Raw genomic sequence first — 119,685 nt, 5'->3', positions numbered from 1 at the left:
ATCAAAGAGTACATAATTCAATAATTCAAATAGTACATAATTTCTTATTAAATCTATGACAATTATACCTTATTATACCTTAAGATCTGTATCAGGCAAAATATTAAAAAGATTACACGTTTGAGTTAAGGGTATTTTATACATACTAAGTAATTTCGGTTTAGAACTGAATCGAGTACCGAAAAGGATAAGGTGTTACGTTTGAGGTACCGTAACATATCTTAATCCGGTATGAACACTTTGATGAATATTCTGAACCAATTTCGGCACTTTATTTGAAAGATAAATACGCCAAATAGTAAATAAAATATTTTTAAAGTTTAGATTTCTTTAAAACACATATTACCCTGTACGGATCTTGTACTCTAGATAAACGAGGTATAAGGACAAATACCAAGGGTCAATATGCTAATATAGCTGAAACGCTTATATTTTCATTCTCATTATTTTTACTTGTGCTTTCGCCAAATTAAATACCTGAAATCAATTTACAATTTCTATTTAAGCAGTCACAAACGATAGAATTTTTGTATCTATATAATATTAGTAGTACTTTCATGCTTGTATATATAAATTTTAATAATAATTAAAGAAAGTAACCAACATTCAATGATTGGTTAATGTGTTAATAAATCCTTTTTTCAAACTAAATAGATATTCCGGTTTTCTCAAATGTGTACTTTCGGTACTTTAATGACTGTAAACCTCTTCATGCGAAGATTTAAAAATGTGTATTAACTATAATAGATAAAAAATATTACATTTTGTTGGAGGAGGAAGGAAGGAAGAGAATCATAAAAGAAAAGTTCCTCCATATTGTTGTGATGTTATTACTTTTAATTAATGATAATCAAATAATATCTGGTGTTGCACTTCTCACGTAATTCTGAAGTATGTAATGTTTTAATGCAAATAAAATTTAAAAACACACAAATTTAAGTGCTCCTTAATGCATATCCTGTGGAAAGAGCATTCAAGAATGGTTGCACTTGTTTCAAATGTGTTGTTGAAAATATAAGTGTATGTGCGGCTCTGTGAACGGTTCTCGGAAGAAGCTAAAGTGTTCTCAGACGTGAAACTTTCTTGATTTATTGTGTTTCTTTATTCGCTCTTCAAACCAAGTTAAGTACACTAAAGTCTTTAACACATGAAACTCCCGCACACAAACCACTGTTTTCGCGGGCATACATAAACTACACGAAAAACTCGCCAAGCACAATGCCACATCATACGATATCACATACTCCTACTACCATATTACCAGACAAGTTATGCATAATGCACATATATGCACTCTAAATGTGCACGGGTGTATGGGTGTATGATTGTACTGGAAAGTTTGACATAAACACATAACAGACCCACAGGTATGTGGCGGCATTGCGACCCGCGTCTGTCATATATTTTCACTTATGCACATAATTTTTATAAAACAAAACAATAGAAAATAAATGGCACATTCACAATTAAAAGTTCGAAAATGGCAATGTCGACAAATAAGTGCGCTACTCTACTTACTATATACATATCATTAAATAAACTATCATAAGTTCTTCTGCTTCTTCGGCTGATGAGTTAGAGTCTAAAGCATTTTTACTCAATAATGTCCGTGATCACTTGAATAATTTACTATCAGAAGAAATAGGTTTCTAGAAAAGTATTTCTCTGACAGCTTATCTGACTGTACAACGGTAAAAATGACAGACCTATTAAATTATCTAAATTCGACGGGATGGATTTAATCTATATTCTTCTGTCTTAGGGGTTTTTGCAAGAAATGTGGTAGCAAAACGATGAAAAATCGCAAATTGAGGTACATGAAAAGTTGTCTGTGTGTGATGGCCTGCCACTACAACCAGTCAACCAACCGTAACTTTGTTACGCTCAGCCAAATTGTTACTAGAAATCATTTAATTCATTAGTATTCTGATTTACTATATATAAAAATATAGCTTTAATATTTTTTTATACATTTAATGATGTAAAATTTTATTTGATAATTAATTCACATTTAATTTGTTTTTATCTGTTTTTCCGATTATCTGATTATTATCCATTTATGAAACTTGAAATTATACTCTTACTACTCATAATTAGAACAGCCAAGGTGAAAAAGAAAAATGCCGCTTAAATAAAATTAACAAAAAGGGACTTAGATGTCTCTGTCACAACAATTCGAGAATGTGTAGCGACCTACAACACTCTTTTATAAAAATACCGAACGACAACACTGTTCAAAATCAGCTGTTCGAGACTTGAGAAAAAAGCGAAAAGAAAGTTCTATTCTGCAAATAAATTTATTAAATAAATAAAGCATAATCAAAATTATAAATGTGAATTTATAAATGAACGTTTCACACGCCATCTAGTGTGTCCACTAAATCTTGGTGTATTCTATGCAAAAGTTTTGAAACCCTATTTAGTTATTGGTTAATAGATGTCATTAAACTATCTGAGAGTTTTGTATTGAAATTTTAACAGAATTAATTCGAACTCATATTTATCTGAATTAATAATTTTACAATATGCAGTGATAATGTGTTTCTAAACATTGTGTTCTTCTGGTGTTGTGAAGTACTAAAATCCATATTATGATACTTGAATCCATTGAAGTAAGAACACATCATTTTTTATAAATTCCACATAAAAGATTCTCAAAATTATATTCTGATAAAATCCTTATATCGAAAATGAAATACTTTTGATAAAGAGATTCTCTTTTTTTTTATCGTCGTTTCTTTCGCGATTATATCCTTTCAACCGAAGATGTGCCTTACTCCCCTATTCGATATCATTATAAAAAATGAAAGGAGGCCAGCGAAAAGAAAAATATATACGAGTATCCCATATACAATATCCAAAGCACATATAGTAAACTGTGAAGACTTTACTGCCTAAATATGTAGTTGGTGAAATATCCATCTCATGAACTGATGAGAGCTGAGTATTGTGTAGGATGCGTTTAACTGGTAACTCTCATATGCTGCGAAAAGTGGAAAATGTATTGAGTTATGTACGTGAAGTAGGAAAATATTTTGCTGTGGCATCGGTGTTGATGGTACCAGCCTAGACGTTCTGGCTGGCCCACCGCAGTTTATTGTTTTGTTTGATGTTTTAACTTCAGTAAGTGCTTTCAAGATTTCTTACTGAAACTAAAGAGAGTGGTAAGTTTTCCAAGCGCTGTATGAAAATTTTGCGCAGAACGCAAAAGGAGTTGTCTGTAGTCTTGTAATAAAAACTTTTATTGCGCTGCTGTCAGGTAATTTGTGGGCTTTTAGAGATGTGACTTCTTGAAGGGAAAATTGTTTATTTATGATAATTAAGTGTGAAATTTTTGCAACTTTTTAATTAGTTTAATTATAAAAAATAGTTATTCTGCAATTTCGCAAAAACATTTTTCTGCATTTGTTTATCTCAATTCTCTTAATATATATTGTTTTGGGAATTATACAGTAAGTGGGCTAACAATAGACAACAAAATAACGTGTATAAATTATATTTCATAATACTGCATTTCTAGTGCATTTTTTTTTTTTTTGAAAAAATTTTGGAAAATTAAAGATCTTTTCATTCATTAATGTTAATTTGTCGCCACATTAATATTTTAAACGCGCTCTATTTGAATGAACCTATGAACTTCTTTGTGATATACTGGTACCATATGGTATATAAGCCGTTTTTCGTATTGATAAATTTTAGGTATATATTATATTATCAATTGAACCAGAATAGACTGTATTTCTATTTCTACTACCTAGAATATATCATATGTATTCAGATGCAATTAACATTAAGATTGATCAATGACATTCATGGTATAATCTTCAATGCATTATCAAATTATTTTTAATATAACGTATTTATGACTCACCAATCAATGAATATGGAAAAAAGAAAATAATAATAATATTATAATAATTTGTATTTAAAAATCGTTTATACTTTGTTAAAAATAAATCTTCCGATATTTCGACTATCTTCGATAGTCATCTTCAGGGAAAACTTCAGTTTTTTTCTTGATTTCGATTCTTTTTACCCTGCTGGTTTGTTTATATATCATGCCAATTTATATATATCTTTGTAGATCATAACATGTTTCCATGAAGTGGCATGATTCAGCATGTTTCATGTTATAACTTTTTTAAACGATGTAGATACTTTAAAACAAACCCTATAACAATAACCCTCTATTTAAAAATAATCCCCAAAACAATTTTGTATAAAAATCATATAACATATCTGTTTTGAAAATGTATTGATCTATAGAGGTTGACCTCTATTATTGTGGTGGTTGTAGTTGAAATCCGAAGTTACGCAGGCAGAATAATTGTATTCATTACTTTCATTCGATGAGGAGTTGAATTTTCCAACCAAGTGCGGTTTCCCAAAGAGCAGGGAATGTATTAGATTGGCCTCGCTCTTTCCCAAGGAGAGAACTTTATTCACACCAGCGGAAATCTCTTGAATTCCAAAAGGGGCATTTATCATCACATTCTACTGAAACGTATGTTAACAGAAATGAAGTGTTAAACTCTAACGACGGATAATCATTATCAAAATCTATGTAGTTTGTTCCGTTAGAAGGTTTTTAATTATAAGACCAATGGAGTTAACAATGTTTGTGTACAATACTATCAGTTATTAAAGATTTTGTGATTAATCTTCACAATGCTAACTTTATATTAAAAAAAAATTCATTGTAGTAAGTATTTATGAACTTATATGAAATTTAAGGTGTGGACAGAAGTAACTTCATTGTCATTAGACAAAGACTATTACACACTAAGTTGCTCAAACAGCATACAGCTATTTATATCTAATTACAGACCTACAGTCAATTTGAATTGGAATTATCACAGAGTTTCAGGTTAGAAGGTTCAATGAAAATATATTTTGTTTTAACTCGAGTCCGGTACCATTTAATTTCTATGGCTCTGGATTCATACATATATAAAATATATCAAATAAATTATTTGTAACAAAACTATCTTTGTGAAGAGTATTGATATTTGAACTTTAATACAGAACAAACTTCAAACTTTGAACTTTAAATTATTCAAGTTTAATTCTTAATTAAATTAATTATTTAAACATTATTGGTATTAATCATATTTTTTCGCTACTGCTGCTGTTCCTTCTTTTTAAGTATAATTTTAATCTTTAAATAACTCCTTCCGAGTTAACATTCGAATTTGGAACGTAATGTTTAAGTGATTAATCCAAACTATTTAGCCTTTGTAATCGTTTTATATACATGACTTAATTCGTATAATATATTAAAATCAATCTTGTTTTTATTATCATTAACCACGACAATAGTGTGTTGAACCTATCGAAAGTTACAGACTACAACTTTGGATAAATGCGGTATATAAAAATCTAGTAATAATGCAACTATTATATTCAATCGACTTGATTCTTATGAGATATCAAAACTATTTTTGCTCCTTTCAACCTCAACCACATCAATAGAGAGTTTAAAATCCGCCTAGGAGTATAGAGTAAACCATATGGGACTGTGACATATACAAATCTACTAATAATCCAATGATTGTAATCCAAAGTACTACAAATGGTCATAAGTGCTCACTAGCAACTAACAAACCAGAGCTATCCCAATAATTATAGAACTATTTTGAAAATTGTAAAAAAATCATGCCAATCATATTTATACTATGGATGGACCTGATGTTATCTTAAAAAGTATTTGAATTCACAAATATTTAAATTTTTTTTAATTTTTGACAATATTGATTTAATTGTTACTTAATCCTAGTAAATGATGTAGAGGATTTTGTTAATTTAAAATAATTTTACCACTTAAAACTAATTATTTTTAAGGTTTATTATTTGTATAAAATAACAATCCTGTCAAGCACATTTATTTATCTCATGAAAGAATTAATAGTCTTCTGCTTTGTAATATTTCAGAGAATAATAAATTAATAATTACGATAGATTAAAGATTCATAATCATGAAGTTACTCAAATATAAAGAAAGGGGAGAAACTAAATTTAATTAAATTTGAAAAAATATTAATTTTTCATATACAATTTTCACTTAATTTATTGCGTTTTTAGTTAATTTATTTTTCATCCAGCAGTAATATACCATTATTTCTCCAAAACCACCTTCTCTATATGCAGTTTCGATTAATTTATATTGAAAAATGCTTGTGATCTCAGAAAACATAAATTTTATTAATTTACAAGAGTTTCGTAGTAACCAAGTGCGTATCAAATATCATGTAAAAAAGATAACTTTTGGGCAATTTATATCAAAACTATCTAATAAACAATGTTACTCAATTGACAGTTTTATACGAAACCACTTCAGCACTCCACCATTTCACCACTTCACCACTTTACCACTAATTAACAAGAAAATAAGTCAAGACTTGCACAACCTTTGACACGAGCGTTCCGAACACACAAAAATTATTAATGAATGCAAAACCCTTCTGAAACACTCACCAAACCGCACCGAAACCACTTAAGTGTCAGGCCAATGAATAAATAAATTAGTGAGTGAGTCTCCGTTCGATACATAAAATTAATTTAAGCAATCAAATGTGCCACCAGATGGTTTAGAACTTATTTAAAATTGCCAATACATAACAGCCAGCAATGGATGGTACATGCCCGTAAGTGGAGAGAGATGCCATGCAATTAACCAGTAACACAATTAATATTTCTACGAGTATGTGCCATGGAGTTTTGGGCCGAAGTGTTAAGAGGTTGTGACCCGAAATGGCTTTTAAGGATGCGTGCCAAGATAAATTGCAGACATCAAAGTGGCAACTTACTTTAGTTGCGGTTGCAAATAATGAACACAAGAGATGATGGGTAGGTGCTCATACTCAAACCCATGCACCGACTAAGGACTCGACTCTGATTTATGAACTTCAATTTATTAAATAAAAATAAGTTTTGTTAATTTATTCCTCAACTGGTTATGATGCCATTTATACACTCACATTTCACATTTCAGCAATAGAAAAATTAATATCACAAATAATAATTGAAGATGTTTGTGATGTGATTCATCACTTGCGTCAAATCATATGTATGAGTTGCGATGCGGTGCGTATATGGAATATAGCATATTCCGGAAAAAACTGAATTGAAGTGAATACAATTTATGGCTGTGCTACGATGCTGCCCTTTGCACTTGTAGAACGACTAATGGAAATTATGAAGGCCAATTTTAATTTTAATTTCATAATTTCACTTTTTTTCAATTGAAATGTTGAAATTTGTTAGTGTGGCAACTACGTCATGAGGCATGAATGCTGAACTGTGTCTTACGATGCCGATCAGTACAAATTAAGAATGCATGAAGGCAGAAAAATACTTGCGTTTATAATAATCATGTGATAATTAATAATTAAATGAATAATCAGTCTCTGAAGGGGCGCAACTACTACTTACAGATACATCAGTGTTTGGTATTTGACGTACATATGTACTTAATTATGCTGACAGCATAAAAAACAAATTAGTCATTCCAAAGGCCTTGCATAATAAGAAAGAGTCAAGTAAGGCACATACAAGGGTTAATTGACAATAGTTCACAATTAGAATATTTAATAAATTTCAATTTTGCGTTGCCTGCCCTTTTTGTTTGCACATCAATTTAGCCTCATCGTTTATTCATACCTACCCCGCTTATCGTAACATAAGTGACGTATTTATGAAGATAGCAACTCCATAAATAAACCAATCAACAGTTTTTACTTACCGAAGTCTGGATGGCGAATCGCAATGAATTTAGAACCGTGTTAGTATATTACTAACAGAATGATATTCTGCAAGCTAGTCAAAGTAACTTATATAGACTAACATTTCCACAAAAGAATCCTACACAGAACTCGAATTTCAGCAATACAAAGACGATCCGGGAACTACCACAGTAGTAATCCAAAAACTGCGAACGAACTATGAAATTATATCAAGAACAATCCTCTTATTTGATGGTAATACATATGCACACTTAGATAGACTCTAATACTGAGGTACATTTTTAAATATAAAATAACCGAATTACCAACAGTGAAACGTTGTTCAACTGCAACGAAATCGAACCAATCTTGACCGAACCATTACAGACCTTAAAAAATAGATTGATTACGTGAATACCTAACGTCATCGATCATGGTCAAAGTCTGGTGACACAAAAAATTTCAAGGCGTGGATAGATGTGCAAACCATATAATCTTCAGTTCTTGGTGGAATTGGGAGTGAATTGTTTATTACAAATTAGAGTGTAGTGCAACTGTTAATTTAGTCGTAAACCACTCGAATACTTGAATAAAGCACTCAAGGAAAATCGATTAGAAGGGATTAACAGAAAAAAAGTTGTGCTCCAGTATGAGTCATTAACATCATCGAAGACTCGGAGCAAATTGACTGAAGTTCGTTGTGTTGTCTTACCATATAGACCTGACCGTCTAAATACTATTTGATTTGGTTTCTGCAAAAATCTATTAATGATAAAAAATTGACCAACCAATTGACCAACGGCTGAATATAGCTTGATCAAGTTTTTCGCCGATAATTCACAGAAATTCTACATTAATCAAAATATGCAGCTTCCCGATAAAAGAATGAAAGCTGACCAATATTAATAGCTAATTTATACCTGATTGATATTCAATAAAAAAGTTTTTGTTCAAAATCGTGAATACATTTTATACGAGTATCATCCGAGTATCATATTTTATATTTTATTGGCAAGCAAATAAGTTTAACACGTTATCTCAATAAGATATCAATCATTTTGTTCACCAAAAAAAAATTTTGAAGATTTCCTGAAGATGTTAGCAGTACAAACGAAACGTCAGATGGACCGTTAAAATTAAAATTGATTTATACTTGTATTTAAAAAAATTAGAATAGCTCTTATTTACAGTAGGTGGAAAGCATCGAAAGCCACAGTATGAGACTTGAACCCACTAAAACCATCTCTTAGGAATGAATATGGAAGATTGCACCCACGTAGAGCAGATGCAACCCCATTTCAGTACTCAAGAGAGAGATGTTAGAGCAAGGGACTTAATACCTAGCGGACGAGATACATCCAAGCTAGAAAGCATGGGTGTGAAGCGCGGGAATTGGGTGATAGTGAAGGGGATGGGGTTATTGCGCAAACGCGGTGGTACTAGTGGTAGACTATGTGACCGGGGTTATGAGAGCCGCGGTTGAAGAGATGCATGATGGAGGGATCAGAATCCTAAACATCGAGGTAAAAGGATGGGTACTGGGAGATTTGCGGCGTGATGCCTGGACAAAATCCACAGGGAAGGTGTTGAGGGCTGAGATATCAGATGAGAGGTTGTTTAGCCAAGTGAGGTACCTTCGGGTAGGTGAGAGGAGATACAGAACGATGCGAGTATTTTTGACTCAGTCCAGAAGGACGGAGTTGAAAAATTGATTGCTATCAGGCTTATGCCTGTTCTAATATTTAACCGTTAACTATTTCTCAAAACTAAGTATCTAGTTTTCCTCAGGTGAGTTCATAAAAACAATACGATTATTTTTTGAAGACCTGTAAATATCACATGGAATGTTGTAGACTATAAATCTTCTGAAATTAGTCTAATTACTTTATCAGAACTGTGATCACTATTAACTACTTTAATAATTCGATTGGATAATTCCATTTAGTGAAATAAACTCAGTGATCATCTGCAGAAACGTAGATGGAATATAGATACAAAGACTTTAAAAAGTCTGAAGCTCTAGATGTTATCAACCTGACTTCAGCTTGCGCTTAACATACATACAAAACTGCTTTTCTACGGATCGGAAAATCATATAATGCTATCACAATCTTCATTTGTTTGAATATATATTACTCTCTTATTATTTGAAGTATTTTAGACCATAACTGTATCAGGAGAACCTTCAATTATTATATTTATAGATAACTGTCATCAATTTGAAGGTTTAAGTCAAAAACTAATTCAACTTTAAGTATAATAAGTGACTTTAACGAGTGTTTTTATTCATTGTCTAGTATGTGATCTTCCTCGATATTATTAAGTAAATTAAATAGTTATCCGAGCAAATGAAAAAAACGTACAGAAGACTTTTGTTCTAACGAAAGATATAATATCAAGAACTTTAATATTTTCTAAATCATCTTGATATCAGCAGAAAGAACCTTTTTGATATATTCGCTATTTAAAAATATTTGACCATTCTTTATTATATCAGGTAATCCGAGAATATTCTTAATTGTAATGGTAAATAAAAATAAATTTTATTTGATTTTATAGCTAGGCAAAATTTTACGTGTTCAATACATCTTGTATTACTACTTTGTGAAGACCACAGACTTAGATCAGCACAAAATCATAAATCAAATTTTTTTAGAGATCGTTACGGTTTTTATGAAAATCTGTTTGCTCAGATAGTTATTCATTTATTTGCTTTAATTTTTTATTTAACATTTTTCAAATAAAATACTATGGCTTCGAAAATAATTTTTTTATCAAATAAAAAACATGTCCTATTCTGATAACAGTAATAGCGAGAACTGAAAAATGAAGACCCTCATCTCACTTAATTTTTCCCTTTGTCGTTTTTGATACTTTAGTATACCAATGGGTAGATAAACAAACAGCTCCACGATGAATCGGAGTTACAAAAACTTTACACGTAAACAATGCAGCCCATCAATAATTACAACACGTAATACGTTAACAAATGAGGATGAGCAAGGCTACATAACTGAAAGGATGTATTTAGACTGCACAAGTATTAATCAGAAACGTTAGTGAGCTCAAAGTGTTGCACTCGCTCTGACTGACGATGGAAATGTGTTGTGGAATTAAAAGTTCAGTTGCCCACGAAATGACATTGACTTTGTACTGGAAGGGTTTTAGGGACGTTATGGTTGGGTTTAAACATTTTGTCCATGCTCTTTTACAATAAGCGATAATTGTGCATTTATGGATTCTGAAAACAAAAAATGCTTAATTGCATTCTCAGTGTTATTTTAACAAAAATCACATCGCTTACTAAAACTCGTTTAATTAATAATTTTGTGTCCTTTCCATATTTTTGAAAGTATAACTATTTAAAAAATATTTATATGTTCTTTTAATTATTAAGCTTAAATTGTAAAAGAATTATAAATAAAAAAATTAAACAGCTACGTAGTTATATTCACACTCAAATTTTTCATGGACTATCGCATACATTCTTTTCAAAACATCGTTATGTTAAATTCCAATTAAATGTTTTTTTTAATTCCTTCATATTCATACATAACGTCGAAGAAGCAGGTACGACTCCGCAGGGTCTACGAATTTAGCTATGTTCCTAATATTGATAAAGGATAACTCAGTCAGTTAAATTCCATTTAAGACATTCCAAAAAAATATTTCAATAAAAAAGTACGTTAGGTTAGAGTCAAGTGTCGATCTTGTACTACGAGCCCCCTTGAATAAAAATAAAGACCCGTTGTGTAGCTCCGAATAAAATGTTGCTTATGCACGAGATCCAGAAATCCACCAATAAAAGTATAAAAGCCATAAAAGCACTTGAACAACGTTGAAGAAAACAGATGAAATGCCAACAAGTCTACAATTTTGACTATGTTTCTTATATTGATGGATGATTACTCTGTTGGGTCAGTGAGAAAAGAGGCTCCAAAGATATTAGATCTTCTACTGGTTAAATATAGACACTGAAAGATAATGTGAAACATAATTTCCTTCTCATCTACAGAATAGAAACTACAACAAAAGTCACTGTAAAGTAGAATAAATCTTATTGCATGGCTTCCTAATACCCAAAGACCTGTGAATCATTGATACCGTAGTATTGAGTAGGTTCCGCTGCAGTTGATTCATACCTAAATTGCACCCAATAAGTCTTGAAATCTGACAAGAATCTTTATTTATGTGCATAGGCTTCGTAAGCGATTGCTAAACATTTGTTTTTTTTTGATGATGATCAGCTTAGGCATTCTGTGATGTATACCAATATTCGTAGAGTGAATTTTAGAAACCAGCGTTTTTTCTTGGTAAGTCCTTCCACCCTGTACCCAAGTACCGATATGTTTTTGACACTGACAAGTTGAGCCAACTTATTGAGATAAACCTAACATTCTCGGAGGATTATGGTTAAAACTAAAGCTCTTACTACAGTTTAAATAGCAACTTCACTAAACGAGAGGAATGTGCTATTATTAAGTCGATAGTAATGTAAGTAGAAGTAACAACGAAATATGCAAAAATATATCAAAACTACTCTTGAAGACACATGTCTTAGAATTATTTCTAGGAAATAAATATCTTCTACGAGTTTCAGTTGTCACGTTGAAAAATTATATGAAACACATCTTAAAACTCAGTTTTCTTTAATGCCCTCCACTTTCCAAACAAAACGGTTCTGGCAAACTGGTGTTTCGTAGTGCGGTAAAAAGCGACTTGGTCATCTGCTTTGTTAATTGGCGTTCAAATGGTGTGAATGCATTATGAAATCCTGTGCCTACATCAACAACATAAGCAGCAACTGGCAAACTTTGCCAAATCCAATTGAAAATGCAAATCGTTCGCAACGAATGGCCGAGCAGCGAAGTACTGCCAACAACAGTTACACCAATTAACACTGCCAAATGAACACCAAACTGACAAATTGTAGTTAAATAGAAGAGACAACAAATAATAGACAAAACCACAAAAATCTTAAAATGCAGTGCAACAAACCACAAAATGCCGCCAACCAATTGAGCCATTCACACAACAACAAAACCAACAAACAGAAACAGGATTGGAGATGCAGATGGAGATGGAGATGGAGACAGAGACCGACACGGAGACAAAACTCAACACAATCGTTTACTTCTCTTGCAAATTGTTACTTGGTCAGTCATAATCACAGTCTTTACGTTTGTTGCATCCGTAACCGTGCCATCAGTGGCAAAGGAGCTCAACATACCGAGAATTGGGAAGGTCACAATGTCGTGCACAACTTCGGAACAATCGCATACCACACGCTGCCTCAGGATAATATGAAAGAATGGTTATAGCATAACTTATATGCAATGCGATGCAATGCAACTTATATAGAGAAATAGGCATACGCACACACATCCAGGTACTCCATGCACTGACAAGTTTACTCACCACAAACACACACTCCAAACTTACATGGAATCCATGTGGTACCCATCTCTGACACAATGGTAAAGGTGACATCGTCCGTTGTAACGTTAACTGGCTCAAGTGACATATTCCGACAATGTTCCTTTAGCCTTAAACATGCAAAATGGGAAATGTGGAATAGCTGCACTTGATTTACTGTCCTCCATGCGGGATTCCGTAAGTAAAATTTTCAAAACTCACATGACGGTTGCCTTACAGTCCTTGAAATAGTTTGCAAAAATACCTGCAACAAGAAAGCATCACATGAAATATTTAATAAAGTAAAATGTGTCATCCTAAGAATTTCCCAAATTTTTCTGTTTTGCCATTGCTTCCTTTCTGCTAATATACGTAATGCCCAGATCCACAAATATTTTGAGTATGGCTCTTAAGTTTCTATGTGCCTTAAATGGACATTGACAACCTACATGGTGCAGTCGCTGATGGACAATCTTTTCCATTAATACATCTGCCGGTGTCTGGCTTAGGTTATGAACTTATTTTTTAGTAAATCTAAGAAATAATTATAAAAATGAATAAATTCAAGAGCAATGACAGCCACTTAAAACTATGTAGACAAATAAACTTACTTACGTTTCACTCAAGAAGCTTTCAATACGTTAACAATGTGAAATAAATGTAAAACAAAATAATTTGAAGTATTGGAACTACTCAAAACTATCCAGTGATACATATGTGAACCCATAATAACTTATTAAAACAAATCAAAATTTCATTTCCTCAAGTTTATGTTAATTGTAGTGTTCAGTTTTAAAGTATATGAACATATCCAGAAATAGATACATTGTTAAAATAATCGAAAAAATTCCATATGATCTGGTATATATATTGTGGGAAGTTGGGACAGCGCACCGTCTATCAAGTGGCCCCACTGTAGTGAGGGATTAGCTGAAGTAGACCCCTACGTGACTTGGATGCTTTTTTGTCCTTCGATTTGCTGATGTCGTTTTTGAGTTAAAGCCAAAGTGGCTTAAGTTCGCATAACTACATCTCTTGTTATTGCAAGCAGCTCATTTAGCTTTAGATTCGCTGCTAAATCATCACCGCCACAATAGACAGTCATCCTTCTGTTTTTCAATACTGAACAACTGCACAATATATGCACCGCTGTTTCCTTTTCTTCTAGGCAGAGTCTGCAAGTATATTCCTAAACAAGAGCTAATTTTTTGTGATGCTACTTGAGGATTGCATACCCAATAATTAATGATATCTGCCAACTTTAGGTGCTCCGCTGATAGCTAAACACTTTTATCGCTTGACTAACCATCGGTTTTGGCATTATGAGTTTGTCTTAAACATGCATAAAAATGCAATTTTACTTTTCTTCCTTGCATTGAGAAGAGTGACTAAACATCTAAAGACTAATACATATTTATTATTGTATGTTCATCAAATAATAATTCTAAGCATGGTTGCTTATCCTCTTCAAAGCCGTTGAAAAAAGGCTAAAACAAATATTGTATTTCCCAGAAAGGCCAGAAATTCATCGCACTAAAAGACGATGCACTTTTTCGCTATAAAAATAGCAAGATATATATTAGTACTATTTGGATAAAAGGTTGACCTGAGGATCCTCTTAAAAATTGCTTAATAAGTGAGCAAGTTCTGGTGCTTAACAAAATCTTAGAAAACTTGCGACTACAGAAGTCCTGAATGACAAGTTAGAAATTGACTAACATCAAATTGAGTTATAGGATTATATACCATCGTTTTATATATAACATTTTGATTAAATATCTATATATCAGAAAAGTACAATCCAATTTATTTTTTTGCTCTCTTTTATAAATAAATATATTTTGATAACAAATGCTTGTTTTAATATTCTAAAGAAGGTGCTTAACTCTTTTCACGACCATAATAGAAAAAGAAAAGTATAGAGATGTAACAAATCATACGCATTTCGCCTTTAGTCTCACTGGAGTTAACGTTTAATCATTCCCGTCACAGTTATGGGATGTACGATGAAAGTATCTCACATTTGTTTTGTTACTGCTTTGCTCATGCACGCGGGCGATTAATTATACTAAGGGCTTTATTTCCTAAGTATCTTTTGCAGCCCCATGACCTCCCTCTAAGGAGCATTTTACACTTTGAAAAGATTCAAGGTGGTTTTTACGTCTTTTCGTTCTTATATGGCAATACAAGAAGCCAATAGGATTAAGTAGATCTTTAGAATCGCCGTTATAATCTAACCTAACGTAATCTCTCCCGAATTCGGATGTTCGGAGGCTCGGAGCAACGGAACTGCTACAACCTTCAATATGGCAGCATCAGATGAAAAAATGTAAGCTTAATAACTTGATGGTAGTATCAGATGTATGCTAACAGATAACAGCGCTGACTGATTTCCTTCAAATTTTTCAATTTTATATATATATTCATATATATTACTTATTATCTAAAAATAGTGGCAATTAATTGGATGCATTAATCTCACCAATCCATTGACATTATCTTGTGGAACTGAAATTTTACATAGAATAGTTTGTAAAATGATGAGGTAACATAAAAATTCAACTAAAAACTGTTTGTAATGTCTTTCCGAAAAGTCAACCCCATCCTCCAATGAAATTTTGGTTAGTAATACATTCAATTTTACTTTGGAATAACACATAACCTAAAAATTTATGTTTTAAATATATTTGGCATAATCATAAGCGAACATGTGCTAATAAAATCCACTAGAGTGAAATGGAAAATATTTGCGACGTCGACTGTCAAGGAATTTGATTAGAAAGGAAAATAGTTCCACTTTTGTAATTTGAAATTCATTTTCATTACATTTTTTGTGCACAAAAATTTGGCATAAATTTTAATGACAGCTTCATGTCAGCGTGCCTTCTACAACTCACCGAAAGATCCATTGGCACTTCAGAACCTTAACCAAACGCACTCACAGCCAAATAACTTTTTGGCTCTATGATGCGAACACTACGGGCGCTTCCACAGCCATTACTCATGTTACCCGTCATGGATACGAATGTGTGTAACGTGTTCGGGAATGTAAGCCTCTGTGCACATCCTTTTATTTATTTCCATCTGCATGAATGTGTCCTTCTATGTTAAATTCTATTTGGCATATTTGCATTTGAAGTAGAATATTTTTATTTTTGCACATATTTTGCCAAAACCCTTATTTATTGTTTACATGCACTAGACATACACACACCTACCAGTGTTCTTCTGCATATACAGAAGGTTCATTCCTTAGTTAATAACTATATTCTTATCCAAGTTTATCTCATACGGGTGTATGCGACCCATTGCTTCTCTTAAACATACTTTATAGCTCTTTATTGTTTCATATTCCAATCTTTTTTTCCTAGCGAAACACATAATTCCGCAAACAATCTCGTATCTCAAACGTAAACAAACAAAAATTGCTTCAAAATTGTTCACTGGAATAGTGAGACTGAGATCTATCAGTATATTAGAAATAAAAAAAAATGGAGTACATACATCTCTGAGATAAAAATTTAGAAGGATTTTATTATTGGAGGTCATAAGTTTGCTTCAATGTGGAAATTGAGTGAAAACCTGGATTTAGCGATTCCTTTGTAACTCGAGTGTTACCTTCAAAACTGCTAATGAGCCCTTCGAATGAAGTTATATTAGTGTTTAGCAAATAAAACTAAATAAATTTTAGTAAAGTTCTTTACAATAGTTTTTATTGCTTATTGCAAAAATAGATATGTTGAAACTGCATTCATTCGTAATCGGTTCTTCAAAGTTTAGTATTCCCAATAAATATAAAAAGAAATCAAATCAGCTAACCAGTTAAAAACTTCATTCTATAACAAAACATACGCAGACGGAACTAACCTGCTACCTAACGCGTTATTAATATCCGATTATCATGTTAAATAAACTGACAGTCTCTCTATGAAACCAAATGAAATACTTTATGTAAGTTATAGAGAATAATTTTTTAAGAGAAAAAAATAATTATACAGAATAATTTTCAGTAGTTGGAAATGGAGTAAAGATCAATTTAATAATGGAATTTATCTATTTAAATGATTAATAGTAATATTAAAAATAATATAATCATCCTGGGTCTTCAGTCAACGAACATATTGTAATCGAATTCGTCGTTATTATTGCACTGGGTCGCTATCCTAAACCTAACCATTGAGCCAAAGAAGATTATGTATATCTAATATTTTCTTTATTCTTGATATAAGCGGTTACCAGTTTCAAAAAAAATATGCTGCTACTAGTTTATAGTGTTGAAGAGATTCCAATTTACCTTATAGCAAATCATACTGTAATTTCCATTTGAATTTGCTTCTCTAACTTTATAAAATTTCCTTTATTCAAGTACAGAGACACACTCTGATTGGCTGCTGGATTAAGATTCATTTTTGGCTTCGTAGATATGTCACCAAACAAAATTGTCGCTCCGTGGACAGTTAAAATCCACAAATAATTATTGAAAGACCAGTACATCCAAAAAAACGCCACTGAATGCTGCGCCATTTGGTCTGGAAGGGCAATGAGCCTACACTTTTTTGAAAATTCAAAGGTTCAACACAAACGGTAATTTTGACCGCCAGAGCTATATGATTACCAAATCCTTAATTATTTCCTAAAGATAATTAAATTCCATTGAATTACCATTAGTAATACAAAAGGATATATTTTAACTTCTGATAAAGGGAATAGGTCATCAAGCTAATCAATTTATTACTAACATTTTTTTGAGAGATTACGCGGGAGATATAAACAACTCTTATACTCTAGACTCGTTGAAATGAGACATTCTTCAGTTCATAACATGTGCTGTTGTCGCCTATGTGCCGGCTGTTCCTTGAAGATGTCTAAAAAGAACTCATTTAAATTATGTTGTATTTTACAGCTAATGCTAAACTTAAAACAAAAAGCTAAAATAAAAAAATGCACTACAACTCATTATCAAATACGTTCTACTTACGTTTACCTTCTGCTCAAAAAGTATCCGGATTTTGTTGTTTGTTAACTACTCCTTAAGTAATAGACATTTTTCAATTATGTCTATTCATCTGTAAATTAGTTTGTTTACAGCAGCTGTTAATGTGAGATTACCTCAAGTGCATTTAGCGATTTTTACTATGGAAAATTCTTGTTGTACGCGATTTTTTAACCAAACACGACACCACTGTCATCGCTCAGGCACCATATTCGCCAGATCTGGATCCTCAAATTGCCCCTTCGTGGTAAACGTTTTGAATCGATTGAATCGGTAAGAGAGAATTCGCTGAAGAACCTAAAATCCGTACCTGCACGGGTCTACGAAAAGTGTATGGAAGATTGGGTTAAGCGTTGGCATATGTATAACGCTTCAGAAGGAGCATATTTTGAAGGAGATAAAATAAATTTGGAATAAATAATGTGTGTTTTATTTACGAAATCCGGGTACTTTTTGAGCTGGAGGTACTTTTGGAGCTACAAATAGTAATAAACCCTGTATAATTTATAATGAAATAGGGGCAAACGATATGTTTAAAATTTTTTACTTTGGTCCATAGTCTTTTTTGAAGAAAGTTTTAAAGTCCTTCTAGGCAATTGATTATCCTCCGCAGTATGTATGCTGAAGTGGTCATTGATTGTTGTGGTTATCAACATTTTTGTTATTTTATAAATATGATGAATTTTACATAAGCCATATCATCAAAGACCTTTTGTATATATTTCCAATGATATCTGCAAAACTGTATTTAGAAGGGTTGAATTTCAATATAGCTTACAACTTAACACAAGTTATGTTTTCTAAAATTTTTACCGATAAAGTAGACCACAGCTGTCGGAAAAAATCTTCTCTTTGATAAGGTCTCAAATCCTAGAAATTTGACTTATTTCAAATTTTTCTAATTCTCCATTTTTGGCCTAATTTTTCGTTACCGTAATTAAAAGAAACTAATGTTTAGAATAAAATGGGTGGAAAGTGAAAACAATTAATTGGATTGAAATATAATATTTTGGCAGGGGTAGCAAATTTTCCATTCAATCAGTTTTGTTTGTGTTTGAAGTTGTGTCCTGCTTGCTTAAAGCTTTCTGTTCTTTGTCTTCCGGTTAATTTCCTAATAAAATAAAAACAAAAAACTTTACTTAAACGAAAGAAAATCATATTTTTCCAAGATGGAAAAAGTTCTGAGCCACTTGCAAACACACCCACACACATCACAGCCTTCTTCATATTCCTGAATCACGACTATTCCTACATTTCTAAAACGACGATTTATGTAATTTTGGTCCATTTTCGGTCACAACGTCTTTTATTCCTTTAAAATGTACTCAATCCTGACCCTTGGCATGCCCGACCCGCATTCTCGCTTTGGCGTGAGTTCGTATTTATGTGCTCGTATATTTTGTTTTCTGAGTTATGATTACATTAAAAATTTTGCTTCCGTCTTTTGCTTTTGAGTTTATCTTTTTGTTGATGCTCCCATCCTTGTACTTCCTTTGTTTTTATAGTTTTCCTGCGTCTTCCTTTTTTACGACTTTTCATGTTTTATCGCTTTTATTTTGTTTCAGTGCGATTTGAACGCCATAAAAACGAAATTTTTCAATTTTTGCACTTTACATATAACGAAAGCGAAAACGAAAACGAAGGTGACTCCAATTGGAACACCAGTTTTTCGAATGCAGCAAAGTGTCTACAGGCAATTTTTAGAGATGTCTAAAGAAGTTCTTCCTTTTAATAATGGAATAAAAGAAATTAATACGGAACTAAAACTCTGGTGTAAAGTGAATCCTTGTTGAGAGTTGGTAGATAAAATATACAAATGCAGAAAACATCCTTGCAATAATGTGATCTGTGATCTTAGAAGAAGGTAAGGCAATGTGAAGAACGTTTATAGCGTTATCAACACCCACCAATAATAAATATTTCAGAATTATGAGCTTAGAGTTTTGAAATTCTATTCAATTTTCTCACTGAAATTGAAGACCGTCTTCTTAGCAAAAGAAGATGAAGTGTTTGTCATATTGAACTTAGCTTGTTGGATTATCGAAAAAAATTGATATTAGAAGTATATTGATATTTAGTGTGATAGTAAGGGGTAAATAAAAGTTTGTTTTAATCAAATCAGAGATGACATAAATGATCAGTGTATGTAAGACGAAGTCAAACAGTGTTACAAATCACAAGACGAGTTCCGGATTACTACAGTATTGTGTGGAATGAATTGGCTTAATACATAGACTATAAAGGTTCTGCTAGAATACCTATGGAACTAAAATCAATTTTAAGCACCAACTCTGCGGATATCCATTTTATGGTCAATGAATACATGGCCAATTACCGCTGTGTTAAAATACCTATGACAGCAGAACCAATATTCGGTGACAATTTTGCAGATATCCTGTTTGGACTCAATGAGTTTATGAGCACTATTCACAAGAGAAGATTTTCCGACGAAATACTTTCATAAAAAACCAAACAAGAAACTGGCAGAAGTTTTATTACAACTAAAGAGAATGGAATTCAGGGTACTGATCGTGGTCATCACTAGACACCACACTAGTGTACACCACACGGCCGCGGTTGGTGGAGTCATTACATATTAGACATGTCAATGCTGCCTGAAGAATGTAATAACTTAGAACATTTTCTATAAGATTGTCCAGTATTTGCAAGCCTTTTCGTTCTCTCCACTTAATGATATTCTTAGATATATTGAGAAAACTAATTCCAGATCAACTGAACTATTTGTTTTTCTTCTTGTTTTTTCTGTTCCATCTATCTATCTAATCTTTCTATTTCTGGGTTAGGTCACAATCGTCTACAAAATAAGTGCCCTTGTCTCTAGCGCACTTTTTTTACATTCAAATTTAGACTGATTTTTCAAGTGATAACTTCTAACTTGTGTTAATAATCACACTATTGTTCTAAGTTTTTCCGCACTACTAAATAGAAACATAAATAAGACAAAGTGTGTAAGTCTATGATTCATCAAAAAAACAATATTTATGGTAAGCATATTTTCTATATTGATCTACTAAAAAGATCACGGGAATTTAACATTAACTCAGCAGACCTTAAAGGTCTACAAGAAATAGATGTACCACCGATTCTCTCTATATAGAGCTTATGGTCTTTACCACATGGGAGACAATTTAGGAAGAATCAAGTGATTTGCCTTCTTACAACTGCTACAACCCACATAATATTTTCGAACATGTATTATTCCATTCAGTCAACCACAGTATAAGGAATACATGTCGACATTCAAAACAAATCCACCATCTCACTTATGACTACAAAAGTATGTAAAGATTTTTAAGGAAGGACTTTGGCTCGCTGCCACTCACATGCGTACGCATTAATAAAGGAAAACAAATACGTCACTGATATGGGGCAAATGCACAGAGAAATAAATAGAACATAAACATTTGGCAAATCACATTATAGTCAAACCAAACAGGAGATTTTTTTTGCAGAAATCTTTATTCCCTCTTACGTCTTCTCCAATACTTCAAGTGTCATTTGTCCTACAACAACAGTGAGTGAAAGATGAAAGGCATTTATGGTAATGGTTATGGGTACGTTGCCATTGTCAGTGCTGTTATCGATGCCGATGTGAACATGGACGTGGACGTGAATGCAAATATGGAATGGATATGGAATATAGGTCAAGTTATGAATTGATGTTGCCGCTTTAGCCAGGAATAATTTTTATGACCTTAGTTGAACGCATCTCCACAACTTCACCAATGCTTTATACGGCATGCGTATGTATACATGCCTGTGAGGCTTAATGTAGCAGCGAATTATATTTACAGTGGGTCAATAATTGAAACCGACCGTACGATGAAGACACCAAATGTTGTTCTATGTATTAAATTGAATTAACCATAAAAGCATTTGACCTTTCCTGTTTGAACTTTTATTCAATTATTGCTCTTTACTTCTACATGCTTGCAGTACGAAAATCTTACCAAATTGTTCTCTCTAATATTCTTAGTTTAATTTTTATGATATGATTTCATAGAGCGATAAATCGATATTCTATTTCGTCATTCTAAAATGGTTTTGCATTTTGTTATGGGATGAAAAACAAAGCTAAGTAGTCCACTAAAGCCATTAATACAAGCTAAGACACTGGTACTAAGTATTCTTCTAATTAACAACCTCACGTAAACATACAGTGGTACACAAATATCATCACCTTCGGACTATGCCTTCCTACAATAATGACGGACTTGCAGCACAATTCCTGATTTTAATAGCTAAATGCAAAATGCCTAATCCTGGCATATCAGGTATCCTAAATGAACGCAACTTTTCTTCTATTCAAATTGATAGTTGCTTTTTAGCTTTTCAGACAGATGCGTAAGTATTTAAATGTATTGAATGCATTATTGAAAGCACTAAAATTTATAAGATTAATGAAAAAAGACTCTTCTGACTTCGTCCTGCCACTTCAAAGAAACAATCTCAGTTCCCTTATGACTTCTTCATTCCTCTAAAAGTAATCAGACACCATAAGGGTTTAAAGGGCATATCTGGGAATATTACAATCTGGAAGTTTCTTTACGTATTGCACATCATATTTAACAAGATTTGAGTATGACTTCATAAAGCTTAAAAATGAAAAGATTGAACAAAGTATCATTCGGTACTAAATGAACACCTTAAAATGCTATGCATGTCCTCAACGATGCTATGATTTAAACGCAGTATTCCATCTGACTACACAGATTCTCTTTGTTCGGAGCGGTGCCCCCGATAAACTGAATTCTATGGTTGTTCACTAATGTTGCATGTGTAGAAATGGACTCATGTTTCATCCATAATAATAAAGAAACTTAAAAATGCCACAAAATAACATTAAATATCGCTAAATATTATCCTAGAGTTATTTCGTTATCGCGCTTATGGCCCAAGTAGGCTAATGCCGCACCCATATTGCTAAGAAGATATTCGATATAAATTTTTTGTGCAGAATTGAAATCACTATACCAAGCGATGTAGCTACACCTCAAAAATTATCAGTCAATAAATTGTCAATTAATTAAAAAATATGGTGGACTTGTGTGCATTATAAATGAGTCTATGCCAGCATTTATATGCATTCAATATATTGCATATGATCGCAAATACAGATGTAGATACACTATCCAATGTAAGTGCATCAATTAGCTCCTTTTCCTATGTTCGATCACTCGTACTGAAACAATAAGTGGAATATAATTAAAACAATATATAATAATTTTTCTTCTGTCCATAACTACATATGTTCATGCTATTTCACTTGATTTTGGTTTCTGTAATCAAAAAAAATTGACTACAGTTCACTACACTGAACTAACTACTTTTTCATTCTGTTTCAATTAAAATATTATTAATTAATATGCTACAATTTGACAGTAAAAAGAAAAAAAGTTAAAAATGAAGAGCCCTCTAGAAGAGTTTTTCCAAACTTATTGACATCTGCACCCAACCAACTTATAATTTCTTACTGAATGAATCTTGAGTGCATTTTCGTTTCAATGGTCCTCCAATTAAAAATTTGAGTAATCTATAAGAGTAAGTCAATTTCTATATGGAGAAGACTTCATTTAAAAGGTATAACACAAATATTCCGGGGTCCAGAACAAGAATAATGATATGAAGGAAAATTTAACTGCTCTTAAAATCGGTTAAGAGTGAATTTATTTAAATGTAATGTATCCAAAATTGGGTGAAGAACTCGTTATTCTTTCTTAAAACCTAAAAATAAGAGATATGTCATCATGTTATTTGAAGAAATAAAATAAATTTCCAACGAACTTATTTTATAATAGAATTACACATTAACAAAGTCCTAATAGCAAAGTTGCAGTTTTCATTGTAAATATTTTTGGTCATAAATGTGTGGCAGCACTGCAAACAAAAATCAAACCTAAAGTCTCACTCCATCTTTATAACATAAAAATTTGGTGATATAAGAAATGCCAAATAGAAAATTGGGAAGAAATTGTTTTATTTGGACTTAGCCCAAAAATTACACAGTAAGATTTAAATGAAAGCAATAGCCACTACAGTCTAAATAATTGCATATTTGGTTTTTCTTAAGTTAGAGGAAAAACATGAAAATAAAATAAAAATAGGAGATAATAAAAATACGAAGAGGAAATAAATTTCCATCCATTAAGCATTTTATACGTTAAAATTGAGTACTCAATACGAGATAAACATCTAATCATGTAAACTACAAAGTTTTAAAATGTTTCATTTTTTATACAAATTTTTTACCAAATTTTTATTACTCAGGACCCTGTATAACCGCAACTGTAATTCCGATTAACGTACACATATTTGCGCTAATCCGTCTTTCAACAAAAGTTACGTGACAGAAATGGTTTGTGTCTTTAATAAACCCAAACGTCAATTTAGACACATTTTGGTTTGTGTCTGATATATTTTGTACCGGTTAAAAGTAATATTGTGCAAAGTTTGAAAGGCACTGATTAATATTTGCTATCCACCACAATAAAAATAACAGCGCGATAATTTTTTAGCATGGAAATGAACCAAATAACGATAAAAGTGATTATGAAAACGGGTTTTATTCAGCAGTAAATAAACACATGACCCAATAAACACATGAAAATAGGAACTGTTAGGGAATCATTCATTTATTAATCCGATTTAATGAATCTATAACACATATCATTTAATAATTTCGTATGCGATCTCAAAAACTCATGAAGTCTAAAAACACATAAATATAGAAAATGATCATTAAAGTAATGATTGGTATCAAGTAATGACCAAATCATGTGTCAAATAATTACAATATGGATATATACATATATCTTTATATATATAATTCTTCTGTACGTGTGTTAACAGTGAACTCCTCCTAACCGGCTGAACCGATTTTGATGAAATTTTTTGTGTGTTCAAGTGGATTCAAGGATGGTTTAGATTCAAAATTTCCTATCCTGTTGAATTTTTGAAATCGCTGGATTTACCAGGCATGCCACCACATAACTTAAGATTAATAATTGGATCACCTATAATTATGCTATGCAACGGCACGAGATAAGTCATAAAAAAAATTTTAGGGAATGTACTTGAAGCTACAATTTTGAATGGCAAATTTAAAGGTAAAGCTATTCTCCTGCCACGAATTCCAATGACCCCTTCAGACTCACCCATTCCATTCAGACGTCTGCAATTTCCAATTCGCTTGGCATTTGCCATGACTATTAATAAGTCACAAGGTCAAACAATGTCGATTTGTGGGATAGATCTAGAAAATCAGGTCTTTTCACATGGGCAATTATAAGTGGTGTGTTCTCGCATTGGAAAACCGTCAAGTTTATTCATTTATACTCCTCAAGAATTGACTAAAAATATTGTTCATCAACTCGCATTAAGATGAAATTAAACAAACATTATTGATTATTACGAATTGTTTTTAGAAAAATTGATGTTATTTGAAAATAAAGAATAACAAAATTATTACATTATTTGTCTTTCATTTTTTACTTTGTTTAATATCCTAATCGCTTAGTATATCATGCAGGACAACATCTGTCGGGTCCGCTAGTATATATATATTTATGAATTTATTTAAACTCATTCCTTATTAAGCTATTTATTATGTGTAACTGCTAAGTTATATGATATTCGACACAATTATAAGCAGGCACTGAAACCCATCAAGAAAAATAAATATCCTAAAGTCCATAGTTATGACTTACAAGTTTCGAAATCGGTGCTTGTGCTTCTGCAGCTCTTGGAATTAATGTAGGGAATATGTAGTGTCGTACTTAAAAATGTATTCATAGTGGATCAAAGAATGTCAAAAATCTTTCGTTATATATTATTTGAGCAAATGTACTGAGTAGTTGGAGTTATAGGACTCAATAACTGGTGCCTATTTATTGTTGAGTATTATAGCCATGGATGTTGTGGTGGACTTTGGAGACTATTACATTAATTTTGAAAATACCTTTGCGAAAAATAAATACCTTTGCGAAATATTTTTGTTTATATCTTCAAAATTATTCAAATGTATTTATAACTACAATGTATGTATGTATTTTACATAACTACAACGTTTCATATAATTTCTTATCAAAGTATCAAAGTTTTTCAAATAAACTATCGTTCGATACTTTTCAGTATTCCATTTCTTCGTTTCTAAGATAATTCATTATGATCTAAAATTTGAAATACTTCTTCTTATTATTATTTATATATTATAACTCTGTATGGCTTCTACAGTTATTTGACACATATTTAACAAGAGTTTATCCAAAACTGTATCCAAAACTTTAAGTTTTCAATTGAGAAATAAAGCTGTCTCTCTCGACAAACAAAAATCATGCACTACAAGTCGTTCTCATGCCTATGCTGCAGTTTGGTGTAGAAGCTTTGACAGTTACCAGCAACCAGGAGAAGGCGGAGGAGAATCTTCTTCGGAATATCTATGGTTCCTTATGTGTTGCCAATGAGTATGGAGTTAGGTGGAACGATGAGATATATGAGCTAAACCGCGGCATTGATATAGTTAAACGCATAAAAATTCAGCAGCTCTGATGGCTTATTCATGTCTTGCGAATAGAAGAGAGTGTTTCGGCCATAAAGGTGTATGAATTGGTATGATTCGCAGGACCAGGTGGCCAAAGATTTGAGGGCGCTCGTTACCAATTAGCGACAGCAACGCATTGATCGGACTGGTTGGCTGATATTTCTGGACGCGGCGAAGGACTACTCACGTCTGTAATGGCCAACTTAGTAAAGTATGTCATCCCAAACAAAGAACAGCGCAGTTTATGCCAACACTATTTCTTTTTTGTCATATCCCCAGTATTGGAATTATATTTAATCACTTGAAAGACACTCATCGCTTTATTTCATATATGTAGGTGTTAATAATGTGCCTTATTTATATAGATGCATGTTGTATTTTAAGTATGTTTGATGTAGAGTAATAAAAAAGTCACTAGATAACAAACATAATGGCTCAACGGCTTTAATAAATACTGATATTCATCATTTATCTTCATGGACACAGGGTATTTGAAATCACTACAACATCGCCATTCAGATCACAAAAACATAGCCTAATACCATCATTTGCTTGAAATTATTCCAAAAAATCGCGCCTACGACAAAAATATTAAACAAAGAATCTGAAAAGCTATATAATCCTTCCGAACGCTATTAGTCGACATCACCTTTGAAGCAATTAGTTTAAGAAAATATATATATATATATATATATTTAACTGGAATGTTACAGCAATGCTACTCAAAGAATTTTATTTGTAAATGTTTGGAAAAAAGTCTACGATTGTTTTGGCTTTGTACACCACCCAATACCATGTGGCATTAGAGGTAACCTCCCTGTTCATACTCTTAGAAGTTAAACTAATACAAAACAAGTGTAGCTGAATAACATTTGATTGAAAATATTGAGGATTATTGGCGTAACCAGAGGTAACCCTGGAACAAAGATCCTGCCCTAAACGTGTATTGAAGATATTACTTTGTTATAAAATGGGACTCATGGAGTAATAATTCCTTTTTTGATATTTGCAAATACATTTGCTCAGCGTAGCGTAATGGCCACTTTTGAGAGATCATATTCTATAAGGATGGTCAAGCAATGGCACGCGTATAAATTACATTTAACTGATAAAAGATGTCACTAGTTTCAATGTAATTATCCTTATTTTTTATAGTAATTTATTTTGTAATAATTGATTCCATATCTGCCACAAGTAGCAGCTAAAAACTGTTTAATAACGACACTCCTCTTATCAAACCATCCTGGTTACTGTAGAGTAATCTCTTTGATGAACAGCTTTAGTAAGATCCTGATGAATCTTTGCAACAAAATCTTGTAAAATAATTGAAAATGGAGCTTACAATAGTTGACTCATGAATTACATTAAGCAATTGTCGCTTAAAAATCGGTTATATATAACTTTTTAAGTTTACTAATAAACATTTCTTTAGCATCGACGCCGAAATGGTTTCATTTGTAGTTCTACAGGCTGTAACGTAAAGAAGAAAGTTGTTTAGGTTAGCTAATTCTACTAAAATCTGTTATCAGATCAGACCAAAATATTAAATGACTTCAGATGATATATGTTGAGATGCTTCGTTCTTATGTAGAAAGTCGTTTATTCAATATGGAAGCCACCTTTATTAAAGAGCAGCAATGGTTCTCATCCATAAGATATTTCACAATTTTTTCTTTAATTGCTGATGTAGAAACATGAACATAATCTCAATATATGGTATATAAACTATTTTATATATAAACGAACATATTTATAATTAAATTATTTTACCAAATACCTTAGTTTTTTATTTTTATTTTATTGCTATTTTTTTTTTTTAGAATAAAAAACATATTTATTGCAACTTTAATTTTTTATAGTTTATTGAAAGTATTTTCAAAAATTTTCTTAAATTATTTATTTATATTTTCTTTAAACATTTATGAAAAATTACGATAGTTTACACTGATAAAAATTCAATTACGATTATTTTACTACACTAACTTAAGTTTATATTAATTATCGAATCGCTAAACTATGAACCAAAGTCTACAAGTAGTTTTAAAAATATGTCTAATTATTAATAATTAATAATAAAAACAAAATAAAACATTTAATGCACTTCTAAACTAAATGAATTATTTTCTTTTTTTAATTGCATAATATATGTACTTAACAGATTAAATCAGTACTTTTCAGAAATTATCTTAAATAAATTTACCTTACTTATCTGTAAAACAAAACATAAATTACAACAAATTCTCCTGACTAAATTGCATATATAAACATCGAGAGCTGAGCTTAAATCTACTGTAATTATTTAATTAAGTTGTGAAACACTAACGACGAGTGAGAACCGCTTAAAGCGATTCTCAATTAGTTTAATTTAATTCAAAAATGCTTATTCGCAACACCCTACACCCCTTACAAAGCACACAGTTGCATTCATAATATTGACAAAAGAATTTTAAATTCATTTTCCATTTCTCTTTAGGTTTAAAAAGTTCAGCCTCAGAGCAAAGTGGCAGTCTTCGACACCAACGATAGTGTGTACCGGTTGTACTGAGCTTCTGTTAACCCCGTTTTTCTCGATACCTATGCTAATTTATTGATTATAATATAAATTTTTTACATATCCTATGTGTGTCAGTGATCCATAAAAATTAAGCAACCTGATGGCACTAAGTAGAAATATTGCAAATCTTGGTTTTATCCTACAATACAAACAAAACAGAATCCCACGGGACATCAATATTATTTATGTTTTCTCATTGCCACATCAATCCAATAATTAAGTTACTGCCAACAACGTATCTAGGTCTAGGCCGAAAAACTTAAATTCTAACAAAAGTGCAAAAGTGCAATAAGATCCTTGGGTAGGGTATCCGTATGTCGGCATAACCGCAAACTATACACTTAATAATATTAGTTGAAATATGGTTTATATATATTTTAAAATGGTTTTCATCTATGAAATTATGTGGATTTTTTAACTTAATTTACAAATTTCTGCTCCAGACTATCACATTGGAATCCGACGCACTAATAAGTATTCTGAGAATTGTTGACCCTCTACACCGCCACCAGTGCTAGCCTCAATGGTAAAGCCAGCATTCAGTAGACGTGTCAAAACTTGCACGGAATTTAATTTGCAATAACCATTAAGGGGAAAACGTATAATTTGTCGCCAATCACCCTGATTCCAGGACACCCCACTCCGACTGGTCTGTGTTGCTTGATTGGCTTCTGGGAAAACTTCGTCCAGCAATGAGCGCTCCGCTGACAGCATAATGCGTTCACCTAAATCAGGTGATACATGCAAGGCGACGACTTCGTAGTTATATTCGGGTGTCGAAGTTGTGCGAGGACTGCTTTTAATGCGAGCAGGTGGTGTCGGTGGTGCCACAAGGTAGTTGCCATTGCGTACTCGATCCTTCCGCATACTCTCAAGCTGCTTTATCATAGCTAATAGTAAAATTATCTGTGAAATCAAAAAATATTGAAATGAAAACACAACTCAGAACTTACGTTCCACTTCAAAATAACGTGCTTCCTCTAATAAGAGCTCTAAGTCAGGAAAATCATCTGCTATCAAGAGTCTCGAATTCCTCATAAAATTAAGCACATGTCGAAACATGCCACCATCGCGATCAATAAAGTAATGCTGCTTTAATGAATCCAGCACTATGGGTATGGAACCATTGAAGAGCTTGGCCAACTTTGAATCTGGATATTTGGTCAGAGTTTCGAGTGAACTGGTATAGATGGTGCCACCAACATCTATATGCACAGGAGCTGTGTAACGAGATGCTGCTGCTACGCATGGTATGCCAGTGATTGGCTTATGATTACTATGCAAATAGGAACTGGCACCTGCTGTAGATGCACTGCCTGGCCCAACCGCTACAGTGTTTGGTAATCCGATAGGCGGTACAGATGTACTTGTTGCTGGTGGGGTGGGCGTCGGCGAGGATGAGTTTGAGATCGTTGGGGAAACAGTTGGTGACGCACTAATTCAAAACAAAACCATAAGAATAAATTGATAGTTCATGTATTATGGTGTGTCTTACCTTATCTTAATATCGCTTCTAGCATAAATACGGCCAGTCGATGATAAATCTCGCGGCTCCAAAGATTTTGCCTCTCTCTCGCGTTCTCGATCCATATCGCATTTTTTTCTAAAATGAAAGAATAAATTGTCATATTAAAACGAAATAATTATAAAGTCTATATTTCTTTAACTATATATGACTGTAAATTGCAGTCATACATCTATGTTTGATTTGATAACCCCGCAAATATGTTTCCCGACGACACTTAATAATTCTTTTGTAAAATTCGCGAATTTGAAGAAAATCGGCAAACTTAAGAAACGATTTGCTTCACAGTTTTTTTACATGAGCAATGGGGCTTCTTTCTTACTTTTTTCCATGAAATTTTGCTGTGGGCATTTCTACTCTACTGCATGACGGCAGCGTTTATGGCAGCACTAAAACTGGCGATGGCACAAAAGTGCTGCAACACGGGCCAACGCATTTTTATTACATAACCAAGGGGCGCTTGTTAGCTAACTGCGTCTATATACGGACATATACATGTGCGCCGGTTTGTGTGAGCGTTAATAAATATGCTTGCGAGTGCTGTGCAACAGGGCCTGAGGTTAAGAAAAAGCCCTTTGAGCTTACAGTGGAACAAAAATAGTACCACAGAAGAATATATTTTTATGTCATTTGGTGCTGAGCAGTAAAAATTTAATACCACATACAACAACTTACTGCAAGAGAATAAAACATGACATATATGTTAGAGAATCTAAACTTAATATAATTTCTTAACACTACTCATTATATCATTACATTACCTAGCCAACATTTTTTTGTTCTACCTTTTACATCATTTCTACTTAACAGATTTTCAAATGAATTTTATTATATATTCCGACAATGTCCACTTTATATATATAGGTCGATTTAAAGCTATATACTCCACATCTACAGATAAAGCTGTAATATTAACAATGGACCCATTTTGGTTATTGTTATTTCTCTTTGTTATTACTCAACGGCAGTTACACTGAGTTTGTTCTGTGTTGACTCAGCAAAAATAAAATATATGCACCCGGAGCTAATGTGGTTTATGGTGACATATTCTTAGTTTATTCTCGGCTTGTTAGTTCTAAAAACTGTGTGGTGTCGTTTTTAGTTAACACTAATTTCACTAATGTCACACAAGTATGTGCTCCATTATCTCCCCTACTGGAAACAGATTAAGCCGTCATCGCAGACATCTGCAAGACATAGTGACTACATAACGACCGATCGATTCAAATCAACGGCGATCATTGCAAATATTTTCGAACAACTTAATAAAATGCCATCAAAGGCATTTTGTATATACGAGTATGTCTTAAAGGGTGAATGCATCCAATGTCTTGCATAAATCCGCTTTCAAATTAAAATGTGCGCTGTTGGCGAATTTGCTATTTATTACTTGATTTCTAATTTCTTGGCCCAAATATTTTTAATATATTATCATATAATATTGTTAAAAAAATATTAATGTTAAAATTTTTATATTAAAAATAAAGCTAATTTTTTTAAATCAAATGTAAGTTAACTCTATTGATCATTATATTGATATATAAAATGAAATAAAACACATTTTCTATGGGTATTGAAGACTGGATGCGTCCAATATCTTACATACCCTTGTTATTGTCTGGAAGGTTATCTTGTATACCATTTTAGTAACAAATACATATATAATATGGATATGTATAATGCTGTGTTTAGTATACATATACATCACAACAAATAATATTTACAAAGGAACTATTGAAAGAACAAAATAAAAGAATATAGGGAGAGAGTGGAGGAAATACCAGGACAACGTGATGTGTGATTTGAGAGAAATCGTATTCGAACAAAAATTTCTTAAGCGATAAACGAAACAAATTAAAAGGACAAAAGAGTTATTTATAAACATTTTATTAACCAAACGGTTTAAAATCAATTTTTGTATAGTTTTTTTTTCCATTAATTAAATGCAAATGAATTTAACACAAAAAGTGATGTTTTAGGTATAATGACACGTATAATTTGTCAAGTAAGGGGAGTATTTAATTTATAATATACATAGGATTGCAATTTATTTGCACTAAATATATAACAAAGAGGTTTTTTCGAACAGTAGTGAACTACAACAAAAGTTCATTTTATATTATTTTAATTAATTGAATTTTTGGCTGACCATACAGTTTCGAGTATTGCCAAATACCCATCATCAGTGGTCTTGGAAATAATTCTTGCATTTATATATTCAAGTCTTGTATATGCTTAAGCTGGGAATATTTGGGTGAATTTTATTTTTCTGAATAAATTTTCCCACTAATCAATGTGTGACAGAGCTTGACTATTCAGACATTTTTATTTAGAATTGTGAATTCTTAAATTAATTATATAAATAACACCAGATACCATATGAAGTTGTTGTTCATCATTTTGTTTCGTTGATTTTTATCATTGCACTTTCCGGTTAGACAAAAGTCTCTTGACCATGCCCATGATCGTTTATGTAGTTAATGTAAAAATCTCATATACTTATTGCCACTAGATGTCATCACTATGTTAGTTCTTGTTTGTCCAAACAACATTTACAACTTTAAACGTCGATATTTTAGTATCTCGAAAATACGGAGCTCGGGTTGTTTCTCGAATAACAAGAAAAAAACAAAGAGTTTAAAATAGATGACTTAGAATATTAAAAGATGTACAATAGCTGCTTCCTGGTATTGGCCTAATAAAGCAGTAATAGAATTATTTTTTATTCAAAATAATAAATGATTACTTAGTTAGGTTGATTGATTGCAGTGGCAGGTCCCCAGACAACTTACCGCTGACTTGAATTAACGATTTTTACCGTTTTGCTACCTCATTCTCCGAAAACCAATCTTTAAATATAATATAAAATATAAAAGACTAAAAAGACAAAAAAATAACTCGTATTAACCGGGAAGTCACACATGATCTACGTGTCTTTAATTTGTTATAAGCAATCTGAAGCAAGAAAAGATAAGAAACTCTCTTTACAATCTTCAGGGGAACATAAACCCGTACCCATAGGGATACATCTAGGCACAATACATCTTTTACGTCGCAGTGTATTATCACTTTGCATTATAATAATAAGGGATACATCTAGGGAAGCAACTCTACGGGCCAAACCGTCTGCTTTCAATATTCCCTTCTCTTCAATATTCATAAGGAACCTACATTTACCTTATCAGTTACTAAACATATCTTTATACTCTTTAACTAGATTTGACTTTATTATGAGGGATTAAAGGGCTTTAAATGGCGCTTGACTGTCAATAAAAATGGCAACATTTCGTATGTCATTAATGTGAATTATAATTAGCCGATATGGATTCTTAATTAAAAGTAAAATTATGAGAATATTTGTCGTTACTGGAATAGAATTTCAATTATCAACATTTGAAATAATTAACTGAGAATATCGAATAATTAATTTCTCAATGCAAAATATTCATGATGACGTTCGTCCACGTAATTTGTTGATGATCCCAGCATTTAAAAGGGTCAGTTCTTTTCGTAGCTTCTGATGAATGTTGTTTTTCGATTTGTGTTTCGTTTGAAGTGTTTTTTAATAAACTTTGAGTCGAAGTTTATTAAGCACAATTCTTAAGGTAAATATTAAAATTTCATACTGCATTCCTTTTACTTTCGAATCGAAATCAAATGTTTTCGTCTGCACATTAAATGTGCAACTGCCGGAACGCAATGCACAATTGGCCAACAACATTGCTAAGAGGATTTTAATTGCAATTTAGCATACTAAAGTCTTTGACATAAACAAGAATCTAATAGGGCCAAACGTAAAAATTGATACTCTGAAATTCTGTGGCAACCAAAGACAAGGCCAACCAAAAAATTTGGATTCGGAAATAAACTGGAAACTTTCAAGTTGAACAAACTGTAGCAAACGCCTAGGGTTTGACTTTGTGTTTGCTAGCAAAGACACATTAAAAATACAAAAACTTGCCCCTGCAATTTCGCAGTGTTACTTATGCGATGAGTTCGTAGAGATAAAATGTGCCCAATAACGTACCTCTCTCTGCCTCTCCCGCTTTCCCGCTTTCCTACTCGTACATGAAAGTTCTTCATATTGAAGCCGGCGTTTAAAACAAAGCAACAAACCTAAGCCAAGAAGCAAATCAAACAATATTGTGCACTAAATATATTTAAGCACAGACAAAAACCCTGCTTCCTCTGCTATCTGCTCTCTGCCCTTCTGTGCATTCGGCCGTAGGGCATAAGGTTGCAGCAGAAAACAAACAAAATAAAAAAATTCTTAAACAAATGTACTAAGCTGTCTCAGGCTATGGCGACCTTCCGCCCACTCAGGCCAGACACGCTGTCGTGGTAAGGAAAAGGCAAAATTCCTATGGGCGTTTAGTTGGCATTAATGCACAAACACACATGTACAGACACACATACACACATACACATAAACACACAAACCTAAACATGAAAACATGCTAAATCCAAACGAAAGCCAAACCGAAGCTGATATAAAGCCATGAAGTAGTGAAGTTGCTTCAGTTGCTTCAGTTAAGTTTCTCCACTTTCATTTATGTTGCCTTAGAACCCCACAGAATGATATTGTACGATTCCCCTTTGCCGCCTGTGCAATGATTCGCACACACACATATGGATCTAAGCATGGAAGAGGACTTCGTTGCCAAAGTAAAAACTTTATGGTTGTAAAGTTACTTATCGCATGCATGCCTTTGCGTTAGTTCAGTTGCTTGTTTGTCCGTATATAGGTCTGTCGGTATGTCGGTATGGCGGAATGTTGGTGTGTCGGTATGTACATCTGTCGGTGTGTTGTTGTAAGTGCTTGGTTTGAGTTTATTTGTATTTAAAGATATCTTCTCTGAATATGTATAAGTATGTTGTTGTTGCTATTTTTTACTTGATATCTTTTTTTCTATTTTCCCAAGGAAAAAGTTTTCGAGGCAAAAACCTTATCTCAATTTTAAAGCGCCCTTAGAGATTTTTGCTGTGTCTCAACTGAACCCAAACCGAATCGCAGCAAACGTTAAAGCATCGAACATTTTGAAAAAAAAAAAATATATGTGAACGCACAAGTAATCATACGGTGCGGAGAAATACAAGCGGATTTGTTTAATATAGAGCACCTATGGGTATCTGCCTCAGTGTGTGGCTTGTGTGGCACTAGCATGAAGAATTGCTCTAGCACTGGTACTGGCACTGGCACTGGCACTGGTGTTGGCGTTGGCGTTAGCTTTGGCTTTGGCCTCCCACAACAAGCAGCGATACCGCATCGTGCGGTGCATCGAAGCATGGCATATGGAGAAAGCGAATAGACAAAAGCTGCACTTACAATAAAACAAAAACTGAAATATACTCCTTGAAGGCTCACAGTGGAGCATTTCTGTGAAATTTATATAAAATTATGTGTACATAATTCCATATAAACATTATATAACATTATATTTATTTTTATTCTAGACCTTAAGAAGTAATGCAAAAATGTCTATTAGGGAAGAATAGACGAATTTTTGAAAAATCCATTACCAACTGACAACGCCACAAAAATCGTGATCATCCCTTTCAAATAGTTCCATGTGGATAGTTGAAGTTTTAATGGTAGACTAATTGATCGAAAAGAACAAAGTCCACTGAATTGGTATTGGTGGCTTACTAATTGTCTACTTAATTTACTTTAATACTAATTTCATGTCTATCTATCTATATTAAATTTTAATTGTTTTTAAGTTAGTTATGACGGAAGATACTATGTATATTCTTAATAAAAACTATTTTTTAATAAAAGTAGTGTTTCTATTGATTCAGTTGCCTATCTACCACTGATTCTAATAACTAAATTCGACCGGGTACAAGCTAAACCCTTGCTGTGCGCAGTCTTTAAAAGTTATTTACAAATGATTAAATATAAAAAAATATTTCCAAAAAGATCGCCGCTGAAGGATATATAGCAATCCTGGAAACACCTATATAGTTAACCAAAAATTCAGTTAATCAATTAATTATAAAATTTGTTGTTATTATTCACTACTGTTCAAGAAAACCATAATTTTGGATCTTAAATAATTACTATTTTCCCTTAAAAATATGTTTTAAAATTTTAAGTTATTCTCTTTATGATTAATACTTCCCTTTTAGATTATATACTCGTATTTTAGATGCATCACGTATTTAGGTTTATTGAGAATTTTTAAGCATTCACATTAAAAATACATATATGTACATGTTGCTATATATAGGTCCAAGTTCCCAGACATGCTAATATAGCAAAAAATATGCACAAAGATGAAGTAGCTAATCTTGACGCCTCTATTTTGGAACCTCCCGTTTTAATCCCTCATCCTCCCAGCCACATAAGATTTTAGGCGACAGGCAAATAGAAATTGTGTTCTTATTTCCTCGGCAGACATGTCAAAAGCTACATAGCCTATGTTTCAAATATAGAACCATCAACTTGGTGCATAGAAATAAATCGGTTTATCTAGAATAATATCTCTTCTTACAGGACATTAGGCAATAGGGTGGCATAGAGCCAGTCAAAATAGTGTTGTCAAAATTCGTGTAATTTGTCTCTATAGGCATTTGTTGAGAAGTCACCGAAGCACCAGATGTGTCTATGTCCTGGATGTTCCAGAACCTGGCTTAAGACCCATTAGTTAACATACTCGGTTATATTTTTTAAATTAGCATTAGCCAGAGACTTGCATTTGGATCAATGCGTCCGGCTGGTTCTAATATGTCCATCCTTTTGACCACAATTACAAGGCATATGAAATTAAAGCGGCTTTCTTAGCTAAAAGAAGTTGATGCCTTCCTTCTTTCATTTCGCCTACCTACTTACGTATATAAAACCTATTCATAATGTACATAAACATATTTACATATATAATACATACTGTATATACTGTCTTTTGTAGCTTCATAATTCACTAAGCACAGATATATAAATACTTTTCCAATTTAGTATGTCCTTTTAAATATATCTCATACTTTTATTTACGTCTAATGGTTGCTAAATACTGAAAGATCATCTTCCAGTGATTTTATGTCGGTACTTCTTTATTATATTCCAATATTTAGGTTGTTTAAACGAAATGCATTCGATTTATTGCAGTTCAGTTCTCATTCTAAGGCAGTTAATAATCTTTGTCTTTACTGATAGCTACTTGGATGTTGTGATTCAGAGTTCACAAGAGTTAAATGGTAATCACTCCAATTAAACACTTAGGATTGCATTTAAGACCACTGTACTCCATATTGTATTTTGTTCAATATTAATGCAAATATCCTGAGCAGAACGGTGTGCCAATAAGAAGTACAACATTGCCACACATACGTATTCATACTCGTAAAAGTCCACTATCGACAGGAAGGTAGAAGACACCAAGGATAACAAATAAGTTCGAGTTTTCTATTGCAAGGAAAGCAGTATAGTATATACCGACAGTAAAAAAGTCAAGGAAAAAGAAACGAAAATATATGAATGAAAAGGCACACAAATCAAAAAAATCCTTTGGGCAAAGTTAAGAAGAATTTAGTGCCTTAAGCAATTCGGATGGGTTTTCGTTTCGGTTGGCATGGCTTGACTTGGTTTGGCTCGGCGCTTGGTTTGGTTTGGCTTGGCTTGGCTAGGTTATATGTATCGCTTACTCATAAGCGCTATATTCCAGTAAGAATTAAATCACAACGCTGATGAGATGGCAAATGAAAAACTTTTTTCTTAGTATTCTTTTTTTCTGGTATTTGTGTTTTCTGTTGCTGTGCATATGGCATAAGCGAGAAGAAACGGGCGAGAAATTGATGTACGGAGTTCACTGTGTGTTTGGGGGATAAAAAACGAGATGTTTGAGTTAAAAAAATTGTTCAAATATAGATATTATAAAACCTGAGGGCTTTCAAGAACAAACTTTGAAATATTTATTAGAAAATATGAAATAAAGAACGGCTTACTTGCATATGCGCTCCCAATTTCCCAATGCAAGGCAACTGAAGTGTATTCATTCATTTATTAAAAATTTAAATAAAATTAAAAAATATTATAAACATTATAACATGCAAAAATCTTGTAAAATTAACAAAATAAATTCCGAGAAATTCATTTTTCCAACAAAATCAGAAACAAAAATCCAAATTTAATAGAAAATCTATTCAATAAAAATACAAAATCTTGCATGTAAAATTTTTATTGTAAATTCCTTCTCATTTACTCATTTTTATTTAATACCATACATCAATAGATTCAATTTGGAATATTTTGTATATTTATTTTAAGTAAATTTCTTAAATCTCAAAATTTCACTTGTCAAGCCCTTACTTGAAAGCAAACTTGCTGACTACCTCATCATCCCATCGACTACCTGATTGAAAGGGACTTGGGCATGAGTGGGTCATGTGAAGAGATATAAACAAAATTCGTTTTTGATATTTGAAATGTTCAAAATTTTCATTTATTTATTAACATTTTTAATTACTTATGAGTTCTGTAAAACAATTTATTCAAATCCAATATAGAAAAATATTTCAATTCAACTGCAATGACTTCTCCCTAAGCTAAGTATTTGGACAGATGAAAACTTCTATTTGACTTGTATTTTATTTAATGAAATATTAATTTTCAGGAAAACTTTTCTAATTAAATTGACTTGTGTATTTATTTGTAATTTGAATGGACAGAAAGTTTTGTAAAGATATTCATATGACTTTTGTTTGAGTTTTAAATTGTCAACTTTTATTAAGAAATAAACAAAAAAATGTCTAACTAAACGGACAAACTCGGTTTCCTATGAACTTTAATAAGGTAAACGTCACAGTGAGTTGTGCAATTTAATCAAAAATCATTAATAAAGACATAGTACAGCATACTATTCTTATTATCAGAAAAAAATGTTGAAGACAGTCTTCTAAGCTAAAGTGGTCGAATGAGGGGTATTGACAAACCTAAAAACATCTCTTGGTTCAAGATTGCCGAACCCATTTGGTTCCATGAAAGTCACTTGAATTACTAGACTCATCACGATGGGAAGACATGAACAGATATGATGAGCATTTCACAAAATTTTCAAGTGCCCGTTTATTTTGATTCATTTTTGAAAGGTGGATTGGTAAGTAACGATGTTTAATATCTTTATTTTATAGTTATATAAAAGCCAGAGGATGATAACTGTTATGTTTCTTAGTTTCATAATATATTTTTTGTAATAATATCACAGATATCAATGTTCCGATTTAATATGAAGACAGTTTTTTTTGGCATAAAGATTGCAGAATAACATCATCCTATCGGTTAAAGTTTTTTAATTTTATTGCTATATCTCATATCGGTACAGAGGAAATCCTTTATAAAGCATTGACTTTAAGGCATTGTTAGGTGTGTCGGTGACTAATCACCTCACAAAATTTATTCATGATAAATATTTAGATTAACTTTGACTTCACTACTCAGACTTTTCCGATACCACTCCAAAAAAATGGTGAGGTTGAATATTTACGACTAATTGAATAATTTTTCTTTTTTTGTATGAATTGCTCAATTGAAAATTTCATTGTTTAGAAGTTATTCGCTAATAAGATCTAATTAGATTAGTTAATTATTAGATCGCTATATGCAACCCTAACTTGTTGACTTTATAAATCCTAGTTTTTTTTGGAAAATTGGTTAAAATCGTATCCTTTTTGAAATTCATAAATTTACAATATGAACTCGACATTGAGTATTCATTTTGGATCCGTTTCTCCAATATCACGGTAGGGTTTTGCAACGCTGCCAGTTGGAATGTTTGAGGTCTGTAACTAAAGTCACACGGAATACATATAAGGTTTTGAGAAATGAAACTGTCATAAGCAGAATAAAAACACAACATTGCTATTGCTGGTAGATCAATTGAATCACCCTGTACTTTAGCGACTTTCTCCGTTCTTTCCCTACATAAGTTGAAGCTAACATTTTAAAATATATGAAATATATCCCCATTTCAAAGCTCTTAATGGGCTTAGTTTAATCTTGCATCATATTAGGAACTTTCCGATGACTGTCCAGCAATGTCAATGCCTTGTTAAATTATTAATTAAAGTTTCAGTATCACAGTTGTTGTCATAGCATTTTGCTCTCAGGAATTGTTGAATTTAATTCTTTTGATTAAACGAATTAATTAATTCATTTAACAAAATTTACCATTAATATTTCATAAAATTATTGTATTTTTTTGCCCTTTTGCAATAAAAATGAGATTATTTAATATCATAACTGAAGCTGAAATAATTTGAATAAATTTATTAATTAATTGTTAATAATGATATTTTTTTGGAACGCACTCATATCATATGCAGGTAACCCCTTATTGCCTATAAATAAACAATGCCAATGCATTTCTAAAAGGGCTTAATTATATGAAAATATTTTTAAATTGAAAAATTTTAAATTTATTTAAGTGAAAAAAGCAAACATTTTTCAGTTCATTTGTGGATGCATTCATTTGAAAATTCGTTCGGTAATGTTAGCAGCAGATGCCAAAGCTTCATTTGTCAATGAGCAAGTGCATCTGAGAATGCAACTGGCGGATGCACAACAGCTAATTGAATGCACATACGGCGCCTCCTGAACGCAGCACTAACCGTTAAATATATCTCTTTTCCAATTATACAAAAGCAGGGGGCTTAAAACGGCAAAAAGCAGCCAACTGCAATAAATGAAACATGCGTGCAACCTACAAGCCGCAGCCCGCAATTCATAAACCAAAACCTGCAACACAATAACTGATTCCTGATTCAAGTACACCTTTTGACTAGTGAAGCGTGCTGGAAATCAATTACAAACAAATTAATCCCAAAAGCACAGCGCAAGGATGAAAGGATGCACAGAGAATTTATGTTAAATTTAGTAAATGGCGCCTAATTGGTAAAGGCATAGCAGCCACTGGAAAGCGGGTGAGTGCAATCAAAAAACTCCAAAATATACTTTTGATGAAATGCATTTCGTAATGCCAAAATATGAACAATGGACATGCGAAAGGAGAATGGTGAAAGGTGAAAGGTGAATTACGAATATAAATTTTATTTCAAAAACGAGTGCACTGTGGCGTTTCTTCGAAGATTTTATTTTAAGTTCAAGCTCCAATTGATTATAGTAATTTAACAACAAAAATTTTTTTTATAGATTGATTGTGAGATTAATGAGACTTGTTCTGCACAAATCAGAGGCATTATATTGTCTCGGAACACAATTCTGCACAAATTTTATCAAGAGGTTCTTCACTTGATGAGCTTCAATTAAAAAGTAAAATGTTTGCTCGGAACACAATCACGCAGAGATTTTAGTATGAGGTCCTCCACTTTATAAGCTACAATTATTAAGCACAAAGTTTTTTCACCGACGAACCAAATTTTTCTCCCAAAAACTGTCCTCATCATTAAAATCTGAGTTATTCATTGATACCAGAAGTTAAAATGAAGTTTCATCACTCATATTGATTGCTATTGAGTGAATAATATATCATAGATAGCTTATATACTCGATAAAGCATAACAGTTTACTCAGAAAATCTCTGCGATCCTAAATATATATATTATAAGTCACAATACGCGTCAAAAAAAATAAAACTGAAATCTCAGAGACATTTTTAAGAAAAGTAGAATGGAAGACGAGCTTTAGATCATAATGAAGACTTACCAAATTCAAGAGATATTATTAAGCAATAATGAAAATAAATAAATAGAGCGATCTTCATTGCCAAAATTTATAGATATGAAGAATAGGAGAACGAGTTGACGTAGTTTTATTGTCTTATGATGCAAAAGATCTGATACTACTTACTATAATTTAATAACCAATTAGTGGTTATTTTGTAGATTGAAGGCCACAAAATTTCTTATCGCTTGCAATACTAACCATTATGGAGACAATTGATGTCAAGATCAGTAATACAGTATTGTGTGTGCTACTCTAGGTAATACTATTTTTTCTAATAAATAATGAATCGCTGAAATTGGTAAAGATGTGACCACGTCAGCGATAATACTCTCTTGTGGTATCACGTACTTTGTCAGATCAAAATAATTAAAACAAAATTATAAAAATTAATTGGGACACTTTTTTAAAATACCATCATGATTTCCTCTAAAGTACTACGGGTGAATAATTCACAAAAATAAATTAAAATCTTGAAAGTACTTGTATTAACCAGTATATAATTTCGCACAATTCCGATTTCCTTATTAAGTCAATTCAGCAAGGGAATTTGGAAAAGTCACCAATGTTGATATAAATTGTTTCTCAAATATCAACATGGAGAATTGTGAATTAAAACCCATAGATGGCAAATCTAGTTCTACTTTATCTAGAAAAATACAATACATCAGCTAAGAAATTAAAATTAAAAGAGGCATAAAATTCTAACAAATTTCGCAGACAAATCTCGAGGTTCCAGAAATCCTGATTCTGCCAATATCAGTTCAGATTATGATACAGAAATGATAATTGCTAAATGAATAAATCAGTGTTATATGCTTTATGCAATTCAGTTATATTGAAATAATACTACATATTCAGGTAGAACATAATATATATCTTCATTGATACATAATCGAAATTAATATATTTGAACACTATTCATTCTGCTCTAAATAAAACATGTCACATATTATTATTAAATTATTATTATTATTAGCATTAAAGTCTTTTTAGACATATGCTGATGCACGAGTACATAAACATATACTATCACTTCATTGTATTAAGTAATATAAAAGGTATCTGCTTTTTGTCACTAGATGGTGTTTGTGCCTATTATCTGGCAATACTAATCCGATCACGTTAAACGAAGACGTGTTTAAAAGGTCGCATTGAGGTCGCATACATTTATTCTATGTGATAGTTACTATTAAAAATGCAAAACTATTGCAAATAAGTGCGAAGATATTTAAGCACTTTACGGTAAAGAAGCTGAGAGTGAACACTAGATCCAGAAGTGGTTTGCTTGATTTCATTCTGGAAATTTTGTGTCTAAAAAACTTTTGCAGTTAGTGCAGCAAGACCAACATGCAAGCTGTAGGAGATAGTAGACATCAACCCCTAAACATTAACCACATAACAGTTTATAATCTTTTAATAAGACTATACCTACAAAGACTCTTAATGTTTGGGTACCACATAGGTTAACATAAGTAAGTTTTACCACCAGTAAAACGCTGCTGAAACGCAACGAAATCGAACAATTTTTAAAGCGAAACCTTACGGACGAAGAAAATAACAAGTAGGCGATTACGGTTAAAGACCAATGATCCTCCAAAAACACCTTTAAGGGCTACATTGATGGAAAATTATGTAATTTTCAATTTTTAGTAGGATTAGGAGGTTGTTATCACAACTCAACGCTTGAAAATAACAGTCAAGGAAAGTCGAGCTTATGACTAAAAGGAAAGGAGCTGTATTCTGTCATCACTATACCAGACCGTATACATTTGTGATGAATGCGATCAAATTGATGAAAATTGATTAGAAAGTTTTGATGCATTCACCGTATATCCGAGATCTTGTAACATCTATAATTTGCTTTGGGCTTTGCGAAACTCGCTTAATGGCAAAAAATTGGTAAACGAAAAGGCGCTGAAAATTAATAGCACAAACTTTTCGCCCATCAGTAACAGAAGTTCTAGACCGATAAAAATATGAAGCTAACCGAATAAATAAACTAAGGACAATCAATTGTCCATACTTTGTACATCACCCAATATTATATATGGACATTTAAATAAATAAATGATTCCAAAGACAATTGATGATAAATAATAATAATATTTGGCAATACCCAAAACTTTTCGGGCAACAATCTTACTTGATTAAGAAATCTTCTATTATGGAACATAAAAATCTTAATCTTAATCTGCTACCTATAAAACACTTTTAATAAAATTAAGTTTAGTCATGTCAACTGCATCTTACTTTAAGGAAACTTAAAATATATTATAGATATTCGAATCTCTTTTCAATGTGACTGAACTTTTTATTTTTTAAATGCAATGTTAAATTCATATTACAAATATCTCATCTCAAAAATGATTGAAATCAACGTTCAAGTTCAATTTCAACTAAAGCCATATGGTAATATTTGTTAACTCAAAACTTGGAGCAGTCGGGAGGTGTATTTTATATGTGGATAAAAAAGTGTTTATCCAGTGTTTAATGAAATTATTTATTGAAGCATCTCTTAGGACTGAATAAATTAATACCCACAAATCAAATAGTTTCGTGCTAGCTATTTACCTTACAGTAGTAAATAAGCTTCAAGTAGTTTTGATGCTTCTAAGAAATATTTGTGAAGACAAACATTTGCCGTATGGTCGCCAAATGTGGAAATCACGAGGCGAATATTTGTATTAATTTCTGAAATGAACACAACATACGCAAATGGACGAAGAACTCTACCTTGCGGAATGCAGCATTCATAGAGGAACTGGGAAAGTTAATGATGTACCTGTTTTGAAGATAAGATTCTCTTACTGCGACCTTGTTTGGTGGTAATAAATGTTTGATTTTATTGAGAAATTATTTATACTACATCAACATACACTATTGATTGTTTTACTTCAACATATACTACAGAGCAGCAGTTCCACTGCTCAAACGTATGTTTTAATTCATTTGCTTTACTATTCATATTTCTTAATAGATCTATGATTTTACACTGTGTAATCTCAATGACACGGAAAACATACAGCACTTCTCAGGCCGTTTTCCTATATTAGGACCTTTTAGACAAATTAGTTTCGAAAGAGAATCTTCAATGGACGAGGAAATAATCAGTGTGCTTAATAGGGAAAATGATCCTGATTGGAAAAGATTGGTTAACTATATTACTGGTATTTTGAAATACAGAAAACTAATTAGAAACGAATTTAATACTTTTTAATTAAAATTTAAATCATAAGCGATTAATTTGAATTCTCCATATTTTTATTTTTGAATTGTAAATAGTTTTATGCAAGAAGGTAGGTTTATATAAATCCAACACCTCCGACAGACGACTATGAAGTCATTGCCGATTCTTTGTTTTTCAATATATTTTTAAGTAACTCATACTACTTACTTATGTTAAAAAATGTTGAAATCGAATAATAAAGAAGTATCTATCAATATATGATTTTTTAATGACCATAGTTTTTCTTCAGGGATGGCGGGGATCAGATTTTGATCATTCAAAAAGTGTGATATTTTTAAAAGAAGCATTTTCTCGAGAAGTGTAGAGAAGCATGGTAGTAGCCTTAGAGGTCTGTATGATAAAACTTAAATATAATCTTTAACTAATTAATTAATCATTGTGACCAATGTTTTTTTTTTCAATACTCAAAGGATGACTCTTTTTAAAGTTTTGATATATGTCACATATATTTTCATTATCATTTCAGAATTGATCAGAATTGATGCAAATAATTCAATTTGACTTTTCACAAAAAACTTAGTTTTTACGTATAAAATTACTCAAAGAGAAGAGTAACTTAATTCCGTAAGATACGTATTTCGTTTTATGTTCTCCTTAAATGGGGTGGTAAAGTCATAATCCTTTGGATCTGAATGAAATGAATTTAATCGAATTGTGAATAATGGTAAGCGTAATTAGTGATTCCAGCATACATAGTTAGATGAGCACATGATTAAATGAAATTATCTTCCGCGTAATTTTTTCTCTTTTGCCGTCGAATAAACCGAGAGCCAGATTCAGGCAAATAGTGCAACACAGCAGCTATCAGTCAATAAGCTTGGAAATCGTGCGTTGCATGCATCTCTTAGTGAAATTTTGGAATATTTCCAAAATTGTGGCAACATTATTTCAGTTCCGCGAATTTGCAATTTTGACGACTGTCTGCTTGACGCGGCGTATTTTTAACGCAGGCTTCGATTGTGCAGCTGAGCGAACGAATTTTGATATGCCCAGCTCTGTTTGCGGTTGTGTGCGTTGCAATTTACTCGCTGCCATTTTTGAAATTGGCGCCGCTTAACTATCGCGTACGCGTTATAGACTTCTGTGTACATACGCGGCCACAAGTGAACGCATTTAACCAGCATTCGCTCTGGCAATATAAACACAGCCAAAAGCAAACACACAAATACACAACACACAAACACACAAACACACAAAACACACATAAGCTCACATGTCAATGCAAATATTCAACCGAATTGCACATGCATCACGCCACACACCACACGCCACACGCCGGGTTCCTGAACCCGAACCCGAGCCAGAGCCAGAACCAGAGATATAGCCCAAGCCTGAGCACAAACACATTCACGCATCACAGCGTTGCCTATTAAGTGGTTTTGACACCTTCTGTGCGAAAAAGGTGCAAAAATGTGTTAATTATCTTTTAATTGGTTAATGAGACTTTGGCTGTTGCATTATTTATGCGAAAGCTGGCGTTCGTTTATTTTGCCAGCGAGGGGAGAGAAATTGACGCGAAAGCAGATGTTGTTGGTATTGGCGTAATTGTGAAAGCCTATTTTGTTTTTGAAGTGTTAAGTTGAATGGAAAAATAAAAATTAAATTATATTTCCTATAAATTTACGGCTATTTAAGTGCATGCACAGACACGCTTACACATGCATATGCATGTTCGCATCGCAGCAAACTTAAAATTAAGCGGAAAATGAGGATTATCTGCTTGAGTGATTGAAAAGCTTTTATATCGTTTAATTCAATAAAGAAGAAATTAAAAATCAATTTTGAAACGTTTTACAAAGTGACTTTTTTCGACAGTCCAAAATAAAAATAAATATAGACATAATATATTTAATATACCTTTGTAAGCATTTTCCAATATTATTAAATAATAAATAAACAATTTATAGAGTAACAATTGCATATAGCTTCTTTGTAAAAAGCACCAGAATTGGCGCTTTACATATTTACTATATCTAAACAATATACATAACAAATGTCTCTTCAAAAATAATAGTTTTTAAAATTACAAATAGGCCACCTCAAAGGTTAACTTTCAATTTGTTTAACTTGTGTTTTCCAAATAAACCTATAGCTATCTATAAGGTCGTTCTTAAAAAGTAGAAAGTGACAAAAAACCTGGAACTTAAGCATTGAAAGTTTGTGCAGCCTTGGCTACTTGTGGAAAAACACGATTAGTCATCGCTTCTTATTTGACAGACACGAGTTCTAAGCCAGGCACTTGCAGTCCAAACAAATTATATACAGACTATAAACTCATTTAAAAAAATCGAATATTTCCTAAGACCACTGATGATGAATACCATACTTGGCAATACCCCAAACAGCGTTGTATGATCAACCAAATTTCAATAAATTAAACCTCTCTAATAAACCCCTCTAAATAATAAACTTAACAAAAACAAAAACAGAAAAATGATAGCTTCAAAGCGAGGAGATACTTTGTATATAAATCTAGCATTATGTATAGCTGGCTATTAAAACAATTTTTTATTAACAACAAATATTCGACTACATGTATTGAAAGAACTACAACATATACAAAAAATGCGACGGCGCCCTGCTATTGTCGGCATTCGAACGTCAACCACTGTTTTCTACATTGCTTTCTAAATAGAGCTTGTCGTGGCTTAACCTCATTTTACAGTTGTACCTGTAACCTACCACCGCGAGGACGGGGTTAGAATATTCTCGAGGAAAGGGAAGGCACTACCCCTTACTATTCATAGTTTCAGTGATAGAAGATAAGTTTATTTACGGCATCCGACTGGAGGTGTAAATATGGTAGAAAGGGGATCAAAGCCCACAGCTGCGACTGTTGACCAATTAAGATATTGTGGTGGTTAAAATTTAAAGTTGAATAACAAACGCTGGTAGAATAACCAACTGTATTCATTACTTTCATTCGATGTGGAGTTATATTCCTCCATTGGGTGCTGAGACCGAGAGAATAATAAAGGTGTTAGATGGATTTCGTTTCCTCTTAAGGGACAAACAATACCCAAATTTATAGCTTCATGTCGGTATACCAGAATTCCTTGGAATTCCAATGAGGATGTTTGGCGCTTCATTAGACTCCTGCATATATCAAGAACATCGTGTCGTTAAACCTTAATGGCAGGTTAGCATGTCAAAAACTATAGACTCTGGTATTATCAACTCGACAATAAAATTTGGAAAATAAAGATGGTTTTTATCATTCAACGCTAAGCCAGTACATTTTCTTGATTATTTGATTATTTGAAAGAATAATTTATGTTTTGTTTATGACACTGATATATTATTCAAATTTATGAATATATAATTACACAAATTTGTTATAATTTCTTATGTAATCCTATCCTATGTCATTTACATATATGCATATTTAATCTTATATCTAAAAATTAAACTTCCGCATATTTGGGGTGGCAAAACTCTTACAATAGTAGAGAAATTGATTCGAAACTTTTACGCAATATTACATTTTTATAAAAAAGTGTTTATAAATACTTTGTCCGGAAATGTTAATGGGAACTTGAAATTGTAAGATATTGGATAAGTTAAAATAAAAACAAAAAACAAAAATTAATTAAGTTATCTGACAAACAACTTCAAGTCACATTTTTCTCTTACATGCAGAACTATTATTATTTCATATAAAACTTGTCAAATAATTAAGTATATAATAAGATATATAATATATTTAAGGCAGCTCCTGCCTACATTTTTTTAACTTTTTTATTTTTTATAATTCTCTCTTATAATTCTCACTATGTTTTAAATAGTTAAAATAAACGTCAGTGTTTAAAAAAGATATAACTGTGACCAATTGATTGGTGTATATATTTGATCCAAAATATTTAATCAAAGCTTAGAATTGATTTCATTTGAGATGAGATTTGGCAGAATCTTACCAAATTTATATTTCACAGTTTTAAAAGTGAAATTCAAATCTGTTGAATCCGTGATGAATTCACAGTAAGTTTTCCAATAGAATTGTTTGATTCTATAATAACACAATCCGAGTTTGAAAATTCGGGTGCCAATTATATGACTTGGCAACATTAATCATCCAAAATTATATTTAGTCGTAAAAGAGTTGATAAGAAATATATAATTGAAGTAGTAATTTTGATTGAACCGTATTTAATACAAGAAGTACTGCTTACACGAACATTACACATTTTTCAATTCATAATATTCGTGTTCAAATATCTTCAATTCACAATACGCCTTACATTCGATATGTCTATAAGTGAAGAGCAAGAAGAAAAATCAAGAAATTAAATGCTTCTTTTATGGGTAGATCTATTAGGTGTAGTAAAAAGATATTCATCATTTTCCCAACAGATGGCTTTAGTTATCTATATCCCTCGTTAAATAAGTCCGATCGAGTTATACTAAATGGCGTTAGAAAGACAATATTTCGTACTAAAAACACATTTAACAGTTTGTTAATTGGTTGAATTACCAAAATAAAAAAAGAAAAGAAAATACACCAAATTTTACAGTTTTTCTTTGACAAAGGCGAAAACGCAAGCCAGTGAGTAGTGAATTATGACAATGGTCCTGATACTGCAACAGCCATGAGTCCTGATACTGCAACAGCCATGAGCTGCTCTCCTATGGCAAAACTCTTAACTCGGAACTGCACTCTCAACAATTGACAGACTGACTGCCTGAAGGAGGTAATCGCCCAGAAACTGTCAGCTTTAGCCAATAGGAGAGGAATTGTGGTGTATCACGATAACGCCAGGCCACACACATTGATAATAACTCACCAAAAGCTCCGGGTACTTATGCATCCACCTTATAGTCCAGCCATAGCATAAAGTAATTCCCATCTATTCCTGTTTATTGAGAAGGATTTTTCTGCTGAAAAAATCAGAGGAACTTGTGAAAATTGACTGTCTCAATTTTTTGCCAATAGGGACGAAGATTTCTATGATAGAGACGTGGTGAAATTACCTTTAAAATGGCAACAAGTTACCGACGGCGCATATTTCACCTAAATTGAATTATTCTAGCTATGGTTATTTTTATTCTTTCTGTCTCAAAACAACGAAGAGGAAAGATGAGGATTAAATTGTATGAAAGTATTTATTTACTTCTCTAAGAATTGGTATCAAACTGAACCACAGCAAAATATGTAAATGAGATAGTTTATATATTTTTTCATTTTTACAGTTAGGCTTTAATGCCTGCAAATCACAAAATGTAGATTTAAAAGATGTTATCAGAAGGAAAAAATTACTATTCATACACATTATTAACCTAATTGATAGAATAAAAGCATATTAAAATATCGATGAAAGAATTTGTTGCATGCATTTATACTTGACTGGCAGAGCATATCTAACCGCATAACTAAAAAATAACAGCAAATATAAAGAATAATCACATTATTTTGCCAAATTTACTCCTTGCTCCAAAAGTGTGTACAATCTTATACATCTCATACTAAACAATCACAATCACATTTTAGAAATTTACTGTGCCACGCAAAATTCAATATCGAAAATAACTCAAATTTCCTCCGAGTCACATTTCGGTTTCGATAAACTAGCACAGCACAAAGCTTACGTACCAAAACATAACCTCAATACCGTATTTCTTAGAACACAATCTTCAAATTGAACCCTGCTGCAATAGCTCATTCTTGTTCAACCTTCTGAACACGGCAGAAAACAAAAGGTAGCACAAAATCAAAGCAACTAAATTTTCCAAAATATCGTACACAAAACTGCTACGCAAAGTTGTTGTCTCTCCTTCCAGGGTATGCAGAAGACAGACTCCATTTACTTCACATATGAGCGAACCTGAAACGCCGCTGGGGAATACTCGAAGTTAGCTTGCACAGTTCCACTAGTAAGGCTCAAGCTCAGTGTCTCATACAATTGCACATCTGAGTTTGCACTTCAGCTGCTGCAGGGAACACATTTTTGGCTCGCAACATTTTCGAAAAAATTCAATTGAATGGTTCGAGTTCAGGAGTTGCAAGCAAAAGTAGCAAGGAAGCCGTCACACGAGTATAAGAAAGTGTAACCACATGCAACGGTTAAGTTTAATTAAAATGATGGGGAATGTTTGGTTTGGACAATGGAAATTAACAATATCACTGTGTTCAGTAAGAATGACAAAATGATATGCATTTCTTCTCTTTAACAACTCTGATCAACCAGCAATCGATTGTTGCCCACTTCGGCAGGGTTATGAATCTTGCCCACAGATTTCTTGCCAAAGCATAACTTATTTATTTAAAACTAAAGCCTCCAGTTAATTAATATATTTTTATATAATCTAAATATGAGCATGTTCCAATCATGTGTCTGTGTGTATGTTGTGTTGTTGGTAGGTTGAGTTAATGTTTTTGTCCTACGGATATATTTTTCAAATAGATTCAAACTGCTTCTTACTCCATGGTGCTTTCGCAGTTTTCCGACTACATTGTTAGCGTACACAACCCCGCCGCTGGCATTAGAATACGAAAATTTTACCCGCGGCGAGTTTGAAGTATTTTTGTTTTTCTACTCAAATTAGACCCTCCGGCAACCTTTTTTTGAACACAAATTTCGTAAATACTGAAATGGTAAAGACGAGATGAAGACTGCTTCTGGCGTTTCAACGAATGCAAATTCCACAAAAAGGACAAGAACAAAATAAAAAAAGTAGTAGGTAACCAAACCTACCAAACCTAATGTAAAAATTTTAATGTTCATATAAATTTCAATTTTAATTTTAAAACAATTATTAATTTTAGCAACGGCAGCCTAACATTTCTGTTAAGAAAAACCTTTTCATGTTAAATATTCTATTCTTTTCTAAAACCTTAGTGGGTTTTTAATTGTAGAGATACAAATTTCTTTCTCATCCAAATAGCACTTAAGTGCTATTTTGTAACCACAAACCCAGAGATAAAATTCAGAAAAAAATTTTTAAAGCCAACATGAGCAGTTGATAGACAGATTTATTCTTTGAGACTTATATATGGGACATGCGTCAGGCGCCGCGCTTCGTAGACTTTCATAGTAGAATGCCTAAGCATGTGTAGAATATTTATTTAAGCATGAGTAGAATTAAGGTCGTGTGCGAGTTAGGCTAAGTTGCGTTCTAAATGAGGGAAATTCTAAGTTGTGTCGATAATGTATTGATGTGTCGATACGTGTTGATAAATGGCAAAATGTGTGCAGTGCAAAAAATTCCAAAAAATCTCTCAAAAAATCTGGTTTAGCATCAACTTAGCCTAACTCGCACACGACCTAAGTACACCAACTATAGTCTGAGTTTCTTAAAATATCTTTATGAAGTTTTATACACATCTTTTTTAGTTTTTTCTAAGTACTCTTTAAAAACTTTAAACACCCACATTTCTATGTATATACGTTTATATATATATTGATTTTGTTTAGTGAATAATAAACATCCCAATCGAACAAGACTTCTATTTCAAAGCATTAGCAAAACAAGGAGACGGGTTGGTAAACTCCGCTTTGATTTATAAGAAATTTATAAATCTTTAGGTATTTCAAATAAATCTGCCCTCAAGGTATTTTTATAAAATAAGGATCCCTATTGTTATATATTTTGGTTTTTTTTAATTCTATTCAGGTTTTCTGTTAAAAGAGATATCGAATCGTCAACTAAAATTTTTATATAGAGTAGTTGTGAGTTTACTTTTTCAAATCTTTCTGTTTTTATTTATTATTTTATTGTATATTGTTTTTATATTGTTTTTATATTGTTTTTATATTGTTTTTATATTGACCTGTAGAGTATTTAATTTATCGTTTATTGTTTAAAAATAAAAGTGTAAACAAATTCCAGTATAAAAACCGTCGTATATGTTTTCAAGAGCAGTTGTGATAATAATCTGCCCTGTGGAATATCAAACAATCTTCGAAACATTGTCGATAGTTATATAGAGCACTATATAAAAATAAAACTGGACTAACCAGTATCTGTAACCGTCGGATATGGTGTAATTTTGACCAGTTGAATCTCACGTTGGTGTAGCCTGGATTATGCCAAAAAGGAGGCGAAATACTAGAAAATATTTTTTGATAGTATTTTTGCAGTTGACTACGTTAATTATAATAAGATTTATAAGTTGGATTTATTTATACATCCACACATATATAAATATATGTAAATACTATAGGTAAAAATATTATTGTTACTGATGTAATTGTACAGTTTTTATTATTCACTAATTCTTCCCTCTCCACACTACCTCCCTGTATAATGTGTCATTAAAGTTTTATATTGACTTAGTCTTTGATTGCCTTAGTATCTCTTTATATTTTTTACTTCGCAACGTTGGCATCATTTTTAGGCACCGTTTACAATTTTGAACACCAATCTAATATAAATACAATTTATGACTGTAGCCTAACCCGTCTGTCGATTTCTTGCCATATAGGTCTCTTTTAAATGATCATCAGTGTGTTAAGATACTTTCCTTTCTGTTGACCCTCTATATCTCGATATATATTGAACCTGGACCCGCCTTACATATAGTTTATGTCGTTTATATCACTTCAAGCATTTACGAAACATTATTAGAAAACACCCTGTATATTTATTGTAGTTATAAATATGATTTATAACAAAACTATTTGTCTGAAATAAATTGAAATTCTGCAAAATCAAGACAAAATAAGAAAATGATTTATTTTTGTTAAAACATTGTCTTAGACTTTAACTATAAATTCATTCAATTGATTTTATATAATTTTAATGCTTTAAAATCCACACAAGTTGAGAGAGGATCAGAACTCTGTATTTCAATAGCAACAAAGGATACAATTGAAAGGAAACAACTGAAAACGGTAACAAAGGCTGTGTCAACAAAATAAGAACGAGCTTAATAACACGCTACCGTATTAAACCAAAAATTAATGGGCAACTTCAGAAATTGGTGAAGCAAAATGCAAGTGCCAACCACCGACAATGCCACAAAAACCGTTCCATCTATCACACGCTGCAGCAACGGCACAAAAATCGAAACAAGTTCTTCGTGTAGTTTGCATGTACATATTATGATTTTTCTCTCTGCCTAAACAAGATTGCAGTCACCATGGCAACTCTTCAAAATTCCATCCAAAAGAATTGCCCCAGGCGCTGCGAACAACTCTTAACTTGCATAGAAAAGATTTGGCCCCAAGCGCAAATGGACTAGAATAGACAGCAGACTCGAATGCTCGAATGTTGGAATGCTAGAATGGAACAAATGAACATGACCAAGAAGCAGGCTGAGCGCTACATGCCAGCAATGCTGCAGCAATGGTGCAGCAACGCTGAATGAAAAGGTCGAATGTTGGCTGTGCATCCTTGTGTGGCTTCTGCTTTGCGGCCGTTGCTGGTATTTGCAAGTGCAGCAGTGCTACTGTGCATGATAATGTGTATCTGTGTGCTTGTCTTCTTGAAATTGTGATTTTGTGTTTAGTTGACGGATGCCTTCATCAATGGTGAAATAAGATACGCTACGGCTTTTGTTTTCGGAAAATGAGTGAGAACAACTACAGCAGTTGTTCGGTGTTAGTTGTTGCTGCAATGTCAACAGACAGCAGACAATACCCATACTGGGTGTGCATATTAATTTTCGTTCAATATTTTTCTTTTTTGGTGCATTTTTAATTTTTTTCCTGCTCAACGTTGACATTTAAATGTCTCATATTGAACGATGTGGCATTCTTGTTGATTTGTCATTCAGTAATTGAAGTTTTTTTGCGGTAATGAAACAAATAATCAATAAACTATTAGCTACATTTTTGTCGAACTTAAATGATAATGTTAACAAAAGTATTAATTTCATATACGTAGTATAAATGGTGCTTGTTTAATGCTTGACAGATTTGAGATAGAAAGATTCGATAGAAAATTTCAATTAATGTCATAATGTCATAATAATATATATCATTACACCATATATACTCAATATATAGTATATAGTACAAATATAAGTCCACTACTTCTGCAGACACATTTTAGAAAATAAACTACAAATTATATATTTATTAAAATATGTAGATAAATAAAAATAAAAGTTTTTCTGGTTATATCGGAGATATTCCACTGATGTTTAAAGATAATAGACATAAATATTATGTTATTAGAATATAATAACATTGAACTTCTCTTACTTCAAATAAAGAACTGTTCTCAACGCCACAAAGCTAAAGCTCAAATGACTTTTGGACAATTTTAAAGGTTAATAATATCGTTATGGTAATATTAAAACTAGCAGCAAATGAGTACAGTGAATTATATATGTAAGTGAATTTATACGTCTTATTCTTATGTTTTAGGAATATATGCTAGTACCAACGCCGCTATTCGTTTTTGAATAGTCGACAGAAATCATTACCTTCATTATGGTCGACACATTACCATTATCTCATAATCATTCTATTTAATTTATCATATAAAAGTTAGAAGTATCTACTTTTATCACGATGTGCCATGTTATCTGCTTCATAATCCAGAATTTCTGCATATTCTGCAACTATATGGTCAAATAGACCAGACAGGACTCCGTATGACTTTTTATAAATTTTCAATTACATTCACTATTTCAAAAAATTCTTTGAGACGTTGGAGGCAGTTATTGCAAGTTATTCCAAGGGGTTGATACCTAAGCAAAAGCAGCATCCATGGACATATGTCAAATGGTATATAGAGAGAAAAGCAACAAAAAAACAATTATTATAATGAATTTATATATTTAAATACATATATATCAATTAGCTCTCATATATTTTTTTTTCATCATATAAACAAAACCTCTTTAAGTACACTTTTACATTCGTTCATTTCGTGGTTAATTCTTATTTATTTTACTTTTGATATTCCGTCTTATCAAGCCGATGCCATCTGTCAGGGTTACAGAAAAGGTATGTATATTGTCTCTTATGAGAATTATTTTAAAGTAGACGAAATATTTGAAATATTCCACAATAATGAGCCATTTGTGTTTTATTTACCAATAACATGCTAAGAGACCTCCTAAAAGACTTTAGGATAAAACAGAAATTGAATATTATTTCTAAAAATTGAAGCTGAGAAATTTATTTTTCCAAACTTTTAATAAAACGATTTTCTATTACGATTTTGAATCCAATTTAAGACTGATATTATTTTCTATTTCAGGATAGTAGTTTACTCTTATTATTTTACATTACTACATTACTAACATTGATTGGTATTAAGATATTACTGCTTCTATTATTGGCTGTTTGTTTGTTTTTCTAAATATTTTTAATTTTACCAAAGCGACGCTAGTATTCATTCATGATCAAACCAAGTACTTTTGAGGGAGGAATAATTAGATTCCCTTCATTGTCATATAACAAATTTTATAATCACATACATCACGTAAATTTAGCATAGCATTATTCCGTCAAGCGTTATTAAGGTTACTATTAAGAAGTCTATTAGGATTAGGATTTTTTTCCTTTTTTTTCTCCAATATAACTTGCGTACAGATTTTCAGATTTTCTTTTGCAATAATACTTTCTTTTCGGTGTAAGTCTTACGGGATGATAATCTGATCACATCATTGTGTTAATTTCAAAGTTTGGTTTTGTTTCTAGCTGATTGAGAGATTACTGTACGTATTTTTACGTCATTCACCAAGCTTCTTACAGGTCCTACGAAAGTATATTTATCTTTTAAGCCTCCAGTTATTCTTCCATTCAGTATACTAAAAGTCTTTATGCAATTCCAGATAATAACATACTTATATTTATCTTCAAAGCCACCGCTTATTTTTCTATTCAATACCAAAAGACCATAGTCTTCAAACAATTTAAGCAACAACCCAACTCAACAGTATTTAACTAGTCACATTCAGTATGTCTTCTGGGTCCTCCTGATGGAAAAAATAATATCCCAACTTTTGTGTGAAACGTTCTTCTCTCCTATTCTAGCGCTTAAAGTTCTAATTATGATTGTGTAATTAATATCTTCCTGCGACAGTCAACTTGTTGTCTGTTGAAGAATTTGAGCTCCAGATAAAGTAGGATGAGAGTGAATGACAGATTTGTGAATTTGATTATAATTACATTAACTTTGCATGTGAAATCAAAATTATGAGTAAGCCCTGCAATTTTAAACTTAGTTCGAAAGATTAGGTTTCAACCATTTTTACCAAATCTGCTATTTAGATGAGTAAATTAAGTGATTTCACTTTATACCGTATGCATTTTGGACAATACGAAGATATGTAGATATACGAGTATATTTTTTCTTTTCTAAGTCGATAGTGTGATAAGAGTATAGAAAAATTTCTCTATAAATTTATAGTGAACATAAATTTGATCTGAGATTAATTTTATTTAAATGATAATTGGTGATTTTCAATGTTCCTAAAATTATAACTATGTGTTATTGGACACGTGGTTGCAATATAATAGTAAACAAATAAGTATTTTATAAATGTAAGCGTCGGGGCATTAAGAAAAGATAAATATAATTTTAGAAAGCTAAAATACAACAATAAATAACATTTCCGTTTAAATTATATATTGCTAGGCAATAACAACATTGAAATATCTTCATTCAATAAAAAATCAGACTTTCCCATTGTAATTTCCGTTACTCTCAAACTAATTAGTAGTTTTTCACTTCACAATTGAGTTTTACAACTCAATTAAAATAGGAATCTATGTGATCATTTATCACTTACTGACTAAGAATTCCGAGACCAGAATAACACTGTTTGGGGTTCTGTGAAATGTACTGTAGTGCACCTAACATTAGATTAAATCTTACATTTCAATTTAATGACTTTATTGCCCAATTTAACAAACAATACAATTCTCTAAGGCCGATCAAACATGATTTTTTCCTCTTTTCGATTCTTTGCCACATCCAAATTATTTACTTTTAAAATCTCGACTCAACAAAAATACCATGAGAAAGCCTTTGGCGATTTACATTTAAGCAGATACATAGATACAGCCAAACACACATATTTATACAGAAACATATACTGTACAGTACATATTAATTCTCAAAAAATACACTTTTTCTCTTTCTATTGAGCATTTCGAAGCTCATGTAGTTAAAGTTAATCAAATCGTAATTACCAGAAATATTGCCGAGGGCGCGAACATTTTAAAAGCAAACTTGTTTAGTAAATACGTATATAAATATACCCAGAGTACATGCACATCCATATCCACATCACACAATCCCAAATAGACATCTATCTGTACATATGTGCAATAAAAATAATACAAATAAGTAAAATACACATTATTTATGATTTATAACATAAAAATTGTTTATATATTAAAGCATCGGTGATACTCGTACTCGTCTGTACTGCTCACAAATAATTAAAAAAATTTAAACCAAATAAAATCAAATTAAATATAAAATACGGAATTTATGTCATTTTTATATAAACTTTATTTAATTAGGCCATATCCAGGCAACGAAGCAACGAAGCAACGAGGCACACAATTTGATAAGACTTTTCCATACTAGTGGAAGACAATAGGTGTACGGGACTGCAGCACACACTAAGTCCCTAACAATAAGCAAATGCATGCGTGAAAGCCATGTGTGAGATCTCTGTGTGTGTGCGTGTAAGTCCATATAATTGGTGTGAATTAGCCGGGGGCAAACCTTGGCAAGAAAGTTGTTTAATTTGACCTGTTAATCGAAGCAGTACAGTTCATGTTCAGATGCCATAAATCCAACTAAATATGCAACTACTCGTAATTGTCAACTAAATGGAACGAATTTCCTCATACACAAAATATATTAATATTATAATGTTGTTTTTGTTGTTGGTATTATTATTGTTGTTGTTGCTGTTGCTGTTGCTGTTTCAGTTGTCAAAATCTATATTAACATTTCAATGAAAGCAACAAATATTGTTTAATGTTTACACTATTGCGAGTATTTAAAAGTTTTCGACAGGACGCATATGAATATTGGAATATATGATATATCCATGAATATCAGCTCACATAATTAAGCTGGATAACAATGGCAAAGTGGAACGCCACAAAGAAAGTAAGCAGGAGTTCCATTGATAATAGTGGGTTTTTAGAATGAAGTTTTTTTTCAACCATTTTTGATTTTTCAAAGGTTTCATTTGAAGCTGCTGAGCTTATATGTTATGTTCAACTCATTTGTCTCTTACATATTGGAGGTCTATTGCAATAACGGATTAAAGTTCAAAAATTGAGGTTCGAAAGCGTTATATAAAATAAATAGGAAGATAAATTTTTACAAAAGACTTGAATTTGATGTATTAAGCAAACTTACGATTATTAAATAGATAAGCACTGTTACATTAGACCCTCTGTTCCAAACCTTCTTCTTAAGACAGATATTTTTAAAATATTTCTTAATACTTATTTTTTATCTTTATAGGATTATTCCTTGTTTTTTATCTCTGCAGGATTATTTTAAGAAATATATACAAAATCACTGTTTTAAATAGAGAACAAGAGAGATTTGATATTTAAGATAATATGTTTTATTTGTAGTAAGTTAGCTGAAGACGTGAAGTTGGCATCTCTTAATATAAAAAAACTCTTATGACCCCATTAAAATCTTAAATTTAACTTTTTGGTGCTAGGGACTTTTATGTTTTATGTTTGAGAGAAAAACAAGAAAAGTATGATAGATTCATTTGAGAATGAAATCTTCTCATATATTTAATTAATTCTTTCGATGGATTTCGATTATTGCTAAGTGAGGCTAAGACTAAAGCGAATTTAGCACGTATTGGCGCGGGATTTCAATGTCCTGTTAACGCTCATACAATAAAAGATTTTAGTTAAAACAGTTATGTGCACAATTTTTTAGAGCACACTATATATCAAGAAATTTAATTTGCGAGTTAAAACGCTGTGAAGTTAAAAATTTTCAAATTACAACACCCAACAATAAGGAGGTCCAATTATGAAGTACATTATGGCCGGTTCTCTAGATAATGTGTATGCTTAATATGCCAACCACACACCAACTGTTTTCATTTATCTACGTTAATAATACTGCTACTGTTAGTACACAAGAAACGTTATTTATAGGATCTAGAGTGCTTCAAAAATTCCCGATAGTAAGGTAAACGTTTTGAAATCTGAAAACAGATCGTTTCTTCTTCGAAGAGTTGGTTGTTCTCCCATTTCATTAAGTGGATATCTAAATTTAGTACAATATAATAACCTTAATTGCACCTAGACACCTAGCCTATTTTAAAGAAGTGTATAATTAAAAAGCTGCAAGAATTAATAAACAATATCAAATGGCTGTACTGGTTACTTAGAGGAAAGTCACAATTTAGCACTAAAAGTAAAGTACGCTTCTATAAGTAAATTCTGAAAATAGTATATGACATTTAGTAATAGCATACGCATCTGATCGTCCACTTAGACTCTGCAAAGGTATTAGTCGTAAACTCTATCAACAGTTGTAATTGCTGATTGCTTGCTATCGATTGTTAATGGATATATGTTGTAAAATGGCAAGCTTTAACCTAAACCTTATGACACAATGCATGATACTTCTGTGTGACATATATTACCGAAGCAATCCTGCCGAATCAGAACTAGGAAAGCAATAACCTATTATAATTTAGTGACTATCTTTCATCATAGTTGTGAAATTTTTGTATGAGTGATATTCATTCTGTTGTGTTATGACCATGTTATAAAGACAGTCGAATGGTCACCTTGGGACATCATCGAGACCAAAATTTGGAAATTTTGAGAAAGTCTCTATTTCTCTCATTCTTTCTCTCATTTTTTTAGTTTAGAATGAAAATGACAACAATTTTATATTTCACGTGACCATGACTCTTCGTATAACATGCCAATACCAATCAATCTAAACTGATATCAATTTAATCGACTAAGATGAAAACTATTGTAACCTCTATATTATTCATATTTTGTTCATAATTATGTGATAGCCGAAAATTATATTCATGATATTATAATAAATATTATTACATTAATTTCAAATGTTATAACATTCAATGGAAAATTATATACTTGAATAATTTGAAGTGTAAATAGGCATAACTATAAAGCTGTTGTGCAAGTCTTCTTTTAAATATTAACATTTTTATTTTAATTTAACAAAATTAAGCAATATATTGGGCACTGTTTAGATTTCAATAACTATAATAACTTCATAATGCTAAAAATTTGAGTCTAATTCGTGTCCTCATACTACACAATCGTCTCAATAAAATATTTAAACCTTTTTCCGCTTCGATTCCGACTTTGATATTTCAGTTTTATAATATAATAAAATATCTCTAGTACTGAATATAATTTTAATGCTCCTATAAATAATTTTGTACATAAGAATGACTAAAATATCATTGCAGCGGTCAACCTCCAGTTGAGAAAGGGTCGCAAATACCGAAATACCAAAGTACTTCGAAGGTTCCCATACACATTCGTATTCGAATGATTCACACAATAATTACTCATATCTCACCGGTGAAATGCCCAATGTAAGCGCTGCGTCTCAAACTTTTATTGCTGTGCTATTATACTCGTATATTCCGGCATAACAACGGCCATTAAAGCCAGCAACAACTAAATCAACGTGATTTTCGTGTGAAAATCTCACAATTTCCCCTCGGGCCTAGTGAGAGACTAAAGACAATTCCATACAAATCGTCTTTGGCGATTGTCTTGTCCACGATTCAGTTAGCCTGGCGGTATTTTTTCACTGCTTTTCGCTGTATGTCAGACTGTCCGTGTCTCTGTCAAAATATAAGCGAATATGGAGCGCAGAAAAATCCCACATTTGGCTGACTAACTACGAGTAACTAACCAATAGTTTTTAATGTGAATGAGAATGTGAATGTGAATGGAGTTACCGTTTTTGTTGTTGTTCTTGTATCGGTGTTGCCCTTTGGCTCCAACCGGCGAATATACAACGCCGATTTACCCGCGTGGCATTTGGACATCACGTTTGCCGCGCTTGTTTGTTATTTGTTGCTACATAAAGTATTGTTATTGTAGTGTTTGTTGTCGCTGCTGTTTGTGGCGTTTGTGGCGTTTGTGTTTTGTTTCAAACGCCCCAAATTTAAGCCGAATTTCTATTTATTTGTCAAAGACATTTGTGGGCTTACCTTCAAACAAACGCTTGCATGCTCAGTTTGCAGCTCAGCCCGGGACAGACATCACAAATGGATAAACACGCCATTGCGAATCTCCACATGCACAGATACCACCATGAGCAACAATTACAACTGTCTGTTCGAATGGTGAAACCTTAGGCAAGTGTGTGGCATTTATTTGAGTCAATCTGTGATAATTCCGCAATGGCAGCAAGCAGCAAGCAGCAAGTACAACATTCACTGCTAAAACGCCAAGTCAAATCAACAACAAACTAAGCGCCAACGAACATTTTCCCGCTTTGTCGTGCTCTGGCGATGCGTTGTGTTGATTTCGTTCTTAATTCTTTTATTCATTTAGTGAACGGAAAGGTCGATTTGCGCTATTTATCGGTGATATCGTAGGCTCACGATGATATTTACTGTCAACTAGTTTGGGGGTTTCCGACAACGCAAATTGTCTGGGAATAGGAAGTGACGATATGGTTAAAGTTTTAGAAAATTTCAATTTTTCAAACCATGTAATAATCTTAAAGGGTGAGAATTTCTAATTTGTTGGTGACACAAGCAAAAGATACAAATCCGGGAACTATCCTAAATATATATGTACATTATGTTTTTAATTTAAAATTGTTCAATATCTTCAAAACATTATAACAACCCATAATGAGACATCTTTTGTTGAATGAGAAGAAATGCTTTCTGTCAATACCAAGATTTCCTGAGTGTCTTCTTTGGACTCACGTTACTCTTGACAACTATATGTTCAAAGTTGTGAAAGACTTTGTTTGTTTTGGAATTAGTGTAAACACCAAAAATTAGCTTACAGATTCAACGAAGAATCACTATTGCCAACAAATGTTATTTTAGACTAAGTAGACAGCCAAGAAAATAGCTTGAAAAATAGCCAATAGCGATAAGAAAGGTTTTAGAAACATTCGATAGAAAAATATATTCAAAAGATCTATGGTTGGTAACAAGTACCGAACTAGATGGAACGATGAACTACATAAACTAACAAAATTTAACAGCTTCGCTGATTTGGTCATGTCATACGAACGGAAAAAATATTCCGGCTAAAAAGCTATTTGATTTGGCTCCAACTAGATAATTAAGAGGACCATATTACTGATTATTTGATGACACTCGATACTAACAACTGAAGGCGGAACCTACTGAACACGGACAAAAATGACTCACGTCTGTAATGGCCAACTAAATAAGTAAAGAAGTCATTTAGTACTGAACCAATATATATACTTTGGCTTAAGGCTTGTCATGTTGAATATTTATATTTAATTCCAGTTAAATATTATTCATCTAAAATTATTAAGAAAATAATAATTTTAAGTTAATTTATTTATGTTGTCAACTTTTTACACTATATAAACTCAGAAGCTTAAAAAAATTTTAATCCACCAATGCTAATATTCAATTTCAATTGATTCTGTTGTTACAGATATAAAAAGCTTCCGATATAAAAACTTATATCGTTGGCCTCGGTTGAGAAGTTTTGAACATTATTTTGTACGGACGCAATTACTTGAAATTTTTATATAGTAAGATATGCACTTATTAGTGTCATCCTTCATACGAAATTTAAATGTTTATTCAGAAAAGAGCTATAAGAGTTATTGAAACAATTTATGCCATAGTTCTAACAGACATTAAGGGATATTAAATTGTATTTCTGTAAGCAGAAACCAAACCTCATAGACTCTAAACCATTTATTTAATGGTTAAGAAATTGTATTAGTATTTCATTCAAATTTAAATTTAAAGAAAAAATTGAATTAAGTATTATCTAATCGATAAGAGGACAAACTATGTATCTTCGTATTTATGACAGCCTTCTTTGTAATAATGAAATATTTTATTTACTGTTATTTATTTTACTAAACTCTTGTGCTTCTAGATTTCAATCTTCAGTTTCTCTTTCCAAATTACGTATTTATTTTATTATGTTTTTCAATTTAAAGACTTTAATATCAATCTTATGTCAAGATATATCAAACATTCTGTGATATATCTATTAAGCACTGGTGGCAAGTTATTATTTCCTATATTGGTTTCTGTGAAATAATAGTTTAACCTTGAATAAATATATTAAGATTATGAAATAAGAAAACATCTTTGAACTTTCAAGTTCTTCTGATTAGTCAACAGCGCATAGAGTGCACATAGTTCCCTTAAATTAAACACTACAAACATTAGACTTAATCAAATTTGACAGCATTTCCTTAAATATTGACACTACTTAAAAATCACAATCAAAACTATCGAAATTCAAGAGTTCAATTTATTCCATTTTAATATACCAAGTATATTAAAATGAAAATCTATTTTCCAGTTACAATAATAATTAGAGATATAAACTAAAAAGGTCCGAAGAACAAGTAAAGAAAATATAGTGCGAGAGTATAAATTTATATTAGTGGTTTTGATTAACTTCATTAATGTTTTATAAGAAATACCATATATATTTTTTCAATTCAAAAAGAAGCTATGTTGTATTACGTTCTATGAAATAGTAGCATTTTAAATCGAAATTAATTAAGTGGTTAGCTAGCATTATTACTGATCTAAGATATATACAAAAAATTATGCGAATATTTGCTAAGTAAATAACTTTTGGTTCTTTCGAGAAAAAGTGAGTTATGTTTTGAACTATGTTTTACTTCTGTATATTATTATAATATTATTTAATTTTGAATTAACTATCTAAGACTGTTATAATACAACTTCGAGTCAGTAATGGATATATTTTCGAAAACTCTACATCTTTTCCTTTTTTCTGTTATTATTCTTTTCCTATTGTTATAAAGAACTGTCCTTTATAACATTTATAATGTAATTCTCATAGGATAAGAACATTTATAATGTAATAGCCCAATAGATTTAAAAATTGTTGGAATTTATCATATTTTTTCCAAAATGTAGGTTTTGAACTCTGTCTAAAATTATTTCTTATTGGCAGATGACAAACCTCATAAATCTCAAAACTTATAGTTTGTAAATTTATTTAGTATTTTACAATTGGAAATATTAACAACTCTAAATATATAAACTTTCTTAAAGAAACCATTCTTCGTCGAATGTCCACTGAATATTAAATAAACATCTATAAACCAATTATTCGAAAAACACCTATCAGATACTCAGGATGAAATATGAAATTGAGCTACAAAACAAGCTTAACAACTAACCATTCACTCAAAGTTATGGTACTAAAGATAAATTTGCATTGCAAACATTTTCAATAAATAATTATATAAAGACAGAATAGTATTGAAATTTAGTAATTAAAATATATACCTAAATATAGTTAATAAATTCAGTTATTCTACAGCTGGTTTATGATTTCGTTCTAATATAACACAGCAAGTGAATTTATTAATAAAACTTTCATAGCAAATTAACAAAACCCCAGAAAAATGTGCGCACTGAAAGGCAAGTACGGCTTACGGTCAGTTGGTTAAGAAGCGCTGACTCTGAGTTTCAAATTTGGCAGGGCACGAGTTCAATCCCTGGTACTAGGAGTCTCAAAACATTATTTACAAATAATTAAATACAAAAACTACTTCCAAGACTACTGATGATGATGGGTAACTGTATGGTCAGCCAAAAATTCAATTAATTAAAATAATATAAAAGAGTTTTTTGTTGTTGTAGTTCACTACTTTTCGAAAACCACTTTAAAAATGTGTATAGATATTAAAATTTATAAAACATATTAACAAATACAAAATTAAGAAAATAAATGATAAAAATGTTTAGGTTGTTAGATGAAATAGTCATACGTGAAGTAAAAGAGTGTTAAGATTTCATCTATATATTTAAGATCAAGTGTACTTTTTACTAAGTTCATCTAAGTCGATGGTATTCCCATCAACCAAAGAAATTAGATTAATTAAATATAATGAAATTATCATAAATCGCAATAGCGCGGCGTTAAGTATGTTTCTTAGTTATGTGTTAAGTAACGTGCTTACCTCTTTGGACAAGACGGCTCCACTGTCAACGGAGATCTTTGTTCCAATGCAACAAATGAAGTTCTACAAATAATGAAGAGGCACATCCAGTTCAAAAAATATGAAAAAAGAAAAAAAATGTTTACGTTAGTTGGGAAGGGGAGTGCTGCTAAGTCGTTCGGTAAGAGTGCACATAAAACTGTTGCTGGCATTGAAGACATGCCGGCAAATTCCTTAGCACTTACACACTTACAGAGTTACACACTTCTCAGGCAAAGATAACAATAAAAGAAAATTCCAAAAATACCCACACACAATACCCACAAAGAAAAGAAAGACCTAATAGCATTGGCAACTGTGAGCACTCCACAGCACGTGTCCATTCACAAAATTCTCTGCCTGCGTGCCTTACACGCAAACGTATTTTGAATTTTATGAATGAAATTTTATATTAGAATTCTCGCACTTCAAATACAAATCGAAACTTTTTATGAATTTATGAATATTGTATATGATTGTATATGAACAATAAAATTTTTATTTTGCCCTGTGTTTAATTATAGAACTTCTTACTATGCAAATATGGAATTGAACAATTGAACTCACAAAATATTTCTCAAATTGAGGAAATGCACTTTTGCGTCTAAATTTTTACTTTCCAAAAACAAAATTCAAGTTCACTTCTCTAATTTATTTAATTTAATTTATTTCGACACAAATGTCTCCAATTGTGTGTTAGGATTTCTTTCAGAGCTTCTTTCACTTCTTTCTATTCCCGTTTTACCGAGCACCATTTACCTGACTTGCATTCGCGTCAAATGTTTGCTCCAAACTGAAAATGTGTTGTCTTTATTATCCTGTCCTGATTCTGTTGTACGTTGACGTTGTACGTTGACGTTGTACGTTGTACGTGTGTGTTGCAACCGCCTCTCAAACTGCTTCCAACCACTTCAGATTGCTTCAAACGTTCGTGTCGTTGCCAACTCGTTCGAAACGACCATAAAACTAACACTTCTCATACACTGCTTGCATGTTGTACGACCGACGACGCATTCAATGCTTAACTTGTTTTTCTCTTATTTTTGGTTTTTTCCTTCTTAAATCAAACGACCTTGGTGCGGCAGCGCAAAAGCTTTTTTACAGTTTGTTGTTATTGTTATTGTTGTTGTGTTTCCTTTGTGCTTGGTGAATGCTTTGTTGATGTGTTATTTTCTCAAGATGCTCTGCTTAGAGTTGTGTTGCTATCGCTGCACTTAAAGCCGCCGCTATTACTTTTAATGGTTAATATCCGGTTCAAGTGTTGGAGAGTTTCTGATGCAACAAATACTTAATTAACGGTAGATTTTTAGCCGCAGTTGGTATTGAATTTATTGTTGTAGACGTTGTTTGTGTGATTGTTGGGTGCACATTAAGGCATCGACGACAACTGGAAATGGCAATTAGAAAAAAAATGTTTAATGTGTTGCTAACAAAAAAAATATGTACGAAAAAAAACATATTTTCACGCAAATACTAACAAATAAATAAATGAATAATTTAATGACCGGAATCAATAAAAAATTTTAACTTTTTTTACATGTTTAAAAACACCTTTTATACACATAAAGTGTAAAGGATATGCCATTAAGTTTCCCAAAGTATCTGTAACTTAGTGAAAAAGTCATCGAAGAAAATATAAAATACATTTGTTGTTAGTTTGCATACCAAGTGAAATTGATGTGGCCATGTCGGCGCTCATTACTACCAACTGGCGAAAGCAAGCAACTAATCAGGCTGGCTGACGGAGACTACTCGACCCGGCTATAGACGACACACGTCTGTAATGGCCAATTAAGTAAGTAAGTAAGTAAATCGGTCCACCTTTTTTTTTGTTTATAGTTTTTGATGTTTTTAATGATAAATTAAACATCGGAAAGATGCGATCGCGGGTCAATACGAATCACTGTACAGATTGGAGGGCCGCAAAAACATATACATACGTTGATAGTTGTTTTCAACAAAAATAAAATTACGATTATAATGTTAAATTAAGTTTTATTAATTTGCCAATTTAAATTCATTTACTTGGTATAAGATAAAAATAAAATAGTGTTTATTTTTGTTTTTTAAAATATACTAACTTTTATTTTGAAAGTTTTTTTGTGTATCTCTACACAAAAAAAAAACTTTCGAAATAAAAGTTAGTATATTTTAAAAAACAAAAATAACCGCATTTTAACATTTTCGAAGTAACGACTCAAAATTAAAACAAAAATAAAATAGTGTGTTTTTAGCAGTACATCAAAAGAGAATTCGCGTAATTGTAGTAGATTAAAAACATATAGCAGGCCGCACATACATTAGCCTCGGACCGCATGTAACCTGTGGGCCGTGCTTTGAACAGTCCTGATCTATAGGTTATATCCTCCTAAGATTAAGTCGTCGCATAGGCAAGTAGAGATATTCAAATGATACCAATCTGCTTACCGAAAGCCTTTCAAACTGAGCCATAATATGATCAACTAAGGCATTTATTTGAAATAAAATAAATAAAATAACTGAAATAAAAATACTTGTACTCTACCATTTTATTGTAAAAGCTTCGTGACACTACGCTTACTGCAACACCCACCCCCCTTACATCTATGTATATGTATCTAATTTAATATATATAATCATGGCATTTATAAAAATACATTTTTAAGTGAAAATTGAAAGTGATACACTCATAAGTTTTGAAATTATATGCAATTGCATAAAATTGAAAAGGAAATTAAGTTTTCGAAAAAATTGGACCAACTTCAAACTCTTATAATCTAATAACTACTTTTTGTTTTTTAAACCTGAAGAACCTTGCATAGATAGATTTTCAATTTTCATAAACAATAAAATATAATAAGTGAGAATGTAAAAAAAATCAACAATTTTTTATGAAGTTTTTAATTCTATCTCTTATATACCCAAAAAATTTTTCCGAACTAATAATTTCATAACTAATAATTTTTTTGTCACTAAAAGCCAAATGTTAAAGCTTTAAAAAACAGAACAAAAAAATGTGCTTCGCACTCTATTTTTAATACTTATTTCAGCCAGAAATTACTACTTAATGATCCAAATAATAAACTTAATTAAACTTTTATGTATTAACCCAGCAAAGCTATAAGCCATAAGATAATAATACTTTTTGTTTTATAAATATTTAGTTTGTTTATGCTATATTTCAAATTCCAAACAAATCGGTTGAAAAATAACGAAGTTATCACACTTTATGTTCAGACACATGTCCTGCAGTAAATCTGGTCAGATTTGAATATATATTCAGCATAAATTGAATATTCTTTCTTAATTTAAATGTTTCTCTAGAAAAGTGATTCTTATTTTTATTTTGGATTAGGGATCATAAAGTCTTAAACAAAAAAGTATAAGAATACTCAATTGTCACCAATTACTTTCATTTCTTGTTCGTGCCGTTTGAGCAAAGAAGATTTAGATTCGCCCATACCGAAGTGTGGCAAAAACAACAAGTCTCTTGCTAAAATCTCTAATTTGTATGCAAGACAACAACACTACTCTCTTGCTCTCGCAGACTAGTTGTGAAGTGTTCAATTATCTAAGAGACACCAAGAATAAATGTTACCAATGCCAAAAGTGATCGGTTGTGAATTTTCATAGTAAATTTTAACAAATACGACAGTCATCTGTCAAAAATTGTTTGTAAATAAAAATTCCAAAAAAAGAAATGAAAAAGTTCCATACATTAAAAAACTGTAGAAAAAATTTTTTAAAAATGTACAAAAATTGTGGAAAATGATTTTCTCAAAAATATACAAATATTTTTAAGAATACATGAAGAAAGTGTAAATAACTCATCGAACTCATCGAATTTTTAGCTTGTTGGTTTCTATCAAATTTATACTTATTAATACATAAATGCTTTTAACTATAATTAAACAAAAGTTTATATGCTTAAATTGTTTTTAATTCACAATTTTTTTTTAAATTTTAATTTTTCAAAATATATTTGAATGTACACACAATTAATTTACCTTAAATTTTTCTCACATACAAAAGACTTGTTAATTGTGAAAACATAATATTTGATAGTTGCAACAGTGGTGCCAATAAGTCAGCAAAATACTTTAGCAAGAGACTTAAGCAAGTCACTTTAACAAGAGACTTGGTGTTTTTTGCCGTACTTACAGGAGCAACCGAATACACCTAATATCTAACTTAATTTCCTCATCTCATCGATTAACTTTCTCTAATGTATTTGTGTGAAACACACATAAAACTTAATTGTTTTATATTAATATAATAATATATATTTTAAGATTACTTCCCAGTTGTTGTTAACTTAGGTCTGCATGATCAATAATATTTGTATATTTTAAAAAGCTAAAAAGTTGTATCGCCTGTAAAATATTTTACATACTCATTTTTTTAAAGTTTCGAGCCACAGACTTAAAACAATTTAATTATTAGCAAAACATTTCGATTTCGAAGCGATTATTAAGTGGAAAATTATTACTGCCTTAGCGATTGCAACAATATGTCGTTGTTGTCGGTAGTTTCGGTGCTGCCAGAGTTGCTTATGATGCGAATAATGATAAAGAATAGAGCAGCGCGCCCGAAGCAAGCAAATTTAAATGTATAGGTAAGGTAAACTTAGCAGGAGAATAGAATTTGCGAAGCATGCGAACCATGCCTCTCTACTACATATCATTTATATAAGGGGAGGTAACATATTTTAACAGCTGCAACAACGACAACAATACAAGCAGTCGTAACATTTTATCCAAAGGCAAAGCAAAGAAAAACTTGTGATAAATTAACCGCAGGCCACAATTTCAAATAAAATCGCCGGCAGCAAATCAGCTGTAATTAGAATGACGTCAATCATGAAAACGACTGAAATGTGCATACATAAAGATACTATCCGCAATCCACAATCCGCTATCTTCTATCTGTTAACTGCTCCCATAAAATATACAGGGTGTTTAATTGAAATATTTGATGAAACTGCGGAAAGTGCAGCTAAAGAAATAAGTAATATTCATTTGGAATACACGCTAGAATGCTATTGCAAACAATTACGAGTATAACCGCGTTTAAAAATGTATCTTAGACTAGGTTTAGTTAATACCCGTTCAAAAAAATAATCGTTTATATGATATATATGTATATGAAATTTTCTATCTCTGTGGCTATAAAAGAACTTCTATTGAATGTGTGAAATTATGTATGTAAGTATGTTGAAATATGTCATCACTAGTGATGGCAGCATTTGCAGTGATGAGCTGGTTTATTTCCTTTTTTATAGAATTTTATTGTTGCATAGTATGAGGCGCACAAGCAATTGTTTAAATAAGCCTATGGCTAAATTTATATATTATTCGTCATATGAATATTTATTGCTGTTGTTGTTATTGTTATTGTTATTGTAGTTGCTATTTATATGACATATCAAAATTTTTTGTTGTCGCTCGTTTCAGCACAATAATGACTTGTCCCTGGAATACATCCCCCACCCAATTTTGGTGCACCGAATGCACAGTTTCAAGCCGCAATCAACCTCAACAATAGCAAATCGCTGACGTTTTACCGCTCGTTTTATATCAGACCGCATTGAAATATTTTATATGGTTACTTATTTTGTTTTACTTTTCGTTTTTCCTTTTGTTTTTGCTTTTGTTGCTTTTGCAGAAATGAAAAAATTACAAATACGAGAGTACATTACAAGCCAATTTGCTGCACGTTCCCTAGGGGTATATCTTTACAACAACAACAGCAACAACAATAGCAACAACAACAACAACGCCAACAAAAGCGGCACCAACAACACATTTCGACGAAATATGAAAAATGGAACAAAATTATTGTGTGAAATTATAATCGGTCAAGGCGACTTTCATTTCCAGGAATAAAATAAAAAATATGCAATAATGTTTACGGGCATTTATTTCTGCCAGCTTATAATGAAATATTATTGTTAAGAAATAATGAGTATAATTATGTGAAAATTGATCTAAACTGTAAATAATCAGGAAGGAAACGTTTATATACTGGTATCTTGCACATGTATTAGATACTAATATTGTACGTTTGATACATGAGAAAATTCTGTTTATCTTATCTGTTCACACTATTTCCATCAACACAGTACCACGATTAATTCGATAATTATTGTGTCTAAATAATTTAATTGTTTAATAATTATTTCCACTGAACCCTACCTCAAAACATTGCAGTCCCGTAACCGTGTTTGCAAATCAATTATTCTGAAGTTTGGGTTAATATTGCGTATTGAATATATTGATTCATATTATTAATAATATTTAAGTATTCAATGGTGTCAAATAAAAAAATAAAAATAAAAAGCTATAGTTGGATTCCAATAGGAACGAAAAGACAAAGACAAAAATTTTATTTCATTTATTGAAATTTGGCTGACCATATAACGCTGTTTCGAGTCTAAATAGTGTCAACAAATTATATACGGACTATAAACTAATTAAAAAATTCGAATATTTCCTAAAACCACTAATGATGAGTACTTGGCAATACTCGAAACAGCGTTGTATGGTCAGTAAACTAAATAAAATTTTTGTCCTTGTCTTTTCTTTGCTATTCGAATCAGTCTTATTTCTAAATAGTCATATAATTTTCGTCACAAAGACGCTTCACCCTCGGCAAGAAAAAATTAACATTAAATAACTATAGTGTTAACCTATATTCAACATTTTTGCAAAATGAGAAGCATTATTAATGAAGTCTTTTACATTTATATACATTATTGGATATTGATTTTCTCTTACAAAATAGTTTGCTTTGATTATGATTTATAATTTTTATAGATAATAATGTTAGTTTTCAAGGACAGGTCTTCATCTCTGTCCTTATCGTCATCAACCATCAGATGCCCCTCGCAACATAGGTCAACTATATCCGTTTACAATAAATGTGAACCAAATATGGTTACTTGAATAAAATCTATCTCCCCATTTCTACTTTCAATAAAACTACTTTTTAATTTTAAGCAAATGAGTTCTGTCCTATTTAACGTATATATAATGTGAAACTTATAAATTATATGAAATTATTAAGTTTGAATTCAAGGTATTCAAGACATTTCATTCCGTTGAAATATCGTTAACTTGCGTTTAATGTAAAATGCGCAGTTAATTAATTTATTTAAAAATTATTTTATTATTATTATTTAAATAATTATTACTTATTTATTATTTTAAACTTAGATATTCAAGTAAAATTTAATAATAAAGAAAAATCAAATAAAAAATTTATAGGTATTTTATAAATGACATATTTTTTTAAGATAATTAGTATTAGTATTTGAATATAAAAAATTCCATAAATTTAAACTATTTAAAAATTACTCAATAAAGTATCTACAAAACGCAGTTATATTTATAAAGTGTTTATTATTAACAAAGACTTGAGATATGACAATTTATAAATTTGTCTGAAATATATTTTCTCTAAATCCCTTGGACCAGTAACTCTTTAAAAAAGATTTGAAAGTTTTGTTTTCGAGGTATAGATGTAAAAACAATGTCAGCAAAATCGGAAGTGAAGAAGTTAATTTTTACCACAATTCATCCCATTAGTAAGACAATGACTCTTATGCAAATACTCTTTCAGAAATGTATCGAATCTCTAATTTTTTCATGTGCAATAACATTATATGTAGTTTCTACTGATATTGATAATAACAAATAGAACATGAACAATTCTATTGCAATCATAGATCATAAACGTGACACGCGCTATTCTTCGTGAAATTGTGCCATATTGGATGTCTCAGAATTGTAAGACATTAAACGAATAAAAACCCTGTTACAAAAGTGAGAAATAATCAGTTATTATTTATTTGAATTGCTTTAAATATTGACACCTTCTCAAATTGAGCAATTAAACTGTATGATTGCTATGGACTCAGCTTACGTTAGTTATTTGTCATTCCATCGAATAGAAAAATTAAAGAATAAAATTAATTATTTCTTTTTGTAGAACATTGATGTGAAAAGATTTAACTGCTTTAAAACTAACTAACTTTAATTTATTTATGGAATCTCTCAATTTTGTTATTGGAAAATACCAAAACCTATCAATTTATTTTCTCTTTATATTATTTCAAATTTATCTTATTATTATCTTATTATTTCAAATTTATCTAATGACAATAATTCTATCATGAAGAGTATTAACAATGCCTATTCAAAATGTAGCGTTAAAAATTGTTAATCGCCCCACTACCCCATCACAATCAGAATTTTTGCCAACAACATCATTATTGAAATTAGTGAGAGACATGGAAATATTTGGAAATCGGAAAGCGTCTACTCGGGTGTGTACCCGCGTACGTTTTCACGTTCACGCGGACTAATATCTCGTTAAACATATGAATTTTTTTTATTGAGAGCTCCAAATTGGTTTCCCATAATTCGCGTTGTCCCTCCACTGGCGATGTGAGATTTTTCTTGTTGCCGGTGTATCCGTATAGTGCCTGGCTCTTGTAATTGCACGTTGTACGTTGAACAATTGTAACATTGACATTGCAGGTAATTTTTGACATTTTGATTTTCGAATTACGTCCCTCTAACCGCCGGATATTTTCCAGTTTATTTATATTTATTTACGTTTAGGCAAATTTCGATTATTAAACGAGAATTAAATTTTGCGAAAAGAATTTCGTCTGTGATGTATTTTGTTGGAACCTAAAAAGGCATACATAAGGCAAAGGGCATACATACGTGCTTTAGTTTATATTGTATCTACAAGCACTACTTTAGCAACTAATCTAGATATTTTCAATTAAAAATTTTCAATTATCTTAATTTTGATTATTTTGTATTTGAGTACCATTGTACTTGCATATACCTTGTAGAAATCAGTGTATCCACAGAATTTTGGGATAGAATTTAGTGGTTCACACCTCAGTTTGTCATAAATAACTGAACGAATTTCGGGTTTCCTGATAGGACCTAAGTCTTCTCATAAGAAAGGATAATGAGGTAGGAGTTTTTGTCCTCATTTGACATTAGATAGTCTTTAAGTAGACCTCATTTGGAAAATTCTTTCCATGGTAATAATAATATATACATGCATATATACACTTTCCTTTAAAAACTAATTTTCATATGCCTTCATGTTGGCAATCAACTTTTTGCAATATATCTACATCTTGGACTCTATCACTCCTTAAAACCAAAATTAAACAACATTAAGTAAAGATTTTAGCAAATGTTAAAAGGCCAAAGCAATACAAATCCATAAATACAAGTCCATAAATGAAAAACTAATAGTATTTCTCAGTCTTTAAAGATCTAAGACCAATTCAATTCTTAAATGAATATGCCCCTGTCGAAAATTGGATTGAAGTTAACCTGAAAAATCTATGACAACATAGTATAGATTCCGTCAACTTATAATTTTGTTTTTTGTGATTTTCTGATAATGAACCTAGTACCATTATTTAATTTTTATTGAACCAGGTAAAGTCTGAGGTCTTCAAGCAAGAAATATGTACTATTACGGTTATCAACAGCCTCTTCGCAGAGATGGGACAATATATCTTGTAAATAGCGACGTACTATTGTTCCGTTAAATAATAATTTTTTGTTTTTATTCTCCGACTATTTGACCAGCTATACAGGTAATACTCGTATTAAACATTTTTTTTTAACACACTATTTATTATAGAAGGTTAATGCTTTTTTAAACAAACAGAAACAAGACAGTGCTTCATCTTCTTTGTTGGAACCGCAATAATCGTCGAGATTCCTGGTATGAATTAGAAAGTGCCTTAATTAAAACGTTCCAGGGATTACCAAAATGAATTAAATATCTCTCACTTTTCCGTGTGTTATATGTCGTTCGTAACATACCATGATGCTTCTGGAGCTATAAATGGAATCAAGTTACCAATAGAGATGTGCTAATTTAATTTTCATCTGTTTTCTTTCTCTAAGAATATGATGTTATCAGGTATCTGCGTTTGTCTGGGTGTATCCTGATATATTTTACAATCTTGTCTTGGGGTAATTGTTCGTTGTTCAAATACATGAAGTGACACTAGCCTTCGTGAAAAGTTACTTGGATTATCTTGTTTGGGTTTAGATTGACTTGATTATGATCTTCATCTTTTTAACTTCACTCTAACATCACTTAAGGTTTTTTTGTGGTTGAGTAGATGCAATTGTTGGGGTTGCATGATATGATATGATGGTGTCCAGATATAATTACTATATTATCGAGAAAGATTACAATAGATTGTTGCGCGGATGTAAGCAAATCAGCTATCTTAGTATTGTATAAAATTGATCCAAGCAATTGATATTTCCTCATTTACTTTAACTACAAAGCTGTGGACGTTTATATACGACTTTAGGAGAACATCATATGGATAGGGTAGTCTCTTCTTAAGATCTTTTAATAATAATTATCCAAATATGGAAATGATTAGCACTAATATGGAATAATAATGTAGTACAGAATGTATACATATGCTGCTTGCAATTGGACAGAATTCTAAACTTATTTGTCTATAAACAAATAAGTTGTAAATGAAACTAAATAATGAAAGCTTTAAACATTTTAATAAATTTATAAATTTTATGATATTAAAAAGGATTAAATTTCTTTGGTGACAGACGGCATGTCCCACAATTCACTCCTCAAACTATGGAATTAGTATACCATATTTTTCTCAAACTGCAGCTCATTAGCGAAACAATTTGATATCCTAATATGTCATTAACTTTAAACAATGCACAGTTATTTACTTGTCCAACTCTTAACCGATGAATAAGTAAATAACACATTATATGTAAATACAAATTATTTATTACGTTATACTCCTATTTAGATATTTGCAGTTTCTTTATGATTTTGCCACATTGACCATTTAAGTCCAACAAACAGCCCGGGGTGTCTTGCATATCTTCTTAAAATATTTACACGCCTTGGAAGGAGAAAAAGTTAAAAGTTTTCGGCATACACACGTATACTTGGATTTTTACAGGAACCGCTTGTATTCGTATGGAAATGCAGAAATCCGCCATGGGCTATATTGATAATCATATTTTGTTCAAGTCACGAAGATTTACATTTTGTTACTTTGGCGCTGTTGTTGTAGTTGTAGTTGTAGTTGTTCTTCTTGTTGTAGCTGTTGTTGTATCTGCTGTTGTTATTCCATTGCTAGTTTATTGTTTGCATTGTTACGGGTATTGTAGTTGGTGTACTGCTGCTGCCTCTGTCTCTGCCGCTGTCGCCGCCACCGCCGCCGCTCTTGTTGTTGGGGTCAAACATGTTTAAATACATTTCAGAAACCTGTCAATGCGTGACATTTCACATTTACTCGTATATCTTTCTGTGCATGCGGGTATAACACAATAAAAATGGGCAACTGGCACAAAGGCTGCATTAAAACCGAATGCACTTTTAGTTTTGTGTGAATTAATTTTTAATGGATTAAAATGACCCCGGGCTACTTTTCGAAAACTGACAGTTGGTATTTTCAAGAAAAGAAACAACATGCAACCTTTACATACCTACACATACGTGTTTAAGTATATATAATTTACTCTCGTGTATTCACATTCCGAAATCCATATTTCTGTCAGCATATGTATGTTATATACAAGTATATATTGTAGAAGAAGAAGTCCAAAGGAGCACTACCAGTTTTCTTCATCATCCCAGAATACAGCAATGTTGCAATGAATATGCACACACACCACCACAAACCACCAAAAAGGACCTTTGCGAAAATTGAAGAAGGAATTTCAATGAAAAGGCAAATGGAAAGGCAAAGGCAAAGTAAAAAAATCATAAATTAAGTCAACTCAGAAATAGCCACAGGCAACATACGTATATTTTGTATTGTATTATGATGGTAGTGATGATTATGGTACGATGTCTCTGTCACTGTCATTCCGTTCCACCTTACCGATGTCTTTGCATAGTACAGGGGACCCAACTCCTCCTACTTATTTTTTATTTAATAATTTTTACCTTCAAGTTTTTTCCTTCCATTTCATTTGTGCTAAAAGCTGCTATTTCAAAATATATCGTCGCTGAGTTTTTGATTTTCTCACTTCACCGCACTTACCCAATTTTCCTTCCCCATTCTTCCTCATCCTCATCCTCATCCATTACCATTGCATTTGTTTATATATCCTGTTCGTGTAAAATTTAACATTGTTACTAATTTTTTTGTTTGTCTCTTCTCATTATCATCTGCTTTGCCTTTTCATATCATTGACTTGGTTAAATTTCATTTTGGTTGGCTTGATGCGAGCCACCCGGAGGCAGCCAACTTTAGTAACACAATCTTAACTTGCGGCTATTACAAGATTTTAAAATTTATCATAAAATAAATTCAACGCGCTGTATTTCAGCATTTCTTTTCACTAATTTTTATTGAATTATTAAAATACCCGTGGGTCCTTTCAGAATATACGTGCAATGCTATTCAATTTTAATTGTTCCAACCTTTCGGAGCTCACTATAGAGCCAACAAAAGTATTTGTATTGAGATACAAAAAAAAATTTATACTGAAAGTATTTTAAAGATATATACCATGCACTTAAAAATACATAAATTAGTTTGAAAGTATATTACTTCACAAGAGACTTAGTTGATAGTGCCGTGTAAGGTATATTGCACTAAAGTTATTAATTTAATACGCCTATTTGCTTTTCTTCAACACATATTTATTTCAAGTGCATAATAACTTTGTAAGATCTGCTCAGATTTCAGCAATTGTATCTACTCAATTATCAAAAAACTTAAGTGGCGCTAAAATGTAGTTGAAAAGATGGGAACTTTAAGCAAAACTAGCAAGTTAATCCTGTTACTTGTATACTCTTTGAAAAAGCAAGTGATTCACCATATACTTAAACGACGAACTATCACCTCAGAAAACGAGTACAAAATACCTCGGGATAAACACCGACAAGTGAACTACCCGGTAACATTATATTTTTATTAAATTAAAATAAAAACAGATGGGATTTATATTAACACTTTTTTATTGAGAGCTATGTTCTAATTTTCACCTATCGCTACAAAATAAACTTTTAATCAACAAAACAATAATAGTTTCAATCAATATGCACATATAGTACATCAACGGTTTCAATCAAAAGTATTATGTATAATAACAAACGACATTTATACAGCAAATGCTTAACAACGTTTTACGATCGTTATCTTAAGAGATACAATTTGTAATAAAAAATTGACTAATTATATAAAAAATGAGTCCAAATAGTAAAAAAAGTATAAAATTTCTCATTATCTTTACACAAATTTAATCAACTTTGCTATTAAAATGAATTGATAAAGACTTTCATCATTATATTATTATTCTGGGGACCCAAAACCATAATTTTTAAAAATTCTCAACAATATTTACTAAAGTGACTAATATCTCAATTAGAAACTAAACCGCTTCAATCCATTCACGCAAGCAGTCAACACTTGACTAAGATCTTGTATACGTACATATGTTTCTTTTTATTTTTGTTCTTATTTTTTAATATTTATATGACGAAACATATTTATCTTAACTCGAAATATATCTAAATTGCATCTTTAATATTAAAACAATTTTAATTTAACATATAAAGTTTAAATAATTTAACAATTTCTAAATTAATTTAAGTAAATCTTTTAAGTTATGATTATCTATTAAATTTAAAATGAATATGTAGATAACAGATTATATTTATAAATTTATATATATGAATTAACATCCATAAATTTATCTATAAAGTCAAATTAGTTAACGTCAGAGTGTTAACTAGAAATTCAAAAAACCAAATAAAATTGAATAAAGACTGTTGAGAAGAATTACACAATTACTTCATCAATATCGTAAAAAAAACAGAAAATGGCGAAGAATTGTATCATTATGCTATCAAATTTCTGAAGAAAAAATAAAATTGAATGTTGCAAATAAAGTGACAAATTTATTCAACAATCCATTGCACCCAGTTATTACCCGAAGATTATTTCGGATATATGTATAAGCATGCAATTTTATTATTACGAATTCAAATTTACTTCATACGCTTAATCCTGTAGAATAACAGAATCTTTTAACGGAAATAATTTTTGTCTAATAGATTTATGTAATAGATTAAAAACCACAATTCTTTAAAAAAATCAGTGTGGACTATACCACAAGACAACAAAATTGGAATTTTAGCCAAATCCTATACCAGTGGTTGATACGGAAAGTTTAGACTTGAATTGAATGAAATTCTCGACATAGTTAAAAATAATCGGCTGCTTGACCGATATGACGAACAAAAAGTGCTATGAAGAATTATATATGACGTCTAAGGTACATGTAACAAAGTACTTGGCTTAATAGCTCAACAAAAACAAAGCTCAATAGATAAACTGTTAAACTTCCTAGAACTTCTCTTTTTTGATGAAAACAGGGCAACTTAAAAACAGACATAGGAGGCATGAAACAGTTGATGATCACTCTTCGTTAATACCCTTAAACTGTGGCGTTAAGGTTAGTGTGTATGTTTAACTAGAAAAACTTTGAAAAATGCTTTCAAGTCGTCTGCAAACCTAAAATTTGGTAATATCGAAAGTTGAATCGAAAGATTCAACAAGTTATGCGCATCACCACACAAAGCATACGCCGACGCCAGTTGCTGAGAGACAATGATCTACATTTAACTTCGATGGATAGTGGCCATTACTGTCAACAGATACGCTTGAATATATATTTGACAGTTTATAAAGTACTAAAAAATAAAAGAGTTCTGATGTGCTGGAAAAAATTTTTGGGGTACAAATAAAAACTCCTTAGATTCGTGTTTGTTCAACACTAAAATATAAGAGAGCATTGATGTGTTGAAAAAAAACATTGTTTCTTCACAGGTTCGTATTTATCCAGTATGAGAGTATTTGCTGACCACCTGAGAACCATCATTCACACTAAAGTAGTTCTCGAGTATTCAAAATTGATTCTAGAAAAAATTGATTCTGATAACTCATACGCCTGAGTTTATTCTATTGTTCTCCGCTAAGTCCCAAAATGTTAACTCCAACCATATGACACACTTAGCAATTTAACAACTTAGCAACAAATATGTTGAGATTTAATTAAAGAAAAAAAAATACGAATTGAAATCACAACAAATTTTCTTTCTAAATGAAAAGAGGCACAAAAATATTTTCATTAAACTTCAATCTTCTAACTTCTGTATAATCGTTTTATTTAATTAATTCACCACGACCTCTCGTGCGGTTTCAGCGAGAGCCACACAGCCAATAAACAAGCAACAACAAAAGCCAAAAAACACAAACGCGCCTTCTATTCAATATGCAACCAAACATTTTGTATAAAAACAAAAAGTGATAAAATTTTCACACTTGTCGGAATTCGCACACAATTGACACAAATGGCTAACAAGCAAATAACCGAACGCACCAACACACGCCCAATAAATGCAACTGTGTTTCAGACAGGCAACATGTATTTAAGCGCGTTACCACACATAAATGCAAACACACAAACAAACACAAGAGCAAAAAATTGAGAAAAACTCAAAACTGAACACCGAACACTGAACAGTGAACAGTGAACACTAAAAACTGAAATGAAGTTAGTCACAGTTGGAATAACAATGTGGGGTGATTTTGTGGCAATGTTGTTTCTGATGTTGCAGTGTGTTTTTTTTTTTTTGATGTTGTGTTTGCTGCTGGTCCATTTTACGTGCTACTTAACTGGTTGTATGTGCATTTCAATGTTTTGTTTTTTTGGAAGTTGTTTAGAGCAACACACAAACACACACACAACACAAGAAAATAATAAAAAAATATAACTGCAACGTATGTCGGAAATTGTTGAATGCACTTAACAGTGTAAGCGTATTCCTTTCCTGTTTGCGGGTGAATTTTTTACACTGGGTGCAGTTGGAGTGCAACAAGTTGTCGCTTCCGTTTTTAGAAAACCATTCAGAATGGTTTATTATTTGTATATTTTTAGCAAAATCAAAATTTTGTTAATAAGACGATATAGATTGTTTTAAACAAGTCCTTTTTTTATGAATTTAAAAATAAATAAAAAAATTTTTGACTTACTTTAAAGATGGAATTGTTTTCAGTTCGTATTGTATTTTATCATCACCAATTTTTTACACGACACGTTAATTTTGATCAACGAAATTCTTATGTTTAAATCTCCCGTGCACACAAACACCTTCAAACGAGCATCAAAACTAAACTAAAAGCAGTAACAACATGTTTTGTTGAAATATGTAAAGCATGTTCGAACCATACAAGTTTCGTACGCTTCAATCAATTTTTAATAACGTAATGAGGAAGAATTGCAATTTAATATTTGTTTAAATGTGAAATTATTATTATTAAACTAATTACAACAAATTTAAAAAAATAAAAAAGTTCTAAAAGATTATATCTATAGAGTTTTATTCATTCACACAAAATTAGTTAATTAACTCAAATTAATTATTATTATAAGATCTATCCTGAATACCATTTTAATATCATTTATATAAAATTTCCTAAACTACTTTTAATTCTATACTTTACTTTCTTTTGCTTCATTCATTCATTTATAGCAAGTATCAAATTTATGTTTTTATTTTGTATTAATTTATATTGTTATAACAATTAATGTAGAATAAAAAAATTTATGTCCTAATTAAATTTTAAATCCAAAAAAATGTCAGAAAATCATGTATATTCTTGACATTAAAAATAATATACACATTGTGCTAACTTTATTATTAAATTATAATTAAATCATTATTATGTTAAGGATAGTTTAGTCAGTGCACTTGAGCACTTTTACTTTCTACTAACTGCGAAGTTTCTTCATAACCCCTCTCTACACCTTGACTGGATTATAGTTTATCACTTTATCAGACTAAGCAATAACTGACCTCAGATCTGCATACCTCCCCGAGAAGTATGTAATCATTCTGAGATTCGATAACGCGGTGTTGAAAAGCCAGTCACTTTTCGTAAATACTTTCAGGACTCTACCCTTTATGTATTTTTTGATTGGATCAATCTTGAGATCCCTGAAGACGTCATTCATCCTAATATACCATGGTAAATTCAAAAGTCTTCTTAGAGCCTGGCTTTCTGAAATTTCTATTTGGGGAGGCCTTGCTCAACACTATACATCCACATAAAAGTGACGGTCTAATTATTTGGTTATATAACAGCTTCCTGTTCTTAGCATTGAGATTTTCAGTTTTGAGTAGCGGTTAGAGGTGATGAAGAGTTTTGGCACAGCTTATTCTTTTCAGTTGAACGTGTTTAAGCCATATGCATCGTTTGTCTACCGTGATGCCTAGGTATTTAATGCTATCCACACAGTTTATGTATACCTTTCTGCTCTAAAAGTATCCGGATTTTGTTGTTTGTTAACTTAAATAATAGACCTTTTTCAAAAATACAAAAGATATTTAGTACAAATTTGAGCGCCATCTGTTAATTAGTTTGTTTACAGCAGCTGTTAATGTGAGACTACCTCAAGTGCATTAAGCGATTTACTTTGGAAAATTCTTGTTGTACGCGATTTTTTGACCAAACACGGCACCACTGTCATCGCTCAGGCACCACATTCGCCAGATCTGGATCCGTTTCCGAAACTCAAATTACCCCTTCTTGGTAAGCGTTTTGAGTCGATTGAATCGGTAAAAGAGAATTCGCTGAAGGGACTAAAAGCCATACCTTTACGGGCCTATGAAAAGTGTATGAAAGACTGGGTAAAGCGTTGGCATATGTGTATTGCTTCAGAAGGAGCATATTTTGAAGGAGATAAAATAAATTTGCAATAAAATTTAAATTTTTGTGTTTTATTTAAAAAATCCGAGTACTTTTTAAGCAGAAGGTAAAATAATAAACAATTATAAATATATTTATACCAAATTCTCAAGTTTTGTTTTTAATTTTAGCAGTCAATTGTTGTCGCTTTTAATACCAAATAAAAATTTTTGACATCCAAAATTACAAACAAAACTGTCGTATGAATCGAGTATAATATACTACATTTTGAATTTTAAAAATTAAATTATGTAAATAAATTATCATTAGATTAAAGATAAATTATAATATAATATATACAATAATCAAAGCAATATATTAAATATTATATTATTAAGATATCTATATATTACAGTTGAATCATAATGAATAATAAAATATAACACGGTAATTCTACGATTATTTCATCCAATTTAATAAAGTCCTAAGTCCTAAACGTTCAACCAATTTTTAACATTACGAACAAAATACAAGCACCAACTTTACCAATGAATACAAGTTCAATTTCTTCATACCAACATCAACAATGCCGGGATTGTCCAGCTTTCAACATCCAACTTAAACAAACTCGTACGTGAAAATTGAGGCTTATGTCGCAGGTTTGACCGATTTAGTTATCAATGACGCAACATCTTAATAATTATTGCCGGCACATGTACACAAATAGGTACGTGCCAGTCCCAGCAACGTAAACACAACATGATCCAAGATGCCATTTACAACCTCAACAAACATTTGAAACCAACTGCAAGCTGCGGTAGTAGAATATTTGAATCAAACATGTCACAAGTCCAACCAAATGTATAACGTATAAATTGATATATCGTTCGTTCGTTGTTGCCGTCATCTGTGAGCAGAACGCTATAATAATTGTGTAGGTACGTATGCATATACATGTACATATATACACAACGTTGTATGTACAAAATTTATATACTGGCAAATAAATGCCCGCATGTCCCCATCTTCAAACCAAATCCAAAGAATGAACTAAACTTGCCTTGGGGCTCTTCGCTCGTAATTATAATATTTCATCCCAAACGTTGCCGCAAGCAATGCTGCACCAATGATGGATTTCAACTCTGAAAATAATACAGAGTTGTATGCGATGTTGCCAGCGGACAACAATTACCTGAAGCGGCACAAGTGCTGATTATGAATAAAATTTCTTGTTTTTTATATTTTACTTTTTATTTTTTGTTTTGCATTTTTTTATATTTAAACTTTTTTCTCTGTATTTCACTTCTACAAGCATAAAGTTTCATGTTATTTTATTTTGCTTTTGCTCACATATTTTTTTGTTTTCTGTTTTATTTATTTTTTTTTGTTTTTTTGTTTTTGAATCTTTTCCTTCTCAAAATTTATAAAATTTGTAAACGCAAAAATGGTTTTCATGCTATTTGAATAGTTTTTTTACTTGCTCATTAGCAGAACTAGCTTGAACATTTGTTAAAGATTGTAGATAAACATAATATAATTATGTATTTCAAAGAACAATGTCTAATAATAATACAATTATTGATAAAAGTTTCGGAAAATAACTAAATATTTGAGATTATTATGTAGATAATAATCACTTTTGTATCACATATCTGGCTATATAATAATGATCATTAATATTATCCAAAGTGCAAATTAGATATTTTACTTCTAAGCATTGTCCATTTTTTATATACTTTTCAACATAAATGCCAAAATTAATAAATAGTTCTATATCTTCCTGAAAATATGATTAGACGTGTTTTTAACTCGATATAAAGTAAAAACTAAGAACTTGAAAAACTCTACAAATATATTCCAAGAAAATTGGGAATAAAGAATATCAACAACAGTTTATATTCAGATAAATCGGTACACTCGTCTAAACTAAAAAACGTAAAGTGTATAATCAAATGTGTGTATGATTCTTAAAAATATTTATACATTATTAAAATATATCATTTTCACAGTTTTTAAATTTGTGAAACTTCTAAATTTTATTTGAATTTTTATTTGCAAAAAAGTTTTGACAGATGGAATACTTGTGAAAACTCCGAAAAAAAAGGTACACAATAGATCATTTATTACTTTGGCAACATTTTTTCTGCAGTTTCTGTATTATTAGTTACTTCATAACTAGTCTATTAGAACAAGAGAGTGCTTTTGTTACTTGGCATACAAATTGGACACTTTAGCAAGAGACTTGTTGTTTTTTGCTGTACTTCGAAGCAATCATATACATATATCGATATAATTAGAATTATAGACGCAATTAAATTGTTGAAATCACCGATCAACTTAACAGAATTCAAAAGAAAGCATGTATAGGTATCACAGGAGCTTTTAGGATGAATCCCTCAGATGCCCTAAACGTAACGCTACACCTGCTACCTATCGACCTTCACATCAAAAACATTTCCAACAGCGCTGTAAGACTAAAAGTAACAGGCGTCTGGTCAGAACGAACATATGGATATAGTCGGATTCTAGGTACAGTTCCAAATTGTATGTATAAGATGACATCGGATTATCTGAACCCGTGCATAGACTTCGGAAGGAATTTTCAGACAATATTCCCTTCAAGAAATGAATGGAAAAAGAAAAATTGCGAAGCAAACTACGATATCTCAATATATGCAGATGGCTCGAAAATGAAATGTGGGGCAGGAACAGCATTCTTCGTACCATCTGAAAACACAAATAATTCACTTAGGCTACCTAATGAGGCCACGGTTTTTCAGGCTAAAATCCTAGCAATTAGAGAAACCTATTGGCAAATTGCAAGTCACATCGAGGACAGATGTAATGTTGCTATTTTTATTGACAGCCAGACAGCAATTAAAGCCCTTGAATATTTCATAATAAAATCCAAAATAGTTAAGGAATGTAGAGAAGCAATCGACGAGCTAAATCAGTTGGCTGATATCACACTTATCTGAGTTCTTCGACATAGGAACATTGTAGGGAAGGAGAAAGCTGACAATCCAGCCCGCTCTGGTGCCTCCCTAGATGCAACACTGGCGGTACCAGTTTATATTACCCTGGAGACCATTAAAAGAAGTACCTTCCTCTACTTTTTGCAACATGCCAATAACAGTTAGATTAAAATATATATAGTTCTACATAAAACTATAACACCAACGTTTTGCATACTTACATGTAACTAAGCCAAATACAGGATCATAGAAGATTTATATGTCAACATTGCCATATAAAATTTTCAGATTGGAGGGATATATGATGGTATATCCTTTTATTAATTCATTTATGTCATACATTATCATTACTAATGTAAAGTTTAAATTTTACCATATCACATTTTTAGAAGATTCAATTGTTAATTATGATGGTATATCACTCATATGTGGATGTAATATTTTATCATTATTGATGTAAAGTTCAAATTTTTGCTTGCATGAAAAAATTTCACATTTATATGTGATATTTAATACAAAATTAATTATTTTGAAAAAGTTTTTATACAAAATTCGGAATATTAAAGCCATGCTTTTTTAACAAACTTTTAAATACATGGCCAGGGGCACAGTTAATGTATTTTTTCCAAATACTTAATCATCATCAGCAAAAATAACAAATACCAGCAAACAACAAACAAGCAAAATATTATAAACCAATTCAGAAAAAATTAAAAAAAACATATAAAAGGAATGTTTTAACAATATTTGTTGCCTTTGTGGCACATGTTATTATCGAAGTCACAGAATACGTCAAAATTTATTAAACAAACTGACATATTAATATTTTATGCAGTACTTAATAGCCCTCGGCGCATAATGCACAAAAATGCAATGCAATCCACTGCCAAAGCAAATTAAAACTGCAACCAAAAACGCAAAATATGCATATAAAAAAATTATAACATAAAATAAATAAATAAATAAATAAAAATTAAAAAAAACTCTCAAAAGTCATCATAAAATAAATGTATAAAAATTTTAAAACAGAATTAAATCAAAAAAAAAAATCAAGAACTGCAAAAATTCCAACGAAAAATGACAAATTGTACGAGAATTCATAATAAATTATTTTTATATTGCGAATGGATTCGCTGCAACTTCGAAAAAAGGACGAGAGGCGCACTGCGAACTGCGAACTGCGTAGGCTGCATTTAAACATGCACCGCATTCCAACCAATCAACAGACTGATATTAAATTCCCAGAAAAGAACAAAAAAGCCAAATATTTAAATAAAAAATGAAGAAGTCACAAATGACATTATAAATATGACAAAATGTCACTGATGCATCAATAACGCAATCACATGTGAGGTACGCGGAGATCGTACGGCTGGGCAGTGCAAGAACAACTCCGACACGATTAAGGGATTCAGGGTATCCGTATGAAACAGTTGGTGGAGCATATGTAAGGAGAGAAAAGTAAACTCACTGGAGCAGTCGTAAAATCTGTGACTTTTATTGCATATTTTACGTCGTTCTATCTTTTTTATTGCATACATAACCGATTTAATATGAAATTATGATGCGGACTCTTTGCAGATATCGTTTTGAAAAATTTCACATTATCCACATACATATTAATGGGTCGGCATTCAAATTTCATTTTAAATATTTTGTTTTATATAAAAATAATTCCACTGGGACACATAAACAAATACCAGCAAAAAGTACAGAGTACTGTTCATACATATGCAAAAGCAGCTCAGGTTTTACTTAAAAGCGCTTAAAAAATATTTAATTCGTCAACGTTGCCACAATTTTAGTAAAACGAGTCAACATACATTATGATTTTAACCGGCAACCCACAAATATCAATAATGAAGTCCTGCTAAATCATTTGAAAATCGCTGTCCCTTAAGAAAATCAATCTTGAGTGATTGTTTAATTTAGAAATATTTTTGAAATAATTATTTTTCAATTACTCATTTGTCTAAAACTGTTTATTAAGCAACATGAACTAACCAAAAAGGTTTTAGAACAATAGCGGTTGAAAATTTAAGATAACGAAATAAAACAAATAAACTGGTACCTCAATCCGACATTTAGAGCACTCTACATTCTTTTAACATTTAAACTATGTAATTTAATTCAGTTCTTCATTTAATTGTAAGCTGGACTCCAACCATATTCCTAGAATTTTAAATCAATCTTAAATGCCAATTTTCTGAAAATACTGCAAAAATAAAAGGCACATATATGAAAAAATCGAAAATGGTTGTAATGGGGATTCTCCTCATCCATAATCAAGACCAGGGCTGTCCACCACAATTAAGCAAATTATCTTTAGGTGTACTATATTATTTTATTTCTATGGTATATGTACCATATATATAATTAAAATGATGATGTAATAAAACTTGATAAAACTTTTAAACCTAGGAATCAAGCATATAACCTAGATATATTATAAAATAACACAATGGATATGATTTTTACCATGTTTGAAAAGCGAACTTAATTTAGTTTATACTTAATTGCTTGATATAGTTAATTGATTGATTTAATTGATAAAATCGAAAATACAGCAAGTCAGCATATTTTATTCAAAATGTTGAATAAATATGAAAGATGCAGTAATTAGAACAGAATTGAAGAAGAATATCATAATATCTTTATTACCTTTGTAATCTCTGAGTAGACAACATCGAAAACCACCTTATACAACTTTTACAGACTATTAAAAAATAAAAACACACGACTTATACTTATTGTACTCTGAGCCTTATTCATTCATAAAGTTTTAGATTTGAATAAAAAGATATTGAATAATAATAAAAAATGCAGTCATTAGAACAAAATTAAAAGGAATATCATAATATAATTATTATATTTTTAATCTCTGAACTTTTATTCCATATAATCTATGTACTGAACATTATTCATTAAAAAGGTTTTAGATTTTTTTCCAAGAATTGGAAAAGCTTTTCCAATAAAAAAGTTAAGAAGGTATGATGTGTGTTTCTTACTACAGCAGATGAAAGAATATGCACCCACATACTGAAGAGTTTTCTAATCAGTGTTATGTATGTAATGAATGAATATAAGCAATGTAAAACCTTTCGGAAATATAAAAAGCAAATTCTAATATATTGTATTAAAAAATAATATGCATTTGACTGCAATCCGCAGATCACAAGTTAGTAATAATTATAGTATAATATAATAGGTCTGTTATAATAAAATTCAAAAAAAAAGTTACTCACGCTATTACTAATTTCTGTTCCCGTACCCAAAATTAAGTAAGATGAAAGAGTATGTAAAAGCGATTTATTATTTAATATCGAGCAAATGTTAGAAGTAAATAACATGAATTAAAACCAATTCCAGCAAATGATTATCATTAAAATTTTAAGTCTTGGTAATTAAAATTAGTAATAATAATATTTTATTTTCATTTCTATATTCGCATATTTATATATATAGTTTATGTGTAAATACACTTGATGTCCCAGGCAAATGTAGAGTACAAATAAAGCAAACGATTAAGACTGTCTGAATTTTGTCATGTTTTGGAATAAATGTAACATGACGTTAGGCATTAAGTCCAATAGATGAAAAAATTATAAAAGAAACAATTTCATGACAAATATATAAATATAAATATAAATATAAATGTATTTCTAAAAAATGTTCAATATGTTCTTTATATTTTTTACAGTTAGTAATAACTGGGGTTGGAAAAATCTCTTGAATGGAAATTATTTTGAAATTATTTCCTGTATCTCTGTAATTACTGAAAACGGTATTTTAATCTTCTGTGCGACCTTTTCAATTCTCAGAAAGTGCTGTATATGCAGATACATGTCAAAAAAATATATGATAAATAATTTATTTTTGTTAGTAAGCATATTTTCTTGAAAACATCAACATTTGATACAAGCTTCTGATCAGTAAATATTACTCAGAATACCTCCGACTGCAATTTAGAATTTGTAGTATTTCTTTAAAGTCAAGGGTTAGTTTACTGAAGTACAGCACTCAAAGTCCTTCAATTGGGATCTCTGCTGCCAAGTATATTACATCGCCTTCTACTCTAAAGGTGCATTGGGTACACAGCGGTATTTACTGTCTCTTATATAATATGGAACTTGGAACCCTCCACGGTTCTTGAAGATTATTCCTTTCTACATCACATTGTTCATGAAAATAATTATTGACACCTTAGTCATAAGTACATCGACGTATTATTCCCTGACCTCCTTATTAGTTTCATAATCATACTTCGTCGTTACCCTGTTCGTCTGTTTTAATTCGGATATCATCTTAATCCGTTTTTCAAATAATAATAGTTTTTTATTTTTTGGATGCTGCATCAATGTTTTTGAATTCGATTATTTGAAAAATTCATTACATGGTTCACTTTATAGTAATTATGAATAATGCTTGGGAATATGGCGTTAGATGTCCTATATCTACAAGTATATAGTTTGGAGTATTCTTTCATAAATAAACAAAAAATATATATCATTAAATTTGGTAAGTGTTTATTTTTATATAGGCTAATTGGTCAAAACTTTTTTTATTTTATTGTTGTTAAAAATAAAAAACAAAAATTAAGAATTCACAATTTGATTTTTCAATAATTTTTATTTTTCTTCGATATTTCGACTTTAGTCTAAAGTCATCATCAGGAAACTAAAACATTATATTCAAATACTAAACCACTTATAATACATAATGGTAGACAAAAGGATAAATGTGTGTGTAAATATATATATATATATATTTATATATATTTATATATATGTAAATATATGTAAGGAAAAGTACAATGTTTTATTATATAATACCAATGTTTAATACTAAGTTATTAATCCTGTACTTGTTTATTGATGTATAATACTTTTATACATCTGGGCACAGTTGTCAACATCAGTTTTAAAATTGAGCCTTATGTCAGGTGGAATTTTTAGAATTGCAAGCATCTCCAAGAAGTATCTTTTGCGATGATTATTTTCTTGATGTAAAATTTTTATATTTTCTAAATCTGGCTCATGGTGTGTGGAAATACAATGTGAAGCAAGGGCTGTTTTGGCTTCCACACCGACTTTATTTTTTATGCTGTGTTTATGTCCAGCCATTCTTGTTTTTAATTTATTTTTTGTCGTTCCAACATATACTTGATCACAGACGTCATACCCATCACCTTTGCAACTAATTTGGTATACTACGTTCGATTTGTCCAAGTTATTTATTTTTGATTTTAAGTTGGAATAAAGTGCGTTTAATGTATTTCCAGATCTTAGTGTGATATTATAATTTGCTTTGTCATGAATGTTAGAAGTCAGTATTTGGTTAGAGAGTTTAGGAATATGTATAATGCTTTTGTATGTTCTGTTATCCTTATTTCTAGTGTCATTCTGAAAGATGTTTATATTTTTGATAATTTTTTCCACATTGGAAGAGGGGAAATCATTTTTCTTTAGAATTCTTCTAAATTCTTTCTGTAGATCATTATGGAACGTTGGATCGGTTAGATGTAGAGCTCTTTTTATCATATTTTTTGCTGTATTTTGCACTACATGGTATGGATGGTTTGAATAAAAATTGATGATCCTTCCTGATGCCGTTGGTTTTTGATACCATTTGGTAAAGATGTAATTATTGTGTCTTAACAATTTGATGTCAAGGTAAGGAAGGATATTATCTGTTTCTTCTTCCATAGTAAATTTAATATTTTTATGGAAATTATTCAATATTCTTAAAGTTTCATCAATTTTATCTGTTTTTACTATCCCAAACAGATCGTCAACGTATTTCGTCATGATTCTGGGTTTGCAGACCATTTCTTCAAGACAGTTATCTAGTAACTCTTCCATAATAATATCTGCTATTATGGGTGAAATTGGTGATCCCATCGGCATCCCTTTTCTTTGTGTATATAATTTATTTTCAAAATTGAAATAGTTATTGTCTTTAAGACAAAAGTTTAAAATATCAAAAAATAAGGCTTTTTTAATTGTTGTAAAAGTCTTTATTATGTTCCATTTTTTCTCTATAATTTTTAAAGCCAGGTCAAGAGGAATGCTAGGAAATAAGGAAGTAACGTCAAAAGAGATCATTTTCTCATCATCATATATATAGGAATTGTATAACAGATATATAGGGATAGTAAAAACAGATAAAATTGATGAAACTTTAAGAATATTAATTAATTTCCATAAAAATATTAAATTTACTATGGAAGAAGAAACAGATAATATCCTTCCTTACCTTGACATCAAATTGTTAAGACACAATAATTACATCTTTACCAAATGGTATCAAAAACCAACGGCATCAGGAAGGATCATCAATTTTTATTCAAACCATCCATACCATGTAGTGCAAAATACAGCAAAAAATATGATAAAAAGAGCTCTACATCTAACCGATCCAACGTTCCATAATGATCTACAGAAAGAATTTAGAAGAATTCTAAAGAAAAATGATTTCCCCTCTTCCAATGTGGAAAAAATTATCAAAAATATAAACATCTTTCAGAATGACACCAGAAATAAGGATAACAGAACATACAAAAGCATTATACATATTCCTAAACTCTCTAACCAAATACTGACTTCTAACATTCATGACAAAGCAAATTATAATATCACACTAAGATCTGGAAATACAATAAACGCACTTTATTCCAACTTAAAATCAAAAATAAATAACTTGGACAAATCGAACGTAGTATACCAAATTAGTTGCAAAGGTGATGGGTATGACGTCTGTGATCAAGTATATGTTGGAACGACAAAAAATAAATTAAAAACAAGAATGGCTGGACATAAACACAGCATAAAAAATAAAGTCGGTGTGGAAGCCAAAACAGCCCTTGCTTCACATTGTATTTCCACACACCATGAGCCAGATTTAGAAAATATAAAAATTTTACATCAAGAAAATAATCATCGCAAAAGATACTTCTTGGAGATGCTTGCAATTCTAAAAATTCCACCTGACATAAGGCTCAATTTTAAAACTGATGTTGACAACTGTGCCCAGATGTATAAAAGTATTATACATCAATAAACAAGTACAGGATTAATAACTTAGTATTAAACATTGGTATTATATAATAAAACATTGTACTTTTCCTTACATATATTTACATATATATAAATATATATATATATATATTTACACACACATTTATCCTTTTGTCTACCATTATGTATTATAAGTGGTTTAGTATTTGAATATAATGTTTTAGTTTCCTGATGATGACTTTAGACTAAAGTCGAAATATCGAAGAAAAATAAAAATTATTGAAAAATCAAATTGTGAATTCTTAATTTTTGTTTTTTATTTTTAACAACAATAAAATAAAAAAAGTTTTGACCAATTAGCCTATATAAAAATAAACACTTATTAAAATTATTTGGTCACAAAATTATTAACATTTAAATTTGGTATCAATTAATGGATGTAATGATGATTCGTTAACGGCTTAAGAATTATCTTCGTTCTAAATAAGGCAATTTTACTCATCAATTATTCGATGAAAGTGCTCTTCTCCAGCCAGTTCCAAATGATCCCAATCAGCGACGCAAACGATGGTTTTTTGGCTTCAACTCTTACACGAACTGTATTTTATAGACACGTAAAGGATCCTTACGTACAATTTTCCACGTAGTCGAAGGAAAAACACCAACAAGTTAAGATAGTGACAATTCTACATTTCGGCGCCTTCTTCAATACTTCGTACCACAGCAGCAAGAACTGACATTCTCAGCTGTCAAACCATAGTTATCGATATCGACAGTTCTCATATATCAGACATGGGTGTGTTCGCCCAATAGTATATTAAAAATAGAATGCAATGACGTTTTGAGATAAACTTTCTCTAATACACACTGTAGATATTCCATAGAATATATATTACATATAATAATAGCTATTGAATTAAGCCTTCCCATACATATACTATACGTACACACTTCTCCTAAAAAACTCGTAAGTCCTTTTTATGATAGATCCAAGTACCTGCTTGGACCAAACATTCTTAAAAATAGTTTCTTCAAATGCAAATGAAATTGTGTAATTAAACTAAATTTTTCCATATAAAAAAATTCTCCATGCTATTGGCTCGCTATCAAATATTGATCTAAAGCAACTCAAAGTAATTTCTGTAGTAAATTTTCAATTAAACCAAAAGTGAATTTGTGAAAATATATTAGTAAAAACATAAAACCTTTCAGTTTAATGTTTAGGCCTGACGTGTTCAGAAAACCGTCAAGCAAGGAGTGAAGTAGTTCCACGAAGCTATCCAAGTTTAGTAATGAATGATAGTATAGTAGTGTGAGTGTATAATGTCTATGCAGTTGTCTGTTTATAAGAGTCGATATTAAATTAAACTGGAATGAATCATTTGAAAGGATATTACTTCAGTGAAGAGCATCTGTGCTTGTAATTTTTTTCCCTACACGTACGAACGTACGAACTGTACTTACATGTGCAGTTCCCATTTTTATCGCTTTAATACAATACATAAACTTTTCAGTACTGACGGACATAGTAGATACAAATTACTGGTCGAGCACAACTCAGTTCCGTTGATGAAACCAACCCGCAGAGTTCAAAGGCTGTTCAGAAAGGCAGTGCAAAATTCAGTCACTACTTTGACTTCAAGAAAATGAGTTTTTCCACATATAAGCCACAGGCTATTATCGAAAATTGCAATTGAAAGTTAAATATTATTGGTAACTTTCTGGTCCTGGGTGCATTTAAATTTTATTTTAATTCATTTCAATGCACACATTTTTCTCAGTTTGATTCAATACGAATCAGTTCCTCTCGTGCAGTTGCTTTCAATTTACTCGCTTCATTTTCGTTGTATTTATTTAATGCAAAAGTAAATGAATTGCAAAGTTGCAAACGAAGCTCTGCAAAAGTAACCAAACTTTTTCTCCTCTACCTGTTTTGTGCTAAAATAATAATGTAACGAGTGAATTTAAAATTAAAATTACATTTAAAAGGATAATGCTGACAAGGAGAGTTACCATATGCAATCGACAAAATAATCGATTGGTTAGGTTACTTCAGAACTCATGAGCTGTATAAAGAAAGTTTTTTTTTATTTTAAGCAGAATCAGAAAGACATTTCATTTGAGAGTAAGAAAAAAGCATAAACTGCAGAACTTGCATTAGATTGGAAATAATACAAGTATTCAACCTGACACGTACAGTAAGGATAACTTTATTATTGCTTCCTTCTACAATAATTATATTAATTTTTTAAGGTTTATCATTTGCTAAATATCATACATTATTAAATAATTTACAGTTTACTTCTTTATGCAATTAATTTTTTATATTAAAAATAATATTAAAAGAATAGTATTGAAACTGAATAATTAAAAATAAAATATAGATAATTAATTCAATTGTTCTATAGTTGGTTTACGATTTCATTCTAATATAACACAGCAAGTGAATTTGTTAATGAACTTTCAAAGCAAATTAACAAAACTCCAGAAAAATGTGCGAACTTAAAAGTCTAGTACGGCTGTGGGTCAGTTGGTTAAGGAGCGCTGACTCTGAGCTTTAAATTTGGCAAGGCACGAGTTCAACCTTTAGTATCTGCAGTCTTTATTTACGTATAATTAAATACAAGAAATATTTCCAAAAGACCACTGATGATGGATATTTGGCAATACTAGGAACAGCTGTATGGTCAGCCAATAATTCAATTAATTAAAATAATATCAATCTTTGTTGTTGTTGTTCACTACTTTTCAAAATCTCTCTATTAAAAATTATGGGAATCTCTTTATAGTTCCTCTACAATATTTTTGCACCAGAAGTTTTTTTAAACTCGACTTAGAAGACACCAAGTTACTATATGGTATTTGTTGCAGTGTATTATACGTTAAGCCTACACATTTTCTTCCCTTTCATCTGTATATGTAACAGATACTATCTATATGACTTTATGCACTTTAATCATTCTAGAATTAAATAAATAGGTAACCCACAATAATTGTTTGAAATATTGATTAGTTTTACAAAAGGATATACATTTTCATATTATATATAGCTTTAATTATGTATAGTTAGTAAATACGATTCTTTAACATTAAATTATAATTTCATTTTTAAGGTGCAAATTTTCCTACAGTTAATTTTTAGCAATAAGAAGCAAAATATCTTTATTGTTACTTTAAGTACTACCGATATACCCGATGTTTATGATTTTTTTTTTCATATATTTACATATTTAATTCATATACCTACAACGAACTAGGTGGCATATTGTATTCAAACTTTTGTTATATCTGTTAATCTTAGACCATTTTCATATCGTGATATGTTCTGAAAAACCAATTCAACACATTGTACATTATATGTTCTTTATTCTTAAGAAGTACACACTTCTCAGTTTTAATACATATAAGCGATATTATATTTCAATTTTTCATTCATTTAATACCTTTAATGCAAATTATAAATATAGAATATTAAATATATAAACTTTTAATTTAGTAATATGTATTAACATAAAATAACCAAAACAATATAGAGAAAACCTTACACACATAATATTCTGCGTAAAATCGTGCAAACAACAACAAATTCTATCATCCCTAAAAAAATTTGTGTTTATTTGTGTGATGCACGTTTATTTGCATTTCCTGCTCTCACTCTATCTTTTACCGATGAAGTCTCCGAATATTTTCAATGCAGTTAATAATCGCAAATCCAGACATTCGAAGACCCCGGATTTATATAAATCCGATTTTTTTTCAACTCCGGAGACTTCATTTACTATCCGATTAATCGGACTCTCTGAATACTTCGTAAAACCGAATACGAACAGCATCAGTTACTACTTATTTATTAAAATATATTATATTTTTCTATTTACCGTAGCATTTGCCATAATAGGAAAAGATATTAACATCTAACCTAACTTGTTATCCTGCTAAGACTTGGAGCAACGGAATGGTTAATGTATAACCATCGCTACTAATCGATTAATATCAGTGGATTAAAAGCTATAATCTATTTTTATTTAACATAATTCTGTAAAGGACATACAAAGCTTTCTCATGAGTATCTTTTGAATAGTGTTCAACCATCTAGCTATCCGGTTTGTATACGATAGCTCTACTGTAATTTGCTCTACTTTTAATTCTATTCAAAATTATATCTTTTCAAATATTTTACCTGTCTAATAAAAAAGGTTTCTATTAACAATATGCCTCTGATACATACTATAAATATCAGCCTGTAATTTAGTTAATTAAATTTAATTTATAATATTCGAGCTGAAAGCAATAGCAACTAGTTGTTTTCTTATTTTATTTATAAATCTGTATTAATATTTATTTAAAATAAATAAAAAAATAAAATAATTCACATTCCATATACTACTTTTTATATTACTATCAATAAGAACTGAAAATAAAAAATAATCTAATAATATGCACCAATAATAAGGTGATCACCATTTTGATATTAGTTTTGTCTTACATATTCTTATAAAATTGTTCAGTGTTGGTTATATCCAATTAAATACTCGCCAAGGAGTGTTAAGTTCTCTTCAGAACAGATCTTATTTCATCTGCAGTATCTTTTCCGTGCGACTTACCATATACAAGCAAAATTATCTTATACCTGAAGCCTTTTTCGATTAAATTCTAATAAATGATTTTTACCGATATTGTGTAAAAGTATAGTCTAAAGCATTATGTCGAGTGGCAATATTTGACATTTGTGACTTCAATTCATAAAGAATAGGGCTTAAAAGTATCGATATAGCCAGGACCGTGCTCAAGGTTTGAAGACATAAAAAAAATAGTTTAGCAATAACTTTATAATACATCCTGGATAAAAAGTAACGTTATTAGGCTTTGTACCTAACCGATATATATATATTTCTTCCGATAATTAATTTTCAAGTCCTTCAATGAATTTTATATGAATGACAGTCCTATTTTCTCGTAGATTAGTCTTGGAATTTTGGTAAGTATTATATCGAATATTCTTTGATTAAAATAATGTTTTTCAAATTTTTCATTTGAACTCTTAGTCACTGTCATCCTGAAATAATTTCATATGAAAACAACTGGTTTCTCAAAATTTTCCTGCGATAAAACATAAATGTGTTAATATTTTTATTAAATAAGAGTAATTTTTAATTCCAATATAATTATTTAACTTATACATATAGTAATAGTATTTTAGCATTATTTTACTTCATTTTAAATTTGTTGTGTTACATAAAAATATATACAATAATCTGGTATTTTAGCCGTCTGCTGGTTAAATATAAACATAAATAGATTATATCTTTACTTTTATAACCGCTTAGAGTTTTGAGTAAATATATCTTGGAAGAGAGGAGAGAAATAGATCTTTAGAGAGGAGTAAATAGATCTTTGTTTAGTTATCAGATTGTGTTAATTCAATTGTAGTTTCAATCACAATTCAAGTACCGATGTTCATCATATCACTTAATTATTATTACAATTTCATATTATGCATACATTCTATTGAGTTTTTCTTTCGAGTTAATTTTTATTTCTTACACAATTTTTTTATTAGTTACGAACTAAAAAAAAAACTACTTAATTAATAGCACTTTTCAATAATACAGTGATGTCAAACAATAAATTTGTTTTTTATTTATTTTGCTAACAACAATCAAATTAGTGCTACCACTTAAAAACATATTTGCTTAGGTTTTTATTTTTACACCAAGGAGTAGAACTTGCTTTGAGTGCACTTGACCACACCAAGATCATTTCACATCATCAGTTCTAAAATAAACTGCCAGCAGCAAAGCAGAGCATTGAATACCACCAATAAAAATAAACAGACCAACCTTTCAAGGAACGTCCGGGCAGATCACTTGGCTATCTTGTCATTAATGTACAGGAAAATGGTAGCGCCAACTAATTGCGGTAATAATGGTTACAAGCAGAGACAAATTGAACTACTGGTTTCTCTTGACGTGATTCTGACTCGGCATTCATTGAGACTACATGAATACAAATATTAGTCGCAGCACGAACAGCAGTATTTTATGACCAGCCAACAAGTAGCGTTGCGGTACTACTGAATTTTCATGTTATGTTCCTTGGCATAATTACACGCAAACAACTCAGCCATTTGTATGCACCTTTTACGATAATATTATACATAAAGAATTATATTTAAAAAAATATGTACTCCTTATTGAATGTGCTAAAGAAATTATTAATCTTAACAAATTTTTTGATACTAAAAATGATTTTTCTCAGTATAAACAGAGATTATATCTCTTGTCAAGAGAAGTATCTCCTGACAACGGCCAAATGAAGATATTTGCCACATTTAATTCTTTCATCCTCGATGTATATAACACGTATTTAATAACGAATTAAAAGGAATATTATTGTTATAGTCATAGTATTTTATTATGAATTATGAACACTTTGTGGTTTTCATATGTTCTTGTTCTTTATTGATGCTATACCCACAAAATAGGGCAAGCCTATTAGTGGAAAGTGGAAAGTTCACTTCCACTATCAATAATTACCACTATTTTTTTCATATCGCCAATAATACCAATAATACGTTCTAACCTTTTTGTAGTCATTTCTGTAGTAATGTCCAGTTTATCACAACTGATTGTTTTTATTAATGTAACATTTCTCCCCACCACGTGGCTTATCTAACAGAAACGCACGATATTATTCGAGCCATTGCCGTGACGTCATCTATAATTCATGAAGTTTATATATTCGGACTGTATACAATTATTTGCACACTCAAATAGGATTTGTTCTTTTACTTATGATCATCAGCTCAGCTATATCAAAGATCTGTGCTTACCGCCCATGTATTTAAATTGGCCCTGACAGTGGTTTCTTAAACTTTTGTATACAAGCTAAACTCAAATAGATGAAATCTAAGATATCAAGACAGTCAATAGAAAATTTGTATTATTTTCTATATTATTTCCATAGGATCTTCTAAACAATTACCTAGATTATTTAAAGTATTCTATCACCTCGAACTTGTTTTTACCAATTATTAGATTTTTGAGAGTCTTCTATAATCATTATTATAGTTGTTACTTCATTAATTATAAGATTTTCTTCACTTTTTTAGGTGATACTGATTTCCACTGAGATTTATATTATCTGCAAAGACAAATATTTATGTGGAAAAACTCCTTATAGTGTCATTTATAGTTCAGGGAAGAGTCGAACTCCGTGCCACAGTTAGTGTTAATGAAGAACGATTTTAAAAATTTGTTTTCAACTTTTATTACATTGTTACTGCTATTTATTGACAGTTTGGTATTAATTCCAGTGACGCATCCAGTACGAAGATAATATTCCAATGCTTCAGTATATTCTCATAAGCTCATATGCTTTTAATAAATAACTTTTTAAGAAATTTGCTTGAATCTCATTATTCCCTAATGATTAATTGACTTTCTGTGATTGTACTTTGACTGCAATATTAGAATAATCAAATTAGAATCAAATATTAATCATAAGCGTAATTTCATTTATATCATGTTATCATATTTGACGATAATACTGATTATGATAATAAAAATTTTAATTACATTCATTATGAAAACAAAATATTCTATCAACCCATCACCTTTTTAATAAATATTTTTCATTTTGTTTCATTTTAAGAGATCTGGTCAGGTCTAAGCTATTTTGTAGAGTAATCAAAACCAATATATCATCAGCACAACTTAGCCTCATGCACGAAACAATAAGAAAACGGAAAACGTGAAAAATTTAACATCTCAATTTGTGCTCCAAACCTTAGTTGAACCTCATTTATTATCATTTTCCGCCTTAGCCAAATCCAAAGCCAAAACCACCCGCATCCGAAAAGTCAATAAATCATTTGACCAAACGCAAAATCAGTTCAGAATGCAACAAATAAATAACACAAACATTAAGTGGTGCTGCCACAAATACTTTTCGCAACAACAACAACAGCAACAATAACAGAATGTGCAGTACGTGCAACATGCAGGAATATCGCTGCAATTGTTGCAGGCAAGTTGTTGCAGGTAACTGCGCAAAAAGCTGCGATAAGAAAATATTGCAGCAGCGGCGCTCGCCGCTTGAGATTTCGACCACAGCCTTCCTTACTCTTCTGACTAAAATGCATACTTAGCGCATGTTTAAATCCGTAATGGGCCCTGAGCAAATGGCAATTTAAATGCTCCACAATTATTATTATGGATATTCTTGCTGTTGGTCATTTTTTATTGTTGTTGTTATTGTTATTGTTATTGTAACTCTTGTATTTTGTATTTTGATACACTTAAGTGAGCGTTTACGTTTCTCCTCCGGTGTTGCTGCTTTGCAAGTTGTTGCATTTACCATATTTGCATATGAAAGTTGCTTCATGCGCTCCATACACGCTACAGTTATGAAAACCAAACACGTTGACTTTTTTTCGCAGTACGACAGATACCCAATATCTTATATTTAATATTCCGGAATTGATTAAGAACTGGTAATTAACAGCTTCATTAAGGTTTATTCCAGGCACACGGGTTTGATATGAGTCAGTGTCTGTAGCAGAAATTAGAAGTCCACATGCACATGTATATATATCCACAGTTAATGTTTGTGTTATACACATAAGGAAAATAGGTGACCTTAAATGGGTGGCGTGATCTAAAATCAAAGAATTCTTCAAATCATTTTTATATTGTTATTGAAGAATAAATTATTACAAAATATATCAAGAATTTTTCATTACTTATAAGTTTGACTTAAGAAAAGTTTTCATTTTTCTAATATATATAAGATATTCGAACGAAATAAGATATTTCACCAATAATTGATAAGTTAATTGCTCATCTGATGTAGAAATATTTTCTATGATCAAGTTCCTTAATCAAACTATTAATCCTTCTCTGGTCAGTAAAACTTTCGACCATCTTATGCGCTCGAGCCCGAGATTGTCAGAAAATAAGTCCAGTGCATTCATTTGACTTTCATTAAGTCGAATAGGTCTGAAATCTAAAAATAAAATACATGATTAGAGTTATCAATAGCCGTAACGTTGCTAAGAGCTAACTTTGTAGAGTTTCTCCAGGGGCAACACATCAAATGTTATAGGTCGCTATGTACTATTGCACCTTCTAACAATAATAAGAATGTTCCATTTTATATACTCGTGTAATTATAGCGTTCGGGGAATTCATATTTCAGCTTGTTATAGCTCGCGCTCTAATTATATGACCTTGAATGTTAAGATCAATAACCTAGAAATAATCGAAATTGTAAACGAAATTAAATAAATTCATATAAAACTAACACCTTAGCTCTCAAAAACAGGACTTTTTATGATATTATAATTTTAGACGAATACATTTCCTATTACAGGGTAGATAAACATGACAATCTAGTCCACATTAACAATCGCTGAATGACAACATTCGCTAAAAAAACAAAATATTATTGATTATTGTTAACACAATCCTATGAAATTAATCTTATCCCCTGTATTTATATATATTTATATATAAAAAATTGAAACTAAAATAATATATAATAGCTCAAAAACGTTTAGGCAGCTAATATCTTATTCCATATCACCGATAGCTATTAACATCAGAACATAGTCAAAATATAATCGCGTTGTTAATGTAAACAGTCACGGACCTCCGAATACGTCCTTGCTGTTTGAAAAAAAAAATAAGCCAATCCCTTGATTATCACAATTTTATCTTTATTCGAAGCTGCTTTATCTTTCAATCCATTCTATTGAGAATTCTTTCTACAGTATAATGCTGGATCATCGACAATTATCATTCTGAGCAAAATATAACACAATGATTTGCTTAAGCTGACGCTGAAACCTTTTTCATACCTTAATCATTATGCAATATATTTCCAATGTGATCATAACGAATTTCCACAACCTCAGCAAGCACTGAACTTTTATATTTAAACCCATTCAATACCATTTGATGCAGTTCTTCGATGTTATCATCAGTGCCGGTAATTTTTTGTCGATCATAACATATCTTATCAATAAAGAAGCTGAAGTTACATTTGATATTGATCTCCCGATTTTGCTGTTGCAAACTAGTGCACAGAGTCTCCAGAAAATTCAATTTAATTCAGATTTGATGTGCAATGGCTGCATATTTCTAAAAAACCACTTCATAGTCGAACTATAAAAAAATGTACACCCTACTTAAAACCCTGTCAATCATATTTTTCTCAAATTAAAATATTTAACTAATGATAAAAATAACAAATTTTCTTGTTTGAATTTTGGTTACACTCTAATATTTTTGAAAAACCTGTCAAAAACTCCATGGATACAACTGTACCTAAACGTTCAGAATACTCAGAACTAATGCGATATGACAATATTTACGAAAATAAGTTGTTATTAAAATAAGAATATTGACAAATGATAGATTTATTTTCCAGTTTATTTATATTCACCTAAAATAGTTGTTCCATTATATCTATGGTTCGAGTAACGCAGTGGATTCCAATGTACAAAAAAATTTTTTCTTTCTTAACTATCCTCTGATTTTGTTAAAAATTAAAAATGTTACAATAGCTCATGTCATAAACTGAATCTACATGAATTTAAGGTGTAGCGCTTTTTGTTAAGAAGCCAATAAACCAAAACCATTAGCAAAAACAAAAACGCATACTTTGCTATTTTCCTAATAAACATAAGACTATCTTGGTTCCAAGCGTTGCCTCGAACTGTTATGAAATGATTTAAACACTTCTACCTATACTGACATCGAAACGAAAATTTTTTCTGCAATTGCATTATATATTTTATATAATTTTACTTTTCGTCTGTAATAATCCTTCTTTTTCTTATTGGTTGCCTAAGGATATCTGGAAAGTTATTGACGAGCTGGTATATAACTGAACCAAAACTGACGCTACATTTTATACTCAGAAGCTTATTCCTAACAGAAATTTTTCCTAAGTAATATGGACAACATTTCCGTTTTCAGTTCTTTATTAACTATGCATATAGTATATTAATAACAATTTAAAAAAAATCAAAAATTTTTTTATCATATGCTTCATCCGACAATAATACGAAGCCTGATATAATTCCCTAAGACTGGAAACCTAAAAGTACTAAAACTGAAAACACTAAAGTAAAACAGTCAATATTTGTAGAAAATGGCTTTTTTTAAAACAGAATTTTAAATTACTATAAAACACAAACGCATAATCAAAACGAATACTTTGTTATTAATATAGTAAATAATTTTATAATATTATTGAAAAAAAATAAAATTACGCAAATCACCGATATGGGTACGTCAGAGGAATTATATTCTACATGTCTAACTTTTCTCCAAGTGTTCAATTGTTTGACACAATAGTTGGTTCCAAAACTGAAATCGGTACTAGTTTGTTCTAATACAATAACAATTTCAAGTTTCCTCGCAGAACTCTTTTTGGTTCCGTCACATCACAAATACTTGGTAGCTGAGCAATGGGTCCACTTCTAAAGATTATGTAGTTATAAAAATATTTTTTAATGTTCTAGAAATATGACATGTGGCAACATACTGTTAAAACTTCGCACCTTCTACACCGTTTTCACACACTTCTTGACACAAATAATCGTTTATTTTGACTCAGGTGTCATTGATAACAGCATTCTAATCTTTTTATTTTAGAACAAGTACTACTCAATTGTAATAGCAACTTATAAGCACCACCAAACAGCTACTAGAACAAAGTGAACCACATGATATAGGATTCTGTAAGCATTCTTTACCGAGAACATTGAAGACCCTACTCCCACTAAACTATTAAAGAAGTTAGTTATGTAGATCAAAATTTTTACTTTTTCATATTTTTTCTTTATACAGTAATACACCGATTTGCATTGTTAATGGGGACTAACAAAATGCGACGCAAACGAATCACATTTCTCCACATATTGAATTTCCAAAAATATTCTGGTATTTTACCGTTTGTTGCTGGAAAATTACCTTTTAACTCATTGAATATCGACACGGCCTTATTCTGAATTAACATTTCGCTCAATGACATTCCTTTTTGATTCTGATTTTCTGTCCAAATGAATAGAAGGGACAACATTTTTAAAATTAATGTACTTCTAGTTTTTGGAACTAGTTTGGTCTACAAATGTGTGATAACAAATTGTTCTTATAGTAGTTGCAGCTATACCCAAAATTCTTCCAATTTCTGCAGGTTTTTCTCCAAGTTTAAAACGTTTTAAAATGCCTAACTTCTGTTCCAAGAAAATTTATTTTCTTTTGGCTCATTTTTATATTTTATAAAGCAGAAATTTACCTTTCCGCTTCACCACACAAATAGAATCTGACACCTTTGAACTAAAAACTTAATACATGTAAACACCCTTTAAAAAATGTGACCTACAAGAAATAAAATGGGAGTCCCCTCTGTACGCATTTATTAAAAAACGACACAAATCGAAACACTATCGACGCAATTTGAATCAACGCAAATCGGGACGATGAAATCGGGGTATTTCATTTATGTACGAATATTTCGTTCATTTATAAAAAACAGTTTAAAATTTAATTCAATTTGTTTTTAGAAATGAATTCATTAGAATAGCATTATATAAAAAATATATTAGCAGAGTTGTGTATCTGGAAACTAGAAATTATCGGCGTTAACCCCGTAATGACAGATTTTTTATTTGTAAAAATATTTATTTTGCTCCAAATGCAGTGAACTATTAGGTCACACAGTTATAGATATGAATAGGAGTAAATATATTGCAATATTTTGAAAGAGTATTACAAAGAGTTATTGCTCTGCATCTAGATCCTGACATAAAAAAAAATATTAAAAACATAACCAAATAAATTTTTGATAGCCAATTATATAAAGCCCGTCTTAAGGCGGTCTTGGGCATTAGAGGGTTAACTATTTTTGTGTCTTGTTAATGTTAAAACTCCAATTCTTGTTGTTTTTACTTACCAACCATATTGATCAAAAGTTGAACCATTAAATTAATAGCTAATTATCCATTGAAAGATAAAAAAAATAAGCACACATGTTATTGCGTCTCTTACGATTCCATTTGTCTGCCTCTGCATTACATCATAAAATTGGTCTGTTGGTCTGCAAATATCTTATGACTCCAATATTTCAAAACCTAAAATTAACACGAAACAAATGCTGCTGCTGCTGCTGCTGCTGCAAAGGTAAAATACTTCACTTATCAACTACTTCAGCTATTGAACAAAGCATTGTTATCAATGCAAACAAATGTCCTGAGGTCAAGTTGCATGCTGGCCACTGAGGTCCTTGGTGTATTGTAGCAACAAAAGCACACAAATGTTCAACAAAATTATTTTGCTCTTGGTCACTTTTTACTACTTCAGTGCTGTTCTGGTTTTTAAAAGAACTTCACTTGCTGTTTGTTATTGTTGTTGTTTCTTTGCAATTTAAAACAGCTACGTCAATGACAAAGAATAAGTAAAGACCGCTTAAAGACACGAAAACGTATCGCAGCCACCAAGGATATGTGTCCCAAGCAGCAGCATTGATACAAAAAAAAAAAAAATTGTAAATGAAAGATACAAAAAAATTTAAAATACAATACAATCAAAAGCTCATTTTTGTCCCCGGGTCAATAGCTTGCGCGCTGCGCAGCGTTCTCGCTGCAGGACAAATAAAATAAATTTTCTCATTATTGTGTTCAAGCATAAAAATACTGCCGATAGCAGACATCCACCATCAAAGACTTCCTCACTACCTTTCCAACGGTTTTATTTCAGTTTCGTATGCTTTTTTTAATTAAAGCGATCAACGAAGGCTGCGGAGTAGGCCGATTTACTTTATATTTTAAATTTTCCCCAAAGCTAATGCAAAAACGATTCCAATGCAGTTTACGAAATACTGAACGAGTTCACCATGCTAAGATGGAAGCGATGGTTGGTCATAAGAAGGCGAAATACCTTCATTTTTTAAATGAAAACAGTTTTGAGGTGTGCACTTCAGAAAAAGTATCACAAGCAATAATTGGTTTCACTTCTAAGCAATCCCTCAGAAACAGAGCAACAATAACGGAAAACATTTGAGTTAAGTATGGTAATAAAAATTATAGAAAGCAGGAGGAAGGAATCTATTCTTTAACTAAATTTAAGTATGCTTTTCGAATGAGGAGCACCAATATCTATGATGTTTTCGATTGATAAATGTGGATTCAATCTAGACTTTCTCTCGATCCGTCAGATTTTGTTATCGGAACGAACATTTTTAGAGATAACTAACATTTTTTTAGTCATATTAGTAACGATATTTACAGTATAACGACACTTTGTCATTATACATAATTATCGTATCTTTAGTATACCTACACGCTTTTGTATATTTAATACACTCCGACTTAATGCCTATATACTTACGGCAACATTGAGCAAAATATTTACTTTTGGAAGTGCAAGTATCTTACAGAAGAGACATCAAGTATCTTTCAAAATATTGGATCGTAAAATGCTTAAATACTATTGGAGATTAATCATCTGGCTTACCATCTGGCTCCAATCCATTAGGATGGAGATAAAGAAGCTTCTAGAAAATTCTTATGAATTTTAGAAGCCACAGTAATTCAATTGGTTAATCCAATCTTTAAAATTTCATAAATGACTTTAGTCATTAAAAGGAAAATTTATTTTCAAGTAGCCCTTGCTTGGATGTATTACAAAGCAGTCGGAATAATCTAATATACAAATTGTAAAATATAATAAATTTTATTGAACTAATTTAATTATACAAAATTATTGTAACTAATATACAGTAATCCCCCCTATATCGCGGTAGATTCGTTCCACGTTATAGGGGTATTCCCGTATACCCCGTATACACACGTGCAAAGGTACGCGAAGCTAATTATGAACTGAACACTGCAATGCTTACAACCAATTTTCAAACACAACAACCCTAGCGCGAAGAACAAAAAGTTGATCTACAGCCAGATAGTTAGACCAGCACTACGTTATGAGTGTATCGTGTATAGCAAAACTGCCGACTCTACTATACAGAAGCTACAAGTCGCTCAAAGTCAGTCTCTCCGAAGAGTCTTCAAAGACCTTGGTACATCCGCACGAATGAAATGCTAAGAGACCTTAGAATAGATCCAGTCAAAAAATACATAAGGAACAGAGACGGGCTGCCCTACTTAGCACTATATAATCTCAGAGTAATCACTACCCGCTCGAGGTTTAGTGCGGTTAGTGATCATGAAGAAATACACAAATTATGAGAAATACACAAATTAGTCAGTGAGATGGGCGGGAATCTGCAGAACTCCCCAGCTACAGAAGAGTAAAAGTGCCCAGATGCACTAATTCGAAAAAGGCTCAACATTATATTACAAATTCCCGTGTCATATGGGAGAATGCCCGTGTTATACGGGGATTACTGTTTAAACAAATCATAAAATTTTTTTTTAAATCTAAGCCCAAAACAAATGAATTTTATTACATATATCGAATTAAATTACAGTTTGCCTGTTAAATCATATAAAACAGTTGTTAATGTCAGAGTAATTTCGCTACTCTGGCAAAATATCTCGAGTGTTATAAATTCTCTCGATTGGAAATGTTACACCAGATCGAAAACTTCTGTTGTAAATAGTTTTATAGATTTTATTAAGAAATCACCAGTTTTTGTAATTGTTCAATATCTATGGTAAAGATTTCAAATAGATCGTGAAATTTCGCGCTTTCAATATGGCTCACATCCCATGGCGAAAGAGAGTTTAGAAGATATAAAGATGATTTTGGTTTTAAGTAAAAATATTTGATTAGATTCTTTTTTACTTCTGTTCAAATTCTTCTCCATCTCAACCAGCTTACATTAAAACTACAAAAAGAAAATTAAATTAAAATATCTTAGGTTGCAGACAAAAGTTTAATTCGCTTGTATCTACGAAACAAAAAATATGTTAAAATAAAAAAATAAAAACTAGCTTATCTGCTTGGATCCAACGAGAAGTACTATATGCAAACTAAACAAAAGTCGGGATATATTATTAAAACAAGGTGGTTGTATTCATGTGTGTACGGTTGGAAATGATGAAACCAAACAGATCAGAACTAGCTCCGGGCGGTCTTGCAACCCACTACACAAACGCAGTTAAGATTCACATTTCAATTGAGTGATGAGCTAAGACGGCTGAGTACACAGTATTTACGCACCAAACGTACACAGCAAGATACAAATACGATATGTGCTTTTTTCATTTTTTCACTGTTTGCACCTCGTACTCGGCAGCATTTTGGCTCCATTAACTTTGGAACCCAGCATATCAGTATGTGTTGTGGCGGTGAAATTTGCTTTTACGACTTCCCAAACTCATTTCGTATTGTGTGTTGAAGTTGGCAACGTACGTAACCATGCGGCAAAGCAGCGTAACAAAATGAAACAGCACAATCGTCATCATTATCCTGAGATTTATCCTTGGAGTGGTATTGTATATAGTTTACATATTTGTATGCAGCTTTTCCGTCATCTTGGCGGTAGTGGCATTTTGTTAAGATGTATGAATGAGCATTTCAGCATTTCAGCATTTCGTCCTGTGGTAGAAACTGCAGTTGGTCCTGTCAATGTGAGTATGTGAGTACGAGCGTTTGTATAAATCCATATGCATGTGCATATTTACATTCGTGTGTTACAACTAATTTTGCTTGGATTTCGGCCTGGGGACTCATTTTAACGTTATAGGTTGAAAATCGCACGAACTGCAACCATCCGAGTAGTGAACCAACTTTAAAGTATTCCATCTCTTCTTGTTTTCTTCTTTGTTTTCTTCTTTGTTTTCTGTTGTGCACGTTGTTGCTGTTCCGGTACTTCTGCTGGTGCTGCTGCTGCTGCTGCTGTTGCTGTTGCTGATGCTGATGTTGTGGTTGTACCTATAGTTTGCTATATTTTGGATTGTTGTTACTTGGTTTCCTTTACTTTCGGTAGCCTCGAGGTTAAAGGTCGTGGTAAATTATAAGGAAAAAGGTAACCGAATTTGAACTGCAAGACAGTGGCGGTTGCAAATAAAATCAGAAGTTACACTAACACATTACTTATACACATATAAACAAAATAAATTTATATTCCTTAATATAAGTTTAAGCATAGAAAGGTTTTTATGATTAGATTTATTAAATGAGTATCTTTGTTATTTACTTATCAAAATAAAATAGCGATTTAAAAATCATTTTTTATTCATTTCTATGTAGTAATTTCACCGCCCTGATAACGTGGTACGTGTGCATTATAACATGGCATACATATCTGAAAATTTAAGGACATTTTTTCTTGTCTCAGACAGAGAGTTTTAAGCACTCCATAAAAATACATGTATTCATAAAAATACCAACTAAAAAATCTACGTAGAGGCTTAACTCCATCTGGCATCGTTGAGGAACTGTAAGTCTATGCGTAGCTTATGGTTCATCAGATCTGATCTGCTAATCTAACCTAACTTTAACTCATTTTTTTTAAACAAAGTGTAAAATATTTCGTTTGGTTTTCGACGAATTTTTGATCAAAGGCCTACGTCAGTTCAAGACTTTAACCCACTAGAATCAACCTATTGTTCCAATGTTTAACACTGTCAGTATCACCGAATTGGTATTTAGTCAATAGCACGTCCTGAATGCGAAACTTAAACTTCTGTTTTCTCATCGTCTTTTAACCTGAGCCTGACTGTATTCATATATCATCCTTGTTATTGAGATACTGCAGCTACTCTTATTGGAAACACAGTCCCTGATTATACGTGTTGTAATAGCACTTTATGCTTTTCTTGAAAATGTCTACCATTCTGCATTCTGTTTGAAACCACAGCTTCACAAATTCTAATAATAAAATTTTATCCTTGAATTGCAACTAATTTCATATAGTTAATCATTAATCTTATTATATAATTGAACAATTTATCATATGGAGACAGTGTGCACTTCTTCACTTCGTGTTTAGTGCGACAGCATAGAGTTCCTTAAACCATACGTAAACGCTCAACCGTTAGCAATTAATTAGAAGCTGTATTTGTAGGCTTACTAGATCAACCACAGATTGCTATCCAAGGCGACTGAAAACATAAAAACTGAATATTTTAGTTTTTTAGTTGACGAAACATAAACATTTCTTACCCCCTCACATGAAATAGAAACGTTATCTAACTTTTAATATTGGTGGCATTCGTTCTTACTAGGGTTCAACAAGAGCCACCAATCTATTTACACCACTTTATTTTATAATTGTGTATTTCCTGATTCCATCTAAAACAGGATATCAATTCGATTTTTGCTAAAGGCATTTGTGTAATTATATACAAAGACATCAAAAATTAATAAGCACTACATTACGTTAAAAATGCATAAATTAAATATTTAATGTTGCAAACATTGTAGTAGTACCGTCACTGTCTAAATAGAGCCTTAACGTTCACATAGGTAAGTAGACCACATACAGCCACTTCCTCAGTCTAGAAATGCACTTCTACGCCCACAATAGAACTTCAACATCAAATTGGAATAAAATGCCACAAGCCACAACGACACAGTTAATGATGGCGATGATGTCGTCAACATCAGTGGAGGTGGTGGCATCAACAAGAATAACGAAGGCAACGTTGAGACCACGCCAAAGAGCGCACCAAATACATATATTAGTAAACAAAAGTGAAACCAAACGCAGCTGATGCTTCGCCAAAATGAACTGAACTGAACTGAGCTGAGCGGAATTGTAGATGACGAAGCAGAAAATTCTCTGGAGGCATGATACGTTCAAGTGCTTCCGGCAGAATGCAGCAAACTGAATAGGCGAACGAACCGACCAAAGAAATCCCACTTGGACGACTTGGTTAAAGGCTCCTGCTAGAGTAGGTGAATAAATTTATGTGATTGTGTGAATGTTCCCAAAGTAGAAGTACAGTTTAAGTTGTTGAGCTGATATGAGAAGGATATGTGTGCGAGGCAAAGAATATGCCACGACGGAATATAATTCAAGCGTCGTTTTTCGTTCACTTTTAAATTGCCGCCAGGCACAAAAAGCGCGCTCAACACAAATTGGAAAATCCACAAAAGCATATTATGGGAGCCAAAAGAAAAGTGGCCGCAATGTATCCAACTATTCATCCATCAACATCCTGCATGTGGAGGAAGAAACGTACATCTACATAGAAACATTTATACCTATATGAACTCGTATAACTGCCAATGTTCGTGCACATGAGTATGAAAAGACAAAAATATATAAAATTGTCCTTAAGGCCAAAAAAGGATATGAAACTGAAACTAAAGTAAAACTAAAAAAAATGTTTTCTTCAATCCTTTATGTAAGAACTTCATGTTTCATTAAAATATCTGATAATTAATCATTTTTGCACTTTGTGGATATGGAATTTTCCTCTTACGATAATGAAACTTTCTAAACGATATGTACTGCTAAAGTCCCAATAAAAATGTCAATTTTAGAATAATACTTCCAGCTAAATTTTAAATTAAAGTACTTTCTTTTCAATATACATCTATAGCCCGCGGCTCTACAGCCCTCTTGGGCAATCATGTTTCATTACTCAACATCCCCTCAAACCTACGTTAATACTAATTTGCAATTTCATACTCATTTTTAAACACAAAAGGTTTTTCACCTTTGATGCCTTTGACGATGGTTTTGCCCTTGTATTTGTTTTGTATTGGTCATACTCCACCAGTACCTATCCGAAAACAGCGAATCCTTTTCTATATGCCTGCAGCAACATCGCCGTCACTTTGTTTGAATTTATTTCTATAATTTAAAGGTATCCTTTCGCATATACCCTTACAATTTTATTCCCTTTATATAACTCCGGGCAAAATTTTTTATGTTAACCAACTAACAACAAAACAAGATATACATAAGTACAATTCTCGGCCATACATATGTATTAACACTCACATCAATTACCTGCATCCACACACCACATACCTGTCAAGTTAGGCCCAGTTTGACTTTATTATATCCATGGTATGTATGTATGTATGTCCCGGTACAGATGTTATATATATATATATATTTATTTATGTACGATATATATAAAACTATCGGTATGCAACTGTATGCAATGAATATATGTAGGTGTATGTATGTGTGTATGTATTATTTACAAATTTTATATAACTCAAAACAATATAAACAAAAATTTTTAGTTTGTTTTCGGGATTTGCGCTTGAAATTCGAAGCATTTGTTTTGCACCAAACCAACAAATCAGCTTCCTCCTTATTTTCCCATAAATTTAGTATCCTTTGGCTTTTGTTGTTATTTTTATTTTATTGTTGTTGGCTTCACCGGCGGCCAATATTTGCATGTTATTTTGGTTTAAGGTTAGTTTTTTGGTTTGTTTGTATCGCTTTAAACCTTGCAACTTCGACTTCAACTGAGGGCGTGTCGGGGTGTGTGTGTAGTTATTGAATATTAAAATATGCCCACTTCACAGATATCTCACAGATTATGCGATTTAAACACGTTAAATTCTTTACATTTTACAAATTCATCTAAAATATATAATTCAAGTATTTTGAAAAATAATTAATTCAACAAATTTAACAAATTTCTTAGTTTTCACAACACAATGAACATATTCGATTTTTAGTTCATCTCGAAAACTCCCACAGAGTTCAAATCACCAATAACTTTGATTCCATTACCTTTGATTCCAATACTTGTGATTCCAATACCTTTCAAATTGGATTGCGTTTCCAATACCTTTCGAATTGCGTTTTATGCATAGACCTTATTAAATTTCTTCTAAATATCTTTAACAATTCAATTGATTTTAAATCATTTTAAAAAAAATTATAAATACCTTTACTGGCTCCCTCAAACTCCCTCTCATAGGAAACTTTCACTCAGTGTATTCAAAATAAATTTTATAACATGCTTTTCTCTCCAAATCAATTACGTGGTATTAAGCTTCAGTTATAATGGAAATATAGGGGCACTAAACTCGGTTTTCGAGATATGTTACTTTGAAATTTTTTTTTGTTTTTTTCGGATGTAACTTTATATGTTGTATCATACTTAAGTCTACCAAAATATCAAATTAAAGATAATGTCATCGTCCATAATCGGTTCATATTTTGTTTTTCAATCAGTTTAGTAGTTTCCAAAGTTATAAACACATGTATAACAAAAAAATATTTTTTAACCAATATATAAAGAGGTTTCTTCGAACAGTAGTGAACTACAACAACAAAAATTTTATTTTTTTTATCATTTTAATTAATTGAATTTTTGGCTGACCATACAGCTGTTTTGAGTAAATACCCATCATAAGTTGTCCTGAAAATAATTCTTGTATTTAATTATTCGTAAATAATATTTCGAGACTGCAAGTACCAGGAATCGAACTCGGGTCCTGCCAAATGTGAAGCTCAGAATCTGCGCACCTTAACCAACTGATCCAAAGCCTTACTTGACTTTTTATGTTCGCATATTTTTCTGGAGTTTTGTTACTTTTGCTATGAAAGTTTTTTTTAACAATTTTACTTGCTGTGTTTATATTAGAACGAAATTATAAACCAGCTGTAGAATAATTGAATTAATTAATTAATTATTTTTTTATTTTTAATTGTTAAATTTCAATACTATTCTGTTCGTAGAGGCATTATTTCTTGCATTATTTGTTCTTTCTTATGTGTAGAACCTAATCTAAGAACGTAATGCTGAGAAAGTCATGCTAATGTTACTCCACTAGTCGCACGGGCGAGACCAATATAATCAATATGAAAAGTCACTCTACTGCCATGCAAAAACGGGAAATGTTAAATTATATACGGTTCTTGTTATTTCCGTTTTGATTGTACTTTTATGAAGAAAACAAGTCATTGATGGAAAAGGAACAATGGATAAATATCGACTAAATAAATAATTGAGAGAAAGGTCCAGTTGACCTATTTTCCTTTTCATATAATACGTTGACCACACTGTTAACATTATATGTGAATTTCGTACTTGTCTGTTATTTTGCGTTTTAATAAAATATTACATTAAATTTAATTTTATCCTCAATGCTAATTTAATTTTATCTTTTTTTATCTCTTATATAAAAAAAAAATTAAATGGATTAACATCCAATACTTAATGTTTGAATTTATGTCCTATGGAATACATAGGACCAATATAGTAATATTAAATGTACATAACTTTTTTATTTTTTGGTAAACTAATATTATTAATCGATTAGTTAAGCTATTAGTTAGTCTCTTAGTTAATCTCTTAGTTAATAAGCTATTAGTTAATCTCTTAGTGTATTAGTATGGTATATAACATGATCTGGAGCATTTGCTGGCTTAGATTAACAACATATCTCTCGGCCCTAAAAATAAAACCAAAGGAATTACTCGTACTTCTGAACAGTTAGATGAATTTATTCATATATCACCAGGTATGAAATTAAAGGTATGAAATTGAAGCGCACAGATAAATCGTTATTCTTAACTTCAAGAATATATATCCGAAATCTACATAAATAATTCACTATTCACAATAAAATCTTCGCTTTTCAAAACCAACATAATTTCTTAGTCTGATAATCCCTTTTACATGTCTTTCTCATCAGTAATGAAACCAGTCAAAATATCAAAAATTTCAATTGTTGCTTGAATTCAAACGCATTCTTATACGTAGAAGACACGTCTTCATAACCTTCGAACTAGAAAAAAGTAATATAAAGAACACATAATTTTCTAGAAGATTGATATGAGTATAAATATTACTAGCAAACTCTAAATCATCTCCTTTGATTCGGTTTACCCCTCTTAAAAATGACTAAAATCACTTAGCCCTTCCAGTTTTATGTGTCTATGTGTACGTCTCCTACTATTATTTACCTACCTAGCTTTTAGCCGAATATGCTTTTTCCATAAACTGATGTCTTTCAAACAGAATATATCCAAATATTTGTTTCAGTTTCTAGACTTTCTTCTAGAACGACACATCTATAGCGTGTAAATGGCATCCATTTACCTTTTTTTTGTTTTTATCTCTACTGTCTACTTTTGTCTACTTTTACTAATTAACATTATTGATCTATGTGATAACTTATTTAATTGAAAGAAATCTTTTTACTTGGAATATGTTTTTAAATTTTGTGAATAGGTAGTTGTCACTAAGTTACAGATCTGCAGAACATGCTGGCAGTTGTTTAATTCGAACTGCAAATTATGTGACCTTGCTATCATATATTTACTGTTTTGAGATCAATTCATCCGATTTTATGTATCAAATGCACTAATAATACAGTAAAATATCTGTTTTTGATCGTTTCGTCTTCAAAAACAAACCATAATTCTGATCATTTAACCTTTCTGACCAGTCGTTGCGCCTTTGGTCACTTAAACTCACTTTCACCAATTTCTGTGTCTTTAACAGATTCAGGACTTGTCTTCGAAATGTCTCTCTGAAATTAAGGAATACTCTTCATAATCGTTTTTTAAAATCATCCACATGTTGTCATCTTTGATAGACTGTGAGCAAATACGCTGCCCACGTTGCTACCACCATTCTCATGGCCAATGGTTAATGTAAATTAGACTTTGTTAATTCTTCACATGCAGACTTATTCAATTTAGTAAAAAATTGATTTTAACTGATACTATGTTCACACATACCTTAATTTCATTAAAATCTTAATTTTAATTCTTCGTTTCAGTGAAATTAAGTTGTATTTTCCATACAAAATTCAGTTTTAAGGTTAGAACGAAATTAAGAAAAATGTACTTAGTTTCGTTGAAAGGAAGCATGAAATAAAGGAAAACTTCAAATGCAACTATGCATAAGATAAGTTTTAAGCAAAAGATTAATTGAGATAACGAAAAAGTGACATTTATTTTAAAATAAATGTCACTAACAGGTGACTTTAATAAAACAGGGAAACTATTTTGAAGGAAGTACAAATTTGAATATAGAGAAAAAAACTGTAACTGTTATTAATTTAAAAGAGAGTGAAAAATAATAATTCACATATTTGAAATCCACTAAAGCTAATAAAACCACTGAATGCCATCCTTTATAGTTATAATAAACAACTTTTTAAATTTCCCATATACAAATGGTGTTTTGAGCATGTAATTTTTAACATGCGATTTGTAAACAAAAAACATATGATTTCCTTAATTTGGGGCAGTATAAAAACTTTCGAAATTAACTTAATTTCATTTTTACGAAATTAAGAAAATTTAGCTGTCTGAACATAGTATAAGGAAATTTGACTGCGTGAAAATAGTATATCTTAGTAGTACATTATATTCTTGTACCAAAATGACTTGTAAACGATTTTTAATATTTTATTACTACTGAAATAGCACAAAACCTGCTCTCTTATCTACAGATTTTTATGAGTTCCTTAAACACAAAAGGACGATACCACCATTAAATTTGTTAAATTATATTTTACTTGAAATATTTAAATTCATTTATATTACAGTTAAACAATATTAAATGCGTTAAATGATTCCATATACTCAATGATTGCCAATCAATCATATCCCATCGTTGCTTTATCGCAGGAGTACGCTCCTGTGTGCTACTAAGCAAATAAGAAAAATTAATAGCTTTTTCCAGCAATTGCACAATTTTCATTACACCTGATTGCACACTGATTAGAAAATGGTGGTGTAGAAAAGTTGCCAGCAAAAAAATTAAAAATAAATATTTAATATGGAAATGCCACTGCGTGCAGTGTACTTAGTCATTCAAACATTTCTACGAATCCAAAGTAATTAACATGCGTAGCACATGTTAATTTAAACTGGCCTCGAGCTACAAAATCTATTAAATGTGGTATAATTTTAGGCGCTTTGTGAATTTTTATGTTATATATTGTGTGGATAATTCTGTTAATTAAAATCGTTTGTCGCACACGATAAATTAATAAATTTTAATAATTTAAATAATTTTAATTGCAACACTTATTGTTGTACACAATTTAAACGAATCGCAATTACGAGCGCCATTAAAATGGTTTATTTTTCTTTTGGAAGAAAGGTTGATTGATATACACTGTTTCACTTTAATTCGCAAATTTATTAAAATTTAGAACGGTCCAGTAATTGCCGAAACCCAAACTAAAAAACAACAAAGGCGAACATTTTGCTGCATATGCGCTTATCGCATTAGAATATTCAAATACATAAAATAA

General features: G+C 31.2%; 1 protein-coding gene across 2 annotated transcripts; it reads right to left on the bottom strand.

The window, feature by feature from the left end:
* Positions 1–28,806: 28,806 nt before the first annotated feature.
* LOC119686265 (BTB/POZ domain-containing protein kctd15-like) lies at positions 28,807–82,983 on the bottom strand. Of its 2 annotated transcripts, XM_038100804.1 has the most exons (6): positions 82,870–82,983; positions 67,557–68,184; positions 66,780–66,842; positions 30,739–30,846; positions 30,197–30,678; positions 28,807–30,133 (listed from the first exon to the last, which is right to left on the bottom strand). In XM_038100804.1, exons 2-6 carry the CDS (start codon positions 67,565–67,567, stop codon positions 29,691–29,693), a joined length of 1,107 nt encoding a protein of 368 aa, XP_037956732.1. In that variant the 5' UTR covers positions 67,568–68,184; positions 82,870–82,983; the 3' UTR covers positions 28,807–29,690. The 2 variants fall into 2 exon arrangements, with proteins under 2 accessions (XP_037956732.1, XP_037956733.1); XM_038100805.1 differs by lacking the exon at positions 66,780–66,842.
* Positions 82,984–119,685: the final 36,702 nt, after the last annotated feature.

Source organism: Teleopsis dalmanni, chromosome 2 (assembly GCF_002237135.1).
Source record: "Teleopsis dalmanni isolate 2A chromosome 2, ASM223713v2, whole genome shotgun sequence".
NCBI classification, from domain to species: Eukaryota; Metazoa; Arthropoda; class Insecta; order Diptera; family Diopsidae; genus Teleopsis; species Teleopsis dalmanni.
This window is presented reverse-complemented; position numbering and strand designations above follow the sequence as displayed.

Bases quoted from the DNA above. Each gene is read 5' to 3' on its own strand.
- LOC119686265 (XM_038100804.1), bottom strand. The intron at 30,847-66,779 runs GTAAGCACGTTA...CTTTCATTTTAG, and splicing joins GAGCCGTCTTGTCCAAAGAG to AAAAAAATGCGATATGGATC. The intron at 30,679-30,738 runs GTAAGACACACC...GTTTTGAATTAG, and splicing joins AGAAGCGATATTAAGATAAG to TGCGTCACCAACTGTTTCCC.